The sequence below is a fragment of the Mercurialis annua genome, linkage group LG5 (genome assembly GCF_937616625.2).
Source record: "Mercurialis annua linkage group LG5, ddMerAnnu1.2, whole genome shotgun sequence".
In the NCBI taxonomy this organism is placed as follows: domain Eukaryota; kingdom Viridiplantae; phylum Streptophyta; class Magnoliopsida; order Malpighiales; family Euphorbiaceae; genus Mercurialis; species Mercurialis annua.
In genome coordinates, this window is record NC_065574.1 from 652514 (window position 1) to 758111 (window position 105598).

Genomic DNA, 105598 nt, shown 5'->3' on the forward strand with positions numbered 1-105598 from the left:
TTATCATTAAGCTTAATCTTTTTATTAATTAAATTTAATAAAAAATAATATATCTTGATTAACTATTCAAAATATTTAATCTGAAAATATTGTTATCTTCAACTATTTATTTGACTAGATAATTAAAATTTAGTTATGCTTTCATAAGAAAATTATCTTTTAAAACAATGGATGTTAGATCCCTAATATTTAAATTGATTATATCTTACACCATATATAATTAGAAGCCATATAATATTAACTGTGAGCCCCGGTAGACTAGTTGTATATTTAAATTGATTATTTAACAACTCTTTTTATTTGTTCAAAAATATTTTAGTAGTTTTAATTTATTTATCCATTAAATATATGTATAATAAAAGTAATGTAAAATGAATTGGTTGGAGCAATGTCAACATAGCTGGCTGGTGGGGATAACAACTCTACAGCTTTAAATCTCTCAGTCACTCATCATCATCATCATCTTTTTTATCTTTATTATTGTCTACTATATAAACATTATCAAAAGGGGCGGAATTAATTAGTAGGATAAAATGGACGGAACTACAAAAATAAAATAAATGATTATTAGGGTGTAAACGAGCCGTGCTGAATTTGAAGAGATGCACCGGTTGAATGTTATATTTACAACAAATTGGTGAATATATATCATAGGAAATTTTTTATTATTGTTATTTTATATTAAATATTTCAACATGGCAAACGCTCGGTTAGGTCTTTGCGCGAATGAAATTGTATTGCATATATTAAGGCTTCGCTTGTTTCGTTTTATAACAATTTCCGGAAAGTTAACTTTCCGGGAAGTATAATTCCTGGGAAGTTAACTTCTCAGTAAGTTAATATATATTGCTTGTTTTGATTTTTACTTTCTAGGAAGTACGAAACTAATTTTTAATTAAAAGACAAAAATGTCCTATGATAATTTTTATATAAATTTAAAAAAAAAAAGCAAAAAGTTAAGGTTAATTAGGAAAATATAACAAAAGTACCAGGAAAGTTCTACTTTCTTGGGTTTTGTTAGGGAAGTTACTTCCCTAGTCAAAGGAAAGTCAAATATCGACCTTCCCGGAAAATAGAATGTATAAATTGAACCAAATAAAAAATATTTGCTACTTCCCGAAAAATACAACTTTCCTAATCTATTTACCGCCAACCAACCAAACGAGGCCTAAGATATACTAATATATATCCATTGGCGACTTTAATTTGTAACATTGTAACTTACAAAAAGAATCAAAGGACTTTTGGTATAGTAGCAGAGTAAATCTGTTTAGAGGCGAGCCAGCCTAAAATGTCCTGTACACTAATAATCCTTCCCCAACTTGCAGTAGCAGACAAGAAGAACAAGTATACTGCTTTACAGCCCACAAACCCAATTATACCAAATTATATTTCCAATTCTCACTCTTTTAGCTCATCTTCATCCTCTTCCTGTACAGTCACTTCAAAACTAGTTACTATTTGTTAAATTAACCATCTTTTCCAAGTTCAGACATCAAACTATAAAAAGGGTAGTTCAAAAAACTGTAAATATTTGGTGGGTTTGTTTAGTGAGTGTCTTGTTTGGTGGATGTTGTTATTATAAGATGAGAGTGTTGTTGTCGGCGCGAGGTCTCTTTCTGTCGGCATTGTCTGTATTTTCGTTTATTTAATTCAAAAGCACAACAACACTTGATTCATTTTTGTACATTCCCCTTCATTCTTGTTCTCTTCTTCTTTGCAGCTGTATCTTTTGTCTCCTTTGACATTTGTAATTTCAAGACTCGTTCTGGATCATTGCTGGGTTTTTCTTCAGGTTTTTTAGACTCTAGTTGTTTAGAATTTTAAGACAAAGGGATTTTTGGTTTTTGTTTTTTGTTTAATGTGGGAATGTGGATGAGTTTTTAAATCTGTTGGCTGTGGTATTTGGATGCTTACTTGAGACTGTCATTGGCAAATGAATTTGAGGATTCTGGAGGTTTGGCTGCATTTTTTCTCTGGAAATACAGGTTTGATGAGTTCATTTTTTACTTGCAATCTGTTTTTCCTTAATTATCTCAGAGCATGTTCATATATTATAGTTGAACTGTATGCATTTCTTGAGTAATTGGACATTGTATTTTATTACTTTTGTTGCTTTTATCCTGTTGGTATTGAACTTTTCGGTGTAGTTCACTTATTTAAAACTATTATTTGACTTCTAAGAAAATCTGTTGAGGTATTCATCACATATGCTGCTAAATGTTATGAATTTCTGCGTTATTATTGCGTAGGTACTTGTTTGAATGTTGAATCATTCATTATTCTATGAGAATCATATGTATCGAACGTTGCTTGATTTTGATGTTGATATTGCTGTCTTGCTGATCTTGTTGTTTACCTGTTATGTGATTCTTTTGATCCAGGTTCGATGTATATTACTTCATATACGAGTAATACTTCACTTCGTAGTTGAAGTGCCTCTGCCTCCCATACCAAATGTCAAAGACTCTTGCAGCCGTATTAGGTGGTGCTGCAGGAGTCGTGGCGTTGATGGGAGTAATTATCTTTCTTATATGGTTCTGTATATATCACAAGAAGAGTGTTTCGAGAACTTCGGAGACAGGGTCTTCAGATCCTTCTATCCAAGGTACCATGCATTTCATATTTGGCCCAAGAGGGCATTTGCAGCAACAAAGTTTGTACGAAATATGAAAATCATATAAAATTTTGTTTCTCTTTGTTTTTTTTTTTGTTCACCTTATATAACCAGCAAGGGGAAGACATGTTGGGGTTGAATTTTCTTTACGAGAAGCCAGGCGTTTCGAGATGGATGAACTATCTCAAGCCACAAAATCTTTTTCTGATAAAAACTTGATTGGAGTTGGAAAATTTGGGGAAGTCTACAAGGGTTTGCTTAATGATGGGATTCTTGTCGCCATCAAGAAGCGACCTGGTGTATCTAGTCAGGAGTTTGTTGATGAGGTAATGACCGCCTCCATTGATGACAATTTTCTATTTTGTGATAGATACCCGTCAAAGTATATAAATTTTTATTACAATTCTAGTGTTGCACTAAAGAGCAATAGAAGGTTTTAATTGGCTTAACAACATCCATGAGAAATGGATTGCAAAATGCAGCTTCTTACTCTAAATATACTAAAATAGTTATTCTTATTTTTTTCAACATGTATAAACTAACATGACATTAATTTTATTTTGAGAGTTTTAGTCTTCTCTATTTAGAACTTCTGCTTAACTAAGCATAGCATGTGCTGCTTCCTTTTCTGCCCAGCACCATGGGTGTATTTTTATTCCCTTGCTGTTCGTCTGTTCTTAAAGTCCAGTCTATACATATGCACTCCATTTTTTTGTACTTGTTTCCTACTCTTGTGTCTTAATTTTAGAATATCTAACGGGATTGAAGCTTCTTATTAGGTGCGGTATCTTTCACCTATTCAGCATCGGAATCTTGTGACTCTTTTGGGCTACTGCCAGGAAAATAGTCAGCAATGTCTTGTCTACGAGTATGTTCCTAGTGGAAGTGTTTCCAGTCACTTGTACGGTAACTCACTATCCTGACACCAATTTTACTTGTGTAAGCTGGATGTTTGAGAGTGTTGGTGCATCTAGTACATTTTTCTTAGGATTCTCCATTTGGACATTTGTTTAATCGATCAACAGCAAGTGATAGAATTCTAGTATGCGACGTTATAAATGGTGTTATGTTGTTAAGCATTAATGTCCTTCTGTAACATGCTGTAACTTCAATGTAAACAAACTGCACGGCCTGGATATTTGATTTCTTGCATATTGAGGGCATCATATATTTTGGAGCAGGACCCAGTCAATTTTCGAATGGGAAGCTAGAATTCAAGCACAGACTGGCAATAGCCCTTGGTGCAGCTAAAGGTGATCCTCTGCAAAATCAGTGAGCATTTTGGCTTTCCTGGTATCAGTTTTTCTCTTACTTGAAAAATAAAGAAAGTTCTAATTCGGCCCAAAATAAAACTGAATGTCAATAATGAATGTGTATAGTTCCAAATTTTTGGCATAATAAACAATCTTTTTTCTTGCTCGTAAAAGATCTTGAAGTCAACATGCCTTAAATATATGATTATATGCAGGTTTGGCTCATCTTCACTCTCTGAGTCCTCGTTTAGTGCACAAAAATTTCAAAACAGCCAATGTTCTTGTAGATGAGAACTTTATTGCCAAGGTTGCAGATGCAGGACTTCGTAATTTCTTGGGAAGAGTAGATGTTGCAGGTCCATCTTCACAAGTCACAGCAGATGAGATATTTCTTGCACCAGAGTATTACTCCTAACTTCGACATATTTAAATCCCTTAACCACATATGCTGTTTATCACTTTACTAATCTACCATCCATGTATACAGAGTGACAGAATTCAGACGATTTTCCGACAAAAGTGATGCATTCAGTTTTGGTGTTTTCCTTCTTGAGTTACTAAGCGGACGAGAAGCAACAGATTCATCATCTTCAGACTCCAGCCAAAACCTGGTTGAATGGGTATGGTACTTGTAAATTATTTAGCGCAGTGAAAATGCATATTATTGTAGCTCATGTAATTTTACACATTTTTCTTCTTCAACTGGAAAGAGTAGTGCATGCTCATGGATGAATGTTATAGGAATTTGATAGCTACAAATTGCAAGTTCTGCTCCGATGAGCATGAACATATGCATATGGTAGTCATATGCATACCAAATGCAAATTGCAATCATCATTCATTAGCGGCATGTTATGTAGCACGGAAGTGGAAATGCTGAAATGAAAAATGGCAAAGCTATACTTTTTTCACGAGAATAGATTAAAATGTAGAGTTTTGTAGTTTTAGAAGTGTTACCGAAAATGGAAATTAAATGTTGAAACATAGGATTCGAGAAGTTTACGTGCAATATAAAGTGGCATGATTACAAGCAATTTAACTACTGGAATCAACATTTTGCATTGTTTTGCATAAATTGTGAGCTACTAGTTAAATTTTGAGATATTTGAAACTTATGTTGATTTCTTATCTCCTGTTATCAAGGTTCAAAATACGGAGGACTATAGCGCCTTTTCTCGCATTGTTGATCAAAGGATGGGGACCAGCTTCACAGCTGAAAGTATGGAGGCGTTCATACAATTGATAATCCGATGCCTGGAACCTTCGAGCGAAAGGCGACCTGCCATGAGCTATGTGGTGATGGAACTTGATCGGATACTCGACAAAGAGATGACCTTAACCACAGTCATGGGTGAAGGAACTCCAATTGTGACTCTTGGAAGTCAGTTATTTAAATCATCAAAATAAGAACACAAATTATTTGCCTCCAAAATGTTAAAAGAGTGTGAGTTTTGTTTACTTATAGTTGACTTTGATTTTGTATTTGTTCCTCTTATCTGTTTATTTGCCTCTTTTTTGAAATGTTAGAGAAGAAATTCAGCTGTTTGGTCTAAGTGTATAAAAGAACAGCTGTGTTATTTTTTCATTTTTTCCCCCTTTGTCAAAAATGTATGCGAATTCTTATTGTAATCGATTGTTTGTTGTTAATATCAAGTGAAAGTTGAGATTTGTGTAGTACTGAATTTACCTTTCATGATTAATCAGGCATTATCTGGTAATTTTCCTTCTTCAAGTTTTCGATTTCTATTTTCCAATTTTGAAAACATGACTTCGAGATATAAAAAACACTTAGAATTTGGCAATTTCGGCGCGTTTTACCCTTTCAGTTTAAATTGTCAAAGAATTTTTGGTTAACATCAACTCCAATACGTATAAAAAGCTCCAACTATTTTTGACACCTCATCTAAGGGTAAAACGAGCCAAAATACTAACTTTATAGTAGATTTTTTACAAAACCATGAACTTGACCTTAATTGATATTTTATACCAAATGCAAGGGCCAAAATTTGTTGATTTATTATACAAATAATTAGTTTGCTAAATTAATGAATTTTCAAAGCAATACCTAAAAGAAAGGGGCGAGTTGAGCCAAAATTGGTGCTAAAATGGTTCAAAAACGACAAAATGGGTTGATGGAGCAGATTGACTCTGATCGAAAAGTTGAAGGGGCAAATTGAACCTTTTCCTTTTTCTTTGTACCAAAGATTCATAATAATAGTGCAACAATTCAACAAATCTACAGTAAAAATACAGTTATAACCTGATTCTAGAGGAAGAGTGGATTTGGATAAGGGTGGATTTGGATTTGGATTTGCATTTGAACCAAATCCTCCGTTTGGATTGTAAAGTTTGTTGGATTTGGATTTGAGCCAAATCCAAGTTAATTTTAACACATACAAAGTTGAGGATTTGAAATAACTCCTATAACCTATGGATTTCAAATAATTTATATTTATTATATTAAACATTAACCGATTGAATTAATTCAGTGGAAAATCAACTATAACCTGATTCGAATGGAGAAAAAATTGAAAAGTTTATCCGGCTAATATTTTTTCGAATTTTTTTTTCGAAGAAACAATTCTAGAGGAAAAGTGTTTCTCCTTTTCCGAGATACCCCTGCTGCTATTCGGCGGTAATTTTTTCCGGATTTTTTTTTGAAGGATCAGGCTCCTCCTCTTTCGAGGTACTTGCCGCCGTCCGACGAAAAATTTTTTCCGAACTTTTTGTAATTCGCATATTTTTTTCGGAATTTTTTTTTCGAGTTTTTTTCCTGAAGGATTAGGTTCCTCCTCTTTCGAGGTACCCGTTGAAGACGTCCAACGGAAATTTTTTTTCGACAATGTTTTCCGTTTTTTTTAATCCACATATTTTTTCCGAAATTTTTTTTCCTGGAAGATCAGGCTCCTCCTCTTCAGGTACCCGCTGTCGGCGCCCGACCGGAATTTTTTTTTCGACAATGTTTTTTTCAAATTTTTTTAATGCACAAATATTGTTTGAAAATTTTTTTCCAAATTTTTTTTTCCGACAAATTGTTTTCCAAATTTTTTTAATCCACATGTTTTTTTCAAAAAAAATTTCCCAGAAATTCTTGCTCCTTCTCTTTCGAGGTATCCGCTGCCGCCGTCAGATGGAATTTTTTTTCCTGAGGAGGATATTCTGAGATACCCGCTGCCACCCCCGACATAAATTTTTTATTTTTATAATTTTCTTTTAAAAAAAATTCCAAAATTTTTTAAAAATAGAATCCGTCAGAGGGCGACGGCGGATACCTCGAAAGAGATGGAGCAGGTTCTTCCTGAGAAAAAAAATTTCGTCGAAGGAAGCCGGCAAATATCTCTAAAGAGGAGGAGCAAGCTCCTTTTCGGGAATTTTTTTTGGAAAATTTTAAAAAATTAATTAGCATTAATTTCTAAAAATATTTAAAAATTATTTAAAAAATTTTGAATTTGTTTGTTTTGAAAAATTATTTCTTTTAAAATTTTGGTTTGGTTTTATTTTAAAAAAATAAAAAGATAAATGTTCGGATAAATTTAAAATTATAAAAATTGCATTTTTCGGTTTGATTTTAAACATAAAAAATTTAGTTAAATATAATATAAACCAAACCAAAAAATTAACCGGTTCAATTTATTTTGAAAAAAATATTGCTTTTAAAATTTTGATTCTTTAATAAAAAATTGGTTTGGTTTGATGTAAAAAAAACATTATTTGAATTATTATTTAAAAAAATTAATTTTAAAAAATAGAAAATAAAAAATTAATTATTAGTTAAATATTATATATATTAAGAATTTAAATTTTTTTATTTATCCAAACAATGAATTTGAAATTCATGAATTTGAAATGTAGGATTTGAAAAGTAAAATTTGAAATTCAAATTGCAAATTCAAATCCATGTATCCAAACGCACTCTTACAAAATTGACTTTTAGAACAAATTAACAATCTTAATTCCTAATTTCCCAAATTCAATTTGCACAAAGTTAATGTACAATTTGATTACAGTTATACCCTAAAATACCGTTATGGTAGTGTTAAACTGTTACATGTGGTGAAAGTCTTGATGAAGATGCTGCAGTGCCTCTCTCTCAAATCACCGTCAGCTGCAACGTCAACGTCCGTACCAAACTCACCTCCGACGACCATCGATATCCACCACCACGACGGTAACTTCTCAGCTGATTGTCCAGTAGCATTTTGTTTTTTTATATGCATGTAACCTGTTTGTGAAAATGCCTGAATGAAATGTCTGTTTTGCTTCCCTACAGCCGGAACCTCAACTGATGGAACCCCAACTTCAAGCGCTATACAATCCCCGTGCATTAATCTTACTCGCGAATATACGCTATATATTCAGTCCAATTCGTACAACGAAATATGCTCTCGCATTCATCAAGATATCGAAACCGGAGAACAGATTGAATTCCATGTCAACAATGATGATGAAAATGCTCGTCAATTGCTTCTAAATCAAGTTCTCCACCCCAATCGCCAATGTGTAGAAGAGGCTCTCCGTCACGCCAAGCCCAACACTCTCACTCGCCTTGTCTCTGACTATTTTGATCACAGCGAAAGCACTACGGATCTCTGCCTCGTCCTGCACAGAAGCGTGTTTCGTGCTCGTGCTGTTTATAAACCTATACATAATCTACTTGAAGTCCTTCCTGTTGAACTGGAGTCACTTACTCAAGCACAGTGTGATTATGCTTACGAAATGTTTCTTCAGCTTGATCGAGTTGAAAACCCTTTTCCTTGCCCCGATAATCACAGCTTTCAGGGTCTTCGTGGTAGCTTTTCTGATTTAAAACAACAGCTAGATCGCAGACTTGTCAAGTCTCGTTCTCGGGTACGTTTAGTACATCGAGCGGCTGCTGCTTCCGCCCTTTGTGTGATCGGCACTGCGGTGTCCGTTACTATGGCTGCTCTGGTAATTTCAGGTCATGCGCTTGTTGCTATTGTCGCGTGCCCGTTTTGTGCAGTTGCAGGTCTTCCGAGGAAGCTTACGAACAAAGAGCTTGCCCATGTGAAGCAACTTGAGGCTGCATCGAGGGGTACTTTTGTGTTAAATGGCGATCTTGATACTATAGACCGGCTTGCGACTCGTTTGTTTGATTATATTGAAAACGACAAGCTTCTTCTTCGGATGGGATTGGAGAGGGGTTGTGACAAGCATCCTATTTCAGAGGTGTTGAAATACCTTAGGAAAAACCATCTTGATTTTATTGAACAACTCAAGGATCTTGAAGAACATATATGCCTTTACTTTAATGCTGTCAATAGGGCAAGAAGGCTTCTCTTAGAAGAGATACATGTTTTTCAGACTTCTGATTCCTGATGTTTACCCTCTTAGATTCCATACTGGTGGTATAATAAGGCTATACTTTATAGAGATAATTATTATCGCCTCCGGGAGTTACGTTCAAAATTATTATTTCCCTCTTGAATTTTAAATTCTTGCTGTTTCGCTTGGAGGCAACCGACATTAGTTCAACTGGCGGAAGAGAAATGAAAAGCTCGTAAAAGCCACTCCGGGCACTTTTCTCCATACGAATGATTGATTGAAGGACTTCTCGACTTTTAGGTATTAGATAAGTGAAATTCCCTCTGCCGGTTGATAAAAAAAATTCATCATTTGGATACTTGAATTATAAATTTCAAAAAGCTTCACATTTATATTTTTCTTACAGAAGTCTAAAATCTGTTAGCCTTGTTGGGTTACCAAATTGGCCAAGCCTTTTTGAACCAATTTGAACTTGCCTTTAATCAAGAACAATCTACAAAAGGGCTAGCAGTTGAAAGGAATTGCAAATATTTTGCCTAATTTTCCCAAAAAAAAATTAAAACTATATTTTGATCATTAAGTCGGATACATTACCGGACGCTCAAGTCCAGCCCGCTTGAATCAGACTTATTTATTAATTTTTATATAAATCTAACTCGTTTTATGAACGAGTTTAAATTCATATAATTAATTAATTTTTAATGTAATCTATAAAAACTTGACTTGAAATTGAAGAAATTTATTATAAATATCAAATTTAAATAATTGTTTTTTTTTAAATTGTGTGATAATATCAAAATAGTCGATTTTATTGAAACGGAGAAATATTAAGTTCAAACCGAGATCAATCTGAATCCGCTAAAACCTGAGTGATAAAAAAAGAGTAGACAAAAACAACATAATTTGGTGCAAATAATTTGGTTGGTCACATGTGGTTTTCTGGTCTGCCAAATGATGTAATACTTGACTGATTATAGGATATAGACATCTTCAAGTCTGCCATACTTGACCAATTTTAGAAACAACTAGACATTAATGAATGAGAGGAGGGGGAGGATGCTGATCATTTTGCATTTTTTTTAACAAAATTTTAAGAATAATACGATCTTTAAAACGTGCCAATACCGGGCATCACTTTTTATTTCTTTTCAAAAACAAAAACAACATGTGCACATTTTTAGGTAAAATTTCGCTGACTTGGACACCTGATAGGAGTGCCACGTGTCATGCCACGTCAGCAAAAACACCGCTAAAAATTGCCGATGTTATTTTTGAAAAAAAATGAAAGGTGGTGCCCTAAATTGACACGTTTTAAAAGTCGTGTTATTTTTGAGATTTCGTGTACAGGTGGTGATTTTATATATTTTTTTTATTTAGACTTATGAAATTCAGATACAATTTACTCCTACTAGTAATAAACTAATTCCATTTCTTCCCCATTAGAGTGTTAATTTAATTGCATTTCATTGTCATAAAAATACCATATTTTTATTTCCTTGTGCTATATCTATGAATTTATTATCGTCTTGCAACAAGAATTATTTAATGAAGTATGGGCAATAATAATTTTTTAATTATTTCAAATAATGAATGCAGATAATTGCCAATATATTTTAGGGTCTCTGTTTTGTTTCTAATAATTTTTAGGGTCTTTATCAATTCCCAACATTTTGCTCTAATTATAACCAATTGTCCGACCCGTCTAAATTAACAAATATAATCAATGATGTAACAAATAGTTGTAGATTTTATTTAAATTTTATAAACTTTGTTTTAAAATAAATTTAAAAATTAAATTAGTTTCAACAATCAGAAACTAATGTATAGTCAACTGGTAGAAAAATAGCTATGAATTTTGATAAATATTGTGGAAAGAGATTTTTTACCCTTTTAAAAATCAAGAACTTAATTTTTTTTAGTTATTGTTTCTAGATATAAATATTGATTTGAATAATATTTAAATTTGATATAGATAATGTTTTTTAAATAGGACTTCTGTACATGGCTATAACTATTATTAATATCTTATCTAATATGATTGGATGATATTGAATACAAAACCATCCCTACGTATACAAGTTATGTGCTAATTTCCAAGGCATTAATTCATCAAAAAAGATTCCAAGGCATTAGTTGGCTTTCAAGTTTCAAACTTATGCAATTATTTTTTTGTCCATCAAATAATTAAGTACTATATAATATAATGTTTTAAGAGAGTTTATCGAATATATAACCGTTGCACTATGTTATATAATTTACAGTAAGATAGTGAATATTTACTTTTGTTATCATTGAATATTTTACATGGCTACCGCATCACTCGTTTGTTACCGTGTTGTATAAATTTATGGTTCCCAATTATCATTATTTATATGCTTTTGTTTGTCTTATAGGTTATGGTATGTTTTGTTATCAACTTCAAGAAATATAGGGGAGTGATGCCTGACAAACATTCAGCTCGATTCCTGGTTAATGGTCTCGATTACAACAATTAATTAGCATATATTTTCGAACTAATATATATTTGTACTAATCTATGAATCGTGTTTCTATATGATCTTATTAGCCAGGACTATAATATTTTCCCGCACTGTTTTCTTGAAAAGGATGGAGAAAAATACAGTCAAATAATATTATTGAAAAAGTAAATAGCAAAAAATAAAAGAGAGGGAATGAAAGAAAAAATAACAATAATAACAGGCGGATTTAGAAATTTTAAACGATGAAATTTATAATATAATAAAAAATTATATATAATAACTATATAATATTAAATAATAATATAATTTACTTACAATTATCTTTGACGAGTTTTTATATTTTAAAAATATTAAATAATTACATTTTAACTCAAATATTAAACATATATTTTTAATGTCGGTTATTAAAAAAATCATTCAACTTTTGATCATTTATTTCATTTTGTAAATCACTCTTTATTAATTTTATTATTAATTTTTTTTTACTCGAGTTTATTCACGACGTGTTGAATCATATAATTGAAAAAACAATAAATGACTATATTCAACTATAGTTAGATAGTGATTTATCTTTTACAGTATTCTCAGCATGAGTCATAAAAATAAGCATAAATATATATATATATATATATATATATATATATATATATATATATATATATATATATATATATATATAAATTGTGTAGTTTTTAACTATATATTTATATATTATCTACGTTAAAAAAACATATCATCTCACATCCCAATCTTTTTAAAATTTTGATCCTGTAATTCGTTTATGTTTTATGCGTCATTTTCCGTAAAATGATGTTGTTTTTATCGTGTGAATGACTAAAACAATGTCCTATAAAGCACTTAGAAATGAAAGAATTGTACATATGATACCACATTTTTTAGATCATGTCTAAATTAAAAAAAATAGAGAAAACAATAATTTTTAAAATTATTATTTTCCGGAAAATCGAGTGTAGTTACCAAAAGGCCTAATTACTTAAAAACCACCCACCTTGTAACTTTTTTTTATTATGACTTTGGAAAATTTTCATTTTATGTTTCATCTGTACCCTAAAATTAAATTTTTTGACAATTTAATTAATGTAAGGATGAAAATATTAACAACAATTAAATAGAAGAATTATATCATATTTTTTTTATTTAAAAAAATACAAATAAAAAACTAATTTAAACTCTTTTTTAAAGAAAAATAGGTCAATTCAATTCATTAGTATAGAGATAAAACATAAAAATTGAAAATAGGGTACAATTGAATTTTTTTTTAAATTATAGTATAAATAAAAAAACTGACAAGGTGAGTGGTTTATAAATAATTAGGCCTTACCAAAACGAAGGTAGATCTTAATTTGGTTCCTATACGCAAGAGTAACATCATCATGACTTGTTGCTTTGCATGTGACAAACACATCAACGCCATGTCTGTATATAAAAGAAATGACCGCTACATACGCCGGCTCTTCTTGTCTTCTTCTTCTTCTTGCAGTTTCAGCTGCTGCATAGTATTATTTTCTTGATTTTCCCGGTCACTCCCATTCTTTCTTGATACTATAACACTTTAAAAAAACCTTCTGTTTCTTGTTTTCTTTGTAAAAATACAAAAAACCTATTCATATCCCGTTCTTGATTTTCTTCTTTCCGTTTTCTTGATCCTTGATTGCTTCTATGTACTCAAAGATTTGCAGTTTCTTGCATTCTTTATGTTAAAACAATTCAAGAATCAGATCTTTTATCTCAAAATTTGATCAATCACCGGCGAGTTTTTAATCTCCGGTGAAAGACGAAGGGTAGAAGAATACCATAATGGTTTTTTGGTTTCTTTGTATTGTTTTAGCAACTCTCAGTACATCGGCAGAACCACAACCAGAACCTACGGTTGTTAATGATACGGTGGCGCTTCTTGGTTTCAAGAACTCAGTCTCTCAAGACCCTTCTAATCTTCTAGCTCGGTGGATACCAAATTCTGATTACTGCAGTTGGTATGGAGTTACTTGTAATGAACTGTCCAAGAGAGTTGTTGCTTTGAACTTGACTTCCACGTCCACTCTGGCCGGAACTTTGCCGGATTCTGTTGGAGACTTGACGGAGCTTAGAGCTTTGGTTATTACTCATAATGCTTTTTCAGGTGACATTCCTCTTAGTATTAGGAAGCTGCAGAATTTAGAAGTTTTGGAGCTGCAAGGAAATAATTTTTCTGGGAGAATTCCTGAGAATCTTGAGTCTCTTGTATTGCTTAATTTATCTTCTAATTCATTTTCTGGTGAAATTCCTGATGGTTTAATTGGTTATGGAAGATTAGAGGTCATTGATTTGTCAAATAATCAGCTTACTGGTGGGATTAAAGTCAATAATTTGAGTCATTGTTCTTTCTTGAAACATTTGAAATTGTCTAATAATTTCTTGAAAGGGAATATTCCTAAGGAGATTGGTAAGTGCAAGAATTTGAGGACTTTATTGCTTGATGGAAATATTTTACAAGGTAAGATTCCTTCTGAGATTGGTCAGATTTCTGAGCTTAGAGTTTTTGATGTTTCCACTAATTGTTTCTCTGAGAAAATCCCAAAAGAGCTTGCAATTTGTAGGAAATTGTCTGTTTTAGTATTGACTAATTCTAGCAATTTTGTTGGTGGTGATATAAATGGTGGATTGGATGATGATAGTAAATTAGAATTCAATGCTTTTGATGGAGGCATTCCTTCCGAGATCTTTACACTTCCGAGTTTGCAGATTTTGTGGGCGCCGAGAGCGAATCTCGGTGGCCGGTTGCCTGGAAACTGGAGTGACCAATGCTCTTTGAGAGTAATCCATTTAGGCTTCAATTCTTTCAAGGGTGTAGTTCCAAAAAGTTTGGAAATGTGCAAGAATCTCGCTTTCTTGGATTTGAGTTCTAATTATTTGGAGGGCTATCTTCCAATGCATCTGCAAGTTCCATGTATGTTATATTTCAATGTAAGTCAAAACAATCTGTCTGGTGTTCTTCCGAGTTCTCCTAAAGGCTGGTGTGATAGTGCTTTTAGTATGATCTCTTTTGGTCAAGATCACAGCTTGCTTGAAATAGAAGATGTAAAAGTTGCGTACTCTTCTATTCCTGTTTGGAGTACTCAGATGATTAGTTCTTTCGGGTCGACGAAAGAGGATGATTTTATTATTGTTCATGATTTTAGTAGGAATCAGTTTTCTGGTCCATTGCCTGTGTTTTCAGTAGGAGATGAGTTATTAGCTACTAAGAAGAACAAGCCTGCATACAGATTGTTGTTGAATGAAAATATGCTTAACGGGTCTTTTCCGGATAAACTAATTTTGACATGTAACAATCTAATGAGCTTTTCTGTGAATCTGAGTGCAAATTTTATATCAGGTGAGATTCATGAGGGGTTGTTTCTCAGCTGTCCACGGATTATGCAGTTTGAAGCAGCATATAATAGGATTCGAGGTTCACTGCCTTCCGATATTGGAAACTTGACGATTCTTCAGTATTTTGACATCAGGGGGAATTTATTGTCAGGATCTCTGCCAAATCAGATTGGCAACTTGACATATCTGAAATCTTTTCTTCTTGGAAGGAACAGTTTATCAGGAAATATTCCATCTCCACTTGGTCAATTGAGTTTTCTTACGGTTCTTGATCTGTCTCATAATGCTGTAGCAGGATCTATCCCAGCTAGTTTAGCAAATGCCAGAAATCTTCAAGTAGTGCAACTTAACAGCAATGAACTTTCTGGCGAAATACCGACATCTTTTTTAACTCTTTCGAATCTCATTGTATTAGATGTTTCTTTCAATAAACTTTCTGGTCATATACCCCATTTTCAGAATCGAATAATTAACTGTGATTGGTTCAAAGGTAATTACTTTCTTGAACCGTGTCCGTTGTTTACAAACTCTGCCATTGATTCGAATGAAGATGAAAAACGGCACAGGAAAAGAAATTTAAAGTCTTTAATAATCACTGTAGTGATTCCTGCTTCTTCTGCTGTAGTTTCTGTTTTCATGGTAGCAACTCTGATCATCATTCTTCGAAAACGACAGTTTAGTAGACGAATCTCCAGAGGCAAAGTAGTAGTAACTTTTGCAGATTCTCCAGCTGAACTGAGCTATGAGACTGTGGTTAGAGCTACAGGGAATTTCAGCATCAGAAACCTGATTGGCTCTGGTGGGTTTGGTTCAACTTACAAAGCAGAACTAGCACCAGGTTACTTTGTAGCAGTAAAAAGGCTTTACTTAGGTAAATTTCAAGGAATACAACAGTTCGATGCAGAGATTCGAACTTTAGGTAGAATTCGACATAAGAATCTTGTTACTTTGATTGGATATTATATGGGAGAATCTGAAATGTTCTTGATTTACAATTATCTTTCGGGTGGAAACCTCGAAACTTTCATTCACGAAAGACTAATCAAGAACCTACAATGGTCAGTGATTTTCAAAATCGCTTTTGATGTAGCTCAAGCTCTAGCTTACCTCCATTACTCATGCGTGCCACGTGTACTGCACCGGGACATCAAGCCTAGTAACATCCTGCTAGATGATGAGCTCAACGCCTACCTATCGGACTTCGGTTTGGCTAGGCTCATAGAAGTTTCTCAGACACACGCCACAACGGATGTGGCTGGCACATTCGGTTATGTTGCACCCGAATATGCAACTACGTGCAGGGTTTCCGATAAGTCCGATGTTTATAGCTTTGGTATAGTTATGTTAGAGTTGATGTCAGGGAAGAAGTCACTTGATCCGTCATTTTCAGAGTATGGAAACGGGTTTAATATTGTTTCTTGGGCTAAATTGTTGATAAAAGAGGGAAGATTTGCTGAGGTTTTCTCTGTAGAATTGTGGGAAGCAGGGCCTAAGGAGAAGCTATTGGGAATGCTAAGGCTTGCTGCAAATTGCACTGTGGATTCTCTTTCTGTGCGCCCATCAATGAAGCATGTCCTTGAGAAATTGAAACAGTTGAAATCATTTTCAACATCTAGCTCATGAAATAAGGTATAGCTAAGAAGAATGAATCTACTCTCTCGGGAAGCATCAAAGATGAAGCTGCATTTGTTTGCAGGATTTCAGGTAATATATGTTTCCTATGCCATGAGCTTCTTTCTATTGTTTAAGATATTTCCATTGGCACATTAACATTAGAAACTGCGGAAACACCGAAACGAGAAATGGCGAAATGATATTTTTTTTTTACAAGAATAGGTTATACATATATAAAGTTTCGGAGTTTCATAAGCGTTTTACAAAATATAGGATTCTAGAAGTTCAAGTGCAATATAATAAACTGCAGATAGATCATGCAAATTTTATTATCATGACCATATGCAACAATTTTACAAGCATTGTCCTCATAAAGGCTCATCATGATGTTGCATGTTTAACTATGAACCTTAGAAATTTTAATTTTGCAAGAAAAAAACATTCCAAAAAAATTAATTTGCAGTTTCTTTTCTACAGATGTATTCTCTCAAGCTCCTCTAGCTACGAATCACGGTTGATGATCACCTACACGGCTGAAAACGGAAAAGGTAAACTTTGAACTTGCATCTTCGTTCAACCTTTTCGCTTCCCTAGACCTCATAATTCACCTCTTACTTCTATCTTTCCGCAGAAGAATCAAATTATAGCTTGTTGGGGGAGTGAAAGATGTCAAATCCTCAACCAACAACATACTTTTCGCCATATTCGGACATTTTACTTCAATTTTACAGAAGTTCGGGGAACTGGAGGCATAAACACTACTCTCATGCTATTTACTAATTCCTTGAAATAGTTTTTGATAGAATGATGCATTGATGACAAGGTACAATAGGCAATTTATGTATCGAAAGAAAAATAACCTTTTGTTAAGTGATCAAACTAAATACAGAGTTTCGGAGTTGCATAATCATTTTGGAAATAAAAATGAAATGCAGACTCGATAAATTTCCGTGCAACGTAGTTTGTCAGTATCTCGAAGTGTTATTACCCCGTTTAGCCTTCATGACCATCTCCTCTGTTGTTGTACCAATTTTGTCATTAGCATGTCTCAAGTCTACACATGTATAGCTTCCACGAGTGTCCTGAGTTTAACAATCTTCCTCATTTCAATCATTCAATCACTAGAAATGAATTATTTCATGTAAAGAAAAGAAAATCTCACTTGAACAATAAGTCCGAGCTTCTCTAACTTCTGAACAGCATCATCTACATCAAAATTGCAATTCTCGCCGAATTCTTGTTTAATAAGATCCTCGCACCGCTGATCAAGTTCCTACTTCAGATCATTACAGAACTATGCATTAGCTTTGTTGCACAGAAACAAAAACACTGAAACATGAATGATATTTAATCAAATACCTTTCTACTGGCTGTTCCTTGCTCCATCAATACAAAAAATGAAACAATCACCTCTTTTACCTGAAAAAAACATCTGAAGAGTGATGCTTGAATTTTTTTAGTATCATAACATACAAAATAATTTCTAGTTTTCTGCTTACTTCTTGTTGGATCACATCATCACACAAATGTAGAAGAGTGCCTCTTCCACTGTCAAGTTGTTTGTTATACACAGACTGTGTGATTAAGCTCTGATAGCTAACCAAATTACTCTGAAACCTGTAAGAAACCATACAAACATTAGCCTACATAACCTATCCGCGCATGTTTTAAACGAAATGTAAGAACAGAAGGGCATGTAAAAGATTTGACAGAAAAGAATTCACTTAACGTGAAATAAGTTTTAACACAATAACCGACGACAGACGTGAGGATAGCGAAAATAACCCGAATATCTGCTGTAGGACTGCTAAGAGAACTAATTACAGTAACCTGTACACATAGAAACAAATGATTTGTCACTGGAAAGAATCTCAAGACTCAAAATCCAATACATTATTAATTCAAACTTAGATTGTAATCGCTGACCAGTCCTATTACAGCAGAAACAATGAATTTGACCCAATCCATTGGAGTTAAACCTGGATTTTTCTTTTCTGGCTGTAAAATGCAACAAGTTCCAGGATTAAATGAACATGCTACAGAAACAGAAGAAGTTTCATTAAAAAACAGTAAGAACGGATTAGAACTCACGAGCACTATCTCCATATCAGCCATCGGAATGTTTCTGAAATGCTTAACGTATATGTTCCTCTCTGCTTCTTTTTTGCTTCCTTTTCTCCTGCAGATTTTACACTTAATATAATCAATTTCTTTCACATCTATATATTTAAGCTTACAGAAAGAAGAAAAAGGTCTATATATTTATACCTGTAGACGACAATTATACTCTGAAAAACAGGTTCTTGGATTGTGTTCTTGCCAAAAAGATTACAAAAACTGTGAAAACATGGAAGATAAACTTTCAGAGAACATTCATCAGAATGTAACTAAATTCGTGATTTGCAAGTTTTTCTTAAAAAAAAACCTGAGTTTCATCTTCTCTATACGAATTCTTTCAACATATAGATCATCCTCATCTGAATCTATACATATTTCAACAGATTTTGAATCTGTCCTACTTTCTTCATCTCTTGGCTTGCTGAAGAAAAGTGCTTTTAAACTACAAGTAAAACAAAACTCGGTTTCAGCAGAAAGATCATAGAACGACCAGTTTTTCCGAGGCGTAACACGAAAAGTTAATACTTACCAGGTAATTGTCAAGAAACACTTCCATATTCGTGCAATGATCGTGTTTATTTTTTGTTTAATAAAGAAAGCAGTCATCTTATCAATTCCAAACCCACGCCGGAAGACTATAAACTGAAAGTAAAACAGATCAATATTTTGCTTCATCAGCATCATGAACATCACATTTTCGGATGAATTTAAAACATTACCTTATCAGCAAAGTCTGGGAGGTTATCATGAGGATGCTTTGCGAAGTACCTTGTAAACAGCTTCTTGTCAAGCTAAGATAGAATCAGAAATCACGAAAAAATACAGTTAATGAATGTTTTTTACATATGTAATTAGGAGTATGATTTGTGTATACCTTAGTTTCATCGACTACAATCGGAAGATTTAGACGATATTGTGCAGAAAGAGCAACATTAATCTCATCATCAGTTGTTATTTTGAAATTACTCTTCTCCATCACCTGCAAAACAACAGAAGTATTGTATTGAGATGAAAGAATCAATGCATGATATGAACATTACAGGATTAAGTATTTCTGCGGTTACTGAAATGCAATTTTTTTTCAAAACGGCTACTGGCTTGCTGATTGGGACGAGGCAAAGATGTACAATCAAGCGGCAAGTCAGTAGCTATTTTATAGAAAAGCAATAGTTCGGTAAAAAAAATGTAACTTTTCATAATTCTGTAATTGTTTTGTGATTTTTATATTTCAGTAGGTCTCGTAAAAAAGTTATAGTTCGGCAATTGCAAAAATATTTAATCCGAACACTGTCAAGAACTTGTATATGTACCTGAAACAGGCAGCTTAAGAACTGATGCTCACAAGTATCAATATCTTCAGGGGAAAGATTCTGCTGCTGCAATTTCTTGGCACCATGAATAGGCTCAAATAGAGCATATAATTGCTACACAGAAACATTATTAGTTAATCAATCATGCATAATTTATATAATGCATGAAAGATTAAAAATTCAACAGAATTAACCAACCATAAGATCCTCAAATTGCAGAAGATACCATGCTCGAATTGTATACTCAACTCTCTGGCAAAGCTTTAAGAACTCATCACGATCAGATCTTTTCTCTGCAATTGAAACACCGATCCCTCATCATGATCCAATCCAAAGAAACAGCATGTATAATTTAGGCTATTTGCATATAAAATCTCCACCTTTCGCGTTTGTAGTCATTTAAGCACAATGTTTCAAACTTGGCATAAAAATGTCTAAGCTTTCATATTTTGGCATTTTATGGTCCAAAGTAATTATCTAATGTCGTTTCGATCATTAAAACCATCAAAGCACATCGTTTGGTGAAAAAAAAAATACATTGGTGCTAGAAAATGCCAAGAAATGAAAAGTTGGACATTTTTCTGTCAAGTTTTAAAACTTATACTTAAATCGCTATAACACGAAAGCTTAAGATTTTATAGGTAACGAAGAGATGATACCTATGCGATCAGATAAGGCAGCAATGAGCTTGTGCTTGAGGATTGGAATTACAGATTCTCTCTCTAAATGAATTATATCTTTCTTCTTTTTTCCCATTCTTTATGATCCTCCCAAGAATTCTTGTATTGATTAAATCTTTTTAAGTATATTTTTATTATGTTGTTGTTTGATAAAAGATGATCAAGAACATGAAAATTCTGGTTTTCAGTTGGTTTTGTTTGTTGTTGAATATGGATTTGAGATTGTTAGAATGCTCTTCGGTTGAGAATGTTTGGCGCTTAAATTTGAGCGGCATTCAGGTTCCTTAGATAAAAATGATTGACTGTGCTGTGTGCATAAGTTCATTTCATGATAACTCGATCACTAACCATTGAATCAGAATCATGTGTGTATTTTTTTTTTATTCATTGCCTATCACATTTACTTTTATTGGTAAACAATATATTTGGGTCCTTGTATTTGTCCATTTTTGGCTTTGGATCCCTACATATTTATTTCTCAATATTAAGTCCCTATATTTCTAATTTTACAGATGTAAGGCCATTCCGCCATGGATATAAACAATATATACTTCACATGCAATTAGTGCGATTGAAATAAAAAAAATTATTAAATTTTTAAAATTTAGTCCCTAAATTTCTTTTTATTGATATTATTACTTTCTCCGACTGTTTTCTTTAGCTCATGAATTGACATTGTTAACGTTTTTTAATTGACCGAGGGACTTAAGGTCTATAAAATTAAAAGTGTAAGATTCAATGTTGATAAATAGAAGTGTAGAAATCCAATATCAAAAATAGAACAAGTGCATAATTTAATCCAAAAATGTGTTATGTCTGTTTTACTAGATATGCCATTTTTCTTAGGTTTAGATAAAAGTTAAATTATCAAGTATAATGTATTTACAATTTCAACATAAATTTTAATTTTTACAATTTGAGCGTACAAATGTTTTTGCTGTTCAAATCACAAATTGAAAGTTTATCGTTCGAATCACCAATTGAAAATCTCAAAAATCAAATTTTCAATGGTGATCCAGTTCCAACAAAAATTTATATTTTGTATTGCAAAAAATAAATTCATGTTGAAACTATAAAACATGTTATATTTCATGATATAATTCAAGATTTTATTTATATTTAACCCCTTTTCTTTTGAGTGTTTATCTCATATAACCGTTGCGCCACGCCATTTTTACAACAAGCCAATGAGTATTTGCGATAGAGAATCTTTTAATTGTTACTTATTTTTTTTATTTAATTTTCCACATGACTAACACACTATTGATTTGTTGCACGAATGACATGGCGCAACGGTTGTGTTGTATAATTTTTTCCTTTTCTTATTACAAAAGGGGAAGTTCAACCTTAAACAATATATGTATCTACTGTTAAGCATGTCTGCTAAAATAACAATAATAAGAATATCAATTGGATACAGTTTAGTTGAATGAAATCATTATCAAGATCTTTTATTGGTATAAAGAAGAAAACAAAAGCCTAAAAAAACTTAGCAAAGGATATTAATTACGATCATAAGTAATTCCTTGAACATCATGAATTCAACAAGCAACGAGGCTTCCTGGAGGCTCGTCATGCCAAGCTATACCAATCTTGAATTCGAAACTCTAGCGCATCAATTAAAAAAGAAAGAACAAGAGAAAGTCTACTTCGTTAGCCTATATTTCAATTAATTATTTAATATCTTTATATAAACAATAATAAGAGTAATACCAGCATAAACATTAAAAACCAAGTAGAATTGTTTAACTACAAAAAAAAGAACCCTAGCTATTTGAAGGAAAATATATTCTTCAAGAACTCGAAAAACTCAGTTGAATAATAAATACCCACGTCATCATCTTCCAAATACATGTCTCGCCATGATCTGGTGAACGTTTTCTTGTATCACAAGTTATTGGAAGTAGAGTAGCTACTGAATGTAGAACAAGGCATTGTATAATTTGTATTACTGTTGTATTTATAGACAATTGTAACAACTTCTTGGTTTGTTTTGATTGGTCCATTAAATAATTGAGTCGATTTCTTATTGGGCAGAAAAGTTTGCTATTTTAATCAATAATCCTTTTCCAAATAGGAAACAATACTGAAACATTGCAAAAACCCAGTATTTGATTAGGGCTGTCCAATTAAATGCCGGTTTAACAAACTAATATTTAGGTTAATTTTAGATACTGAAATCCTTTACAAGAAATCTCATTTGTATGAAATTAAAATATCAGAAGAAAATAAAATTTTTAAATACAAAGAAAAATAAATAATTTTGACATAGTTTATATACTGAGTTAGGTAACTATCAATAACGGTAATAAAAGCATATGAATTATGTTGATAGATGGTTATAATTTATATGCATATAGTTTTGGGGGCATAATGTGTCTCTATATAAGGTGTTAGAGAAATTCACCTTCCAAAGATCGAGCATTAAGAATGAGCAATTTCCTGTTTTGCCAGTACAAGTTCTTCAGTAGTGGTGCCAATAATATCGTTAGCTTGTTTTAGTGCCACGCAACTATACTGACCATCGGTATCCTGTATTCCAAAATATAATCGAGTTGGAATATATGTTGAATGTATAATCTAGTCTAAAAGCAACTAACATTGGCATAACTGGTTTTATCCCTGGAGAGAAATTTCACAAGATTCGTCATATTTTACGCATAGATTGCCAATTTGCATGCATTCTCCTCTTATTTCACTTGCACAAACTCAATTCAGGAACATTGAAAAGCTATGATTCTGTCTATGAAAACCTCAAACAGTATGATGAAGGGTATATATTGGGAAGCCAAATATCACATAAACTAAAACGATATTATTCTACTTAAAATGACGAAATATTGCACCCTATAACAGGGAGCTTAGGAAGAACTCCACTAATAAGATGGATGATTCGTCAACTTAAATGAAATATATTCTGATTTATCAATTGTCATTTATGGAGAAAATAGGCTCTCACCTCAGTAACAATGCCCAGCTTCTTTAATTTTTCAACTGCATCATCCACATCAAAGTTACATGTCTCTCCAAACTCTTTTTCAATTAGTTGTTCACAATGCTTATCCAAGTCCTATCCCAATCATCATAGAATTACAATTAATATTGCTGCACGAGATCCATGTCGCATGTTGTATCTTCCGGTAATCAGAAGACTGAAACATAATATTAGACAGAGTGGGAACTTATCTGTACCTTCATAGTAGCTTTGCCTTTTTCCATCAATGTAAAAAAAGAAACAATTACTTCTTTAACCTGAAAAGAAGAAGAGTAAGTTTACCCACACGTAGGAGATGATAGTTGAATGCAAGATTTTCCGGAAGTTTGGGCTGTGTCGGAACCTTTCAAATGTCTGAATATGAAAATGTTACTGCCCTACAGATTATCTCTCAACATCCTAAGCATAACTTTTGGAAGAAAAGAAAAACTTCAAATTATGCAAAAACCGCAATTAAATTTGTGTATAATGCTCACATAATGATACTTGAAATCTGAGATGAGCACATTTAATAAAGGCCGAAGGTACAAAAAAACCCTTGTAGTTTTCATAAAAGTACAAATCAGCCCTTTTACTTTTTTGAGGTATAATTAAGCCCTTTTTGTTTTCAAAAAGAACAAATAACCCCTTTCATCCAGCATCATTAGAAACACTCATTAATGGTTGACATGTCTTTCATAATCATATAGGAAAAAAATTCAAAAATAATTTTAATGTTTAAAATATTTACCGAAAATTTGAGGGGGTAAGTGTCCCAAAAGTAAACTAAAAGGGTTTATTTGTTCGATTTTAAAACAATAAGGGTTTAATTGTTCAATTTTAAAAACACGAGGGCTTAACTGTGTCCCAAAAAAGTAAAAGGGCTGATTTGTACTTTTGAGAAAAAGTCGAGGGTTTTTTTTTACCTTCTGCCTTTAATAAACAAGCTAACTATCTCTAGGTCATCAGCACATTTAATACACATCAGAAAGGTAATATCATGGTCAAAAACTCAAAATTTAAAACTCACTTCCTGTTGAATGACATTATCACACAGGTGAAGGAGTGAGCCCCTTCCACTATCCAGTTGTTTGTCATACACAAATTTTGTAATTATTGTCTGATATGCAGCCAAGCTCTGTTGATACCTGCAGGTACTTAAAATTAATAGCCACATCTGTTATCATGAGAAAGGCAGGATAAAGAAAAGAAAACAAAATACAGAGCCCCAAATCTGCAAAATCAGCACTCCAGTTTGTGAAACTAGAAATATAAGAAGTTCATGATCCACTATATTACGTGAAAATAAACTTCTTTAATTGCCTATCTCGGTCAATTTGTTACACAGAGATTTTCTTGTACATTCAGATATACAACCAACATACAAGATCCATATTGTTCATGTGAACAATACATTTAGATGGGCCTAAAAATCAAAAGAAAAGAAAGATAATTGGAGAGTGAGGTGAAGAGGCTGTACGAGATGTATATCTTAGCACAGTAACCAATCACTGGAGAAAGGAAAGCAAAAATGACCCAAGGATCAGCCTTATGCACATCAATCGAACTAATTACAGCAACCTGCGGAGGAAGTAAAGGAAGGATAAGTATATCTGCAGAAAACGGAAATCCAAACTATACCGCCTTATCCTTTTTTCATTTAACAAAACTCACCAGCCCAACTACAGCAGAAGCCAAGAATCGCACCCAGTCCAATGGAGTTAACCCAGGATTCTTCTTTTCTGGCTACGCAAGGCAAAACAAAGTTTCAACTCTAGGTGATATGGTACTATGATACCTTATCATCAAAGAAAAAGGAGCCTTGGAAAAGAGAAAATAGCTAAAATCTCACAACTCACAAGAACTATTTCCATATCAGCCATTGGAATTTTCTTGAATTGCTTCACATATATTCCGCGTTCCTGTTTTGTTTTGGTACTTGCTCGCCTGATAAATCAGTGTTCTTCATTGTGTTAAAAGATTTAATATTACCTTTCCAGAATAAATTTTCTGAAATGGCTCAAGATACTGGTTCAGTTATCACATGCCCCTCGGGTAAGTAAAGAACCACACAGCTCATGAGACTAAAAGCTGGAAAAGACATCTCAATGATAAAAAAAAGAAAATGAAGATAAAGATGTACCTGTAAACAACAATTATCCTTTCGAATGTGGGCTCTTGTATTCTAGCCTTGCTCAGCAAATTTCGGATACTTAGAAACACAGCAAGAATTAAAATATCATTAGGTAGTCTCAACTGTATCAACATAAGCAAATTAAGCCAATCAAGGGAATAATATTTGGCTGTTTGTATTTAGAATATGCCAATATTTATATTATTAAACTTCAATGAAATTCATTGCTAAATCTACAATGCCAATCCTTCCAACTATTTGGAATGCCACACAACAAGCTTCAAGATCGGATGTTTAACTATATAAGGTTTTAAATCTGCAAGCATTACAGTGAAAACCATGAGAATTCAGATGAGATGCACAACCTTATTTCCATATTTTCTAGACGAAATCTTTCGACAGTCAGATAGTCCTGATGTGCTTTGGCTTTAATCACATCATTATTCTTTAGATCGTTCTTTTTCCACACATTTGATCTTCTCGTCCAAAGAGTTCCTAGCCTGCAAACAGCATACCAGAGTTATTTATTTCTTTGGGAGAGGAAAGGGAGGAGGGAGGGGCTAGACAGTTATTGACACTAACTTACTCCCCATGATTTCATTAAGAAAAATGCATTCAGTTAATTAAATAAGGGCCAAGATATTCACTTTATAGTGCAGATGACAACTCTTACTGAAAGTTCAAAAATGGTTCAACACGTCATATAGCATGTCTTGCTATTAAAGACAGATAACTTTGAGCTACTTCTCTCTCAAATTACATCTTGTAAACAACCGAGTTTTTGCATCACTGGCCAACCTACTCACCTAATCAGGCTTGAGAGAAATGCCCAAAAGCGTGTAATGAGAATGTTCACTTTTTCCATGATAAAATAATCAGTCATATGATCAATTCCGATTCCTCGTCGAAATATGACATACTAGAAATGCAAAAACACGAAGTATGTTAGTTCTCTTGAGAAAGAGTTCACGGCATAAAAGATAAAATCTTGAAACTAGTAAGAGAGGTAAACTTCCTACAGTCTCTATTTAGTATCAGAAACAAAGTTCAGGGGCAGCACGTTGACACTGGGAAGAATCTTGCATATGACATAAATAGAATAAAACTCACACAATTAAGCAGCATAACAAGATAGTTAGGTAAGGAGAGACAAAAAGACTCTGTGTAAGTGACTAAAAGTGGCCAAGGACTTACTGACATTTCAAATATTTCATAAGCACATAATCAACAGATAAAAATATGTGCGAAGGGAATGAAACATGACAAAGTACAATTTAAGGGGATTAAACAAACAATCATGAGAGACAGATTAATCACAAAGTAGAAATGATTGTCCTCTTCCTTCACCCTTAACCGAACACAAAACATTATACCATATTTTATTTAGGACAATACTCAGAAACTACATTTACCAAAATACCTTATCAGCATAGCTGGGACGCATTACATTGCTGTGCTCAGCAAAGTACCTGCTCAGAAGTTCTTTGTCGAGCTACACTTATTGAAAGGAAAAAAAAGTGAAATGAGCAGTAAGAAAAATCTTCAGGTTATGCATGCAATGTAAAAGATGTTTACACACAAAACGCTAATGAATTGCCTAAGAAAACATACCTTGGAATCATCAACTACGATGGGAAGATTTAAAAGATACTTCCCTGAAGCAACATCAATCTCCTCATCAGTTGCCATTTTGAAGTTGCTTTTGTATATAACCTGTTTAACAACTAACATGTTAAAAATCCCATACAAGTAGTAATGCCACAAAAATGATAAATAGACATGTTGAAAAGCATTCCTAATACCTGAAACAAGCGAGTTAGAAAATTCTGTTCAAGTATATCAATTTCTCCAGAAGATAATTTTTTCTGCTCCAATTTCTGAGCCCCAGATTCAGGGTCAAAGAGTGAGTAAAGTTGCTGCAAAGACAAAATGTTTCATTCAATTTAATTAACAACAGAAAAAATGAACACCTTAATGAGAAGTTTAACTAAAAAAATTGACTACCATCAAATCTTCAAACTGCAAATGGTACCAAGCTCGAATCATGTATTCAGCTCTTCTGCAGAACTTTACAAACTCAGCCCTATCAGAAGCATCTCCTGAAGAACCACCAAAAACAGAAACTCCATCACAAGTCAAACATAGAAAAATTGTTAAATTTAAGGGTTATTGTCATAAAATATCCACACCTTTCGCGTTTTTTTTCATTTAAGCACATTTTACAAATCGTATCACCCCACATCCCAACCTTTCATTTTTTGACATAAACCTTTCATTTTTTGGCATCGTACAGCCCAAATGTTGCCTTATCCGATATAGTTTTAGTCATTCAAAACGGTCAAAATGACATTGTTTTTTTGCACAAAAAACGCCTAAAACGGCACTGGGCTAAATGATGAAAAGTTTCCAAAAGTTGGGATATGGGATCCCACATTTAGTAAAATGCGCTAAAATTGGAAAAACAAAAACGCGAAAGATTGATGATTTTTTTATGATAATAATCCTAAATTTTGAATTAAATTCCTGCTAAACTATACTCTAGAAAATGCAAATAACGTGTTAAATTTCAAGAATCAATGAACCAAAATTCTAAAAAAAAAAAAAACATTACCTAAGAGACTGGTGAAAGTGAGAATGAGTTGTGATTTGAGAATGGGAATCACAGTCTCTCTTTCCAATTGGATGATTTCTTTCTCCTTTTTCCCCATTTTGAGCTCCGATTGACCCAATTTCGATAATCAATCACCAAAATGTTGTTAAATTGCATCTCAACTCAATGAGGTAGCTAGTAGTATAATAAAGAAGAACATAGAGATTATTACCGTGAAGTGAAGGTAAAAAGATTCGAGATAAGAAGGAGTAGAATTTAGTTTTGGAATCCATTGATAGAGAATTGAAGCTTCCTTATGCCTACACATATTTGAATTCAATTCAAAATACTTTTAAGCAACTCTCTGTATATTAATCTGACCGTTTCTCGTCTTTTTTAATTAAGGGGTCTTTTAAAACCTCTCTTTTCTCTCAAACAAACCCTAGCCGTCTAGAATTTTTTTGTTGTTTTTTCTCTAGCAGCCGTCAATGATTTGATTTTGCTGTTGACGGTAGCCATCATTTTATATATATTAATTTAATTTTATAAATATAATAAATAGTCAATTCTTTTCCATTTTTTCTTAATGAGTTAAGATTTATCAACGAAGCGCAATTCAATAAACAAGAAGCGAAGATAAATTGAAGATCATCAACAATAAAATGAAATCGTTTATGAGCTATGTTAGGTTTATTTATTTTTCATTGTTTTTTTTTTTTTCTGAATGTTTTATTTTGTCCTTTCTTTGTGAAGGGTTTGTTGTCCTTCCTCTGTGGAAGGTTTGTTGTCTCTTTTTTATGAAGGTGGTGGTGGTTGAATCGGATGATGAGAGTTTGCGGACGATGGGTGATGGATGAAGTGTGATTGAACATTGATTGAAAACTGCACTTAATTAGCGAAACAGTTAATAATTTATTTTTGTTTTCGTAAGTAAGATCTGCTAATCAGACAACATGTTGTCTGTTCCATGTCAGGTCATCGGGTTTCGTTTTCGAATTATCCCGAATTTCTTACAAATGTAACTGTTTCATATTCGATTTAATGAAATTTAATGAATTCAAAAAAAAAAACTGACCGTTTCTCTTTTCGGCGGAAAATTTCATCTAATTAAACAATATTTTATCTAAATCAACTTTTTAATTATTCTTTTTTTTTTAATAATCACATTTCATTTATTTTTATAGTATTAAAAATATGTTTTATAAAGTAAATAATCAATTCATTTTAAAAATAGAAATATTATTAATTAAATTTAAATTAGAGAGTAAAAGTTTAGTAGTTTATTAAAAAATTAACTCAACTCTTTATTTTAAATTTACAACTCTACTAAACTCTCAATTTATTAATATACTCTTTGAATTTTGAGTCTTTTATCGCTTCTATTAGATATGTTCTTATTGATATAGACATTGAAAAAATACTTAATAATAGTAAAATAAATGAGTTGATAAAGAGACTTACGAGCTCTAAATAAGTCTCTTACATACAAAATACTAATAAGTTATTTTTTTAACTGTTTAATCTTCTTTATTTTTTTTAATAATTGAAAAAGAGAGTGCTTGTGAATGGAATAGAACCAAACAACCTATCAAATTGTTACTCAGCGCTTATATCATTTGAAATTTACTCAAGTATGTTATTTGAATGTCCGAGCTCAACTTGAACTTAATATTTGAACTCGAGCTTGAGCTCTGATTTGTATAGCACATTTGAACCCTTGCTCAAGCTTAGCATAACTCGTTCGTTTTACACCACTAGTTAATGCCGAAAACCAGACAGGACCTTATTTATACAACAAACTGCATTTGTATTGAATCTGCATCTACAAAAGAATTTTTAGCACTACTGAAATTCCAACAAGTTCATAGCAAACAGGGTGTCCATTAAAATTTCTCCTTGACATTTCAAAAAACCTTGAACTCCTCCGTTTTGTTTTAAAGCCAAACAAAAAGAATAAAAAATAAAACAACAGTCATGCAGATTCCGTATTTGTGGCAATTGGTAAAGGAAAATGCTGCATAGACATGGCTTCTCCTTTTCTTCTGCAGTCCTCAAATGCATTACGACTTCAAATAATGAACCTTGCTTCTCTGCAGGCCTCATCTCCTAGCCTGTATACATCAACCGAAACTATCAGCTGAAGCTAACATCATCAACGAAGAATGAAGAAGAAAAATGATAAGGACCCTATAGGGTCTTCAGTTTGATCCTTCATCCTAGAGTTTCTGTTCTATACACGATTTACAGAGTTGGATTGTAAAAACCCGACTCGAGGGTTTTATAATCCTTAACAGGCTATGTAGCAAGGACAAGTTGAAACGGGAAATGCCATAATGAAAAATAATGAAACATATGTTTTATTTTATTTTATTTTTGAGAAAGAATCATACTATGTTTTATAAGAATATGTTATAAATATAGAGTTTCCAGGTTTCAAAAGCGTTTCTAGAAACGAAAACCAAATCCAGAACCTAAGACTTGAAAAGTTTCCGTACAACATAGTTAACAGGGGAAATGATTGCAAGAACCGTGCAACATTACATGGTTTCAAACATGCAATTCCACATCTAGAGTTGCTCATATGCCGTTCTTTATGCGATAAAATAGGAAAGAAGCTCACCTTCCAAATACAGCATCAAGAAATAACGCCCTGTTTTGCCTTGAGGACGAGCTCTTCGGTTGTGGTGCCTATTATCTCATTGGCGCGTTTTAGGCCAACACAGTAATATCGTCCAAGAGAATCCTGCATTCAAAAAAGATTTGGAGTCTGAAGGAACAAGTGACAAATAACACGTCATATTTCCTCAGAGCACATTATTATGTAACTTCATTTAATTACATGGGTACATTGGCTAGTCCTAAACCAGGATATTCATAGCCATAAGCCATTCCACAAACTCATACCATCACAACAAGATCTGAAATTTGGAAAAAAAATAAAGCAAGTCTAACCAATCCTAGATATGCCAGAAAATCGCAGCTCAATGCATTGCCAGCGCTTTCTAACTGTCAGTCCAATCAACATTCAGGCGTTTTAAACTCGTCACCATCTTCGTTCCATGTAACCACATGGTCTTATGCACACTATCCCAAGAACCCGTTATGCGCTAATCTTTTAATAACTTAAATGATATCATCACAAAAACAACAAACTAGAGACATTCATTTGGCCTAATTACTTAAAAAAACCCCACCTTGAAACAATTTTTCGTTTATACCCTGACCTAGAAAAAAGTTCATTTGTACCCTTTTTTTGATTTTTCGTTTTCAACTGTACCCCGAAATTTTATTTTTTGACAATTTAATTAATTAAAGGATGAAAATATTAAAAATAATTAAATAGAAGGATTATATCATCTTTTTTCTATTTGAAAAAATACAAATAAGTTAAAAAATGAAGGATTATTATAAGCTATTTCTAGATAAAAAAAGTTCATTAGTGCTTTAGGGTAGAGTTGAAAACGAAAAATCAAAGGTACAAATGAACTTTTTCTTAGGTCATGGTATAAACGAAAAAATATTACAAGGTGGGGTTTTTTTAAGTAATTAAGCCCATTCATTTTGAGGATATAAAATTTCATATTCTAACGCGCTGCCTTACCCGAGCAACAATGCCCAGCTTCTCTAACTTATGAACGGCATCATCCACGTCAAAGTTACACCTCTCTCCAAACTCATCTTGAATTAGTTCCTCACACCGCAAATCCAAATCCTATTTCATATTGAAACAGAGTTATATAAGCTACAAAATCTTAAATTACATTCCCCAATAATCAGGAGCGCCACCAAGGGAAATACAAGGGGCAAGAAGTATTCAGTACCTGCATGGTAGCCTTGCCCTGTTCCATTAATATAAAAAATGAGATAATAATCTCTTTGACCTGCAACAACAAGTTTATCAGACCATCTAGCACAGCATAACTATATACAAACACTCCTCAATCCCAAATCTACTCAATCCTTTTAAATTCAAGTAAGATCACTCTAAAATGACTTCTAAATCTAATTACTAGAAAAATGTTTTATCAAACTACTGGCATGTAAAATTTAAAAAGTAAGAACAGTCACAGGTAAACATCATATAGTTACTGTTGCCAGGAAAAGCTAGCACATCTGGAAGCACTATGAAAAAAAAAACATCAAGCTTGAAACTCACTTCCTGTTGAATCACGTCATCGCAGAGGTGAAGAAGAGTGCCCTTTCCACTATCTAACTGTTTGTCATACATGGACTGCGTAATTAAGTTCTGATATGCAGCTAAGTTTGCCTGAAACCTGTAGATAATTGAATAAGTAGCCGCATTTACTAGTATGTCTTTAAAAAAGTGTGGCGGAGAAGAGGAGGAGGGGGAATGATATAAACAAAAAATAAGGGGATGTAGTGGCCTAATTATGGGAAGCAGGTCAAGCAACAACAACAGCTGAAAGAAAAATAACTAATTGCAAACTTTAAGACTATATTAGAACATTTCATCTTCTGAATACTTGCAGACAAACATAATCAGTCTAATTAATTTTACTTCAGTTACCTCTAGTGTCAGTATAACAAACCAGTGAAGCTGCAACTTGTGCTCATTTACGGAAAAAAAAAAATCTAAGTTGATGCATAAAGGATTCTCATTCATGGAATATCTGACAACAGAATACCTAATGCATGTTGAATAGCTATTCTAACTTATATTTCAAACATTTAGTAGACAAATAATTATATGCATAGACATAGAAGTAAGAAGAGAAAGAAAAAACTTACGTGAAATATGTCTTGGCAAAGTAACCAATCACTGCAGACAGAACAGCGAAGATGACCCACAGATCAGCATTAGGCATTTCAAGTGAGCTTACAAGAGCAACCTGCAAAAGAAGGCATCAAGGCACATTAAGTGCATTTAAAAAAACATGGAGGAAAGCATAAGAAAAGTGAACCAAACTTCAAGCTAACTCACCAGCCCAACTACAGTCGAAACCAGGAATTTGACCCAGTCCATAGGAGTTAAACCAGGATTTTTCTTTTCCGGCTGTCAATGGATGAACGATTTCAGACCGCATCATAGGTTGGAAAAAAGATATTGAAAGATAGAGACAAAGAAAAAGGAAGCCCAAATCTCACAAGAACTATTTCCATATCAGCCATTGGGATATTCTTGAAATGCTTTACGAACACTCCTCGTTCTTTCTTCAATTTGGTACTTGCTCGCCTGAAACATTCTTCTACTTAGTACAGTAGATAAATTATATTTATCTGATCTTTTTCAAATCATTTTGAGTTCAAAATAATTCAGGGAACAGCTTCAGTAATAGGAAACCCCATTAAAACTAAATAAATAGATAAAAGAAAGATCCAATAGCTAATGAGAGCATCACCAAAACAATTCCATCTAATGTACAATAAACCCCACTAAAAGATCCATACCAGATGTGAAAAGGACCATGACTGCCTTCAAATCCTTACACATTTCATACATGCATCTTGTAAGTCGGAAATTATTAAAGTTTAACTTGTGATGATGATAACTATAAAATATGTATATACAACCATGCAATAAACTATTGTAATAACATTCACGGTGACATAATTGATAATTCACAAAGCAATAACTCAAAATTATGTGATATTAAGCAGTACCTGTAGAGAACTATAATCCGATCAAATGTAGGTTCTTGGATAGTGGTACTGCTTAACAAATTCCCGACACTGGAAGAAGCAGAAATATATATGACATTTAGAATAACTTGCAAGAAATCCAATTAATATTTTATTGTCATATGACCATTACCACACATGAGAACAGGATTCTTACATATTTGTTGCGGCAATGGTCATAATGGATGGTTCAAGATTCACATGTAAAAACGGTGATAAAATTCATTTTGCTGGAAAATTTTGTCAATTACATGCATAAAATCAGAGGCAAGCAAAGCATGCTGCAAATGGATTATGATGGCAACGCCTACAGCTCAATTACATTGTACACAGGCATGATCCAGAGCTCTAATATAACCAACATTAAAGCAAAAAGATGCACGTTTGATATAAAACCTTAGTTCCAAATTTTCCAAACGAATTCGTTCAACACATAGATCATCTTGCTCTGCTTCAGAATTAATTTCATCATTCTTCTTTGGATCTTTTTTATGCCGCGGACTCGACCTTCTGCGCAAAAGTCTCTCCACCCTGAAAGCATCAAATCCTGAAAACATTAAAAAAGACATGCATAAAACAAATTGAATTCAAGTAATGATAAGGGGAAGCGATACACTAAAGGCTCATCAGCATTAGAAAAACAAAAGTTTTTTTGTGGAACTTCACAGTTCACACTATAAATCAGAAATGCCAAAGACTTGTGTGATATGAGCAAGTTATTTGACAATAGTGCAGAAAATCAAAGTTATCAAATAACAAAAATATGAGGTATTAAGTTTCACTGGAGATGCATAGCAAGTAAATACTTTCAAAATGCTTTTGACAGTCTTGTCAAATTATGTCTGATATATATGATATTGCCCAGCAAGCATTATACATCATTCAGATTATGCGACAAAATTGCTTACCGAGTCAGTCTTAAAATATATGCCCAAAAACGTGCTATCAGCATGTCCACTTTCTCCATGATAAAGTAATCAGTTGTCCGATCAATTCCGATCCCACGACGAAAGATAACATACTAAGAATGAGAGCATCATAGATATAAGTTTTCTAGTGAAAGAGAAACCTGATATAACATGGAAGCTGAAGGGTGGAGAAGGAGGCAAAAGGCAAACCAAAAAAGCATAAGATCCGTCACCACTAATTGTGCATCCCATTAAAAAAGTGGTGCGTCCCATTTAAGAAGTCTCTGGATGTCTCATTTTAAATGTCATCTTTTTATCTATAGTCACATTTTACATTAAAATTATTATTTTTACCCTTTTATTTTATTTTTTAATAAATGAGTAGTACTTTAAACACAATTTACAGGACATACTAATAGGATAAATAAGAAAAAAAGAATATAAATTAATGTTTTCATAAAATGTGTGTAAAAAAGAAAAGGACTTTTTAAATGGGACGCAGGGAGTAGTACATTAACATTCTAGCAGTCTTTGGAGCTTGATTTACTGCAATACCTTGTCAACAAAGTCAGGAAGATCTTCATGAGGATGCTCTGCGAAGTACTTCTTCAAAAGCTCCTTGTCAAGCTATAAATAGAGAGAAACAAATAATAGGATAGTAAAACTTAAAGACCACAAAAAGTAGAACACCAGGATAGATGACGATAAATAATTAAAAACGCAATCAATCTAATCACATGTTATTACAAACCTTGGATTCATCAACTTTGATGGGAAGATTCAAAAGATATTGCGCTGAGAGTGCAACCTCAATCTCCTCTTCAGAAGCTATCTTAAAGTTACTCTTTTCCATTACCTTATGACAAAAAATATCTACAAATTAGGATACCAGCTGTTTACTAATAATGCAGAAACATCAATTTATATATTTTTAGCTAAATAAAACCTGATTTTATCTAAAATTTCATCTTAGATACACCTTATGGAACTAGTGCACTTTCTATGCTAACCTCCTTGAAATCGCTAATGCTTCAATATTAAGAAAGCCATCGCAACCCGTTAAATTTTCTCATTATCAGTTCAGTGACATCTGTTGTTTTCTTTTTTATCCAAACCCACCAACTGCATAACTAAACAACATGATCAAAGAGACATAATACCTGAAACAGGTAAGTAAGAAAATTCTGCTCAAGCACATCAATTTCTTCAGGAGACAGGTTCTGCTGCTGCAATTTCTGAGCCCCGGTTACGGGGTCAAAGAGCGAATAAAGTTGCTGCAGACACAATAAGTACTCTCAACAGTTAGAAACATTTGCAGTGTCCGAATCACTAACAGTAACCAACAAGGAAACACACAATACCAGGGTAAGAAATACCATTAAATCTTCAAACTGAAGAAGGTACCAAGCTCTCACTGTATACTCAATTCTTTTGCATAGCTTCAGAAACTCGGCCCTGTCTGAGCTCTGTTCTGTAACATATGAAAACAAACAAAATCAGGCGAAAAACAAAATGAATTAGATGACCTAATTCTTTACAGAAGCCAATGAAATTTACCAATAAGGTTGGCCAAGGTCATAATGAGCCTAGGTTTTAGAATAGGAATTACAGATTCTCTTTCCAATCTAATTACTTCCTTCTTCTTCTTCTTCATTGTATTATCGCCACTACTGTTCTCCATTTAATCTTCAATTTTTCAGAATTTCTGTCTGAAAAAGTGAGGTTTTGTTGAAGTTTTGGGATCAAATTGGAAATAAAGAAAATGCCAAAAGAAGAGGGTTGGAGTTGATAAAAACAAGCCTTTTTCTTGCAAATTTCAAATAGTGAATTATTCAATTAATGCGAATTAATTGTGCAGCGGTTACTCATTTCATCAACTCTAACTTACATTTACCCGCAAAAATTCCTTTCTCACTCTTCATTTCACTTTAATTAGATTTCTGTCGGCTGGCTTAGCTTAGCCACACACAAATGAAGTACTTCTTTTCGGTTTTTTCTCCCTATGGTTTACTATAAGTTCGAGCAAAGGATCAACCCGACTCTTAAATTTATATTTCAGATTAAATAAATTATTTTTAACAGATATTTTTAATTTATATATTTTAAACGCATGATTTATTTAATTTTAAATTTAAATAGTATCTAATTGATTAAAGTGATTTTTTTGATTCTGAAACGCAAAATTTGAAAATCTAATTGCTAAAAAAAGTAAAAATCACTTATTTAATTCTGATAAAAAAAAAATTGAGGACCGGTTTAGCCCTTTGTCCCCATAAGTTTTAACGGATTAGTGATTTTTTGTTCATTAATTTTGGGATTCTTAATCCCCACTTTAACCATTATTCCTTTCTTTCTTCACACTCCACAAGTTTTATATTTTGGTAATTTGATTATTATAAAAAGGTCAAACTTAAAACTGTCAAAATTATGTAAACGCATGCTCAAATAAATTCATTATATAAATTTAAAAATAATGATATTACAAGCGTGATTCATGAACACCATTCAATGCAAAAACACCCACTTCCTTTAGGGATGTAAAAGAACCGAAATAAACTGAATTACAAACTCGAACCAATATATTCAATTTATAGAAATAAAATTGGGTTTTCAATTCAATTCTAGATATAAAATAAAATAGTTGATTTTTCATAGTTCAAAATCAAAACCAAAAAACCAACCAAACTGGCCGAATCAATTCAATTAGGTTTAAAAAAATTACATCTATAAAATCGGGCACTCTAAGAACTGACATGACGTGGTTTTGCTGATGGAAGAGCAGTATAGTTACATAAATGAAGATAAAGCCGAAATGAGACTATGCAACTCAATTCGCTTGGAACCGAATGCACACCCCTGCCTTTATTTATTGTAACAAAAGATCTATGAAGTCTAAATTATGAGAATAACAAAGAAACATGTCACCTAATTCTATATGAACAATTCACCACTTAAATTCATGTACTTTATCATGCCTCTTGACAATGTCCCATAGTTTAGCTGTGCATACTAGTAATATGGGAAATAGATACGTTTAGCATATACCAAAACAATGCAATAATTTGAAGAGATAAATAGCCTCCGAATAATTTATAAACTCCATAATTATTAAAAGATAAATCATAAGTTAATTAAGGGAAAATTGCAAAACAAAAAATGTCGATCGGAGCAAAAATGTAATATATAACCCACCTACCAATAGAGATATCAGAATCCTTTTTGATCCTTCCTTTATCTTTTCCCTTGCCTTGCACAGCACTCATCTAACATCTGCATATTTACATGAATTTCAGTTGGCTCTTGTATAACCCTATGTACAAATCCTATCTCAATAACTTATTTTCTTCTGTTTCTGATGAGCTGCAAATCTCCTGTAATCTCAAAAACATCTATTTACTCTGACGGATACTTCTGATATTATATTTCATGTCATAGATCTTCAAAACCGAGATCGTTGACTTGAACCTCACTGATAAGAAAGAAAAACAACTACTCTTACTGATTCCATGACCTTAAATATGGTTTCCCCACTGGATCATGTAAACCTGGATTCTGAGGCAAACTCATCCATCCCAATTCATCAGAAATCAATGAACTCGGTGCTTCACGTCGGGTCCCATAGTCAAGTGGAAGGGATGCTTGTGGTAAAGAAGTATCGATACTAGAAGGAACACCACTTGCCATTTCATAGTTCCTCGGCAGCATAAAATGCTCAGTAGGCCCCATTGGGTTGGAATGGTTACTCAAATTCAATTGGTTGTAGTGGGACAGAGCACTAAATAAGCCCTGATCTGTATTACTTCCGATGCCCTGACCTGAGATGCTTGTACCATTGGCACTGTTCCAGGCACCACGAAGTTGATGCTCACCAGAATACCAATTCTGAGTTAACAGTGGATCATTATTCAAGTGAGATGGGAGTCGTGCTGACATGCGAACAGGATTAACAGGCCAGTTCTGTAGATTGACGGACGGCACAAGTCCTTGTCTTTGAACTGAGTATGCGCCTCCTTGAGAGTAAAGGTTTCCTGACATTGATGGTTCAATGTAATTTTCAGTGTGTCTCTTCAGCCCGTGCTCCAGTTGAAGTGGGGTCCGAATCTGCCTCTGAAGCTGACCACTAAAATGACCATCCCCCATCAACATATGCTGTGGTAATTGGAAATCTAAACCCATTTGTTTGTGTTCACGGTGATATGGTAGCATCTCCTGGCCCTTAAACAAGGACTGCAGCAACCCATTTCGATCCTGGTTCGGGTAAGAACTGAAGGAACCACCGTCAGATTGTCTGTGCAGCAAATTGTTTCTGGTATCTTCTTCAACCACATTAGACTCCAAGTCAATTAATTGGGGCCGTTGAGCTTCATCAATTGGTTGTGGGAGAGACAGCTCACCATTTGCTGCATATGCATGGTTCATAGATGAGTTATAAAATGTTTGTGGCATGTTATCTTCTGGCCATATATCTCTTCCAGAAGAGATGGGAATGCCTGTACTAGTGGAAGCATCTACAGTGTTTGCATTACCCAAGTATTGAGATGCATCCGAAGAAGTATTATCTGATTTTAATGCCAAGTGATTATTTTCCGGACCCATATCTATAGGGCTAAGATCATTATCGCCACTAGTGGACGAAATCTGTCGTTGAGAGTGATATTGTGGTGACCCAGGACCAGAATTTTCATTATTTTTGACATAGGAGACATGGTTTCTTACTCCGTCATGCTGATCCTCACTTAAAACTGTATGATCGCTGTCTTTCTCCTCATCCTGGATAAACCAACCATAAACCAACAATTTAAACATTCAAGAAAATGGACAGACATCATATAGCATACAAGTAAAATGAGAAGGGGACATTCAACAAATATACCTCCACATTGGATTCATATTTTGGTAAATCTTGATCCTTCAGATCCTCAAAATCAGTCTCCTCATTTAATTTCTCCTCTGTCTGAAAGGATTAAAACTCAACAAGTTAGAATAAGTAAAACAAATACAGCTACAGTGTTAGACAACTTCTCTACGACCCAACACAATCATATGAGATGCCATTATAAGCACACAACCCAATTCCCAAGGAACAAGGAAAATACTCCAAAGCTACTAGGAGGCAGAGAATCAAACCTGGAGAAACAGTTCGTGTTGCTTTGGTACTTGATCATTCTCATACTTAAGAACAGCATCCTGGGAAATTTCATTCACATCCTGGGAAATTTCATCCTTATCCTGAATGGATTACACCAAAAATAAATCAGCATACAAATGACAAAGAGACATCTAGATAACACAGATTATAAGTCATCAAGCACAATATATCAGCTGCAGACATAAGCACACATGACAAGAAAAAAACTATTTGTGGAATATAGAGGTTGAGACAGCGTCATAACCTCTGCTTCTGATTCATGTTCTCTTGCTCCTTGCTCATTTTGATACTGAACAATGCTATCATCGTTCACTTTATGGCCGTCCTAAATGGATCCAGAAACCAACAATTACACATGTAAATAAGGAAGACTCTCAGTATCCCAAGTATTACTGTCATCCTATTTAAAACATATCAAATAAAGACAGACATTAATCCACATGCAGAACAAATGACAAAAACATGAAGGGAAAAGTATCAGAACCTCCAAAGAAGATTCTAATCTGTCATTTATGTCTTGCTCCAGGGATTTCATAATTTCATGTCTCTGAAACTGTATGTGTCGCCAGATCTCATATGCTGCAGGAAGATCTTTTCTTGCCAGTTGAATCCTACAAAAACAAAATCTTCTTTTAGAAGCAAAAATAAACATTTTTAATGGTGAAAAGAAAATGTTTGAGAAAGCATATAGACTAACCAATGCTCCTGCAACTTTGTTTGTTCCTCTTTCACAAATACTTCATATGGTTGCACTTGTAGTGTATCAAGGCTTCCTAGCACACGGTTAAGAGACTTAGATTGGATGCTCTTGCCAGACTGCTTCATACTCTTAACAAGTTGATGCTGCTTCTTGCTTATCTAAAATACATCAAAATCACATCATCAATCAAAGCCAATAAAATCAAGAAGCGGACTATTTTCCAAACATATGATGCTTAGCAACTTGGCAAAACCATATGTATTTGCATAAATCAGTTGATTCAGTTACTACTTGCTACAAGGTAGACACTGATTTTGGCAACCATCGAAGCATGCATATAAAAAGCAAGTGCAGTTTCAATACAAAAATTTAAAAAAAATGAAAAAGATTAGCTGATAGCAAACTACAGCAAAAGTCAACATATTTGGCTGCAGGATTAGTCCATGTAGATTAAGTTACACCATGAATCAATGTGCAAAGCAAGATAACTGGAAAAGCAACATGGTTATTCAATTTAAAACATGGTAATCCAGCCTTTGTTGTGGTTGCAAGCTTATTTTACTGTCAATAATCAATTGAAGGGAGGGTGATCTTTTAAGTCTATAACCATGCTATGTTCCCAACTGTCTTACTCATTTATGTAATAGCTTTTGTGGCTAATATTAAATGCTAAAAATAGTCCAAAGAAATAAATTTTAGCTTACTGTCAACTGAATAACTTAAATTTCAGAGTAACTATAAGTCCCACAATTATCTCAATTGTCAGAACTAGATTATGGTAGGGAAGTGTTATATTGTGATCCCACTATCTCACGACCCCCCAAACCCACCACTCCCAAGCCACCATCTCTCGTCATTTACTAAGAAAGCATATGCATGCTAGTGTTTATTACTGGAAAAAAATAAAACAATCCACCTATTTCATAAAGCATATATTTCCATGTATTACTTGGGAACTATAAAACTGTACCCAACCTTCAAGTATGACATATATTTGACACCGTCAGTGTGCTGAATATTGCGCTTTCGTAGCTTTTCTTCTCTTCTGGGTCTTGCATCATCCGAAGCAACCAATGGCTTCACAGTTTTTTCCTTCATGAAGCCTTTATCATGAGTCCTGACATTGAAAAATTCTGTAAAATTCTTTCACAATTGCATGAATACAGAACATGCGCGTAAGATGAAGAGATGAGAAACATTTTTCTACAACCTAAAGAATAATTCTGCCACCACTATAGCCATATGTAGCGGTATATCATAAATAAAAGGGAATAAATACCTAAAATGCTTATTTAAAGTTTCGCTCTTTAGGGGTTGGGAAAGCAAATGTATGAGATGAAATTGGAGTATTGCAAAAGAACACAAAATTAAGATTAATTACCTCCGATGAAGTTCACCACTCTTTTTTACTGAAGAGTTTTGATTGTCACTGCTACATACATTCTCCTCAGCAAACAAGGAGCATGATTCAGATGTATCCACAGCACTTTCCTCAAGGTTATAAAATCTAGTGTCATTTTCACATGAGGATATTCGCTTGTCCACATCTCTCCTTGACCTATTAAGAAATCACGCATGTCCAAATCAGAAAAAGGATTAATATATCAGAAAAAAAACCAAAGAATTAAACATCAACAAGTCATAAACATATATGAGAAAGATAATGCGCATACTTCACAAAATTTAGCATTTTACATATCTAATTTTAAGGATTTTGACACACTAATTATTCGATGTTAACTTGAAAACTGTTTCAAACTGAGCGAATTAATTGAGCCTGTACAAGAAAAACTAATACGAATATATAATAAAATGTTCACTATTAGAACAAAAAACGTTCAGCATAATTTCTCAAGACATCTGAAAGAAATTAGAACAATTTAGTAAAAACATCAATTAAACAAAACAATGAGAGCTCTACATAAAGTGGTTCCTCTTCTTGCTACGCACTTTAGATACTAACCCAACAGAAAGCATATCACCGTAGCTAAAGTCCATAGACACTAAAGAGTCAGCACCTAATCATAACTGAGGAGTCAAATGATTCCCTATTTTCCATATATGAAAATGCACTAAATAATTATGAGCTAGCTTCACCAAATCCAGTTGACATAGTGATTAAGATTTTTTCAACTTGCAAGACACTCCAAACTAGTCAAACATTTGTTTTTCAAACGAACATGATCATATCACAATCCTCTTTCCTATGCTTAAAAAAGTTTGTCAACACATTCTTATAATGCTAATCCATAATGAAATTCAGTAAGGGAAACACAGAACCATTAAAAAAGGTGACCAAGCTATATGAAATTCAGTAAGGAGTCAAACACCAATGCTAATAATTTATAACGCAGAAAAAATACTCAAACCTCCATATCTTCTGCGCAACTTCACTTTCAAAATCCTTGCTGGTTTCGCAAGTCTCCTTCAGCATCTGCAAGTACTTTATCATGCTGCCACAAGATGAAAACATCATACAGGTCATACGAAATGCTTAAGAAAAGATTTGAATACACAGACACTCAGACACGTTAGCGTACTCAGCATGGTAATTCTGTATCTCAGAGTAGAATAGTTTCTTATCCGCCTTTATACACTGTTCTTGATGAATAATGGCATCAGGGTGAAGATTGCCCGAGCAAAGCGAACCACCCCTGCAAGCATGAGTTCGAAAAAATAGTCGAGTTAAAATTACAGCCTTGCACAATATGTCAAAATCATGGTTCTTTTATAGGCTAGACATTGGCTTTGATGTTCAAATATGCCACTATTTAGAAATCTTCCTCTACCACTAGCAATGATGGGCAGTGCATGAGGTAGCTCATATACCACAAAGGAGAAGAAAAGCACTTAATGAACAAAGCTCTAGGATTTTAGCTGGTAAAAGTGAAAAGCTTCTCATATTCACTAGGAACTCAGAGGAAGGTAGCAATCGAGTCAACTACCTGTACCCCTTGTTAAAGCTCATGTTTCTCTTTTCTACGACTTCGAACGAGTAATAACAGAATAGACAAGAAAATCAGCTTGATCAAGAAGGACGAACGGAAACTAACAAGTTATTTCCCATTTGCCTTCACACACATGTAGCTTATCTCATAAGGTGGCAAACAAAAGACTTGAATAGAAGCGGAAAACAAAATTGTGCCTGAATTAGAAATTATACAAGCTATACAACAGATGACATAGAAAAATATTCCAGCACATACCTTTATCCCAAACAAATGAGCATATAAAAATATTTGGAATTATGTACCACTTCTGTATAGGTTTACAGGCATTATGATATTCATTCTAAAGCAATATTGACATCATATTTTAATATCTACCATTTCAAATGAGGATTTCCAAAGTGAAAGTTGTCCCCAGCAAGCAATGCGTGCACTACTTCTTCTGCATCGGATCCTCTAGGAAGAAACTGCATAAGATATTTTCTCTCATTTTCTGACAAATGAGTATTCCAAACCTGCATCAAGCCCAACAATAAAACACATAAGCTAAGTCTAGAGACAGAAATTACACAAGGACAGACTGACACTTAATAAACTACAAAATAACAATTACCTCAAATGATAGAACCTCTGTCAAATTCTCCAGTTCAAAAAGTTCTTGAGGAATTGCAAGAACATCTGCTAAAATACCATGCCTCTGAGAAAAAGGATCTATAAATTCCCTCAAATCTTTCTGCCTGAAGCCAACCTGCTCCCTTTTGGCAATGACTTGTCTGTTGTCGCCATCCCACTCGAGAGAAATGTGAGACTTTGTGTTTAACTCATTTTTTGGGGATCCTAGTTTCTTTTTTTTAGTTTTGTATTGCTCCCAAGAACTGCAACCTGCAATGCTGACACCATTAAGCCGTTTTCTTCGATGATCAGCCGCCATTGGCATGAGATATTATCTGAAGACTATGGCGACATACTAATGGCAGTTGAAGAACGCCTTTCCTCCAGAAGATAACTGAAACCAACATTTTAAAGTGAGCTACGGTTTGCATGAAACTTTATATACTAGGTAAAGCCCTAATAGTGACACCTTAAAACTTTTCACCTGCATATCAAGCCGGCATATATATATAACAATATTATCTAGAAGTATTTACCTTTTAACATGTGTATTTGTCTAAAGTAAATACAGAAAGTAACCGTCACGAAATACAATCATAATCTGATCAAAGTATTACAATTAACACCATATGTTATATGTATTCAGACTTCAGAGTCATCTTTGCATACACAATAGATAAAAGTGCGCCAAACAAATTCTGTATAATGCCAATTATGATTAAAAAAAGACATACACTTCTAAAAAAACTCACTGAATGCAAGAACACATTTACACACTACTTCAGTTTCCTACACTAAAACGCAAAACAGTTTGTTTAATAATGCAATAAAATCTTAAGCCAGTAGAAAGTATTAATTAACTTTTTTAGATAAAAGCTTAAGCCGGTAGAGAGTATTAACTACATTTTTAAAATAAAATAAAAATCAACCACCATGAGATATGAGCAAATTCCAAAAAAAAAAAAATCAACCACTATTTTCTGATTTTCCACTAGAAAAAATGATAAAAAAAATTACTTTTCAATAAGACAACTGCTATCTACATAATCAAATAAAGTAATAAAATTCAAAGTTGAAATTTCCTTAATTAAACTCAACATAAAGCAACATTTATAATTGAGAAATTAAAGTTTTCCCAAAACGAAAATTAAATTCCAAGCAAAATTGTTAGATTAAAAAAAAACAGTCGTATTCCTCACCTCCCAACAAAGTAAAATTTATGCTTCTCAACTACACCAATGAAAAAAATATAGCCGCTTAATCCAACAATGCAACACAGAACATTCGTAAAACAAACCTAAATTTTAAATTGAGATAACTCACGAAGCATCGAATAAAATTCGCCCAAAAGCACAATTCCAGCGGCAAAAAAAATTAACATAGCAGGATTACATCTCTCCAATTCAAATAAGCAAAACCCTAAGTAATTGAGAGAGCAAATAGAAAGAATCGTACCGTTGAACCGAGTTAACTAAAGAACAAAGCCGCCGATAAGAATTAATTAGTTAACAGAACATCAACCAAGGGGAAAATAGAAGCAAAAAAAGTTAATCAAGGTACAACTTTTTTAGGGTTATGGAATTGGATTGGGGAATAGCTAAGGATTGGTTAAAATAAAAATAGAAAAAATAAAGAAAGCAGAGACGCAGGCTTGGGTTTGGCTGTTGCCCATGGATGGCGGCACCTCTATCACCAAAGATTATTGTAATTCCATTTTTTAACAAAACTAGTTTTTATCGCCACGTGCTACGCACGTTAACGATATCTATATGACCCGTTATTTAATATTATAATTGTATATTTTTTAATAATATATTATTATTATTTAAATTTTATTAAACTTGTATTTTAATTTGTTTTGTTTAATTATTTTATAAAATTTTAATTTCTTTTATTGAAAATGTTAAAAAGTTAGAGTTAAGCAATAGATTTAATTTTTGATATTGTTGTTATTAAAAGATGATAATATGATTGAAATAAATTTATATTATTTTTCATTGTATATAACTAATAAATATAATAAATATCAAAGTGTTAACACAAATATTATAATATAATTATTTAATGTTAATGAAACTCGCCATATTCTTTTATATATATATATAGTGATATTTACGTGCTATTCCTATTAAAATTAGGAATTTATCACATAATGATAGTTGTTGCACAATTTCTTTTAGGATTAGGAATTTAATATATAATGGTAGTTACTGCGATAATTATTTTAATATGTTTTCTTTATGGATTAGGAATGCCATCTTTCTATTTGTTAAACACAAATATTTTTATATGTCAAAATATGTAAAGGGTATTTTTGTCCGTGAATGGAAGTGTTCGCCCCGCGAATACACTTTTATATTTGTTATAGATATATTATTTTATTTTATTTTTTATACAAGAAAAGAATAATAATATGATAATATTTAGTATATACGTAGCTATGGAGTAAGCAACTAATTAAAATACTATATATTGGTTGACTGGGTGATTTGATTTTGATTATTTAATGAAAATTTTACTATTAATAAAAAAACTAATTTCGCATTACGTGTTATGCATGTGGCTCGTAATATAACACGTCAATGAACATATTAGTAAATTTATAATAATTATATCAATCTTTTATTTATAATTAATATTAAATTAGTTAAGAATTTTTGTAAAAGTAAATATCATATATTCGGTTATTAAAATTTTTTTATACTGAATTTATTTTTCTTTTGCTTTTATAATAACCATAAGTAAATAATTAACTTAATTATATTAATAATATCTTTAAAAATAATAAAATAGAAATTTAAATAATAATATATTGACCAAATATAGTATTTTAATTTTGTAGTTCAATCAAACTAAAAGATAGGTATTCCTACTAATTTGGAGACAATTTAATTATTTTTTACATACTAAAAACTAAATTGAAAATAATTTAGCTACCTATTCTAATTAGGACTTTAATTACAATAGTGATTAATTAAATAACTAATTAGTTAATGACTATAAAACCTTTATTTAGTAGTAAACTGAAAAGGATTATTCAGTAAATTTGTCTGTCCCCCCCCCTCCCATCCGTACTTTTATATATAGTATAGATAGATAGATATAAGTATGAATAGTAAATGTAATAATATTTTTAAATTTAAAATTTAAATTATTTTATAAGATTTTATGTTTTTAATTTGGTATTTCAGAAATATATAAAAAATAATAGGTAATTATTTATATTATTTAACTGTAGATAGACTATTTTCAAGCTAAACTTTATTATGATTTCTTAGGTTAATCTGAAAACCGTGTCTTTTAATAAAAAAAATATAATTTTTAAAAAAAATGAATAAATTATGTAAAATTCCTAAAAAAGGAGTACATATTATGAATACTTAATAATAAAAAAAATCAATTTAGCTTTAGGAAGACTGAGCACCCAACAACCAATAAAATATCCAAAAATAAATTTTCACTAACTATCTTTAAATTTTCCTCTTTCTTTCCAATCGTTTATAAAAATTTAATTTGTATTCTAACCATTTTAGAAGTTTTTATTTATAAGTCATTATACGTTTTTTTCTAACTTCATCAAATCTGGTGACCTAGCCTCCCATTTGAATGGCTAACTTGACGAATTTTTTCTTTCAGCAATGCATCACCAGATTGCTGTTTTCCACATCAATCTTATGTCAAACAATATATGTAAACCACGCAGACGACACTTGACGATTAGGATATAAATTAAATTTTAGAGACAAAATTTACGATCTTATGTTGCCTTTCACAATTGTAGGTCTTTAACGACCAAATTTTTTAAAAGAAGCAATTTGCAATCATAAAAAACAGCATCATTATAGTAGATCCGCTAACGAAAACGTATCAAAATTCCCTCAAATTCTTCAAAATATATCATTTCATACTCCAAATGACGAAAATAGTTTACTACTCATTAAATATATTTTTATACTTTATCTAAATCTATTAACTAAAAATATAATTTTTGAATCAATAAAATTCATATAAAAACGATATTCAACAAATAAACACATGTGTAACATTAATGTTTTAATCATCAATAAAAATCCTATAAAAACAATACTAGTAATTAATAAGATAACGTTTACTTGTGATAATAGACTTTTGGATCCCAAAGTAAACGTTATTTTATTGACTTGGAAAGTTTTCCACTTCTAGAGCACATATGTTGCCAAATTTTTATTTTTTAATTAAATATTTATATTTTTATCAATTATAAATAATTTTTTTTTATAGTTATACTCAATTAAAAAAATTCTTCTACAATTAGATTAACATTTTAAGTTACCATCTTAAAATTCAAACATTTTCATTCTCTATCAATTACAATCAAATTTTAAAATGTAATATAACTTCTAAAAGAGTTATTATAAAATTTTAGGTGTGAATGATAAAAGACGCAAATGTTTAAATTTTAAAATAAAATTTAAAATATTAATTTTAATTACAAAGAAAGCCTCTTAAATTTGAGATAATTTTAAAATTTAAAAGATTTTATTGTATTTGATAAAAAAATACAACGGTTTGAATTTTTAAATAAATATGGTCTAATTAAATTGTTAAAAGATGAAATCTAGAACGAGGAGATGAAAAAAAATATTATTTAGAATATAGGCAAAAGGTACAAAAAAAACCTCATTGTTTTCACAAAAGTACAAATCAGCCCTTTTACTTTTGTGGGATATAATTAAATCCTCTTCATTTTCAAATAGAACAAATAACTCATTTCATCCAACATCATTAGAAACACTCGTTAATGGCTGACATGTCTCTCATAATCATATAGGAAAAAAGTTTAAAAATAATTTTAATATTTAAAATATTTACCAAAAATTTGAGGGTAAGTGTCCCAAAAGTAAATTAAAAGGGTTTATTTGTTCTTTTAAAATAATAATGGTTTAATTGTTCAATTTTAAAAACACGGGAGCTTAATTGTGGCCAGATAAAATAAAAGGGTTGATCTGTACTTTTGAGAAAAATTCGAAAACTTTTTTGTATCTTCTGCCTAAAATATATATATATATATATATATATATATATATATATATATATATATATATATATATATATATATATATATATATATATATATATATATATAGGTTCAATTATTGAAAAGTATCTACATGTTTGATTTTTTTTTATTTATGGTCAATTTTTTTAAAATATTCTATTTTAGTTCATTTTTCAATTAGCTATTCGTTTAAATTAGAGTGAAAATTATTTAAATATACACTTCATATTTTTTCATTTTGAAAATTTTGATGATAAACATGCAAATTGAAATAATATGAAGCAATTTGAAAAATATATTTTAATATTTTTTTTATTCTAATTTGAACGCATACTATAATTAAAATTAAAATCAGAAAATAGGCTGATGATTTTTTTAGGGGTTTACTATTCGCCGCCCCAAATTACTGGCCACCGCCCCAAAAATTATCATTTTACCCTTATTGTAAAAAAAAAAAAATTCTGAACCAAAAAAAAAAAATTTGTTCTCTCAAATGATAGTAGTCCACATTTACTAATTCGATTAAAATGACGGATAACGCTCGTAATTCGTCCGGAAACGAATATCCACCATCCGAAACTAGCGTATCCGGATTTGCCGAGGTATTTTATCTATTTTACGTTCGTTTTAATTTTTTTTAATTTTTTTTAAATTTTTTTAAATGGTCCATCGCCGACAGATGGCGATGGACCATATGGGCCATCGCCCAAAGATGGCGATGGCCCATGCGGCCATGGGCCATCGTTGGGCGATGGCCCATGCGGCCATGGGTCCCTCAGGGACGATTCCGTCCCTGAGGGACAATATTTTTCTTTTTTTTTTAATTTAAATAAATAAAAAAAAAATTTAATTAATGAAATAAATAATTAAATGTCTTTAAATTAATTAATTTTTATTAGTTAGAGATCAATTAAATTCTATTAGTTATAATATAAGTTTAGTGTTTTAATTAAATTTTATGTGGACTACTATTTATTTGTTAGTGTTTTTAATTAGAGTTTCGATTAAATTTAACTTTTTTTGTTAGCGAATTTTTGTATTCACTAGTGTAATTTTAATTTATTTTTCTGAAAATTGTTACAATTATTTTCGTTTTGCAGGTTCATTTAGAAGATTATGGCAGTGACGGTATCGATTACAGTGAACGGTTTTTTTATGAAAACGGGTTTGAAAGTGATACCGAAGCAATAAATTGGGCAAAGGGAATTGCTATACAGATTGGGTTTGAGCTGGTTATTTCGTCTCACAAGAAAGGGGGGTTGGTAAAACTTTTGAGATGTTGTCGGGGTGAGAGATATAGAGGGTCGCACACAGATTTAGATTCTTTTGCACGAAAGAATACGAAGACGAAGGCCTGAAACATGGAAAATACTCGTATATCCAAGCCTGGAGAAGTGTCAGACACCCAGACAAACCGTGACAGTCGCCTCTGGAGGCGATTCCTAACTGACGAAATAAATAGGCCAGTGTAGCAGAACCCCAAGAATAATCCTTCGCGTCTGCGACTCCATCCCTAACCTCCCAAAGACAGGCTGGTTTAACCCGGTGGCCAGTCTTATCGACGAAAAGAGTGCAACCTAGCGTCAGCCACATCCACGCTATTGCCTCAACCTCAGCACTCAAACCCCGTCCACAATTCCTAAAAATGGACTCAATCAGAACCCCTCCATTTTCATAATGCTTCGTCGAATTAGCTAACAAGTCATTCATAGAGATCCCTAAAATCTCTACACAGGAGGCAAGCAACAACTGTTTCCCGGGCTTATCTGAAAACATATTGCAGTCATGTATTATTTTAAGGAATACAAAAAAAATTATTAAAATGAATATGTAATTTAAACAAAAATATAGTAAAATTTACCTGAAACCACTTTCCCGTCCACAGGAATACGGAGAATAATCCACACGTCATGCAGTGTAATGGTCATCTCCCCGAATGGCAGGTGAAAAGAGTTAGTATCAGGCTGCCATCGCTCCACAAATGCAGAAAGGAGCGGAATATCCAAGTGACTGAACATAATATCAGGGAGATGCCCCAAACCACTCTCGGCTATCAGGTGTTTGACCTCGTCTGAGGCGTCATGATGCCATGCTGACAGCCTCTTACAAACTGCATGTCTACTCTGACACTTCAGAGTGCCTCGCTCCTCCTTCCCTGTCCATATTCCATAAGCGACATGTCCAAGGAAACTGGGAATAATACTCCCGTCCTCAGGTCCACCTGGCACTGGATCACTAACAGTCCAAGCAGGTATTTCAGTCCTGGCTCTTCTACTCGTCACTGAAATTACAATTACAACAATTAACATAAATTTAATATCTTTTAACTATTATTATTAAATTAATGAAATAATTAAATTTTATTTACCTGATGACGTTTCAGCAATAAACCGTCCATCTTTCCCCTTTTTCCGTCGAATGTTCACGATTGGTCCTAAACTCTCGTCCTCAGAAGTCTCAAAATCAGCATCGTCTATCCGACGGTCTTCCATGTCATCATCCTCCATCCGATCATCCTGTATCTGATCATCGACTGGCGTCTCACTAGCTCCCTCAATAGCAGGAGTCCCCTTCTTGTGTCGTCGGACTGAGGCACTCACACCACGCTTTCGAACATTTCGTTGTCCCGACTCCTCAAAATCAGATTCAGCTATAATAGGCTTACTCTTTCCCCTGCCACCATTACCGGGTCCTTCTTTCTGCAATTATCAATTTTACAATCAATAATATTAATTAAATTATACTATTAAACTTAAGCAAATAAAAATATATTAATAAAATTCTAAATTGTAAATATCTAAATTTATTTAGTCCGTAAAATTAAAGATTATTTCTTAAAATCTAAAATAATATCACTATCAAAATTAAATTTAATCTATATAATAAAATTTAATTAAATAAAAAATTATATTATACAACCTAAAATTATACTACTAAAATTTAATTTAACTACACCTATAACTAATAAAATTTAATTTAATTTAATTACACCTATAACTAATAAAATTTAATTGTATTTTTCAATTAATTTTTAGGTTATTTTATTATTTATTAAATCCATTAATTTTAATTTTTTAAATTAAAAAATATATATAAAAAAAATTTAAATCGGTTTACGGCCCTCGGACGGCGGCGGCGGCCAGGCCGTCGCCGGCGGGTCCTGGCCATCGCCGGCGGGTCCTGGACATCGCCGGCGGGTCCTGGCCATCGCCGGCGACGGCCTGCACCATCGCCTGGCGACGGCGATGGTCTGCTGGACCATCGCCGGGCGATGGCGATGGTCTGCTGGACCATCGCCGGGCGATGGCGATGGTCCAGCAGACCATCGCCGTCGCCAGGCGATGGTCCAGCAGACCATCGCCGTCGCCAGGCGATGGTCCTGCAGACCATCGCCATCAGGCGATGCCGATGCGCCATCGCCTGGCGATGGCGATGGTCTGCTGGACCATCGCCTGGCGACGGCGATGGTCTGCTGGACCATCGCCATCGCCCGGCGATGGTCCAGCAGACCATCGCCATCGGCCGGCGATGGTCCAACCGGTCATCGCCAACGCCGGACGATGACCGGTTTCCGTAAAAAAAAAAATTAAAAAAATTAAAAACTGAAATTAAATTACTTACCGGAGGTCCCCGTCTTTTATCTTTCGCCAATTCCGACATAAATCGGCTTCGATTATTGCTTGAGATTTTGTAATGGATTTTGGTTTGAGAGAAAGTTGAGAGGATGAGTTTTTTGTTTTTTGAGTTGAAAAAGGATTAGGGGTAGTTTGGTCAAAATTGGGGCGGTGGGTGGTTATTTGGGGCGGTAAATAGTAGTCCACTTTTTTTAAAGTTGAGCAAAAAAATAAAGAAAAAAAAATTCGGACCATTAAAGTTGGCTGATAATTGATCATCCACGCAGAAAAAATCTGGACCATAAATAATTTTCATCAGATAAAATCCAAACCCCATAATTTCCATTTCTGGAGTTACAGAAACACTGAAAATGGCAGCTCTAGCTAAACTATTATTATCCCCAATTCCACCTCAAATTTCTCTTCCTTCAAAATTATCCTGCAACCACCACCACCATCTCTGGCCTGAACCAAGACAGGCTCGAACCCCAACAACCAGACCCAAGAGACAAGTGGTTCGAGTGTCCCTTCAAGAACATGACTCCATGTTTTTATTGGCAGAGAGCATGGGTTACTCTTTGGCTAGTTATTACACTTCTCTCGGTCTTTTTGTCATCTCTGTTCCTGGTATTTGGTCACTCATCAAGCGTTCTGTTAAATCAAAGGTATATTTTTCTTGTGTTTTCTTTTTTGAGCACGGATACTTCATTCAATCAACGTGTCCGTTTCAGACACGTGTCAGAAACTTAGGAAACTTTAAAATAACACAGTTTCGCTGCATGGTGTCAAGTATTCTGTTTTCCGTGTCCGTGCTACCTAAATTATGGGGTTTCATTTTGGTTTCTGGATTGTAGATTGTGCAGAAGACGTTTATTGGTGAAGGAGAAGGGAAGAAGGCGCCTAATCAGGTTGCTGGAGAAATATTATCTTTTTTCACCAGAAATAATTTTGTGGTCACTGATAGAGGAGAGACTGTTACGTAAGTAAACCACTCCCACTCTGTTAATTTTATTAAGTTTATGCTAATGTTGTTAGCTAATACAGCGAATTAACAAAGAAACAGTAGCTCGAGGCGTGAGAATTTTTCACTGGCCTAAAAGTATATTTCGCCGTTAAGCTTATACCCCAGGATACATCGAGTTCTTCAACTTATATGAAGTTGGAACAGAAGTAGCAGTGAACAAAATATTTGATACGATTTTCGTATCCCACTAATCCAGCCATGATCTGATTTGTATTTTAAATTTGTAATTAACAAGTAAAAAATGAATGTAGACATAAAAGAGGTTAAGTTAAATAAAACCGAAAATGTTAGTGGAGGTTCCTTAATCAAAACGTGGTTAATTAAATGAAAACGTTTTAATTAAACTCAGATAATAAAACTTAGTCAAAGTTTGTTCCGGATTTGTAGGCTTCAACCAAAATAATTTTACATATGCTAAAATAGGCCCTTCTCATATAAGGCTTTTATTATTATTAAATAAATAATAAAACCGGGTTGCAAAAAGTTTAGTCAAGCCTCGGACAAGCCCACTTGACTTTCATCCCGAACCCCAACCCACAAGCCTACTCCGAAGAGGGGGGGGGGGGGGGGGGGGCGCGCGAGCCCATTGCTTCCCCTTCAACACAATTATTAGCCTATAATGCCTTAACCATTATAAACACAAAAGAAAGGCTCTACACTTCCCATGTGGGATTTGTGTAGTTTTGAAATAACACAAAAAGCCAAAATAAGAATAAGACAAGTTAAAACAATTTTTACAACAAATGTTGCACGGAAACAGAAATAGCTGGAAAAAATGGGATCGAGAATATGTTATAAATTTAAAGTTTTGGAGTTTTGAAGTGTTTTTGAACATAGAGATGCCAGTAAAAGATTGAAGGACTCGGAAAAATCTGAAGAAAAATGGCGAAACGAGTTAGGATATGTTATTAATTTTAAAGTTTCAGAAGCGTTTTCGAAAATAAAGATGTTGCGGTGAATTTAAACTTTTGGAGTTTTAGTATGTTTCTGAAAACAGAAACACCACTGAAATATATAGGACTCGACAATGGAAAAAAAGTCTTAACGCCAAGTCGGAATTTAAAGTTTCGGAGTTGTGTAATGTTTATGAAAACATAAATGCCACCAAAAAACATAAGACTGCAAATTTCCGTGCAACTTAGATAGTGTATCTCGGAATTAAAAACTTGTCTCTTTCTATTGTGGATTGATTCTTACTCGGTTTAATTCCCTGTAGATTTGAAGGAATTATGATACCGAACCGTGGCCAAGCAGCATTGCTTACATTCTGCACATGTATAAGCTTAGCTAGTGTTGCACTTGTACTTACTATAACCCTACCAGATTTTGGCAATAACTGGTTCTGGATCACCATTTTAAGTCCACTGGCGTAAGTAAAAAAACTCGATCTTCTTGTGGCATTTGATTTCTATCTCTCAAAGTGTATTTTCAGGCTTCATAGTTCTCATGGTTTTAGAATGGAAAATGCAGAGGAGCATATTACTGGAAGAGGGCGTCGAGAAAAGAGCAGATCAAAGTTAAAGTGATGGTTGCAGATGATGGGAAGTTGTCGGAGATTATAGTTCAAGGAGATGATCAGCAAGTAGAACAAATGAGGAAGGAGCTTCAGCTTAGTGAAAAGGGCATGGTCTATGTTAAAGGCATTTTTGAGAGATGACAAACTCTAAACTCGGTCTCATGGAGTTCAAATCTCCACCAACAGTTCTTACAAAACAATGTCAAGTGTCATACAAACACGGGAGAATTATAGTTCTATGCGCCGAATTGAGTTCACACAAAAAAATCGGTTCTTAGACTCGTAAATTTTGACAAGTAGATGTAACATGTTTATTCATCATGATATGTAAATTCAAAATGCAAGCAATCATAATACTTTCAAACAAAAGGTCATCGCTACATTTGTAAGTTTGGATTTAATTCACACTTGACTATTTTAATTAAGGCCTAATGTCTTAAAAAACCCCGACCTTTTAGCCCCTTTTCAATCATACCCTGACGTTGAAAATTTGTCAATTTTACCCTATTTTGCATTTTTGTGTTTCAATTGTACCCTGAAAAATTAAATTAACGTCTTTTGCGTTTGGAAATTTGTTTAAAACATTCTCCATGTCTCGCATATATTGATTGTATATTTTTAAAATTTATTTAAATTTAGTTAAATTAATTAAGAATTTAAATTAGTGTTAATTTGATTATGGTTTTTAGTTAGTTTTTAAAAATAAAGGACTTATTTACTTTTTTGAATAAAAAAGAATTTAATTTCATGTTTAGACTTAATTAATTGAATGATTTCATCATTTAAGTAAAAAAATTAACAAAAATTAAAATATTGGGGTACAATTGAAAACGGAAAATTCAAAAGTGGGTAAAATTGACAAATTTTCAACGTCGGGGTGGAATTGAAAAAAAGTTTAAAGGTGAGGAGTTTTTGAGTGATTAGGCCTTTAATTAATTATGAATAGTACTCTAATTTTAAACCAACTAGCCCCAAATTGGATCACTACAGGCTATAGCTTGTAAACACATTATTTTGTATGATTTGAAAGTTAATTGTCATATAATTAGAGAACATTATCCCTAATTGATTAAACTTGTGTTTGTTATGATGTTGTCAGTTTGTGTGCCTTCCCAAAAGATATTATAATGGCTTTAGATGTCTCACTCTATAATCCTATTAAATTTTGAAACCCAGAAGGAGAAGAATGCAGAAATAGCACAAAAATTATATAGTGTACCCACAAAATATATTTGATTTAAATAATAAGATGAGTAAATAATAGAACTATCCTGAAACCAACATCAGGTTTAGGTTTCAAAAGAGCATTCATGCTTAATGAAGACAACTTATTCAGAATCTAGAGCAACTCCGAACAACAACAGTTACAATTATCAAGTTGCATGATATCCCTAAGAAAATAAACATATCTCAAGTCTATGAAAGCACAAAGCAAGATAGGAACCAACTCTTCGGCATTATCTGAGTAAAAATAAGGAAAAAATAAACTATTCAAAGAACATGGTTCATCAAAGTATAAACCTCAGCCGATCATTAACTTGTTCTCCTCCAAAAAGGTGTAAGTAGGCACTTCCAGGTTGTATGGAGCCGGACCCTTGCGAATCCTTCCGGAGATATCATAATGCGAACCATGGCATGGGCAAAACCAGCCGCCAAAATCTCCAGCATTTGGCAAGGGAATGCAACCCAAATGTGTGCACACCCCGATAACAATTAGCCATTCAGGATTCTTGACCCTATCTGCATCTGGCTGTGGGTCGCGAAGAGATGCCAAATCAACGCTATTTGCCAGCTTAAGGTCATCTTCTGTTCGGCGCCTAATAAAGACTGGCTTTCCACGCCACTTAACTGTCACAGTGGTGCCTGGCTCAATGCTTGAGAGATCAACTTCCAAAGAAGCCAGCGCCAGAACATCCTTACTGGCAGACATACTCAGCACCAGCTTGAGGATAAGAAGCCGGATCAGTGAAGCATACACAAACCTGCCACCAGTAAGGACAAAATAGGCAAATGCCCGCTTGCTAGGGTCACCTGGAGGAAAACGCTCATGATTGTACTCATCATAAACTATCTTTGAAGTGGGATTCTTAACTGCCGCCACTGTTGCTGGAACATCTGTCATTAAGCCATCTTCATGTTTTGGTGCGAGCGACCCCGAAGAGAAACCTGAAACCAACAATAAATATATATCCTTACTATAAACCCCAAGCAATGTGCAGGATTATGCTGTTCTAATAGGCAGGATTAAAGACACAAGCCCTCTTTTATTTACAGACAGAACAATTAGGTAAAGATCAAAAAAGGGAACATGCTACCATACATATAATTCCTTCTCAACTCCCTTTCTTAAATAAGGGTGGATAGTTTAAAATGGCACTACTACCTACACTCTCCCTCTTTGCGCATACCAATTAACAAAATGATTTTCAAGTGTACAATTCTACTCCATACATATCAGGCTGCATTTATCAGTTAAGCGGCCCCCAAGAAATTAGAGACTTTTTCGTTGTCCTTATCTATCAACATTTTATTTAACAGATAATAGCCCATTATTGAAACTATCTTCTTATGTACGACTTTTACAAATTATCAGATCATATGTAAGAGAAGACCATCACTGCATACCATCTTATCATGGGAAAAAAGATCCAAATAAATCCATGTGCCTAGGCAAGCTAAGTATCAGTTTTAAAACTAGTTCCTTTGAATAATTGAAACTCAGGGGTTGGAGTGGGGAAAACTTCAAAAATAAAAAACGAGACACCTTCTAAGAGCCAGGAAATTAAACGCTCTCGATCATGGAGATAGAGTGAATATTTAAAATTTAAAACTTAACTACAGCTCATACAATAAGCAAGCAGATAAAGTGAACAGAAGAGAACAGTATAAGGAAGCGCTATTCAAAGGAAATCTGATCTGATGTAAAAGAACTTGACTCTCAAACTGTTTTTAACAATTAAATCTCTGATGAAAATAGGAAGTCTCACCAATCCTTGCCACTCAATTGCCCAACAGATGTAAATAAATAGTTTGGCTACCAGCCCCTCGAACATCATTATCGATAATGTAGCACATATAATTGTTTCAAGAAGAAACACAACCAGTTATGAAATCTAACATAAATCCCTATCCATCGTAACATTGAAAAACAAAAATTAACAATTTATTCGCCAGTATACAGTCTCAGGTAGTGCTAAATCTTATATCTCACATTTTTATCCCGCAACAATGAAATACTTTGCATTCCAAAAGTCTTAGATAAATTAACAACAAACAAAGATCTAATCACCAGTATGGTGTTTCATGTTGCCCAAAAAATGACCTATTTTAACATTTCTATTTCAACATAAAATAAAGTCCTTCACTTTCATTTCTAATCAATTCCTTTATTCATAATGCTTTTAAGCCAATTTGTTCTATTCATTTCCCCCATTTCTAGCACCAAATTAACGTATCAAAATTATTAATAAATTGAAAACCCATTTCAAACCCTAACAAAGATCCAAAATTCAAACCTAAACACAAAACACTATCCTCGTAAAATTAAAAACAACAAACCCTAAAAAAGACCACATACCTCTACTGGGGATGTGAAATTGAGAATGGAAAGCAAGATAATGATCATCAAAGGCCTTAGATTTAAAAGAAGCATCCGATGAATCACCGCCGTTGATTGGATTCCGCGTCCCGATCGCCGACGCAGCGGCCGGTCTCCACGACGGCTGCGTTGAACAGAGAGAAGAGAGCCTTCTAGCTGCAACCCGCAACATAATTATCCGATACTAATTGATTACAGCTTCTCTTTGTTTTTGCTCTGTTGATTTTGTTAATAATTTTGTTAAGAAAATTATTGTTTTTGTTTAATTGGTGGATTTTTCTCTCTCTGTAAAACGGCGTGTGGTGGCGTGTGTTGCTGCTTAGTGAGATTTTTAAAAAATGATGATCAGAAGATGGTTTGTATGTTTAATGAGTGACTCTGATTCTGACACGTATGCAACTCATTTCTACTATTATTTATTTTAAAAGAAATGGAAAAGGGTTAAGAAAAGTCCTCCATGTTTGTATTGTGAATTAACTTAGCCCTCCACGTCTAAAAAAGTACTATAACGCTATTGGTATTCTTTTTTTTTAGCACCCTATTACGCCCTCATGTTAAAGTTAAACAATGATGCCACTCAAATTCTGTCATTTTGTTGAATAATTATACAACAAACCAATGAGTTGGAATATTTAATAATAGAAAGATAACCAATAATAAAACATTTCATATATCGCATATGCTCATTATCTCATATTGTAAAAATTAAATGATACAACTATTGCATTAGATAAACATTTCTATTTTGTTGTCCTAAACCTTACATTTGTTGAAAAATCCTTATGCGTATGTGCAAAAAATCATTGGCAAATAAAGGATATTATACACTAAGAGCAAGTACGCAGGTTATTCATCAGAAAAAAAAAATACACGGGTTATTTATATGGGTTATCGTACTTTTTATTTGAGGTGATTGTACAAATTTGTTATCATACAATAGATTTTGAAAAAAATTTAGTCAATTTATATCTACGTGCAGGGCAATTAAATTTCACTCTGAAATTTTAAATTTAGGAAAATAAAAAGGTGACATGATAAATAGGTATGAAATTTCTCTCGTTTGCGTGACTAATGTGGAAATAAAAACACCGAAACTCTAATCAATTGCATGTAGGTATAAATTTGTCGTATTTCTTTAGAACATACCAAAGTCGATAAAAATATAGTTTTGTAAACCAACTTATAAAGTGAAAGTGGAGACAAGTATTCTAATTTCATAATTAACTACCCAAAAATATATATTGAAAGTAAATTACTAGCTAGTATGTTTTTGTGTTTTATTATTTGTTACTTCAAATGTGGATTGTATATGTTGAACATATTAATTTATTGATTTGTCACTTATTTTCTCTTAATTATTTAATATGAGATTTGTTCATATCTCCAACAAAACAATATAAGACATTACCACACCATGTTTCTTCCACATTAAAATTATTGACATAAAATAATAAGCCTCTTCAAAGATTTCATAGTGCCATTACCATTGGTATTTCTCAAATTATCAGGGAGCATTAGAACCATAATCGAATTCCCTTGCGTGATGATCATGAAAATTACGAAGATGATCGTAACCTGAAGAAAAACCTGCAGTCATCTGCGGAAAAAGCCTAGAGAATTCTTCATCTGCAACCGCCTGTAATTGCTCAGAATATACTCCTAATGAAGAAGCTGACGAAGAAGACGCCACTTGCAAAGAACTCGGAAGAAACGGTTCTTGATAATCATAGTAATTCGGAGCATCAGAGACGACGTATTGTAAATAGCTATCATCATTGCTACTACGAAGCAGCTGCGCGTACTGAAAAAGATTCGGGAATTCTTCAGGTACTGGAGAAAGATTTTGATTAAAATTAGGAACCGGAAATGAATTCTGATTAGTTTCCAATGAGAAGCTGAAATGATCAGCTTGATTTCTTCCTTGAACACGTTCAGGGAAGTTGAGCTTAGCTTTGGTGCCTTTGAATTTAAGGGCGGCTGCATCATAAGCAGCCGCTGCAGCTTCTGCGGTTTCAAATGTTCCGAGCCAGACGCGAGCAGCTTTTTTCGGGTCTCGGATTTCGGCTGCCCACTTTCCCCATGGCCTTTGCCTTACTCCTCTATAGTGTCTTCTCGTCATGTTTCCTGTAGTTTATTATGCCAAATTGAGCATAAGATATATATGAAGTATATTATATATATTCAACTCAAAAACTCTCGAGAGTTTATTTTGCTTCTAACATATTCACCGAGTTTTGACACCATATAACTAATAATTTAATGTGGACAAAATGTATTTATTTACTAACAGCTATAACTATAGTTTGACAAATATATTAAAATTTTAAAATTTTATTAGTTCGGTCCGTCATTTTTTTTTAAACTTTTGTTAAATATACTCAGAAGTTATAACTCATTTACAACCGACATTTCGTAATATTAAACATCACATGTATAAAACGTATCTCATTGAATATATAACATTGCGCAGCTCAATTACAAATTGAGCATGAATATATTTGACAAATAAGCTATATTTATCAATAGATAAACACACTTTGGCTTTAATCTTTTAATATTTTGATGAATTGATTATTTGATTATTTGATATGGTATGAAAATCTCAATGATCAATAAATTTAGAGTCGGATCATTAGTGAGCTTTGGAATATATGTAATATCTATGTATGAATGCAACATTGTTCTTTGAACTTGAAATGGACAGATTTGGAAGAATTTTTTTTTTTTACCAATAAGTAGAAAAAATATGCAAGAAGTCAGTGCTATATATATATTTTCTAGCAGTCAAAACCTAGCTAGGTTTCCCTCAAAAAAAACCTAGCTAGGTAGCACAGATAACAACACATGAAATCGGGATATGTGGACACGATCGAGCAGAGCAAAACAATATTATATTAACGCTTTCTAAGTTAAAAATGAAATTTAATGTCTGGAACGTCAAGTTTAAGACACGTTTCTAAAAACAGTAAACTTTGATAAAATGCAATGGCCGTACTATATATCTTGGTCAAAACCAAAGAAAAAAGGAAAAATAGATTAGGCAGTTCACTTTCAATAACATAATTATAAAGGCAACAAGATTGACCAAATGACCAATGTAATAAAGGGCAAGTACTTGATAATACAGCTAAATCAATACTCAGCTATGGCAGATCACTGATGTAATTAATTACCTTGATTATCATTTGTAGTTTGAGAAGTAACCCTATCAAGATTTTCTTGAACATGTTGCAGACTGTTATGGCTGGCCATTGCACGATGATCAAGAACCGAACTTGTTAACTCTTTTTAAGGTTTGCATGAGATGATTTGATGAAGATATATATAGTTCAGTAATTAGCATACAAGTACAACTATATGTATAAGCCAAAAGCCATATATACGCAGATCTATGATTTGATCTTGTTGATGATGATAAAGATAAAGATGAATAAATCCAAGAAAAGGGATACTGGTGCTGATATTGTAAGAAAAATATAAATTTGATAGCAAGCTTGTAGGGTTCTGATTGCTTCAAGTTGAAGTCAGGTCTTATTAGACCTTGGATGTGCAATTTACAAAATAAGAAAAATAAAGGGCAAATAGATAAATATGTTGATCAATGATGTGGATAAATTGGCATCAAGAGTTTATGCTGGCATCAATTGATGCATGGTTAAATTAATTTTTTTCTATGTTATGTATATTAATTATATTCGCATTGGGAGATTGTAAACTGAAATTAATTCCATAATTTTATTTCAAATCTGGTAAATTTAAGATAATTTCATAATGATATGTTAATTTAAAAAGAAAAATTTAGCAATACTTTTTCGAATAATTTGTAAAGAAAACTAAGCTGAAAGGAAACATATTTGCATAGAAAATTAAGTTGAAAGAAAACGGGTCAAAATGACGTTATTTTTGACTCTTTAAAAACAAAAAATAATCAAATGACGAGGTTTTGATTCAAGCAAATTAAATAAAAACATTTCAACTTTGATATATAATATAGAAATTCAAATATAAAAATTTCAATCGAACATTTTTTTCGTACTAACTAAAGAAAAAATTTAATATAAAATTTTTAACTAAAAACTGGCACTTTTAATTAGGGTTACATCTGATTCCGCCTGGCCATACATAGCTCTCCCACTACACTTACTAGAGGTAACTTCCCAAGTTACATGCATGTTTGTATGTGAAGAGAAATCTCGTCTTTTCCTAATCAAATTTTTATGCTGTCAAATAATCAATTTACTTAGTGGTTGAAGCTGTTATGGTAATTGGTTTAAGGAAATTTAGTTAATTAAGTAAATTAATTGCATGATCCTTAAAAATCACAAAATATTAGCTGCCGTGTCAAACCTTCTTTAGCATATAAATGATTACATAATTTAGATATGTTGTTCTCAATTCGTGACCCGATGCCCTTTTCAGGTCACCGATTTCGGCTACCCTTTTCAAGATTCATTCACTTCCATAATCTTGAAAGAGATCATGGCGCATGCAATTCTTGTCAATCCTTTATGAGTGCCCACCTTATCATGTAGAGGTGGAAATGGGCCGGTTTAACCCGTAAATTGGTCCAATTAAATCCGGTTTGGAACATGTTAAAATCGGAATCAACCGGTCATGAACCGTGTAAACCGGAGAGGTCAGTTATGGGGCGGTTCAGCTCTTTTGAAACCAGAATCAGCTGTTACATTTCCAACTCGTTTATTTTTTAAATTAATTTTTGAATATTTGTATATATGATTAATTAATAATTATATCAATATCATATTTAATTCTTAGTATTTTCTACCATATATGAATTTATTTATTTAAATAATATCATATATATATATATATATATATATATATATATATATATATATATATATATATATATATATATATATATATATATTTAATTGATTATTAAAATTTGTCCTTCCTTTTAAGTATTAGCCAAATATTTGTCTTTCATTTCTTATTATTTAATCATATATAAGTCATAAACAATATCAGTTATAACTATAGTTAATTGAATGTTGTTCGATTTACTTTTTTATATATAGTATAGATTAATCAAATATTTATTGTTTATATTCTATTGATAAATCTATTTTCTTTTTCTAACCTCACATAATCATGAAGCAGAACCAGTCGATTTTAAATCAGCCTAAAACGGTCTAAGTAGCGGTGCAGTGTCGGTTTCAAATTCCTTTAAACCGTAAACAAGCGGTTCCAACTCAGAACCATCGGGTTGAACCATGGCCAACTCTGTTATCAAGTGTCCATAACTCCATATATATTTAAGCACTTTTTTAAAAGGATTAATTCCATAAAAAATCACATTTTTATATAAAATTTCATTTTAATCACAATTTTTAAAAACCATATAAAACCATGGCCTTTCATTTTTTTCAAATCTATCATTTTAGTGTATTTTTTTTACTAAGTTCTTCATTAAACCATTAATTAAATATTCAAATTATAAATCGACACCAAATATTATTATCTTTCGGCTAGAGTATGTAGGATTAGTAATTTTTCGTTAGAAAAAATACACCGGATTTTATTTCGGTGATAGATTTTAAACAAAATAAAAAGTCGTGCTTTTAAATGCCAACTTTTAAATGTTGAGATTAAAATAAAAATTTGTCTAAAGGTCGTAATTTTTTTATAGATTAGCCCTTTTTAAAAACCCTTAAGATTAATTAAGTCGTTCATAAAGTAAATGGGCCGGACGGATATCTGATCCATCGTTCTAGCTTGTCATTCAAAGTACAAAAGGGCTGGGCCAGTTTATCTTAGTAATGGACCCACTTGACTCCAATCAGTCTCACTCTGGACATTCACAGTGTTGTAGTGTATGTCCTTAGCGATTATCGCTCCCGCTCCAGCCCAAACAACTGACCACCGCTCCGCCGTCGCCTAAGCCGCCACCTCCGCCTCAAGGCCAAGACCTCGCCGCCTCCTTCTGTAGAAAAACAGTCACAGCATAAGAAATGGATAAAACTAAAGAAATGGACAAAGAAACGGAAAACAAGGAAGAATTCGATGCATCAGAGGTAGAATACGTAAGCTACGGCGGCGAGCATCACTTACCGTTAATTATGAACCTCGTCGATCAAGAACTCAGCGAACCGTACTCTATTTTCACTTACCGTTACTTCGTATACTTATGGCCTCAGCTCTCATTTCTGGTATATCAATTTGACTTCTTGAAATTAACCTAACACACTTTAATTTCACATTTATTTGTTAATTCATAGTTTCATTTTAATTTATAAAAAATTATACATATAATAATAAAAGAAATAAGTAATAGTTATATCGCAAATGATCATTGATTTGTTGTACATGATGCAACGGTTGTGTGGGTAAACTGTCTTAATTTATTGTTTGTTTTAGGCTTTTCATAAAGGTAAATGCATAGGGACGGTGGTTTGCAAGATGGGAGAGCATAGGAACACAACGTTTAGAGGCTACATTGCTATGTTAGTTGTTATTAACTCTTATAGAGGAAAAGGCATTGGTAAATTTGTGACTTTTGTTGATTTGAGTTGAGAAAGTTTTTGATTTTTTTGAAAAATTGGAAATCTTTTGAATTTGCAGCTACTGAACTTGTTACTCGGTCGATTAAAGTGATGATGGATTCGGGATGCGAAGAGGTAAGGTTATGGATCTTTTTTGGTTTTAATTAAAGTTTGATTCTTTTTAGCATGGTTAATTTAATTATATCCTTTACATTCATATATTATACATAATTACATATTAACATCTTTATGCATTAGGTTTAGGTTTAGGTGATGTTTCCTATTGTGAATAAGCTTATTGGTTGTATATAAAGTGATCAGTTAGAGATGTCTTTTGCTTATTTATCCATGAAGACAATAAACTTTGATGATTTGGTGGCAATGGCATTGACCGTGCTTGCTGCAATGGGATAGAGTTTGAAGTTGAACCATTGTGGAAAGTTTGGTTAATGAGGCCTTGCAGCTTGTAGCTAAATGCTGTTGAGATATGCCAAGTTTTCTTGCTGTAGTGACTAGTCTTGTAATTCCACTCTTGGCTATTGTTTAAATAACTTATTGAATGTGTTTTCACCCTGTCCACAAATTATTAAAAGACTGTAGAGTTAAGAAGGAGGAAGATTGCTTTTAGAAAGACGATAGAATTGTGGTAGGGTGAGTGTATGCTGAAAATTCATCATGTATGGTTTGGAGGCTTATGTGCCGAGCAACTGAAAATCATCTGCGAGACTCATATGTTTGATTAGCAATGAAGCGAAGGCTTCAGATGCTTGATTAGCATAGCCGCACATGTTAAACTGCTCCGTGTAAGCCACCTGCATGCTTAGCGGAAGATTGTCTCAACCATGTTGGCTTCAGACTTTTATAGCCTCATAACAAGCAACTTCTTTTCTTGTTTGCTTTGCTATCCAATTGTTGATCCTGATATTGAAACAATATAGCCTAAGTGAACTTTATGATGTATTACTTTCTTTTGCCATTCTGCTGCTTCAAGCAGCACGAAAAATGGGTGTGTTTTTTCCTTAAGATCTCATTTTAAAGTTATCGAGGAGGTTATTTTCGTTCATTCATATTTATTTATTTATTTATTTTGTGAAGGTGACATTAGAAGCAGAAGTCACAAATAAAGGAGCACTTGCATTATACGGTCGTCTTGGGTTTATTAGAGCGAAACGGTTGTTTCATTACTATTTAAACGGTGTTGATGCATTTCGCCTGAAGCTACTATTCCCCCAACCGGAGATACACCCGGCACTAACTATGGCAGCCCAAATAGAAGATAGTCATAGACATATTGATCATCTACCAGGGGGAGAATGTTGTGGAATTCATCGCGATTTTTAGTTTAGCAAACATCGAATATGGAAGTTTTATGCCCTCTTCTTTTCGCTGGATATTTTTTCATACCAAGTTAAACTGAAAGCTATCTTGTTCTCACTATGAAACCATTACATGATCTAGTTAGAGATGTATGTATTCATCTTTCAGATTATGATAAACTTTCCTATTTTTCTTTAAGATTGGCTGATGTTTTCATAAACCGGTACCTGTTTTGCAGGTATAAAGCTCGTTTCCACATAATCACTATTATAGTCTCTGGTACAGCAAATCCAAACTCCCAAATCCTTTGCTAAAAACAATAAAAAAAAATGAAAGTTTTTATGAGTTTCTAGTTTATATAAAATACTTATCTAATGCTTAAAAGATAATATTAGATGATTCTTACTAGTTTAAATAAAATATTTATTTAATTCATAAAAATATTAAAAATAGATAATTTTCATCAATTTTTAATCTACATATATGAATAATTTACTTTAAAAAAATTAATTATAAAATCATCATTAAAAATTAACTTTATTTAAATTAGTGAACTTTTAAGTTTTATGAGTTTATATTATTTAAAATATTTATATATATATATATTAAACTTACTAATTTTGAATTAGAGTTTACATTAAAAAAATTATAGTAATTCTGCGCTAAAACACAAGCATGCAACTAGCTAAAGATATTTCGTTAGATTTTGCTATTAATTAAAAATGTTAGCTTGAATTATTTATTATTGCCAAAAGTAATTTCTTTTAAAAGAATAGTTTAATATAAATGAAATAGTAAATTCTTTATGATACTTTCACTGCTATGTTTGGCAAAAATAAGTAGAAATTTCATGTGTCTTTGTTGAGATTATAAATTTTAGGAACTAATTTGGAAAGAAAAAATAAAATATGTACCTAAAGTTTAAATAATTCAACCTCTTCAATTTATTTAATTAGTTTTTCCTCAATAACATTTCTTCTCAAACATAATGTGCAAATTTTAGTTAAATAAAATAACAAAAGTGTAGACACAAAAAAAAAAAAATAACAAAAGTGTCCTGCTCTAAAAATAAACTCCTATAACATTGTATATGGCAGCGTAGGAAGCTGCCACGTATAATAAATCAGGCGTATATGGCAGCTTCTTAAGCTGCCACACTGATATTTTTGTTCGAAATAAAATTCCAGAAAGGAAAATAAAAAAACTGATAGAAAATGAAACGTTGTCATTTCAAAAACGTTCCGAATTCTCCGGTGTTAGTTCTTATCCCTAACCACGATCTCAACGAATCGTTTCAAATTTTTAATTATGTGCTAACTTGAAGAAGAAGAAGTTACTAACATGGCGGCGGTTTCTGCAGAGGAAAACACAATGAAGACGAAGAAAAACAGTCCAAAAACCAGTAAAACAATCGAGAGAAGAGTGAGTGCGAAGATACCGGCACGAAGAGCCGAGAAAAGAGAGTTGCTTACCAAGCCAGACCCGTTCAGAAAACCGCATGCACCACCATGTACGAAAAAGGTAAAACGTTCTAAATCACAGGAAGCTGTAATAGATTATGAGAAAGAATCATCATCAGATGGCCAATCTTCTCAAATATTCTGCGAAATTTGTACGGAAAGAAAAGAATTTAGCGACATGTTTGCTTCAGATAGATGTGTTCACAATTCTTTCTGTTCAAATTGTATAAGCAAACATATTTCTGCAAAGATCCAACAAAGCATCACTCGCGTTACTTGCCCCGGAATTAACTGCAGGTCAGTTCTTAAACTTGATATTTGCCGAACCAAGCTATCAAAACGAGTGATTGATCGTTGGGAAGAGGCGCTTTCAGTCGAGATGATAAACCAATTGCAGAAAATTTACTGCCCGTTTAAGGATTGTTCTGCTTTGTTAGTGAAGGATAATAAAGAAGGCGAAAAGGTGACGAGGGAATGCGAATGCCCGTTCTGCCATAGATTGTTTTGTGCTGAGTGTAATGTTCCGTGGCATTCGGGTTTCGAGTGTGGAGTGTTTCAGAAGTTGAATAAGGATGAGAGGGGAAAGGATGATTTGATGTTGATGAAGCTTGCTAAACAGAAGAAATGGATTAGATGTCCTAAGTGTAGATTCTATGTTGAAAGAATACACGGATGCCCACATATGACTTGCAGGTTTGCGCGAAAACTTATCGAGTTTTACGTTTCTGTTTTGTGTTTTATTATGTTTTTGGAAATACTTTAAATAATTTGAAATTTTATATTTGTAATGTATTTTTGTTATGCATAATTGTAGGTGTAGATTTGAGTTTTGTTATGGATGCGGATTGCAGTGGAATGCTAATCATGGTGGCTGCGCCAGAATTTAAAATTGTTCAGAAGCTCCTTTTTATCTGTTTTGAATTTTTGTCATAGTTATAAACAATTTGCTTAACCCGTCAGAGAAATTCTTATGTGAACCTAGTTCGCCACGTAGGATTATGAACCCTCCATTAAATACATGACACGTGGCGTACTTAAATACCATAACCAATCAATAAATAGCATTTAATTCTTATTAAAAGATCACTAATTAATGTTATATTTATTGATTGGTTATGGTATTTAAGTACGCCACGTGTCATGTATTTAATGGAGGGTTTATAATTCTACGTGGCGAACTAAGTTCACACAAGTATTTCTCCGTCACAAGGGCCACTTACTTTCAACATTTTTGTCTATCGGATCCATCTTGAAAGTTTGCTATTTAATAGGTCCTTGTGTTATTTGTTATCTTTGTTTAATGTAGCTTTTTTTTATGGACAGAAGTTGTAAACATGTGGCTCAGATGCCATTAAAAAGTGATTAACAATTTTCATATCAGATATGGTAAAAGACCTCTATATTTTTAAACTTGTATTTACCTTATTCTTTGTTCAAATTTTTTTTTTTGAAGAAGAAGAAAGATGGAACTTTATTAATTAAGAATGAGAATTAACAAGTTCATTGACCGGAAAAGGGACATTCCCGTCAGAGATGCAATCTTTGCTAATAAAGATACCCCATTTGGCTAGGGCATGTGCAACTTGGTTACATTGTCTTCGAGCATGCTTAAACTGAACATCCCAATCTTTTGTGATATCCAAAACATCGTCGATGATCAATTGAATGGGATCGATTGCGCAAAAAGGTTGGCGAAGCCTGTTGATGACATTGGCCGAGTCTGACTCGCAAATAACTCTCTCCCCTTAGATGTCTGCTGCAACCTGGATCCCAAATAAAATGGCTTGAGCTTCAGCCGTTTCTACGTCAGTTATACCATGCAGATTCTTGACACCCCATCTGAGAATTGAACCATCAGAATCCCTACAAACCACGCTTACAACTGATAATTGGCGACCAACCGAAATTGCAGCATTGGTGTTCAACTTGATGGTATTTTCTGGAGGAGGATCCCATTCTAGCTTGTCTTCATCCCTGAGAGCCCGAGAACGACGGTCAGAAGCTGATATATTATTCTGCTGGCTAGTGATTCCAGCAAATAACATGGTTGTGGGAAGCCTCTTGTTTCCGAAGACAATATTGTTCCTGTCAGTCCATATGGTCCAGAGACTCATTATAAACACCTGCAAATCGGGTTCTTTTAGGGCGTTGAACATCTGTGAAAGCCACTCAACGAGATTATTGCATCTAAAGCCATCAACTCTCAAGTTAAGAGGGGACAGTAACCACATTCCTCTAACAATGTCACAATCCTTAAGCGCTGGATAGGACTTTCATCAACACTCCCACAACGAGGACACAGAGTTGAGATCGTGGAAATCCTATGGGACAACTTGACATTGCATGGGAGCGAGTCATGCAGGATACGCCATAAGAAGTGGCGAACCTTAGGCTGTACAGGGCAACGCCAAATTTTCAACCACAATGCGTTATCTAGTCGATTTGACGATGAGGAAGCTGCACTACGGTTGATCAGCTTACACGCTTGATAATACCCAGATTTAACCGTGTAAAACCCGTTTTTATTTAGCGGCCAAAATAGCTTGTCTGGAGGGAGATTCCTACTGATAGGAATTTTCAGAATATTAACGGCATCAGTTGGCGAGAAAGAGGCCTAAACCAACGCATGATTCCAGGAACCGTCGGGGTTCAGCAGCGAATTGACTCTACTACCATCCGGGACATCCACAACACCTTTCGGTTTCATATAACTAGCGGTTGAGATCCAGTTATCAGCCATAACATCAACAGAGGTACCATTCCCTATCCTCCAAGTAATACCAGAGTCGAGGACTTGTTTCCCCTCCATGAGGCTCTGCCATAAGAAACTCGTACCACGGCGTCTACTGACCTGCAAAAAATCCTGTCTCAGGTAGTATTTTGCCTTGAGAACTCTAGCGCACAAAGAATCCGGTTTTTGGACGAGGTTCCAAGCTTGTTTAGCAAGCATAGCGAGGTTGAAGGCTCGAAGATTCCTAAAGCCTAAACCCCCTTCCTTTTTCGGCTTGCATATAGAATTTCAGTAGACTTTGTTCAAATTTTTATCCAGTAGATTTTGTACTCAGTAAATTTTTCGGTTTATTTGGTCCCTCTAAAAATTTTGCCAATGTAAAAAATTAATTGGACGTGTAAATTTGATTTCATATGCGTTTTACAATAAGAGTGATGTACGCCCGTTAAAAAAATCTAAAAATTTAAATAAATTAAGAACAAAATCTAGATTATGATAAAAGTTTTTTAAAAAAAATCTAAAAATTTAAAATAAATTGAGAACAAACTCTAGATTATGATAAAAGTTTTAAAAAGGACCATCTAAATGAAATTTTAGAGATAATGTATTGGGGATAATTAATCTCAATATTATTTTGACAAAACCCCATTTAACAAAATATAGTTATTAAATTTCAAATTTGATCTATCAACTATTTATTTGCACAAATATACTTTTGAAATTGTAAAAATAAAGAGTCATTATTACTAATCTTTCATTATTGATTTGCATGTTTCCATTTCTCTTAGTTAGATTTTTCTCTATTATTCTATTAATCAAATCTTTCCATTTTATTTTAAATTTAGATTGAAATGGCTTTCATGACAGTTCCGCCACCACCATCAGCTACCACTAGTCCCATCCGCCACTGGTCACACCATAACAACTTCATCTTCTCTAAATCTCGCCATCCCCAAATACAACAGCAACTCCATCTTTTCTGTCATTTTCAACGGCGGCTCGCCGGCTCCAATAGTTTCAAAAAGGAGAGATGATTCGTTGTTTGCAACAACAAAATGGAATCAAAAGTGCTATTTTAAATTTTAAAAGCTATTGTTATTATATTACTTATTAATTTTTAATTTATATGAACAATTTATTTAAAAAATTATAAAATTATCATCAAAATAAAAATAACACGGTATTTAAATTCATGAACTTTTAAAATAATGGTTGAATAGTAAAATTTAAATGGAATAGTAAATTCTTTATGATACTTCACAGCTATGTTTGGCAAAAATAAGTAGAAAATTTTATGTGTCCTTGTTCAGATCATAAATTTAGGAAAAAATTAATTCCTCTAATTTGGAAAGAAAAATAAATAATTGTAAAATATGTACCTAAAGTTTAAATAATTCAACCTCTTCACTTTATTTAATTAGTTTTGTCTCAAAAACACTTCTTCTCAAACATAATGTGCAGATTTTTTTTTCCAAAGTAGATATTTGATAGAAATGAGACCATTTTTACACCATATTACAAAGTTTGTAGAAATAAAAACTTAACAGAAGCAGCTAACTCATGTGCTAAAATATTAAATCGACGATTAACATGATGGACAGAGCAAAGAATAAACTGATCCTGTAGACGCCAAATGTCTTGACAAATCCTCCAAGTTCTATAATCCGTTACTGTAGTCGAATTAATAACTTGCGAAACTTGAAAAACGTCACCCTCCATAATAACTCGAAGCCAAGAACGTGAAACTGTAAAAGAACAAAAGGTTCCTGCTCTTAAAAAATAACTCTTACAACATTGTGCCACATATAGTTTTAACTTTTTTTTCTTATTATTTGGTTAATTAACCCTATAAAAGAAATCAGCCATATATGGCAGCTTCTTAAGCTGCCACACACAGTGTGACAGTTATTTTTGTTCTAAATAAATTTCGAGAAAGGAAAATAAAGACTGATAGAAAAAGAGACGTTTTAATTTCAAAAACGTTCCGAATTCTTAGGTTTTATCACTTATCCTTCCAAAAATAACACCATCAATCAAACCCCTCTATCCATCTCTCCAGTTTTCAGCTCTATTTCCTCACTTACTACCATCAAATCCCTCGCCACGATCTCAACGAACCATTTCATATTTTTTGAAGTACAAAATTTACTAAAATGGTGGCGCTTTCTGCAGAGGAAAACACAACGAAGGCAAAGAAATTAAGTCCAAAAACAGGTAAAAAAATCGAGAGAAGAGTGAGTGCAAGGATACAGGCACGAACAGCCGAGAAAAAAGAGTTGGTCACCAAGCGAAACCCGCCCAGAAAACGTCATGCACCATGTACCAAGAAAAGAAAAAGAACAGTAAAACGTTCGAAATCGCTGGAAGCTGTAATAGAATCTGAGAAAGAATCATCAGATGGCCAATCGTCTCAAATATTCTGCGAAATTTGTGCGGAAAGAAAAGAATTTATCGACATGTTTGCGACAGAGAGCTGTGTCCATAATTCTTTCTGTTCAGATTGTATAAGCAAACACGTTTCCACAAAGATTCAAGAAAGCATCACTCGCGTTACTTGCCCTGGAATTAACTGCAGCTCAGTTCTTGAACTCGATATTTGCAGAACCAAGCTATCGAAACGAGTGGTTGATCGTTGGGAGGAGGCGCTTTCCGTAGAGATGATAAACCAATTGCAGAAAATTTACTGCCCGTTTAAGGATTGTTCTGCTTTGTTAGTGAAGGATAATAAAGAAGGTGAAAAGGTGACGAGGGAATGCGAATGCCCGTTCTGCCATAGATTGTTTTGTGCTGAGTGTAATGTTCCGTGGCATTCGGGTGTTGAGTGTGGAGTGTTTCAGAAGTTGAATAAGGATGAGAGGGGAAAGGATGATTTGATGTTGATGGAGCTTGCTAAGCAGAAGAAATGGAGTAGATGTCCCAAGTGTAGATTCTATGTCGAAAGAATACATGGATGCCCACATATGATTTGCAGGTTAGCACAAAAACTTATCGAGTTCTACGTTTCTGTTTATGATTTCAGGAATACTTTTAAAAATTTGTAATTTTTGTAGTGTATTTTTGTTATGCATAAATGTAGGTGTAGATTTGAGTTTTGTTATGGATGCGGGTTGCAGTGGAATGCTAATCATGGTGGCTGCGCCAGAATTTAAACATGTTCAGAAGCTCCTTTTTATCTGTTATGAATTTTTGTCATAGTTATAAACAATTTGCTTTTCATAGACTTAACCCATCACAAGGAGAAATCTTAAATGCTACATTTTTAATGGATAGTTCAGGATCCTAGGTGGTGAACTTGGTTCACACAAGAATATCTCCATCACAAGGCCCGCATACTTTCAACATTTTTTGTCTATCCGATACATCTTGAAAGTTTGTTATTTAGTAGGTCCTTGTGCTATTTGTTATCTTTGTTTAATAGGCCCTTTATGGACGGAAGTTGTGAACGTGTGGCTCAGATGCCATTAAGTGATTAACGATTTTCATGTCAGGAACGATGAAAGACCTCTATACTTTTAAATTTGTATTTACCTGATTCTTTGTTCAAATTTCTTATTCAGTGGGCTCTGTACTTGTAAATTTTTTGTTTATTTGGTCTCTATTAAAATCTTATTAAGTGATTAAATACTACTTCTTAGTTGCTAGTTATTGTTTATCTCTTTTTTATTTTTTTATGTGTAATTTTTTAATTTTAGAAGGAAAAAAATCCTCAAAATATATGATATTTATGTGTAATTTTCATTTTTTTTTATGTTTGCTACGAATTCCACAAAATTAAAAGAACGCTTTTTTTTAACTAGATTACTGTCATTTAAAAAAAACTTATTTTTGTCTCACCGCCGTCACTTTTTTCCCCTCGCTTTCTTTTTTTATTCCTTTTTTATCTTTTCCATACATACCATCGCATTAACAACAATAAATTTTAATTAATGTCACTTTAATATTAACGATAAGTTATCTTATATATAAATATATATCTATAACTTTAATATACAATATGGCATATAATAAATTTAGATTATACAATAAACATAGATAATAATTGTTATTATAAAATAAGGTTTATTTGTATTAATTTAATTTTCATATGATCTCCAATTTTCAGTAAACAAATTTTAAAATTCACTTGAAATACAAATATGGAGAATTCATTTTGATTCAATAATTTGAATGCTTTTAAAGGGGGCCTACACTTTTTTAAAACTGAACTCCACTAGTATAGGCCAAAAAGAGCTGGTAGTTGGCTAGTTTATACCAAAATAACCAAACTGCTTTAATTAAATTTAAAGAAAGTTGTGAAAGGAAATAGAATATGTAGATACAACTTACAAGTTAATTACTTCCCTTACAAGTTAATTACTTCCCTTTTGGAGTTATATTCTTATGCAACCGTTCCGTTATATCATTTGTAAGATAAATCAATCAATCAATCGTGCATTAGTCGTATAAAAATTATAATGATTAAAAGAAAATTAAAAAAATTTCTATTTTAAATACTTATTGACTTGTTATAAATATGACGTCGCACTACCATCATATGGGATGATCATTCTCTAAGAAAAATTTATATGCCAATTTTGGTAATAAAGAAAGCCAAGGGCCGTTTTAGTTTGGGAGCAAAATTTGGCCAAAATGGACTGAAACTATAGAAAGACCGGTTTTGGTTTGAATCGAGGATTTTTATTCTAACCCTTATTTTGAAAAAGAAAAAAGTAATACTATTTTTTATCATATTTATGTTTTTATGTTTTTTCATATTTTGCCCCGATAATGATAGTGTAATTTTTCAAATAGTTCTTTTATGATAACTAAAAAAAAGGGTAAAATAGGATATTTAATGGAAAACATTCCAAAAATAGTAATGAGACTTTTTAAATGGGACATACTAAAATGGAATATGTGACTTCTTAAACGGGACGGAGAGAGTAATAATTTTATATTTTAGTCAATATTTTTAGTTAAATAATTTAATGATATTCAATCGAATATTTTTCTTTTCTACATTTTGCGTCCCTCTGAATACTAAACGTGACATTATATTTATCAAGCCGTTTAGATTTAATTATTATTTTTGAATCGGCTAAAACCAAAACCGGTAGGTCTTAAATAATTTGAAATTAAAACCGCTGATTATAAACCGTCTAATTTCTATTGATTTTGATATAATAATTTTTTTCTCACGAGACTAAAAAGTAAGGAAACAAATGAAAACATGTGAGACAAATATGCGATATACCATATCAACATTATCTAACTTCACTTATTACGTAAAGTGTCTCGTATGTTTTCAATTACTATTTTTTTTTTAATCTAATTGTTTAATTTTCTATTTACGATCATGATGTCGTATTTTTTTCCATTCATGTCGTTTTGTTTTAGTTTTATGACTTATTTCAGGGCGAAAGTCTTAATCTTAAACGATAAATGTAAATATAAATCGATACTTACATATAAAATCTTCAAAAAACCTTTTTAATACACGACTCCTATGAAATAAGTTACAACTAATATAATTCTTGACGATGATACCTATCATTTTCTACAGAGTAAGTTAGCTCTTTCATCTATATCATTCATTTAAAATTAGAAGATAACCAAATTTGTAATTTGGTTAACAAGTAAAATTTTAAAATTTATATTCCAAATATAATACTCTAGTATAATTAATTGTAAATATAATTGCAATCTTAATTTATTTTTTTAAAAAAGAAGTTTTAAATATATATTTTTCATGAATTTAAAAAATGAGATTCGAGATGTAAGATTTAAAATTCAAATTTATATATTCAAACACACTAAGAATCGTCATGATTTTATTACGAGTAAGATCCGACTCAAATATTTCCAAAAATACGAGGTAAATTTTTAATTTTTTCATTATTATAGAAAAAGATTAAATGAAAAGATAACCTACATTTATATTTGGTAATTATTTTCCCTCAATTTTTGTATTCTCAAACATAGTGTGCAGGTTTGAGCTCTTGCTCAGATTCAGACAGAAAAAACAGAAATCCCGTTTTAGAAATAAAGAAAAACAAAATTTCCATAGAGGGAAAAAAAGCGGGCAATTTTGCAAAAACGTTCCAAATTCTTTAGTTTTTTTCATTTATCCCTCCAAAACATCAAAAAACAGTCAATCAACCCTCTTTCTCCAGTTTCAGAGCTCTATTCAAAAATCAAACTCTTCTTCGTTGCCTCATTCACTCACACGCGCCACCAGCAAATCGCCGATTCCACCGTGATTTCAAGAAATCATTTCATTTTTCCGTTTCTTAGGAAAAAATTACTGAAATGGCGGCGGTTTGTGTAGAGGAGAACATACCTGAGAAGAACCAGAGTCCGAAAACTTGTAAAATCGAGAGACGAGCGAGTGCGAGGATACAGGCATCGTCTAAACAGAGAGCGGAGAAACAAGAGCTGGTTCGAAAGCGATTCGAGTTACTAGACGAGACATTGGAGAGCCTCAGAAAAAGAAAAGCTAGTGTTTATCGTAATAGAAGAGTAAATATTCCAAATGCAGATGAAAATGAAGCTGTTATGGTCGATAAACAAGTTAATGATGTTACTAAAGTGATTACAACGGAAGCTGAGACCGTTAACGGTAATGTTGAACCTGCGGCTGTTGTAGCAGTGACTGATGGTGATGGCGGTGGCGCTGTGGCGGAGAAAAGTGTGTACGCTAGGGTTAAAGAAACCCTAAGGTTATTTAACAAGCATTATTTACATTTTGTTCAGGTATAGTTTATTTTCATTTTTTTTTATTTGCATGATTTGTTCTGTTTGTATGTTTTGATAGATTGTGTATTTATTGTACAGCAAGAGGAGACAAGGTGTAGGAAAGAAGAAGTGGATAAGAAGAAGGATTCGAAAAACTCCAAATCGAAGGTTATTGTTTGAATTTTTATTTGGATTCGTTATATATCTACTTTTTTGTTGATATTTAGTTGATATGTATATTTGTGTAGAAAGTGAATGCTGATGATGTGGACACTAAGATTAAAAACAAAGCCAAGCGTCCGGATTTAAAAGCAATTTCTAAGGTGCGTGAAGTTTCACTTTTCGTATGCTTACTAATGTTTGTACTGGTATAAACTCATCCGGAAGTTGTTTCATTTGTTATCAACTGTCGCTGCCATTTTTTGTTTTTGCAGTTTATGAATTGATCTGTGCTTTTATCTTGGCAGATGATTGAATCTAACACTGTGATGTACCGTGAGAAAAGAATTGGCAACCTTCCAGGTTTATATCTTGTGCTACTTTTTTCTTTCTTTTTTCTTTTACTTTGAGCCTGCTTTTTTAAAGATTTGTTTATTTTTATACTTCTAAGTTTGATATTTATCTGTGCGCTTTATCACACGTGCTTTATGAGCATTGCTTCTTAATTTGCACGTTTTTCAAATAGGGAAGTTGTTACTGATGGGGTGTTAATGATAGGTATTGATGTTGGGCGTCAGTTCTATTCACGAGCTGAGATGGTTGCAATTGGTTTCCATAGCCACTGGCTGAACGGGATTGACTTTATGGGCTTGTCCTATAGTAAGGTTGTAATGTTTATTATTCTTACAAAACTTATAATTACTTGAATACAGCCTATTTCTTGAAATCCTTAATACTATAACATCAGTTAGTTAATGAAATAAACATGTAAACAAACTGTAATCTGATTATAAGAAGCTATACTTTAGTAATCTCTACATTAGCCGTGTAAACTTTTGACGAAAATTCTAAATTTCTTGAGAGTTGAAACTTGTTTTTTCTGTATCATTTCTTCTGTGTTGAAGTGGTGGCAAGTCTAATCATTTCAAGTTTGTGCATTCTTTAATTGAATTCTTAGCATTTGAAAGCTATTTTTTTACTGTACGGTGTCCATTCAAATGTTTGCAAGCTCTCTTCATGCTTGTTTGCAGACTTATATGAAGGAATACCACCATTTTGGCCATCATTGGAGTTCTTTATTCTTTCTATTTTCTTCATTTCAAGTTGGACTCACATCTACACTTCAAATATAGCTCAGACTTCAGTTGCTATTAATGTCCTAAAGTAATAGTTATTTATCTATGTCTTAAATAACCTTGTATGTAATCTTGTCTTTGACTTTAACTTTTAAGTTGCTCCCCTAGCTTCTTGTTGATTTGTCAAACTCATATATGCTTGTGCATGTTGTTTGGTATCTATTTTGCATAAAAACCTGTTCGGTCGTACCTTTTAACTTTTCATTTTCATTTCCAAAATACTTCGAAAACTATATATTTGTGAACTATTCTTGTAAAAAAAAAAACCATTTTCCATCTTTTTTGTTTCGGCATTTTCCGTTTCATCATTTCAGCGTATTCGTTTTCGTGCTTCATAGTCTGATATTATTTATTTATGATCATTTATATTTGACATTGCAGAAATACAAAGAATATACATTCCCTCTTGCGGTGGCAATTGTTATATCAGGAATGTATGAGGATGACTTGGATAATGCAGAGGATGTTATCTATACTGGTCAAGGTGGTCATGATTTGACAGGAAATAAGCGTCAAATAAGTGACCAGGTTTTGGCTCGTGGTAATTTGGCCCTCAAGGTGTGTTGTTTAATATCAAAAAACCTCAGTTTATTATTTACTGGTTCAATGATTGCATTAAATGTGTGTGCCTATTATTTCAAAATGCGACTAGGAAGGAACCTTTAATCAAGATAAATGTAATTTCTCCTAACTAACATCTGTTTGTTAGTTGATAAGTATTTTCCCTGTCATATTTTAAAAGATTACGAAGTTGTGATATTCTAGGTCCTTTTGTTCATAAACACGCATGTCATTTTTCATTTTATTTTAGTTGAATGGGATAAAGGAGCATATAAAACGTACTTTTAGCCAGCTCTTATAGCTGAATGAATGCATGAATTCTGCATTTTTTTAAAATTAGATTCCTACTTTGAATTGGAATAATTAGATCCTCATATAACAGGAATATATATACCAGCAAATCTTCAAATTATTTCTAGTTGAGCATAATTGACTTATATACATATAGGAACATTTCCCACACTCCCTCTCAAGCTAGTGAAATATTTTCTATTCCTACCTTGCCAACTATCTCGTGAAATACTGCAGTAGACAATCTCTTCATTAGCACATATCCTCCACTGGAGACAATAGAGTGCAAGCCAGTCCACTATCTAATTTTTATGAAGTGTCTATCAATCTTAACATGTATGGTGTGATCATATTGTACATGGTTATTTATAGCAGATCACAATACAACCTAATAGGTGTTTTCCATGCAATCTTTTTATCCTTTAAAATAATTTTCAACCACAATAGCTCACAAATTCCAAACGTGATAGATCTAAACTTAGCTTCCACACTAGTTCTAGCCACAACATTTTGTTTTAACTTCTCTATGCTATTAGTTACCAGCCAAATATGGGCAGGCTGCAATAACCAATTGTTGATATTCTGTCTACTATAGACCTTACATAGTTTGCATTAGTATATGCTTTGAGGGTCAATTTCTCTCCCTTCTTAAATAAGTCAACCCTTTGTTCGAGTACTTTTCAAGTATTGTAAAAATTAAAATTCAATATAAAGCCTAGAGATTAATTCTCTTAAGATCTTGCATAAATTGGCTCATCGCACTTACTGCATAGGCTATGTCAAGCCTATCGTGAGACAAGTAAATGAGCCTTTCTTCAAGTCTTTAATAAGCACCTTTATCCACTATTGTATCTTTCAATGGTTTTCCAAGTCTCTGATTTTTCTCTATTGGTGTTTCCAATGGCTTGCATTCCTACTTACCCATCTCCTTTAGCAAGTCAGATTTTATTTGACTGATAGGGGTAACAAACAACGAATTCTATTATAATGAAAACAAATTTTTCATAAGAAATATAAAAATATACCAAGTACGCAAAAAATACTAAATTAAATACTAAATACAAAAATATAAGTATCAAAATACAAAGGGTTAAGGTAAGGCAATTTTTTTAATAGCATAAAATAGGATAAAGGATGCAGTATAGTTGACCATGATAACATAGTGATTCTAGTCCTGTGTTTTTAATAAAAAGTCCGCTACCCCCCATGGTATGTGCCGCTTTCCTAATCAAAAGATAGGAGAGCACACCTTCTCTCGAAGTTACGGGGTCATTTTGCCGAGTTTCTTCGACATGGTTCTCTCAAGCGCCCTAGCCAATAAAATCCTACCTAATGGAGAGATTGTTGGAGAAGTGACAAAACCTTATACTTTTCATTACAAAACCAATATAGCTGACATATTTTTGTTGAGAGATAAAGATATCATGTCAAAAATAAGCAACTCCAATGCAGAGGAAATTTTTCAATTTGCCAAAATCCTTTTTTAAGGCCTCTTTTTCTTGTAAAAGACTCTTGACTCAGTAAGAACTTGATTTTAAGAAGTTTTAAAGTCTTGTATATTTCTATGTAGGCATATATAATATTGTTTTAGAAATATGCGCCTTACTTTGCTCAGGCGAGCGTGTTTTTTGCGCCTTTTGCCTCAGGCAATATAAGGCTATCTCGCCTTGAGTGCGCTTAACGCTTTTAACTACCATGTTTCAAATACATCCATTTCAACTATCATAACTTCTCTACATTTCTTATCACCAAGTGCTTTAGATAATCATTTGGATATGGACACAATTTCTAGATGGGTAAAGAAAATGTTATGGGTTGTGGAAAATTTACTATGAGACATAAGGAAGGATTTAGGGAATTTGGTGCAAGTCGTTATTCTTTTGGGGAGAACTATGGGTTTATCAAGATCATTTGCATTATGTATATGGAAGGATTTAGAATTAGAAATATCAAGAGATGGATGGGGACTTTGAATGGGGATAGATTGAGCAATGGGACCTATCTTGAATAAACATGCAATGAATTAAGGATTTTGATCCTGTTTTTCTTTTGTTATAACTTTGACATCAAGAAGTATACACTCTTCATATTCATTTATACAATGAATTAAGAAGGTCAGAAATATGTTCAGACACTGAATAAGATGAGAAACAGGTACATTTAACTATAGGCAGAAAATTATTTTCCATTGAGAATAACATCAAGAATGTAATATGATTATATGTACCTGTATGTCGGGAATCTATATGTTCAAAAATCTTAAATTATATCTAGTTGTACAAAATTGACTTATTTACAAATAGGAAGATGTCCCACAACTAATGATCATGGCCAAAATCAACTGGGTTTGCTGTTGAAGTTTTCTTTTTAAAATTGCCAATATAAATGTTACTGTTATTGCTTTAAATTGCAGAACTGTGTGGAGCAAAGTGTGCCTGTACGTGTTGTTCGTGGCCATGAATCTGCCAGCAGCTACAGCGGCAAGGTTTACACTTATGATGGGTTGTACAAGGTAGATATAGCTCCACCGAATGTATGTTCGTGAAGAAGTTGTATAGTTGAACTTTTGACTTTACATGGATATGCTTTCTATTGCTAAAAAGTTAATTTGTGAATATATTTGTCTTTCCTTCATGGCATGTCTGCCTTAAATTTTCATGCCTCCTGAAATAATGAATGTCTTATGAATGGCTAAAAAATGGATTTAATTGCAATAAGCCTCAAAATTAAACTTGGACTTTTCTGTAATGGCTATCTGTTTCTTATAGTTTACGTTACTTTGCCTTAATAACCTTGACTGGTTTGTAATTGTTGAAAGCTTGCCTGCAAAAATCAGTGTCACCTCTAATCACTCACGCTTGGTTTTCTGTGGCATTTTTTTTAAGTTCTCTTAGCTTGCATTTCTACAAGCATCTTTTAGTCCTATTTTTTCATTAATTGAACTGTTCTACAGGTTGTTCAATACTGGGCGGAGAAAGGCATATCTGGCTTTACTGTGTTTAAATTTCGCCTGAGGAGGCTCGCAGAGCAGCCAACATTGACCACTAACCAGGTTTGTATCTTCTTCTGTTAATTGATTTCAATGTAATTGTCAACCGCACATTCACATTTCTCTTGATCTGAAAGGTTTTCTGATCCACACAATTTTTAGGTATTTTGTAATAATTAAAGCAATGTTCTATTTAGTGTAATACTTTACAAGTTGATTTCCTTGCATTATTAATATTTGTAATAACAAATAACCACAACAAATGACAACATACAAACTCGCACATCTTCACCAGTGACATATAAGAATTATTTTGCATCTGTGTATTTTAATATCAAAAGTGCAAGTTAAACATTTGCATGCATTACAATTACATCAATAATAAGAAACAATGACTTTGAAATTGCTTTCTTTAAAGCTTACCTGGTTAAAAACAAAAAAAAAAAGACTTAATTTCTGAGGAGTTTCCTTTGTATTGATCCCCTTGCTCAACTTATGGTACTATAATACTGATAATGACATTAATAAATAGGCAATGCATTTAAATTTATTGATATGACAAGGCTGCATGTGCATCTCTCAAGAAATGAATTCAATTGGGATAGTTTCTTTATTTTCTGGAGGGTAGTAAATTTTCCATTTTTTTCGTGCAGATTAATGCTATAGCATGTATTTTCATTTCTAACTTTTAGTTTCGGTAAATTTAAATTGGAACTTATTAATTATTTTTCTACCAAATTCCAAGAATTTTAATTTTTGCCCTTAAAATCATATCCATTTTCCTCTAATGACAGGTTCAGTTTGTTTATGGGCGTGTACCTCAATCGATTTCAGAAATTAGAGGGTAGATGTTATGTTATGTTTAATGAAGTTCATTGCTCTTTGATCTTGCAACATTTAATTTTCGTTTGCTGTTTGATCGGCTAAGATTGGTCTGCGAGGACATTAGTGGAGGTCTAGAAGATGTTCCGATCCCAGCTACAAATTTGGTTGATGATCCACCTGTTCCACCAACAGGCATGTTAATAATTAAATTGGATAACTTAATTACTAGTATTATTTCCTAAATGCACAATGCATCTTATTGAGAGGTGCTTTGTTGTTTGCTCGATGTGTGTTTGATACAACTGAAATTATGTTTTTGATTTTCTGCTGGATTTTGAACAAAAGCAAAAAGCCAAACATCTTAAAGATCCAAATCGCTTGTCAGCATTTTCATCTAGAACTTTTCTTTTGACAAACTTATCATAATTTCAACCTTTTGTTACAATTGGTAGATGTTGCTCAAATTGATCCCAAAAAAATTAATTTAATCTATCCCAATTAACTTGGCTATATAGCTGCTTCAGTTTCTTGAAGCTGCCTTCTTTTCTCTTATTTGTTTGCTAGTTTGAGTATATACTGCTGTGTTTGTGTGTTCTATTAGATGCATGCTATGCAACCAGAACTTGATTGTCAAAATAAGCCCATTTTGCTGTTTTTATCTTTAATATATCAGGTCTTACATATCGCAAGAATCTTCTAGTTTCAAAAAATATTAATCTTCCTACCAATGCTGCTGGATGTAACTGCAAAGGAGCGTGCATAGATCCTCGAACATGTGCTTGCGCCAAGCTGAATGGCTCTGATTTTCCTTATGTGCATCGAGATGGTGGCAGGTGTGTGTTATTCAAAGATTAGTGAGAAGTTGTTCTGAGAGGCAGTTTTTTTGTCTTGAATAGTTTGACTAGATTAATACAACTTTTACCTTATAAGCTCTTGGTTTCTTATGTTTACTTGTAGGCTAATTGAAGCAAAGGGTATTGTTTTTGAGTGCGGTCCAAATTGTGGTTGCGGACCTCATTGTGTCAACCGTACGTCTCAAAGAGGCCCCAAGTACCGTTTTGAGGTGCATTATTAATTCCATCTGCCCAAATGTTTTCTAACATTTTGAATAAAGTCGCTATTCTTAAATGGTAATATTTTCACATTTTTTGATGCTTAATTTCATAGGTTTACCGTACCCCCAAGAAAGGGTGGGCTGTGAGATCGTGGGATTTCATACCATCTGGGGCTCCAATATGCGAGTATATAGGCATGCTGAAGAGAACGGAGGAAATGGACAGCGTCATTGAGAATTGTTTTATTTTTGATATCGACTGTTTGCAGACTATGAAGGGACTTGGCGGAAGAGAGGTACCTTAATTTTTTATATAGTTTATGGTAAATATTAAACTCTGCTTAACTGCTATTAAAATTCCTGTTTGAGTCCATATTTTTTTGAAAGTGATATGTATGATCTTGTCATCTCTTAGAACTTGTTACACTTAAATCTTCCTTTTAATAATCTAGTCTATCGTTATTTTAATGATACTACACTCTAGCCTTTCACCTTCTACTAGGGATTGGAATTTCGTTCAATTATATTGTGTAGCGACTATAGGACTGTAAATTTTAAACTCCATGCACTAAAAGCTATTATTATATGGTGAAAGTTTTCTCTGAATTTGTGATCTTGCTATCTTTGTTTTTATATCCTCGATGCACCGAGTTTGTATTGATATTTTTTACACCCAACAGAGGCGGTTAAGAGACGTTTCGGTGCCAACATCTAACAACATGGATAGACCTGAGGATCAGAAATCTGAAAGTGGACCAGAATTCTGCATTGATGCAGGTTCCACTGGAAATTTTGCCAGGTTCATCAACCATAGCTGCGAGCCTAATTTGTTCGTTCAATGTGTGAGCTCACACCAGGATCTTAAACTTGCTCGGGTAATGCTATTTGCGGCTGACAACATACCTCCTTTGCAGGTAAATGTCTCTGTCCTGTTATTGACATGCAATTTAGTCTGCTGCTATTAAATTAGTAAGAGTGGTCGCTTTGAAATGGCATTTGTAAGCAATGCTCTATTTTCCAATATTTACATTGCCACTGAGTAATCTGTCTCTTCTGTATAAGGTGTAGTCCTGCTTTGTGATGTATTGCATGCTACTGTTTTTTGAGATTCTTCTTGGAAATCGACAAGAGCTAGGGGTGTGCGGAAACTGAACTAAACCGAATAATTGGATAAATTTTGTTTGTTTGTTTCGACATTATAAAAAGAACTGTCTTTACAGCTCAGTTCGGTTTCAAAGTGATGTTTTCTTTTAAACCGAACCATAAAACAAACTGAACCGATTGATTCTGTTTTAAATATTTTAAATTTTCATAAATTTTGGTTTGGTCCATCGGTTTAAACCGAATGCACACCCCTAGCAAGAGCTACCTATTAAGAAATCATTTTGAGGAACAGCGGTTCATATTTCGACTGGCTATTTTATCTCTTGTTTACAGGAACTCACTTACGACTATGGTTACGCCCTTGATAGCGTGTCTGGCCCGGATGGAAAAATTATACAGATGGCTTGTTACTGTGGTGCAGCAGGGTGTAGAAAGCGGTTATTCTAGTTTCTGCTATTCAAGTTAGCACTGGGCGACATGCGGAAAGCTAAAAGCAGTAGTAGGTATGTTGGTAGTTGCAGTTGTACATCTTTTTTACTTTCTGCAATCATATACTCTTTTTGTGCCCCCCATTCCCAGATGCCATTTTTTGCTAGGGGTTGGTTCATATACTTATATTAAATCTGAGTCAAACTGAAATGCTAATATTTATCTGAAACAATGAGAAGAAAAAAGAAGGAAAAGCTATTTTGTATATGATTTTTGTTGGAAGCTGTAGAGCTAGACTTCATTTTACAACTAATATATTCAATTTGTGATTCAAAATTTCGGTTAGCCATTGGTAATTAATTACTCACTACATTTATGTTTCTGCTCTTACTTGACTTTTTTTATAAAGGCTATGCAAATTTATTCAGGGCGGTTTTTTTATTCCACCTAGAGAATGAGAATGAAAATGGAATTTGTTACTTAATCCGTGACATTCACTATTTATTTGAAAATGTTATTTGAGTTTTTTGTTTTTTGTTTTTAGAATTAAATGATTTCACTTTTATTCCTGTGATGACTCGAACCTAAGACTTATTTGTCTCGGGTAGAATGCTTTTACCACTTGAGCTAATCTATCTCGTCATTTGAGTTAAATATTCTATTTTTTTCTCAAGCCTGCAAATGAAGAGGAAAAGAAAGCTCCATCTATTTTCTGATCCTGATGGACTGAAACCTAATGCATTGTTTTGAATTGAATGATTTTTATACAATCCATGTATTTAAGTAAAATCTATCATTTGTTGGGTAAAAAGATATAACAATTCATAAATTTGGTGAATTCCCACCTCCTAGTTAGTGACAAAGTTGAAATTGTCATTTCTTTTGTTTTCTAAAAAGAACTACTCTCAAGCTTGCAAATTTATGAATTTTATACAATCTATGGATTTAAGTAAAATCTATCATTTGTTGGACAATCTGTTATAAGAATTCATAAGTTTAAGTTAGAATTAATAAATTCATGGCTTTTATATTTTATGGATTTAAAAGTTATGAATTCACAAAATATAAAGAAATTGAAAAAAATTCAATCCAGGTGTTGTCTAAAATGGATTGCTTCAGGTAGCCTAAAGCTTAAATAATAGATTCACTATGCAAATAAAATAAAATCAGATGAATTTAATTTAATGCAACTATATTGTTAAATTTATTCACATGGGTTATTTTTAGAGAAAAATCATTCTCCGACACATGAATGCATGGGGCACATCGTGATGATTTGCTACATATATGACGCTCACACTAATCCAAGTCATCGTTTTTCTTTTGACAAAATAAACCAGTTTTAAACTCAAATACAATGATGAACTCCTTAAACAATACCCGTGTACCACATATGTATTCAAACGACGGAGAATAATTCTGAAACTACGATTGCCAAACTTAAAAATTAAATGTCATTATTTGCGGAGTTTTAAGTGCACTTAAATCACTACTTCTATAAAATTTACTTTCAAAACATAACTACATTTGCCTATAAATAAATGGTTAACCTATTCTAAGATCCATGTACTTTTTTTTTACTTTATCCTTTGGCGTTTTTGTTTCTTTGCTTGGTCACAAATCTTATGGAATTTATATCTTTTTTTGGTTGCCCATCCGGTTTCGCCCTAACTAATCCAGATCCGACTGCGCACCTGGAATGATGGGTGAGTTTGCGAGCAGGGGTTTTCTACATTCACAAGGCTCGAACCCGAAACCTTACTTAAGCGATACCAAACCGCTTACCGCTTGGAATTTATATTTAACAAACATTAATCAATCATTTCGCTTGAACAGCATTTACACAAGAGAGCTGAATATCAATGTCTGTTAGAGGAAGTGTTCTGAGCAATGTTACAACACCACGTTACTTGGGACCAATCAATTACAAACTTTGACACTTGAGGTATATTAGCAACAACAAAATGTCATCTGAATTATTTCTAAGCAAGAAGCCAGCTCCAACCCTGCTAAGGGACATATGAATACCGTTTTTAAACAGTCAGCTAAGCTTCCAATAAAACTATAGAAGTAGCAGCTAGTAAGTATGGTGTATCACAAAAGAAAGCAAACCTCTTAATTAGAATCTTCGACTTCTACTCTCTCCTTTATCCGATACTTGCGGCCTGCTCTCTGTGAACTGTTTTTCTTATCAACCGGTTCATCTTCGTCCATGGCGCTAGCTTCACTCTCTTCTGCATTATCACCTGCAAAGCTAATGGGAGCACCCTTTCTATGCAAAAGCTCCTTATCAGCGTGATCTTCGTTTTGCTTTGTATCAGTGTGACTATCTACCATCTCAGTATCACCAATTTTCCTCCTAGGTATGAAGGTTAATGATTTCGGAAGCTCAGCAGGAGCATCATCTAGCTCTGATTCGGTGCCTTTCGACTTCTTAAGTGTATTGAGGAAATCCATAAAAGCTTGCTGGTTAGATTGGTCATCTACATCAGTAGATGACTCAAAAGTGTACCGCGTGTATCTTGAAGGATTTCGCATATAATCAGGAATCCCAGACGGATAATCCGGAGGTAAAGGATAAACCAAAGACTTATCTTCTGAATCAGTATCCATCCCTCCATTGATGTCTTCATCAGACTCCTTATCTTGATCATCTTTACACTCTGGGTCAAACCTAACGCGTTTTTGCGACTTCGAATTCAACTGATGTTCACTTTTCAACTTAGAATCAGACTCATCGTCCCTTCTCTTCAGAATAGATTTCAAATTACCATCATCATTCGCCTTAACTCGATCACCAACAATATCCGGCAAATGTTGCTCAGAAACCTGCAAAGAATCCATTTTCTTCGCAGCCGCATCGTCTTCTTTAAGCCTAAGTTTGGCAGCCATATGATTCGCTCGTGGATCTCTAGCAACCGTTTTGAGCGAAACGGGAAGCTCATTGTTAGAATCAATCTCAATTCCGTAGTCACTTATTTCTTTTAAGTACAATCGGTCACCAGGTTTGTCATCCCCAACAGCCACTTTATCATATTGGTCTTCCTCTTCCTACATTTTTTGTTCAAGCAAAATTCACAATCAGCTAACTATTTGATTCACCAACCAATTTAATTTAATTTCATAACAAATATTATCATTTCAACTAAAGGGTCTAGTCCAAGTGGCTAAGGCTCTCCGGTGCATTTCTAAGGTTTCGGTTTCGAGTCTCAGTATCTAAAATCTGAAAAATCTAACCGTAATTAGCTTCTACCTCTAATAAAAAAAAAGAATAAAAGAAATACCTCATTATCAAGAGTACAGTCCAAGCCAATAGAGTTCTTAATTTCCCACTCCTCATCATTATAATCATCAGGTTTCGGATTCGCCACCTGGCCGGAAGTGCCACGTGAGCCACCGGATGACTGTTCATCGTCATCGTCGAGATCATCCAGCTCCTCCAGCTCCAACCGAAAGCCGACATCTGTCTTTTCCCGATCGCTGTTTAGAAACCCCTTCTTGACCGGAAATAAATCGGTTTCGGGTTCCGGACCGTTGTTGACTCGGTTCCACTCATTTCGCTCAATTTCGTCGTCTGTTAGGCTCCATAGAGAGCTTAAATTAGAGGACGGCGGCGGCTCCGTCGTCGAGGAAGACGAGGCGAGCGCGCCAAAAGCTTTATCGACTCGGATTCTGAAATTATCTTCCATGGTTACGATTAGGGTAAGAAATTTTGAATTGGTGAGAGTGGATTAGGGTTTTAGGGATTTTTTTTCTGGAGGTATTATTTAAATCCGAAATAGGATAAAGCTACTCCAGTACCCAAACACAAATTGGTTTTAAATCATAAAACGGCGGTGGGCAAATGCATTTCCGGAAAATTTCTCTCTATCAATGTATTGCAACGTCATGACATTTTTTCATTCTATATATAATTAAATAGTAATAAGATAAATACATTAAATTTTATTAATTATAAAATGTATTTTATTAATCTTTTACCAATGAATATGTAAATATTTTATAAGTATAACTTTTTTTTACTATTCATATAATAATCTTAACTTGATAATAATTGACTTCGATGCAACTTCCAATTTTAAAGACCGTATTTACGCAGAACGATTTAAACAATTTGATGTTCAATGCTTATATCATTTGAAATATAACTTGTTAATTAGTCTCGTTATTTGTTAAGTAAATATTGTGTGAAATTGAGGAAACTCTAATGAGATAGATAGTGATGTCTGTAACGCAAAATGAGAAAAAAATTGTTTTTCGCAATATAAATTGTTATATGAGATATCACCGTTTATGGCCGTCTTTTAATTATTTTTTTTGAGGAATCCTTTAATTTTTTTATATATCGTTGTTAAATGAATAGTGTAATTGAATGGCAACTATATAGTTAAAAGTTCTTTGTATAAATTTTTGGCAAATTGGCTGAAAAACTACCCACCTTTCAATTTTTTTTCAATAACACCCTGACATTGTAAAAAGTTCAATAGCACCCTATTTCGTATTTTTACGTTTCAATAGCACCCCAAAGTATCAAATTAAACTCTTTTTACTTGGATAATATTCAGAAAATATCCTTCAAATTTATCAAATATTTTAAATATTACTTGATGTTAAAAATTATACAAAAAGACCATCTTTTTCCTAAAATCAAAAAAAAAATTAATTATTCTGATCCCGTTTTGCCGGAATCACGTCGGACCCGTGTCGGAATCACGTCGGACCCGTGTCGAAATCACGTCGGACCCGTTGTCGGAAATCGTCTTCCATGGAAGACGACTCTTTTGGATGCTTTATGTGATGATGATATGGTTGAAGAAGCTTTAGACGTTCTCGGCAAGATCTTAAGGAAGGGGCTGAAGGCTCCTAAACGCTGTCACCCCGTCTTGACCTCAATAAATGCAATAGGAGAACAGAGAACTCACTATGCCATTGATTAATAAAGCTCTAGCCAGAGGTGCTATCCCTAGTTTGGGTAGTTATACTGCTATGTCTATTGATCTTTATGCTGAAGGTAAGATTAGTCAAGCTAATAAAGTACTTAATGAGACACAGGATAGAGGCTATAGACCACCACTTTTAGCTTATGAAGCAAAGGTGACAGCATTGTGTAAGGAGGGTAAAGTTCACATTCGAAGTGGAAATGGTGGAAGCAAATTGTGCCCCAACGTTTAGGTAATTAGTGGTGAAGAGGGTATAATTGAATATTGTGTAAGTTAAAGGATTTATTTAGATTTGTCCATACAAAAAAAGTATAATATAGCCCCTAATTTTAGTTGTTTTAAATACTTTTGTCCTTATAATAATGAAATTGTTTAAATTTTTTCAATTTAGGGTGCTATTAAAACGTAAAAATATAAAATAGGGTGCTATTGAACTTTTTACAAGGTCAGGGTGCTATTGAAAAAAAATTGAAAGGTTAGTAGTTTTTGAGCCTATTTGCCTAAATTTTTTATGGATTTTTTTTATCATTTCCTATTAACTTACCTTAGAATTTATTGCACATTTTTAATTGTATCAATATAAACTTTAACTTTTCTCAAAAAAAGAAAAAAATATAAACTTTAACTCTGTTAAAATAATCAGTAATTTTTTTTTAAAAAAAATTAGTCTGATGTTTTTCTTTTTTATTGGACTTTTTTTTTATTGAATTACTACATTAATAGAATCAAACAGTACTGATAATTAAAATAGTATAAATCAAAGTCAAATGGATAAGGTTAGAGACACAATAATTAAGTAGATCCATCTAAAATAAATCATACTTAATCATAATACTTCAACTTCTTCATTAAAATAACACACATCCAAGACCCAGTCCCAGTTGAAAATCCACATGATCCCTTCACTTACAAGCGATTCAAATCCAAACCCGTTTAAAGAAACTCATAAATTATCAATGCCCACCTACTAATTTCATTACCCATATATCATCATCATCACTCATAGCTCCACTCAGCTACCACTGCAATGAAGATCACTTCTTTATTCTACTTTTTAACTATTTTCTTCACCGGAATCTGCTTTACTGACTCCATATACATAGATTACAACACCACGGGTGGCATTGTTCCGGGCAAGATCAATGTTCATTTGGTACCTCACTCTCATGATGATGTTGGCTGGTTAAAAACTGTTGACCAGTACTACTTTGGTGGCAACAATTCACTTCGAGTAAAATTCTTTTCTTTATTAGTGTATAATTTTTTGTTATGCTTTTTTTTTTGGATTAAAATTTGGTGGGGTTTATGTTATTTTGTTGGTGGTTTTGTTGATCAGGGAGCTTGCGTACAAAATGTATTGGACTCTGTTATATCTTCTTTGTTTGAGGATAAGAATCGCAAGTTCATCTATGTCGAAATGGTTAGTATTCTCTGCGGATTGTTATTGTTGTTTTTCTTGAATTTTAATGCGGTTCTTGAAATTTTATGCTTTTCTTTTTGTTCTTTAGGCATTCTTTCAGAGATGGTGGAGACAGCAAAGTGATGCAATGAAGGTTAAAGTCAAGGAGCTTGTCGATTCTGGTCAACTCGAATTCATGTTAGTGTTTATTGATTACACTTTGTTGTTTTATATGCTTATGTTGATGTTTATAATTTCTGTAAACATTGTATAATTTCTGATGAATTCATGTCCTCTCTCTGTAAATATATTTCTTTGGAAGAAATGGGGGCATGTGTATGCACGATGAGGCAACTCCGCATTACATTGATTTGATTGATCAAACAACTCTAGGTCATAAATTTATCAAAGATGAGTTTGGTCAGCTTCCTAGGATCGGTTGGCAGATTGACCCTTTTGGACATTCTGCAGTTCAAGCTTATTTGCTCGGTGCTGAGGTATATCTTCTTTGTTAATGTTCTTTGCTTTATGCTTTTCTCAATTTTTGTTTCTTATTGCATATGAAAATGATTGCTGCCATTAGTTTTATAACTTACTTGGCTACTGATAGTTTGATGTGCATGATAAGTGTCGAGTAAAGAAAGTCTTTTAGCATGCTTCTAGATATAGTGAGATTAGCTCATTAATCCATCCGTTCATTTTCTTTGTTGCAGTTGGGATTTGATTCACTCTTCTTTGCTCGCATTGATTACCAAGATAGAGCTAAGAGATTAAAGGAGAAAAGCCTTGAAGTTATCTGGCAGGGCTCTAAGTCCCTTGGTTCAAGTTCACAGGTCAGCGTGTAACTTACATTTTCTTTTGCCTTTTATGCTATTCAATTTTAGGAGTTGGATTTTATTTCAATTTATGGATCTAAAATCTAAACATGCTTCGTGGTGGTAGACAAGACTATCTGTGTGATTTTTTCTAGCATTGTGCTGACTTCTTGCATTGTTAATTTTGTTACAGATATTTACTGGTATTTTTCCTAGGCATTATGATCCCCCTGATGGGTTCGTATTTGAAATATTTGACGTATCTGCTCCTATTCAGGTGCATACACTGGAAAAAATATGATTGGTTTGATGATATCTATGTTTTGTTTAGTGGAGTTATTATTTAAGTGGCCATTTGTTTGTAGGATGATGTTCTCCTATTCGACTACAATGTTCAAGAAAGAGTCGATGACTTTGTAGCTGCTGTGTTAGCTCAGGTAGTGCCTCATTGATTCACTGTTTTGATACCTTCTTTTCTGCTTCCATTGTGCTGGATTTAGATTTATTTATCTTTATTAATTATCAAGTGTATTGCATGAGATACTATGCACAATATTGGCTGTGTAAATAGATTTCCATGATTTCAAAAAAAAAAAAAAGATTTCCATTATCATCAAGCCTTGATATTTATTCTGTAAGTAACAAATACGTATATCCTATGCATTTATAAAAGGCAGGTGCTGTAGATGATGCTTATTTTTACCATTCTCAAATGCACAGAATGTTTTCTGTTTTCCATTTTGAAGCTATGATTAATGGCTGCTGCCTTGGGGTAGTTTTCGATCCCTTGTGATCTATTTAGCTCGATACCAAATTATAAGGTCTTATAACTTTTAAATATTGGAGGTCCCTGATTGAAAAAAAGAAGCAAATTGTGCAATTTTGTGGAAGATAACTGTTCCTCCTTCATGCTTTAGGCTAATGTAACCAAGACAAATCATATAATGTGGCTGATGGGGACAGATTTTCGCTATCAATATGCAAATTCATGGTTCAGGCAAATTGACAAGTTCATCCATTATGTTAATCAGGTAAACTTTTATTCCTTTACCCTTCCCAATGATACAAACATTGAGGAATAAATTTAATTAATTCACATCTATTTGGTCTATTTCCTTCTTTTTTAAAGCTCTAGTAAGCCACAACAAAGGAAGATAAAAGCAATTAGAAGTCTCTGATACATGTTTTCATTTTCTGTTTGCTAGGATGGTCGTGTAAATGCTTTTTACTCAACCCCATCCATCTATACTGATGCAAAACACACAGCAAGTGAACAATGGCCTCTTAAAACTGAAGATTTCTTCCCGTGAGTTTGATATTATTATTGCAATTATCCTACCTGTGCACTTTTTTGTAGCCTTACTGAGAGAACAAAAGTAATTACCTTCTGGCTTCCAGGTATGCAGATCATCCAAATGCATATTGGACAGGCTATTTTACAAGTCGGCCAGCCTTTAAAGGCTATGTCAGAATGATCAGTGGTTACTATCTTGTAAGACTTTGTGTATTTTCTTTACATCTTCAGCAAGGTTTTTTTAGTTAATATTTTAAATGGCCTTGCATGCTCTACTTTCTTTGTTCAACTTTTAATTATTGTCATTGTTAAATTTAGGCGGCAAGGCAACTTGAATTCTTTAAAGGCAAGAGTAGTTCAGGACCAAACACTGACAAACTTGCTGATGCTTTGGCAATTGCTCAGCATCATGATGCAGTTAGTGGTACTCAAAGGCAGCATGTTGCTGCTGATTATGCCCTGCGATTATCAATTGGCTATTTGGAGGTGCACATCAATTTAATATTTACCACAGTTTTAACTTTTTTCTTTTGTCAGAGATAGTTTTTGAAGGACCTAGGTATTGGGTTCATAATCGCCACCTTCAGTTACCTGCTGGTGTACTAATTCAGCTACACCTAACATCAGTATGTAGCTTGACAGTAGAAAGCGTGAGTGTTGGACTTACGAGCTTCAGTTATATTTCTTTGCAGGCTGAGAAATTAGTTGCCTCTTCTCTAGCTTCCTTGGCTGACCCAAAATCAAGCATTGGACAGGAGAACACTGTCACAAAGTTTCAGCAGGTCTGCTTCTGCAGTATTTAATTATATATAAAATATGTGTTAGATAAGATGTTGCAAGTAAGCTGAATGTGTTAATAAATTGCTGCTGTTTCATGCTAAGCATCTGTGATAATTTTTAAAATTGAAGTGTATCACAAATATATTTCACTTTCAGCTTGCCTGTTCTGGATGCCCTACATTTTCTTATTTCTTCATTTGTACCAACTTCCTTGTCTCAAAATCCATAACAAGATTAGTCATTGTACATAGTTGCAGTTTGGCATGATAGACAACTTTACAATTGATTATTAGCTAGTCTACCAAAAGTTAGTGTAAAGGTTTGCTGAACCGTATTGTGTGGATTTGTTGGCAGTGCCCGCTACTTAATATAAGTTACTGTCCTCCATCAGAGGCCGTTTTGTCTGATGAAAAAAGCTTGGTAAGAGTATTTTTATTCTTTTGCATGCTTCTCAGATGATGATTAAATATCATTACCACTTTCAGCAAATTTATCTCTTTTTTTTCAGGTTGTTGTTGCCTACAATCCTCTAGGGTGGAAGCGAGAGGAAGTCATACGAATCCCGGTGAGTGCACCCATCTTATTGATCATGCAACTGCAAAAGCTTCTCTTACCATGAAGTAGTTAAGTTATGGATGCCGGTTGGCCAAATACAATTGGTTAGGCTAATGATAGAAATATGCGAGGCAGTCTACTTTACGAATGCATTCTTTATCTATAAAATTTCTGACTGCAATTTTTTTTGGAGGAATTCTCGCTCAGTAGCTGTGCAATGGTTTCTGAGTTGATAAATTCGAGATTCTTAAGATATACAGTTTTCTTTGTGATTAAGTAAACTTCTATGAAATTGGGTACAGGTTTCAACTGAAAAAGTTGTTGTTCAAGATTCTAGTGGGAAAGAAATTGAATCTCAGCTTCTACCTATATTAAACGCAACTTTGTCTTTAAGAAACAAATATGTCAAAGCATATCTGGGTAAATTCCCAAGTGAAACACTCAAGTATTGGCTTGCATTTTCAGTATCCCTACCACCCCTTGGTTTCAGCACCTACACTGTTTCAAGTTCAAAACAGCCTGGTTGGTATTTTTGCTCCATGTAGATGATTTATTTACTGTGAATTGGATGACAGGTAAAGGGGATGCATTGTTTCCACACTGACAATTTGTTCTACTTTATAATCCTGATTTGCTGAAGGGCCTAGTTCGACCCTCTCAGCAGTTTACACGCCAGAAGAAAGTTCAAGTGAGACCATTCAAGTTGGCCAAGGAAGTTTAAAGTTACTTTATTCTGCAGCTGAAGGGAAACTCACTCATTATCTTAATAGTAGAATGTTGGTACGCTAGGTTTTGGTTTCATGGTTTTGTTTTAATCGTTGATATTTCAAGATTCCTAAAATTTTAATATATCGACATGTCCTATTATTTGCTCAAGGTTAGCACTGGTGTTGAACAATCATATGGGTATTACAGTGGAAATGATGGCACTGATGTAGATCCACAGGTAAGAGTGGTAGACAAACTTTTGGTATTTTGAGTAGTTCTACTACCTACCATCAGTTAAATTTCGTTTCAGCTCTATTTTGGAAAAAGATTTCTTGCTGATTAGTTTGCTCGACCATGTTTTTGTCATTTGTTAAAGGCATCTGGTGCATACGTCTTCCGTCCAAATGAAACATTTCCAATAATATCGAAAAACGAGGTAATTATGTTCACTTAACAGCTAAAGCAGTATTTTCTAAGGTTCTGCCACTATAAGCTCAAGGCAAGTGGAAATGTTTGTTTCTCTTAGGTTCCTTTGACATTTGTAAGGGGACCTCTATTGGATGAAGTACATCAGCAGCTGAATCCATGGATATCTCAGGTAGTTACAATATTAAGGATTCCTATCTGTATGCACTATCTTTTTCCATGGAACCTTCTTGTTTCTTTTTTCAGTCTATTTGTAAGTTTCTTTATATCAAATAAATTAATGCTTTATATTTTATCTTGAGGTTAAGCTTAAATTTAGAGTTAAAATGGAAAGTCTTGCATGAGTGTAAATGAAAGGACTGAAAGGCGGCGAAGGTTGATAAAGAGCTGCATATGTTATTTGTAATTCAATAATATTTCCATTACTATAAAACATTTGTTGGTGAGACATAGTACTAGCACATATATCCCTATTTCTGCGATCATTTAAACTTGTGAATGTATCCATTTTAGGTCATTTCGCCAGCAAGCTCTTTTGTGCATGTTTGCCTCTTGATTTGGAATAGTTTGGGAGTTGGGACATAACAACTGTGTTAGATAACTGTGTCATCGACCATATCCAGTATTTGCAATTTTCAAACTATTTTCTACATTTCTAGTAATCTCTCATTTGGAAAATGACTGTTCAATGTAGTCTTGGAGTTTTTTCCATCATTTTTTTTGTCTCTGCTTCTCTCAGTATTCAATAACACAATGCCTTGTGCATGCATAGATTACCAGGGTCTACAAGGGAAAAGAGCATGCTGAAATTGAATTCACTGTAAGTTGCTCTCTTCCGCAAAACTTTTTGTTAGTGTCGTTTTCTATCCAAGAACGGTCTGGGGTTAAATTTGATAAGTTGTATTTTCACCATCAGATTGGGCCTATACCTGTGGATGATGGGATTGGGAAAGAAATCACGACGCGAGTTACAACCACCATGGCAACCAATAAAACATTCTATACAGACTCTAATGGTCGTGACTTTATTAAACGGGTATGTTGATACTGATCTATAGAGCTATTCCTGTCTAATTATAGATTTTTCATAGAATTACGAAAATGGTAAACAACATATTACTGGTTTCTTTATCTTATATTGATTACTCAATATATTATATTTTGAGTCTAAAATGGATTACAGAGAGGATAATATGTATGAGAAGCATAACTTGATGCTGTACCAAAATGTTCACCTTTATGTTTAGTACTGGTAATTAAAGTTTATTCTTATACTTCAATTCATTTTCAGGTTCGAGATTTCAGGACAGACTGGGACCTTGAAGAGCATCAACCAATTGCTGGAAATTATTACCCTGTAAGTTTCATTAATGAAATTCTTCTCATCTTTGAAATGAATTCTTATCTCAATTTATCCACATCTAGTTTTTAATCACATTTGATGTGTACTTCCATTTTCATTTTTCTTTTTCCCTGGCTTCTTTGTCCTAATATTTTTGTCTGTTTTTATATCTTTTTTCTTCTTACTTCTATTTCCTTTTTTTATGCAATCCTCTGTTCCAGATCAATCTTGGAATTTACTTGCAAGACGACAATACAGAACTCTCAGTGTTGGTAGATCGTTCTGTAGGAGGATCTAGTTTAGTGGACGGCCAAGTAGAACTGATGCTCCATAGGTTGTTGCACTGAGTTTCTTAAGATATTTACCATCTTTATTTATTCTATTGGATCAAAGTTTTGTGCTAGGAAAATTTCTAACCAGTATGATTGCTCTTCAGGAGATTGATTCATGATGATATAAGAGGTGTTGGCGAAGTGCTGAACGAGACAGTTTGCTTTTCAAATGGATGCGAGGGTTTAACTGTAAGCCCTGTTACAAACTTTTGTTCACAAACATCTTTTATTTGTGCTTTCAAAGTTGGGCTGTTTAGGAGCAAGTTTCACTTACTGGGAAATTTACACTTTTGAAGATCCAAGGAAGGTTTTTTGTTAGAATTGATCTCCTGGGTGAAGGTGCCAGGTGGCGTCGGAGAGTTGGCCAGGAGATATATTCCCCAGTTCTCTTAGCTTTCTCAGAGCAGGTTACAAAAAAATCTGAACTAGTCTTTCTTACAGGAAGCTCGACTATTACGTGCTGATGATTTTCGGTTTTGCAGGATGGAAGTAATCGGATGAGCTCCCATACAGCTACTTTTTCAGGGATTGATCCATCATACGCTTTACCAAATAATGTTGCTGTGATAACCCTTCAGGTGAGGGGAAAACATACCTTGTGGATTCTTCGGATTATCGGTTTTTTTTGTCCTCAACGAACAGTGGATCCGTCCACTCCTGTTTTTTTATAGCAATTTTGTCATGAGATGATAAAATTGTAAAGCTGTCATTTTTTCGCGGTCTGTCCAGAAAGAATGAAGGCCTGCTCGTTTTCTAAACATTGCAGGAACTAGAAAATGGAAAAGTGCTTCTTCGGTTGGCTCACCTATTTGAGGTCTACACTTCTGCTTTATTTTTCTTAATCTGTATGAATTCTGAATTGTAGCATGAAATTACATTATGTTTTGGTTTGCCTAATGTGAAGACCGGGGAGGACAAAGATTATTCAGTGATGGCGCATGTAGATTTGAAAAAGCTATTTCCGAACAAGAAGGTAAATGCCATATATAGAATATTGTTTCAGATTTAATATGCTATTTCAATTGAATAAGAAGCCATGAATCTCGATTTTCTGACTATGACCGGGTTTATTTGTCCGTCAGATTGCTAAAGTGACAGAGTTGAGTCTGTCGGCCAATCAAGAAAGAGCTTCAATGGAGAAGAAAAGGCTTGCTTGGAAAGTAGCAGGCGCGACAGAAGAATACAAGGCAGTGAGGGGAGGACCGGTAGATCCTATCAAGTTAGTTGCGGAACTTGGTCCGATGGAAATTCGCACCTTCTTAATTGATCTTCCAATGTTTAGTTCCTGAGATGTAAAATGATCAGCTTCTGCGGCATTTGAGCCACTTTACTGAAATGTTACTCTTGACTTGTTGAGCAAGCACTTAATCCTTGCGGAGATGAGTTCACTAAGGTCACCATTGGCTTTAAGTTTCATAGCAGTTCTTTAAAATGTATAAAGCCAATGAATTCAGCTAGGTAGCACGGACTGAGACATGAGAAAACGAGACATCACACAATAAAACAGTGTTATTTGAATATTTTTAATGTTAAAAATAAAATTTTATGTTCGAAATGTTAAATTACCGACACGTTTTTAAAACAGAAAATGTTGGATCAATTCTCATTAGAGACATAATATTTTTAAATTTTAAAAATTCCATAACTAAAAATGTAGAGCTTATAGTCGTTTTTCACCAAAAAAAAAAGAGAAAATTACAAAACAATTCTAAACACGGGTGATCTTTTCAATAATGCTAACCTTACCCAATCTTTACACCAATGCTAATTTTACAATTACAACTAACAGCTAAGTTGACTAATTTATTACATATCATACGCTTTCTTCCTAAGCCACCACGTGGGAGTGGAATATATCAAAAAGAGAAATAAGAAACACATGGACAAGGATTTTCACACTCCAACATTAGTATATGCACTCCACTATGTCTATAGCTGAGCTATATTATCTTTTTCATAAATATATGTATTGCTCTTATGTTCTTTTATCATTTTATTTCTTTCATAATAATATATATGTTTTTTTCGATAAATTAAATCTCGTATATTTTAAATATTTTAACAAATAATTAAAACTTGGATAAAAATAAAAAATTAAATATATTTAAATAATTAGATCTTTTATTATAATTATCAATAAATTAATATTATGCAACAAATAAAAAAATTCATCTATCAAACTGAATTATTTTAATGTAATAATTGTTATTAAATTGTTAGTAATTTTGTTTGTTTTTAGAATTATTTGTTTTGTCTTATTTATCCGCATGAAATACCACCATCCTCCACTACTAAAAAGCAGGTGTTTAGTTGGATTTATCCGTCGCTAAACGCATGTGTTCCGTCGCTAATCAAGGCTATCAACAGATTACATAGGGAACATACTCGTCGCTAGAGCTGTTCATAGGTCGGGCTTGGGCGGGCTCGGGCTGGGTTTAGGCGGACTTGACTTTTTAAAAGCCCAGGCCCGCCCAAGCCCGGTCTGGGTTTTAAATATTCTACCCAAACCCGGTTCTAATGCACTAATTTTACGGATTCGTGCCGGGTTTGAGCGGGCTTACGTTGTTTTTTTTAAAAGAAACGTGTCATTTTCTCAATCTAGGATCTTTTTCCTGTAACACTAATAATAGTGGTGATTGTTTCTTTAAAATGTTTTTGATCTATAGTTAATGTATAACCTAACTATGATTGTTCTCTTTTTTTTGGTATAATGTCTAATGTATTATAAAATAAAGATGACCACTTTTAGTTGAAAAAGAAAAGAATAAAAAATATCAACATATGTAATAAGAGTTTTTAAAATGTATGAATTGTATTAAGAAAAAATTCAAATGTATGAATTTTACTAAATTCAAAAAATTATAAATAAAACTTTAATTATTTAAATTGAATATAAATAATAAATTATAATAATAAAATATCAAATGATTATTTATTTTAGAAAATATGAAAAAAATAGATCATTGTGTAGAAATTCTTGAACTTGAATTGTATTGTATGTAAAGTTGGGTAGATTAATTTTTTAAAAATGTATCTAAATTGTCTCAGAGATGTATTATTTATGTATTTGCACATATATATAACAGAAACATGTTTGTAAATATTTAGTTAAAAATTAAAGGTTAATTGAGAATTATAAGAGCTGTAATCAAACAAAAGGGGGATAATTTTGGAGATTTCTAGTCTAAATTGGCCATAATAAATGTATTATTAAAATTATATTTGATATACATTGTTTATATATTGAAGATGTATCAGTTATATATTTTATGTGAATATGTCATTTTGTATATTATTACTTTAAATAATTATAAGATTATGTATCAAACGTGTTATATAGATGTATCTGAAATATATTTTTTCAATAGGCTTTATTAATAGTATGTGACTGTTTCGAGATACATTTTTGATACATATCAGATACACATGTTATACATATCAGATACATGTCTGAAACATCTCAAATACATTTATTTTTAAATATATATTAATTCATTAAACGTGTTTGACATGTTACTTAAGTATATTTATTAGATAAATTTTTAATATATAATTTATACATGATAAATATATTCTTGATATGCGTCTTCTCGTTAATGGTGGTACCTCAATACATTACTGATACATCGTAGATACATCGATCGATTTTTAAACTAGTGAATCATTATAGTTGTAGAGTAACTGTTAGTACATGGTTTACAATAATTGAAGATATAAGGACATGTTAATCTGAGCGATAGTTAGAACTTTTTAGCATCACTTTTTTCTTGACCATTTTATAAACTTGAAAACTAAATTTACGCTGCCACATCTTGAAAAAATGAGATGTATATATGACGTATCTGAAATGTATCTTGGATGTATTTGTTAGATACACCTTTAATATATAAATTATACATATCGAAAACAGCTCAAATGTATACATTTTTAAATATATATTAATTTATTAGACGTATTTTGATATGTTTCTTACTTGTATTTGTTAGATAAATCTCAAATATTTAATTATAAAAACGGAACACATATTTTTTAATATGATATATGTTCTAGATACACATCATATATTTTGATAGATATATCGAAAAAAATAATGCTTAAATATGTTAAAAATATCTTCTACATACATACAAAATACGCATAATTTTTAAGTGTTAGGCAACTAAGTTAAAAAAATACAACCAAAGAAACCTAAATTATAAAAATGTTTATATCGAGTAACAAATTAAAATGTTATTGATGCGTGAATTTCAATTAAAGTATATGATAGATGTAGCTTTAATTTAAAATATGTTATGCATACATATTAAAGACACATTATCAATACATATAAATAATATGAATGTGTATGTGTGTATATATATATTCATAATTAACAAAAAAACAAAACAGGCATCAAACATGCAATATGAAGAACATTTTTCATGATATTCTTTTATAACATATTTTATGTATTTTTAAAGTATGTGATACATGCTTCTTTTAATTTAAAATATGCTACACATACACCTTATAGGCACATAAATAATAGATATAAATAGTATGTGTGTTTGTGTGTATATATATACATATATATTTGTATTAGAAATAAGAGAAAATGATAATTAAATATGTTTCTGATACATTGCCGATACATCGCGGATACATAAATGATACATGTGAATAATTTCGACAAACTGACACGTGACTGACGCGTGACTGACGCGCGTGTCAAACGTATGTCAGACGCGTTTCTGACGCGTTTTTGACCCATTCTGACGCGTTTTGACTTTTTTTTATTTGTTTTGAGTGTGCCATGTGTTGCATCCTCATTGGTAAGGTATTAAATGTAAACTTTTAGCTTTTTTAGGTGCTCATGTAATTTTTCAACAAGTTTAGCATTTTTGTTATTTTCTTCCTTTTTTTAAATATTTTTGTTATTTTCTCAAAAAAAAAAACTACAAAATGTCTACAAAAAGTTAAAAATGGCCCGGTTTGTATAAAAGATGTGATGCAGTATAATGTCAAAAATTAAAAAAATAAGAATGTGTTATACAATATTTTAAAAAATGAGACCAAATCTATCTATAATCTATAACTATTCTATAAGTGTGAAGGGGGGACAGGCAAAATTACGATAATAGTCTTTAATAATTAAAACAATTACAATGCTAAGTACAAGTCTAATTCTAATAACATCTGCATTAAATATAAATAAATTACTATTAAAAAATATAAAACTAAAAACAGTTAACTAAGAGATTAAGTAGCATAAAGAAACCAATTGGATTAACGGCACCAAGGAAACACCATTATACTAATAATTAAATACAAAATTTTAATTGCAATACAAGTTTAATTAAAATAGGAGATCTATTGTGAACTTCAGTATTAGTTTGTAAACATTAAAAAATACATAAAATAAATAAAAAGTTAAATAAATTAAGTAGGATTCTTTTCATACGAAAATGTTGATTATATACTTCAAATAAAAACAAGTATGAAGTTAAATAGGACTCTTACACTTGTATAATTGTCTTCATAGCACAATGTAACTCTCACAAAGTTACTGTATTATTTTTACTAATAATAAAAAATAATAGTTGTCGATTATGACATTGCTAATGCTATAGCTGTTCAACTCCTTCATCTTTTTGCAATTTATTTAATTAATATTATATATATAATTACTTATATAACAGATTGTATAAATATCAATAATTTACTATAATTTGAGATTAAATAAAAAGTAATTTGATAAAAAGTAATTTATACAAATAAATGTCATATATACTGCGGATCATATAGATATAACTTTTAAATTTAATATAGTTTGATTTAAGTAGAATTAAATTAAATATAATAAAGTTAAAATACTATAACAATTTTTTATATCAATAACTAAATAATAACAATCGATCACTTTTATATATTGTAGGTTTTGTTTTTTAGTTAAAATCAAAGATTTAAAATGAAGATTATCATCCCTGATGTGGTTTGGCAAGCAGCTACTATAAATATAATTTTCAATTTTATGTTTTAATTTAGTTTGTTTTTATTAATTTTTTTTAATATTATAGTTGTCTTTTATCTGACTTTTAGATTTACCTAAAATTACTCCATACCGCATTTACACTATAATAGCCACCATAATTTTTTTTAATTTATGTGAATCTTCTTTATTAAGGTTTATAATCAGCGTGTTTATTTTAATTCAATTAAAATAAAATGATAAATCTACATATGCTAACATAAAAATCAAGAACAACCAATTAAATTTAGTAATTAATATATAAAATTATTACAATATTATCAACCAAATTCTATAGAAAGACATTAGATACGTAGATCTATAATTAAATGTAAATTGTTACTATGATTATTAAAATATATGTAGGAAAGTTCATTTACTAAAATAATGTATATATTAGTAAATTATACTCATATTCAAATTTAAATGAAAATACATATAAATATCGCTCACGTGCGTAGCACGTGGCGAAAAACTAGTACTATATATAAAAGCACGGAGGGGAGGGGGGACAGACAAATTTACTGAATAATACTTTTCAGTTTACTACTAAAT

At 32.9% G+C, this 105598-nt stretch overlaps 17 protein-coding genes across 27 annotated transcripts; 9 read left to right on the plus strand and 8 right to left on the minus strand.

Annotated features, from left to right (window-relative positions):
• The first annotated feature begins 1268 nt into the window (after positions 1 to 1268).
• On the plus strand, positions 1269 to 5544 carry LOC126682400 (probable serine/threonine-protein kinase PBL28). 2 transcript variants are annotated; one of them, XM_050378063.1, is made up of 9 exons: positions 1269 to 1611; positions 1724 to 1988; positions 2385 to 2608; positions 2732 to 2943; positions 3397 to 3523; positions 3799 to 3870; positions 4086 to 4272; positions 4358 to 4490; positions 5014 to 5544. In XM_050378063.1, the coding sequence occupies exons 3-9, from the start codon at positions 2458 to 2460 to the stop codon at positions 5275 to 5277; spliced, it is 1146 nt and encodes a 381-aa protein (XP_050234020.1). In that variant the 5' UTR covers positions 1269 to 1611; positions 1724 to 1988; positions 2385 to 2457; the 3' UTR covers positions 5278 to 5544. The 2 variants fall into 2 exon arrangements, with proteins under 2 accessions (XP_050234020.1, XP_050234019.1); XM_050378062.1 differs by having other exon boundaries at positions 1269 to 1988.
• A 2189-nt stretch (positions 5545 to 7733) lies between these two features.
• Positions 7734 to 9545, plus strand: LOC126679882 (UPF0496 protein At3g19330). Its single transcript, XM_050374893.2, has 2 exons — positions 7734 to 8038; positions 8141 to 9545. The coding sequence occupies exons 1-2, from the start codon at positions 7936 to 7938 to the stop codon at positions 9205 to 9207; spliced, it is 1170 nt and encodes a 389-aa protein (XP_050230850.1). The 5' UTR covers positions 7734 to 7935; the 3' UTR covers positions 9208 to 9545.
• Positions 9546 to 13010: 3465 nt separating this feature from the next.
• On the plus strand, positions 13011 to 17572 carry LOC126682435 (LRR receptor-like serine/threonine-protein kinase RPK2). Its single transcript, XM_050378127.2, has 3 exons — positions 13011 to 16706; positions 17094 to 17164; positions 17248 to 17572. The coding sequence occupies exon 1, from the start codon at positions 13452 to 13454 to the stop codon at positions 16623 to 16625; it is 3174 nt and encodes a 1057-aa protein (XP_050234084.1). The 5' UTR covers positions 13011 to 13451; the 3' UTR covers positions 16626 to 16706; positions 17094 to 17164; positions 17248 to 17572.
• LOC126682437 (uncharacterized) lies at positions 17376 to 22004 on the minus strand. 4 transcript variants are annotated; one of them, XM_050378130.2, is made up of 15 exons: positions 20704 to 22004; positions 20243 to 20337; positions 20045 to 20158; positions 19609 to 19713; positions 19454 to 19525; positions 19264 to 19376; positions 19042 to 19176; positions 18885 to 18953; positions 18708 to 18795; positions 18543 to 18614; positions 18346 to 18446; positions 18116 to 18233; positions 17976 to 18035; positions 17779 to 17889; positions 17376 to 17698 (listed from the first exon to the last, which is right to left on the minus strand). In XM_050378130.2, exons 1-15 carry the CDS (start codon positions 20798 to 20800, stop codon positions 17582 to 17584), a joined length of 1467 nt encoding a protein of 488 aa, XP_050234087.1. In that variant the 5' UTR covers positions 20801 to 22004; the 3' UTR covers positions 17376 to 17581. The 4 variants fall into 4 exon arrangements, with proteins under 4 accessions (XP_050234087.1, XP_050234089.1, XP_050234090.1 ...); XM_050378132.2 differs by lacking the exon at positions 17376 to 17698 and having other exon boundaries at positions 17800 to 17889; positions 17976 to 18048; XM_050378133.2 differs by lacking the exon at positions 17376 to 17698 and having other exon boundaries at positions 17803 to 17892.
• Positions 22005 to 22089: 85 nt separating this feature from the next.
• Positions 22090 to 28813, minus strand: LOC126682438 (uncharacterized). 3 transcript variants are annotated; one of them, XM_056106000.1, is made up of 16 exons: positions 28444 to 28813; positions 27837 to 27931; positions 27635 to 27748; positions 27444 to 27545; positions 27253 to 27324; positions 26639 to 26751; positions 26198 to 26332; positions 25842 to 25910; positions 25558 to 25645; positions 25373 to 25444; positions 25179 to 25279; positions 24729 to 24846; positions 23917 to 23976; positions 23684 to 23794; positions 23132 to 23256; positions 22090 to 22331 (listed from the first exon to the last, which is right to left on the minus strand). In XM_056106000.1, exons 1-15 carry the CDS (start codon positions 28538 to 28540, stop codon positions 23149 to 23151), a joined length of 1455 nt encoding a protein of 484 aa, XP_055961975.1. In that variant the 5' UTR covers positions 28541 to 28813; the 3' UTR covers positions 22090 to 22331; positions 23132 to 23148. The 3 variants fall into 3 exon arrangements, with proteins under 3 accessions (XP_055961975.1, XP_055961976.1, XP_050234091.1); XM_056106001.1 differs by lacking the exon at positions 22090 to 22331 and adding an exon at positions 22361 to 22636; XM_050378134.2 differs by lacking the exon at positions 22090 to 22331 and adding an exon at positions 22361 to 22639.
• A 1432-nt stretch (positions 28814 to 30245) lies between these two features.
• Positions 30246 to 36892, minus strand: LOC126682436 (uncharacterized). 2 transcript variants are annotated; one of them, XM_056105809.1, is made up of 16 exons: positions 36528 to 36892; positions 36332 to 36441; positions 36131 to 36244; positions 35722 to 35826; positions 35526 to 35597; positions 34971 to 35083; positions 34459 to 34593; positions 34045 to 34113; positions 33529 to 33616; positions 33365 to 33436; positions 33172 to 33272; positions 32579 to 32696; positions 32244 to 32303; positions 32024 to 32134; positions 31043 to 31165; positions 30246 to 30533 (listed from the first exon to the last, which is right to left on the minus strand). In XM_056105809.1, the coding sequence occupies exons 1-15, from the start codon at positions 36649 to 36651 to the stop codon at positions 31058 to 31060; spliced, it is 1500 nt and encodes a 499-aa protein (XP_055961784.1). In that variant the 5' UTR covers positions 36652 to 36892; the 3' UTR covers positions 30246 to 30533; positions 31043 to 31057. The 2 variants fall into 2 exon arrangements, with proteins under 2 accessions (XP_055961784.1, XP_050234086.1); XM_050378129.2 differs by having other exon boundaries at positions 36347 to 36441; positions 36528 to 36890.
• Positions 36893 to 38045: 1153 nt separating this feature from the next.
• Positions 38046 to 46078, minus strand: LOC126680853 (uncharacterized). Its single transcript, XM_050376092.2, has 13 exons — positions 45835 to 46078; positions 44381 to 44773; positions 44146 to 44282; positions 43360 to 43473; positions 43189 to 43272; positions 42201 to 42377; positions 41795 to 41936; positions 40817 to 40977; positions 40604 to 40730; positions 40364 to 40444; positions 40098 to 40199; positions 39844 to 39924; positions 38046 to 39740 (listed from the first exon to the last, which is right to left on the minus strand). Exons 2-13 carry the CDS (start codon positions 44702 to 44704, stop codon positions 38466 to 38468), a joined length of 2805 nt encoding a protein of 934 aa, XP_050232049.1. The 5' UTR covers positions 44705 to 44773; positions 45835 to 46078; the 3' UTR covers positions 38046 to 38465.
• Positions 46079 to 50650: 4572 nt separating this feature from the next.
• Positions 50651 to 53138, minus strand: LOC126680636 (protein MAIN-LIKE 1-like). Its single transcript, XM_050375785.2, has 4 exons — positions 53039 to 53138; positions 51786 to 52116; positions 51279 to 51698; positions 50651 to 51183 (listed from the first exon to the last, which is right to left on the minus strand). Exons 1-4 carry the CDS (start codon positions 53075 to 53077, stop codon positions 50651 to 50653), a joined length of 1323 nt encoding a protein of 440 aa, XP_050231742.1. The 5' UTR covers positions 53078 to 53138.
• A 216-nt stretch (positions 53139 to 53354) lies between these two features.
• Positions 53355 to 55996, plus strand: LOC126682951 (protein COFACTOR ASSEMBLY OF COMPLEX C SUBUNIT B CCB1, chloroplastic). Its single transcript, XM_050378742.2, has 4 exons — positions 53355 to 53696; positions 53886 to 54010; positions 55272 to 55424; positions 55526 to 55996. Exons 1-4 carry the CDS (start codon positions 53403 to 53405, stop codon positions 55710 to 55712), a joined length of 759 nt encoding a protein of 252 aa, XP_050234699.1. The 5' UTR covers positions 53355 to 53402; the 3' UTR covers positions 55713 to 55996.
• Positions 55997 to 56787: 791 nt separating this feature from the next.
• Positions 56788 to 59498, minus strand: LOC126682545 (cytochrome b-c1 complex subunit Rieske-4, mitochondrial-like). Its single transcript, XM_050378263.2, has 2 exons — positions 59149 to 59498; positions 56788 to 57737 (listed from the first exon to the last, which is right to left on the minus strand). Exons 1-2 carry the CDS (start codon positions 59339 to 59341, stop codon positions 57094 to 57096), a joined length of 837 nt encoding a protein of 278 aa, XP_050234220.1. The 5' UTR covers positions 59342 to 59498; the 3' UTR covers positions 56788 to 57093.
• A 964-nt stretch (positions 59499 to 60462) lies between these two features.
• LOC126682834 (ethylene-responsive transcription factor ERF113-like) lies at positions 60463 to 62708 on the minus strand. Its single transcript, XM_050378594.2, has 2 exons — positions 62343 to 62708; positions 60463 to 61293 (listed from the first exon to the last, which is right to left on the minus strand). Exons 1-2 carry the CDS (start codon positions 62419 to 62421, stop codon positions 60674 to 60676), a joined length of 699 nt encoding a protein of 232 aa, XP_050234551.1. The 5' UTR covers positions 62422 to 62708; the 3' UTR covers positions 60463 to 60673.
• Positions 62709 to 64967: 2259 nt separating this feature from the next.
• On the plus strand, positions 64968 to 67190 carry LOC126683363 (N-alpha-acetyltransferase MAK3). The gene is made up of 4 exons (XM_050379234.1): positions 64968 to 65342; positions 65551 to 65674; positions 65755 to 65810; positions 66771 to 67190. Exons 1-4 carry the CDS (start codon positions 65145 to 65147, stop codon positions 67014 to 67016), a joined length of 624 nt encoding a protein of 207 aa, XP_050235191.1. The 5' UTR covers positions 64968 to 65144; the 3' UTR covers positions 67017 to 67190.
• On the plus strand, positions 67058 to 69836 carry LOC126683362 (E3 ubiquitin-protein ligase RSL1-like). 2 transcript variants are annotated; one of them, XM_050379232.2, is made up of 4 exons: positions 67058 to 67141; positions 67231 to 67271; positions 68353 to 69145; positions 69267 to 69836. In XM_050379232.2, coding segments are annotated over exons 1-4 (909 nt in total). In that variant the 5' UTR covers positions 67058 to 67139; the 3' UTR covers positions 69340 to 69836. The 2 variants fall into 2 exon arrangements, with proteins under 2 accessions (XP_050235189.1, XP_050235190.1); XM_050379233.2 differs by lacking the exons at positions 67058 to 67141; positions 67231 to 67271 and having other exon boundaries at positions 68211 to 69145.
• Positions 69837 to 73248: 3412 nt separating this feature from the next.
• On the plus strand, positions 73249 to 74665 carry LOC126680639 (E3 ubiquitin-protein ligase RSL1-like). Its single transcript, XM_050375786.2, has 2 exons — positions 73249 to 74154; positions 74260 to 74665. Exons 1-2 carry the CDS (start codon positions 73337 to 73339, stop codon positions 74330 to 74332), a joined length of 891 nt encoding a protein of 296 aa, XP_050231743.1. The 5' UTR covers positions 73249 to 73336; the 3' UTR covers positions 74333 to 74665.
• A 2474-nt stretch (positions 74666 to 77139) lies between these two features.
• LOC126682412 (histone-lysine N-methyltransferase, H3 lysine-9 specific SUVH4) lies at positions 77140 to 86781 on the plus strand. The gene is made up of 15 exons (XM_050378086.2): positions 77140 to 77915; positions 77997 to 78065; positions 78146 to 78220; positions 78365 to 78419; positions 78615 to 78721; positions 79574 to 79750; positions 82458 to 82556; positions 82998 to 83096; positions 83828 to 83877; positions 83962 to 84050; positions 84532 to 84691; positions 84816 to 84921; positions 85026 to 85208; positions 85593 to 85826; positions 86350 to 86781. Exons 1-15 carry the CDS (start codon positions 77472 to 77474, stop codon positions 86461 to 86463), a joined length of 2061 nt encoding a protein of 686 aa, XP_050234043.1. The 5' UTR covers positions 77140 to 77471; the 3' UTR covers positions 86464 to 86781.
• Positions 86782 to 88298: 1517 nt separating this feature from the next.
• LOC126683057 (uncharacterized) lies at positions 88299 to 90281 on the minus strand. Of its 2 annotated transcripts, XM_050378884.2 has the most exons (3): positions 89730 to 90281; positions 88558 to 89496; positions 88299 to 88451 (listed from the first exon to the last, which is right to left on the minus strand). In XM_050378884.2, the coding sequence occupies exons 1-2, from the start codon at positions 90132 to 90134 to the stop codon at positions 88561 to 88563; spliced, it is 1341 nt and encodes a 446-aa protein (XP_050234841.1). In that variant the 5' UTR covers positions 90135 to 90281; the 3' UTR covers positions 88299 to 88451; positions 88558 to 88560. The 2 variants fall into 2 exon arrangements, with proteins under 2 accessions (XP_050234841.1, XP_050234840.1); XM_050378883.2 differs by having other exon boundaries at positions 88299 to 89496.
• A 1936-nt stretch (positions 90282 to 92217) lies between these two features.
• LOC126681058 (alpha-mannosidase At3g26720) lies at positions 92218 to 100591 on the plus strand. Of its 2 annotated transcripts, XM_050376433.2 has the most exons (29): positions 92220 to 92616; positions 92722 to 92805; positions 92894 to 92982; positions 93107 to 93281; positions 93498 to 93617; positions 93793 to 93876; positions 93965 to 94036; positions 94517 to 94630; positions 94805 to 94905; positions 94998 to 95091; positions 95212 to 95379; positions 95586 to 95675; positions 96028 to 96093; positions 96182 to 96238; positions 96531 to 96750; positions 96869 to 97008; positions 97106 to 97174; positions 97313 to 97372; positions 97463 to 97534; positions 98135 to 98182; positions 98279 to 98398; positions 98654 to 98719; positions 98926 to 99038; positions 99141 to 99225; positions 99333 to 99443; positions 99519 to 99614; positions 99803 to 99850; positions 99941 to 100009; positions 100119 to 100591. In XM_050376433.2, exons 1-29 carry the CDS (start codon positions 92413 to 92415, stop codon positions 100323 to 100325), a joined length of 3042 nt encoding a protein of 1013 aa, XP_050232390.1. In that variant the 5' UTR covers positions 92220 to 92412; the 3' UTR covers positions 100326 to 100591. The 2 variants fall into 2 exon arrangements, with proteins under 2 accessions (XP_050232391.1, XP_050232390.1); XM_050376434.2 differs by lacking the exons at positions 99941 to 100009; positions 100119 to 100591 and having other exon boundaries at positions 92218 to 92616; positions 99766 to 99849.
• The last annotated feature ends 5007 nt before the right edge of the window (positions 100592 to 105598 follow it).

Excerpts from the sequence above, each read along its gene's own strand:
- LOC126682400 (XM_050378062.1), top strand. The coding sequence starts at position 2,458 with ATGTCAAAGACTCTTGCAGCCGTATTAGGTGGTGCTGCAGGAGTCGTG. Across the intron at positions 3,524-3,798 it reads TGTTTCCAGTCACTTGTACG|GACCCAGTCAATTTTCGAAT; the intron begins GTAACTCACTAT and ends ATTTTGGAGCAG. Across the intron at positions 4,491-5,013 it reads GCCAAAACCTGGTTGAATGG|GTTCAAAATACGGAGGACTA; the intron begins GTATGGTACTTG and ends CCTGTTATCAAG.
- LOC126679882 (XM_050374893.2), top strand. The coding sequence starts at position 7,936 with ATGAAGATGCTGCAGTGCCTCTCTCTCAAATCACCGTCAGCTGCAACG. Across the intron at positions 8,039-8,140 it reads CGATATCCACCACCACGACG|CCGGAACCTCAACTGATGGA; the intron begins GTAACTTCTCAG and ends GCTTCCCTACAG.
- LOC126682435 (XM_050378127.2), top strand. The coding sequence starts at position 13,452 with ATGGTTTTTTGGTTTCTTTGTATTGTTTTAGCAACTCTCAGTACATCG.
- LOC126682437 (XM_050378130.2), bottom strand. The coding sequence starts at position 20,800 with ATGGGAAAAAAGAAGAAAGATATAATTCATTTAGAGAGAGAATCTGTA. Across the intron at positions 18,796-18,884 it reads AGTATAATTGTCGTCTACAG|GAGAAAAGGAAGCAAAAAAG; the intron begins GTATAAATATAT and ends TAAAATCTGCAG. Across the intron at positions 18,234-18,345 it reads TGTGTTAAAACTTATTTCAC|GTTTCAGAGTAATTTGGTTA; the intron begins GTTAAGTGAATT and ends GGTTTCTTACAG.
- LOC126682438 (XM_056106000.1), bottom strand. The coding sequence starts at position 28,540 with ATGGGGAAAAAGGAGAAAGAAATCATCCAATTGGAAAGAGAGACTGTG. Across the intron at positions 25,911-26,197 it reads CTAGAAAATATGGAAATAAG|TATCCGAAATTTGCTGAGCA; the intron begins GTTGTGCATCTC and ends TGTGTTTCTAAG. Across the intron at positions 25,646-25,841 it reads AGGATAATTGTTGTTTACAG|GCGAGCAAGTACCAAAACAA; the intron begins GTACATCTTTAT and ends CTGATTTATCAG.
- LOC126682436 (XM_056105809.1), bottom strand. The coding sequence starts at position 36,651 with ATGGAGAACAGTAGTGGCGATAATACAATGAAGAAGAAGAAGAAGGAA. Across the intron at positions 36,245-36,331 it reads TAATGGTATTTCTTACCCTG|CAACTTTATTCGCTCTTTGA; the intron begins GTATTGTGTGTT and ends TTGTGTCTGCAG. Across the intron at positions 32,304-32,578 it reads ATGACGTGATTCAACAGGAA|GTCAAAGAGATTATTATCTC; the intron begins GTGAGTTTCAAG and ends TTGTTGTTGCAG.
- LOC126680853 (XM_050376092.2), bottom strand. The coding sequence starts at position 44,704 with ATGCCAATGGCGGCTGATCATCGAAGAAAACGGCTTAATGGTGTCAGC. Across the intron at positions 40,445-40,603 it reads GATTAGAATCTTCTTTGGAG|GACGGCCATAAAGTGAACGA; the intron begins GTTCTGATACTT and ends GGATCCATTTAG. Across the intron at positions 40,200-40,363 it reads AACATGAATCAGAAGCAGAG|GATAAGGATGAAATTTCCCA; the intron begins GTTATGACGCTG and ends TAATCCATTCAG.
- LOC126680636 (XM_050375785.2), bottom strand. The coding sequence starts at position 53,077 with ATGTCGGAATTGGCGAAAGATAAAAGACGGGGACCTCCG. Across the intron at positions 52,117-53,038 it reads ATAAAAGACGGGGACCTCCG|AAAGAAGGACCCGGTAATGG; the intron begins GTAAGTAATTTA and ends TGATAATTGCAG. Across the intron at positions 51,184-51,278 it reads GGACGGGAAAGTGGTTTCAG|ATAAGCCCGGGAAACAGTTG; the intron begins GTAAATTTTACT and ends ATATGTTTTCAG.
- LOC126682951 (XM_050378742.2), top strand. The coding sequence starts at position 53,403 with ATGGCAGCTCTAGCTAAACTATTATTATCCCCAATTCCACCTCAAATT. Across the intron at positions 53,697-53,885 it reads AGCGTTCTGTTAAATCAAAG|ATTGTGCAGAAGACGTTTAT; the intron begins GTATATTTTTCT and ends TCTGGATTGTAG. Across the intron at positions 55,425-55,525 it reads ACCATTTTAAGTCCACTGGC|AGGAGCATATTACTGGAAGA; the intron begins GTAAGTAAAAAA and ends TGGAAAATGCAG.
- LOC126682545 (XM_050378263.2), bottom strand. The coding sequence starts at position 59,341 with ATGTTGCGGGTTGCAGCTAGAAGGCTCTCTTCTCTCTGTTCAACGCAG. Across the intron at positions 57,738-59,148 it reads ATTTCACATCCCCAGTAGAG|GTTTCTCTTCGGGGTCGCTC; the intron begins GTATGTGGTCTT and ends TGTTGGTTTCAG.
- LOC126682834 (XM_050378594.2), bottom strand. The coding sequence starts at position 62,421 with ATGGCCAGCCATAACAGTCTGCAACATGTTCAAGAAAATCTTGATAGG. Across the intron at positions 61,294-62,342 it reads AACTACAAATGATAATCAAG|GAAACATGACGAGAAGACAC; the intron begins GTAATTAATTAC and ends AATAAACTACAG.
- LOC126683363 (XM_050379234.1), top strand. The coding sequence starts at position 65,145 with ATGGATAAAACTAAAGAAATGGACAAAGAAACGGAAAACAAGGAAGAA. Across the intron at positions 65,675-65,754 it reads TTATAGAGGAAAAGGCATTG|CTACTGAACTTGTTACTCGG; the intron begins GTAAATTTGTGA and ends TTGAATTTGCAG. Across the intron at positions 65,811-66,770 it reads TGGATTCGGGATGCGAAGAG|GTGACATTAGAAGCAGAAGT; the intron begins GTAAGGTTATGG and ends TATTTTGTGAAG.
- LOC126683362 (XM_050379232.2), top strand. Across the intron at positions 67,272-68,352 it reads AATCACTATTATAGTCTCTG|AGGAAAACACAATGAAGACG; the intron begins GTACAGCAAATC and ends CGGTTTCTGCAG. Across the intron at positions 69,146-69,266 it reads TGCCCACATATGACTTGCAG|GTGTAGATTTGAGTTTTGTT; the intron begins GTTTGCGCGAAA and ends GCATAATTGTAG.
- LOC126680639 (XM_050375786.2), top strand. The coding sequence starts at position 73,337 with ATGGTGGCGCTTTCTGCAGAGGAAAACACAACGAAGGCAAAGAAATTA. Across the intron at positions 74,155-74,259 it reads TGCCCACATATGATTTGCAG|GTGTAGATTTGAGTTTTGTT; the intron begins GTTAGCACAAAA and ends GCATAAATGTAG.
- LOC126682412 (XM_050378086.2), top strand. The coding sequence starts at position 77,472 with ATGGCGGCGGTTTGTGTAGAGGAGAACATACCTGAGAAGAACCAGAGT. Across the intron at positions 78,221-78,364 it reads ATTTAAAAGCAATTTCTAAG|ATGATTGAATCTAACACTGT; the intron begins GTGCGTGAAGTT and ends TTATCTTGGCAG. Across the intron at positions 82,557-82,997 it reads CTTATGATGGGTTGTACAAG|GTTGTTCAATACTGGGCGGA; the intron begins GTAGATATAGCT and ends ACTGTTCTACAG.
- LOC126683057 (XM_050378884.2), bottom strand. The coding sequence starts at position 90,134 with ATGGAAGATAATTTCAGAATCCGAGTCGATAAAGCTTTTGGCGCGCTC. Across the intron at positions 89,497-89,729 it reads ACTGTACTCTTGATAATGAG|GAAGAGGAAGACCAATATGA; the intron begins GTATTTCTTTTA and ends CAAAAAATGTAG.
- LOC126681058 (XM_050376433.2), top strand. The coding sequence starts at position 92,413 with ATGAAGATCACTTCTTTATTCTACTTTTTAACTATTTTCTTCACCGGA. Across the intron at positions 92,617-92,721 it reads GTGGCAACAATTCACTTCGA|GGAGCTTGCGTACAAAATGT; the intron begins GTAAAATTCTTT and ends TTTGTTGATCAG. Across the intron at positions 93,618-93,792 it reads CCCTTGGTTCAAGTTCACAG|ATATTTACTGGTATTTTTCC; the intron begins GTCAGCGTGTAA and ends ATTTTGTTACAG.